We start from the raw sequence: 121,896 nt of genomic DNA, 5'->3' as shown, positions 1-121,896 counted from the left end.
TTTTTTTTATTGACTATTTGAGGATGAACCATACTATTTTATTAATTTTATATAGCATAAAATCAACTTTTATTTTATTAAAAGCAGAAAAGCAGTTCATGAAAAAACTAATTATTATTTTATTTTTGATTTATTTTGGTTGGAAATGAAAAACCACAGTATGGGTAAATTAAAAGCCATGACATATTCACTGCTTTCATTAAATATTTGGGTGAACTATAGATTTCACTGTGGATGTCTTTAGACAAATACAATAAAATAATCATACAATATTAAATTCTAAGCTTTATATATATATATATATATATATATATATATATATATAATCACACATTAAAAGTCGAACTTAAAAGTTTTTCTTCAACCTGCTTAAGTACATCTTTATATGCAATTACATCTGCTGTCTTTGAAATGTGCTGTATGATACTTTTATGCCATTTTTATTGAAACAGGTATTTAAATATATTTGTATCATTTGCATTGATGAAGTCTCATTTTAGTACAGTTAAAATATATGAACTTTAAGTGTAACATCTTTACATATGCTTTAGTTTGTTAGTCAACACATTAAAATGAGTGGACTTCTTTAATGCATGACAAGATCATTGAAACAATCATTTAAAATGTACTTTAAAGTAAAACCTTTCATTTGACATTATGAAAAGGTACACTTTTTAAGAGTGTATTAAAAACTGTAGTCATGAAAGTGTACACTCTTAAAAGCTTTTATTTCATTAATTAAATTATATATTTATATATATATATATATATATATATATATATATATATATATATATATATATATATATATATATATAATCACACATGACCAAATCAACCTGACTACGTTAGGTTGCACCAGTTCATTTAAGGGTTAAAGGAGGCAGACATTGCTCCATGTTATCACTTTTTACATAAGTACGTATTGTTCCATTGTTAGAAATGTTTCAATGTCATAATTGAATTTTTAATGGCTCTAAGATAAAGTCCAGAAAGCATGAGGAAAGTGTGTGGGTAGGTAGGTTAGCCTGAGCCCTAAGGTAACAGCAACGACCAGCTATTTCATCCGTCAGGCCGTCATTGCAGTGGCTCTGTTCAGCACTGATAAGACTTTTGGGTGGACCTAGCAGAGCTGTGCACATGCATTACACACTCCTTCTTATTAATCTTCAGAAACAGATAACATGACGTCCGTAAGATGATCCTGATCATGTCCTCTGTGAACTGGTTTATGCACCATATGTTTTTTCCCCTGTGGTTTCGAAGCCACTAACGCGTCTTTGAGTGTGAAATTACGTACAGGAAGGGATGAGCTCGGTTTTTTTACATTCACATTTAGAGGAAACATTTGTTCTCTCGGAGTTGCTGTTCCCCTCTCTCATCATAAGCGCAGGCTTTGCTCGAGCACACAATGAGAATGAGAAGCGATTGTTTTAACCTCTATCTCATGGCCTTTGAAGATGTGATTCGCTTCCTCACCTGAAGGAAGTTTCAGAACTCTGCACAGTTAGAAAGCGAGAGCAACCCAGTCTCGCTCCGCTTTGTTATCATCGCAGTCATCTCTAACAATGAAAAACACTGTCTGCTGTGTGCACATGTGAACATTTCAATGGAGGGGGGATGGGCCAGGTCATTAGAGAGCAGGGATAAAGGGAGGGCAGTAGGCACAGGAAACAGAGAAACATGTTGACAGAGTGCAAGAGGAAACGTTGAGAGATATGACGAGACAACAGAGTTATATATATATATATATATACCCTGTGGTCTTAACGGCTTGCCCACCGAAACCTACTGGACATTCGGTGATAGCAATCTATTGACCAGACCTTTTTCGGTTGGACATTATCACATTTCCTTCAGAAGTCACCCCTGATATGCTTGACCATGCTGCGCTGGTGATAACTTGATTGGCAATCATCACTCAGTGAACTTTTAGGTACCAGCAACCTTGTAAAAAATATTACGTAATTCTTCAAAATGTGCTTCATGTGGTAATTTCTAAATTAAATGATTTTGTTCAAGTAAAAAAAAAAAAAAAAAAAAAACTTTAACATGAAAAATAATGACTGGTTTCCAACTGGTTTCTCAAAGACTCTGTCAGTGGTTGGTCAGAAACAAAGCCACGCCCCTAAATTAACACTATTTGTTGAACCAGTGTTGCTGTTGCTGGGCAGGTTAGGTTCTCAAACAAACAAGAGAAATGTTTTGATACAGCAACAGGACAGCAGTTTTATATATATATATATATATATATATATATATATATATATATATATATATATATATATATATATTTAAGGTAAATATATCCAGAAAGGGTTTACTTTTAGCTCTTTTTATGAATTTAGATAAAAGGAGAAAGTACCTTAACGTTAAAAAACCACATACTTCTATACATAACAATACATGTACGGACAAATAAACATAAAAACACGCACATTTTTCAAACTCTACTGGTCATTCAATGCTAGTGATCTATTGACTAGACCCTTTACAGCTGGACATGATCATATTTCCTGCAGAAGTCACTCCTGATGTCCTTGACCATGTTGCATCAGTGATAACTTGATTGACCATTATCACTCAGTGAACTTATAGGTACCAGGTACATCACTTTACTGTGTTTTGATACTCACAATAGTGTAAGTGTCAGATTTACATGTTTTATATTGATACAATGGTGATACTACATGTGCATATCCACTCAAATTAATCACTACATGCCAGGGCCATTTTTAGCCATGTGGAGTGCGTGTGTGAATTCCCGTGGAGGGGGCTGGAGTGGAGCAACCATGTTGCACACACATGTTGCTTTTAATGATGGGTTTTGATAAAAGAGCTTTGGATTAGGCACAAACTTTTTTTCATTTATGGTATATCACTTTATCATCATTCAATAACAGTTGAGCTACATTGGCGGAAATGTGCTTCCCTTAGTTGTGATGTCAGAGAATTTCTTCAGAAAATAGAGATGTATGAGGAAGATTAACCAGAATTATTCATACCCTTGTGAAAAACAAGTACATTATTATATTTTTTAAAAAAGGAAGTAATATCATTTTTAAAGAATATACTTAAATGCAATGCTTTCAAACACTTAATAGCATCATATATTGATATATTTACAATAAATGAAAATGTGTTTTAGTTTAAATTTATATTGGATATATTTGGTCGAACTTAAAAGTTTTTTTTCGACCTGCTTAAGTACATCTTTATATGTAATTACATCTGCTGTCTTTGAAATGTGTGCATGATACTTTAATGCCATTTTTATTGAAACAGGTATTTAAATATGTTTGTATCATTTGCAATGATGAAGTCGCATTTTTGTACAGTTAAAATATATGAACTTTAAGTGTAACATCTTTACATATGCTTTAGTTTGTTAGTCAACACATTAAAATGAGTGGACTTCTTTAATGCATGACAAGATCATTGAAACAATCATTTAAAATGTACTTTAAAGTAAAACCTTTCATTTGACATTATGAAAAGGTACACTTTTTAAGAGTGTATTAAAAACTGTAGTCATGAAAGTGTACACTCTTAAAAGCTTTTATTTCATTAATTATATCATCTGCAGTTATACTTATAATGATGGAAAATACACATCAATTGCACATTTAATACAATTAAGCACTCTTCTTTTCCCCAGATATGTCCAGGTCCATAAACATAAAACCTCTCTAATGTATAAATTATGAACGTACACTTTAAACACATGGTTCTAACTCTAGATGAGGAAACGAACTAAGATACCAACGTTTTTTGACATTGTTTGTACTGCATGTGAAATTGTCCATGGGGTAGAAGTGTATGTTTATTGTTTTGTATTTGTACGTTTATTCTCTTTAAATTAATATGTATTGAGATGCATAGCAGCAGTGAAGGCTTCATGTTCTAGTTCAGGCTGCAACATTCAACATGTGACATTCATTCAGTGCAATCAATGGCTCACACATGAGTCACTCTTGAGTAAATAACAAATTCTTCTGACAGAAATTAATCAGTTTCTTCTGCAAAGTTATTAAAAGAGTTCAAAGAGTTCCTCAGATGAGCAGCTCGACACAGTCTGAGTTCATTTTAGAGTTGAACAAAAGAACGGACAATACATATCAAACATAGCAAAAGAAAAGGGCTTTTCACTGTAGGTTATAATCAAGAGGACGTGCAATTAAGAAAATGCACACTATTCAACAAAATGTAAGGTTATTTGAAATGCCATTTGCACCATTTAATGCTGAAACAAAGCTGGTCGAATCAAGTCAGGTCATGCAAAGCATATGTGACCCTGGACCACAAAAACAGTCATAAGTAACACAGATATACTTGTAGCAGTAACACAATACATTATATGGGTGAATTTTTTTTTTCTTTTATTCCAAAAATCATTAGGATATTAAGTGAAGATCATGTTACATGAAGATATTTTATACATTTCCTACCATAAATATATCAAAAGTTAATTTTTGGTTAGTACTATGCATTGCTAAGTACTTAATTTGGACAACTCTAAAGGCAATTTTCACAGTATTTAGATGTTTTTGCACCCTCAGATTCTAGATTTTCAAATAGTTGTATCTCGGCCAAATATTATCCTATCCTTAAAAAACAGCATCAGTGGAAAGCTTATGTATTATTAGAAAATTGACCTGGAAAATTGTGTGGTCCAGGGTCACAAATGTGTTACTGAAACACAGACCCTTGAATAGAAAAAAAATAAAAACATTCAAATCGACAGAAAACCTCTGTGAAGAAGTTTTGTACAAACAAAAACATTCAATTTTTTAAATATATTTTATCATTTTAATGTATTCTTGTAAATCTGTAAATAGATGCCATTTAGCCTAAATGTGGGTGATTTAAAGTTCAATACACACACACACACACACACACACACACACACACACACACACACACACACACACACACACACACACACACACACACACACACACACACACGTTAAACTTTTCAAAAATGTAAGTACTGAAACCATTAAATTTGCACATATCAATATATATATATATATATATATATATATATATATATATATATATATATATATATATATATATATATATATATATATATATATATATATATATATATATTTCAAATGCTTTCAAAAGACTCTTATGGCAAAACTCCGCAGGATGTGAAGGGTTAACCTTCCCTTCGCAGTGCATTGTGGGATAGCGAATGATCAGCGATGGCGGCCAGACCAAAGCATCTGAAACTTTTCATTGTAACTTTATTGCATGTAACATTCCTTTCTTTGCACGTATTTATCGACGCCGCAGACGTGACGTGGGATGAAAACGGATACATCCTGTACTGTCCGTGCATGGGTAATGAGAGCAGGACGCTTCTGAGACGTTCACTCATTAGCTCAAAGTCTTCAATGACAGTTAAATGAAGCGTGTAAACCAGAAGCCAGGACTGTACAGTTAAAAAGCGTCTGCATTGTCTGAGTTGTATTGGAATGATAAACACGTCTCTCCTATATGTTCTTCTTCAGGTCGGTTTGGAAACCAAGTGGATCATTTTCTTGGATCATTGGCTTTTGCTAAAATGCTGAACCGAACACTCGCGGTTCCGCCGTGGATTGTTTACCGCCATCACGCGCCACCTTTTACAAATGTAAACACTACACCTGTCACTCGAGCAGGAAATCACACTTAAACTGATAGTGTTTGGAGCACAGTAGCTGCCTGCTTTACAACTGCTCCAAACCAGAGCTATTTTAGTATTATTTATATACACTTAGTCTTTATTAATACTTCGGATTGTTTTATTTATGTTTTGTTTTCATTTGTAGTTTAAAATGTAATATTTTAATATATTTTGATAAATAATATTTCTATTTGGCTTTATTTTTAATTAGCTTATAGTAATTTTACTCATTTTCATTTGATTTACCCAAGTTTTTCCATATGCTAATTCTATTTTTATTTAATTTCAGCTTTATTTCACTTGTCAAAAATGATCTGTAAACAACATTGGGCAACATTTTATATTATTATAGCTTTTATTTAATATTATTAACTTTGTTTTCATTTTAATTTGAGTTTGTTTTAGTCCTTTTGTCATGTGCTTTTGTCACACAAACACACACACACACTTTTGTTTAGCTTCAAAATCATTTTAGATAGTTGCCAAGGCAAGTTGTCTAATTTTCAGTTTTTCCCCCCTTTAATTTGATGTTTCATCTAATATTTATATTTCATCCAGTAACAGTTTTGAATAGTTTTAGTATTTTACACTAGTTTAGTTTAGTTACAATAGCAACATTGGTTCAGACTGATCATTGGTTGGTTCATATTGGTCATTAGATAGTCCAGACTTATCACAAGTTGTTCCAAGCTGGAAAACTATCAGTGACCAGCTAGTTTTGAAACGTAGTGGCTGATCAAACATCTAATGACTAGCTGTTACACTAGTAGATCAATAGGAGAAAGGAGAAATAAATTGATAAGGTACAGTATGCTTCTGTGTTTCTCTGGAACAGGTGCATGTTCCCTACAGTGAGTATTTCCAGTTGGAGCCAGTGAAGCAGTACCACCGTGTGGTGAGTCTAGAGGACTTCATGGAGCACTTGGCTCCTAAGCACTGGCCCCCGGGTCAGAGAGTGGCCTACTGCTTTGAGTCCGCAGCTCACAGGAGCATAGACAAAAAGAGCTGTCCGATGAAGGTAATATGACTGTTCGTTCTTCAAGATGTGCTTCATTTCTGTCTTTTTGGCAGACCTTTGGCAGACATAAAACTTATTTTTTCTGATCTATTATGCCGCATGCTATGGAAACACTGCCATCTATTGGACTTCTAGCAGATCTGAATCTTATTTCTGGAAAGCAGCATGCATTCCTAAATATCCATAACAGTCCACTTGTAATGTAGCCTGTCGATTCTGATGCAGGATGGAAATCCATTCGGTCCATTTTGGGATCATATCGGAGTCAACTTTGATCGCTCTGTTCTTTTCGGAGGACTGTCATTCAGTTCCTACTACCAGCCGCACTGGATAAAAAGGTACATTTGAGCTGAAACACTCGCATAAACTATAGCACTTAGACTCTCTCTCCCCTACTTTTCTCACTCTCAATCTCTGTGTTTCTCTATTTCTTCAGGTTTCCCCCAAAAGAGCATCCAGTTCTCGCTCTTCCAGGAGCCCCAGCGCAGTTCCCCATTCTAGAGGAGCACATTGGACTGCAGGAGTATGTGGTGTGGTCTGAAAAAATGGTGCAGGAAGGAGAAAGTCACATCAGAAGCCTGCTAAACCGACCCTACGTAGGAATTCATCTGAGGATTGGCTCAGATTGGGTGAGCTTTGTGTGTCCTGATGTGAATTTCCCATAATTAAAATTCAAATGGCAAATTTTATTTAATTTTTTATTATCAGAAGTGCACTTACAAAATATTATAATGCCTTTCAATATTATTTTTGAGTGAAAATAATACTTGGCAGCAGACACTTTTATACAAATCGACTTACGAAAGAGGAACTAACTGTTAAATCAATTTATTAACAGTGTGTTAAATTAATGACTTTTATAATGTTACAAAATATTTATTTTCAAATAAATTCTGCTGTTTTGAATTTTGAAAGCTGACAATTACATAATACATGATACATAAATTACATTTTAGTAATATCAAAGCAGAAATGTTTAATGTTAAAATATTTCACAATGTCTGTACTATAATTGAAAATATTTTATCAATTTTAAAAATCTAAATATATATATATATATATATATATATATGTATATATTTAATAAATTAATAAAATAGTCTTAGACATGGTATAACAAACAAAGATTTAAATAAATAGATCCTACTGGATATGATATAGAAATTCCAGTAAATTATATGATCTCATCATAACATTTGTGCTCCAAAGTTATAACTGATTTATTTTTGATGGTTTTATTTCTGAAGTACCAATACAAAAAGCAGAATTTTAGGCCTGAACTGGATCATACACATCATCCTTCTAACTATTTTTTTTTTTTTACCATTCCAGCAAAATGCCTGCAAGCTTCTGAAGTCAGGTGATACCGGTCCTCACTTCATGGCATCTCCACAGTGTGTGGGATACGACCGGCAGACTGCCCTGCCGCTGACCATGACCATGTGCTTACCGGATCTGTCTGAGATCCGCCGTGCGGTGAAGCTCTGGGTGAAGAAGACCAACGCTCAGTCAGTTTACATAGCCACCGACTCTGAATCACACACCGCAGAGATTCAGAAACTCTTCAAGGGCAAGGTGAGGATTAACCGTTTAACATTACAGATGTTACAGAAAATAAAGCTGATGACAGATTTTGTGCAGGTGAAGGTCGTGAGCTTGCAGCCGGACACTGCTCAGATTGACCTGTATGTCCTCGGTCAGGCCGATCACTTCATCGGCAACTGTGTTTCGTCCTTCTCAGCCTTTGTTAAAAGGGAGAGAGATGTTCACGGGAGACCCTCGTCATTCTTTGGAATGGACTACCTAGGAAAAAGGAAAGGAAAAGAGGAACTCTAATAAAATGACGGAGTTACGTTTTTTTGTAACTGGTAAGCTGGTTGACGTTTTGCATGTTTCAGGTGTTTGGTGATATTTTCAACAAGAACATTTGGTTATAGGGTTCATGTAATTAAATGAAGGGAGAACAAGAGTTAGTTCCTTAATAATTTCTCTGGATGCTGCATTTCTCCCATGTTGCACTACTACATTTACTGTGATCAACCATGATATCATTGAGATTTTTCTACTGGCTCATTTGCATTTTTTGAGGATGTAAAACCTGCCCCCTGTGAGGGTTGAGAAATTCTGCTAGAGAGACAAGTCAAGGGTTAGTAGTTGGAAATTGCACTTTTTATAGTTGAAGGCCATTTAAGACCTCCAGAGGCATCCAGATGTGCAGTGCTCTAGTGATTGCTGAAAATGAACATATGTGTCACTGTATGAAAAGAATGTCTGCATCAAATCAAATTGCAGAAATGTTTTATAAATGTTTTAAGATGTACGTATTAGTAATTTTGTACAACTTTAAAAGACATTCCTCAAGTTAGTTTACAATTAAAAATATTGCAAGCAGTATTTTGTGTGAATGTTTTATGTTTGTTCTTCGGTTTTATGATCTGTTTAAAAAGGCTTTCTTTTGAAATTTAAACCAAATGAGTATATATGCATTTAAAAAAAGTTATGAATAAATAAATAAATAACAAACATTTAAATGCAATGGTTAATGCCCTACAGTTCAATTTCAAATTTTCACATTTCAAATTTTTTTTTATATATTTGAAAGAAGTCTCTTCATAGCTCATCCAGGCTATTTATTTGATAAAACTACAGTAAAACTACAGTTTAAAATAAGTGATTTCTATGTTAATGTATTTTAAAATGTAATCTATTCATGTGATGCAAAGCTGAATTTTCAGCATCATTCCTCAAGTCTTCAGTGTCACATGATCCTTCAGAAATCATTCTAATATGATGATTTTCTGCTCAAAAAATATTTCTCATTATCAGTGTTGAAACCGTTCCGCTGCTTACGATTTCTTGTGGAAACAAAAAAAAAATCAAATTTAGATGTATCTAAAGTTATATATATATATATATATATATATATATATATATATATATATATATATATATATATATTTTTTTTTATAGAAATGTTTTGTAGCAAAATAAATGACTTTGCTATTAATAAATGACTTTACTATTAACTTCAGTAAATTTGAAGCATCACTGCTAAGTAAAAGTATTAATTTCTTCAAAAAAATAAATTAATATAAATAATGAATAAAATACAATATTTATTATTTTTTTGTATGGAAAACAACTGAGTTTTAAATATCTATTTGTCATTTTGAAAATGTTTTTTTGTTGTTGTTGTTGCTTATTTAAACCCTAAGTCATTACATAATTTTATTAGTGGTACTTTGTTGTTATTCCATCGCTTTAAAAACAAAACATACAAACTACATACAAATCTATAGGGTCCATTTGAAATGGCTTGGGAATGTGCACCTCGAGTCTGGCTCGATCCAGCCCCAGGAGCAGATCCATCCCGGCCTGCAGGGGGATCACAGCACAGCTCGCCTCTCTCTCCTCTCTCTCCTCTCTGGGACAATCATGGCTGACGGAGCTCGTGACGAGAGACACGGTGATTTCATATACTTCAGCGCTTAGAGATTTGAGAGCTATGTGCCTCTGACTGATATGAAGGCGACGGTGATCTTCGGCGTAATTTACAGGTTCAGTTGTTCGTGAGGGGAGAGGTGAGTTACATTATGTGTGTATTTCTACAGTGTGTGCTCTATCTATGACACGGTTTGTTTGCCGTTGCCAGGCCGCTTGTTTGAGTCTCTGAGGAGCTCCATCCTCATAGATACCTTTATATGTCTTGACAAGCTAAAATGAGCAATATTATAGTATCAAACTATAAAATACCATAATTTCCGATGAAACAACCACATTAATTTTCAGGAGAACAGACAATTATTGTCTCGCAGTTGAGTCTGTAGTCTGTTTATCGCCGTTATCTCTCGCTATATTATAATAAAACAGCTGAGCCTGAGATTGACTCAATTAAAACAGATATGTTTGAGATTAAATGATTTCGGACGGGCTCGTGTGTATATTAGCTTTGCTGCTAAAGCTAATTTAGTAGTTAGTAGATTATTTCTCTGTGTGTAAATTGTTATGATCAGTATTTTAAAGATGATAAACTGGGAATAAAAGGATACTTTAGGTAAGTAACGTTATGCCTACAAACTTAATATGTAATACTGAGTACAGGTTGGCTCATGAAAATGATTATTTAGGAGTGTCATAAACGACTCTACATGTCTGTACTTGTAAATGTCTCTAGCAAGCAAGCAAATGTTTATTTATATAGCACTCTTCCAAACTAGTTAATGCAGTTCAAAGTGCTTTACAAGCAAAAAGGAATCCAATACAAAAACAGCAGAATACACCAAATACAAAATAGAAGTAAGCACATTAAAATACAAGAGCAAAATGTAATATAAAGGTGAAATATAAAACATGAAGCAAAAAGATTAAAAAGAAGGAACTAAATGTCTGTACCTACTTTGCAACCAATTAAAACACATCACTTTCATTTAGCTCTATACTTGGTTTGAATAGTTGGAAAGTTGGAAAAAAAGTAAAACATATTGCAATATACTGTTCCACCCAACTCGTATAAATAACTACTTGTCAAATTTCCATTAGTTGGTAACTGACATTATTTCTAACCTAAGAAGAAAAGGTTGAACTGTTTTGATATTCCATCAATACATCAATAGTATAATGGTATGAGATAAAGAGACAAAATTATGAGATACTAAATAATAATTATAGCTTAAGTCATGAGAATTATGAGATATAAAAGTGTTTTAAAAATGTAAATCTATTTTTTTGTGTCAATTTCAGCTTTTTATTTCATAATTATTTTTGACAGTATCTCATAATTATGTTTCATTATGAAATAATTAAAAAAAATATAAAATCATTCATAGTATGATGGTGTGAGATAAAGAGACATAATTATTAGATACTAAGTCATACTTATGGTATAGGAGATAGAAAGGTAATTTAAAAGGTGTCTCTAATTTTAACTTTTTGTAAATATAGTTTTCTTTTGGTCAATTTAAACTTTTTATCTATGTGACATAGTATCTCATAATTTTGACTTTGTTTCATAGCTATGAAATAAAAAATAAAAAATAATTCACCAAAATCATCAACAGTATGATGGTATTGGATAAAGAGAGAAAATTATGAGATACTAAGTCATAATTATTTCTTAAATAAAAAAGTATTATAAGATTAAAAGTTTATTTTAAAATTCTCAGTTTAATTTTTGTTTTTGTCAATTTCAACTTTTTATTTCATAATTGTGACATAGTCTCATAATTATGATTTGGTTTAATATTTATGAAATAATTTGTAAAAAAGTTTTATTGTTTTAATAATTTAAATTTTCTCTTTATGATGTACTCATCATGAAAATGGGATTTCGTATATTTATTGTAAGCTAGAAATGTCCTTATTCTGTTTTATTGTTTACCAAATATGTATTTATTCAGTGTTTTAATGAAAAAGGTTACTACAGTTTTGCTTGCCTAGATAAATATGTTCTGTGTTTGTTTGGTATCATCATAACACTGGTTTTTCTCTTGACTTTGACATTTCACTGAGTTGCATCATGTTTTGCAGGCTGTGATGCTGGCAGCACCAACACTGTGAAATAAACTACAATCTTATTAGGAGAAGCCAGCAGAAACGCCAGAGCCATCAAAATGTCTAAAAGCAAAAGCTCTGAATCCGTTAAGGTAGTGGTGCGCTGTCGCCCCATGAATGAGAAAGAGCGAGCCGCCAATTTCGAGAGGGTGGTCTCAGTGGATGTGAAGTTTGGGCAAGTGGCCGTGCGCAACTCTCGAGGTGCGTCCTCCCATGAGCACCCGAAAGTGTTCACCTTCGATTCAGTCTATGACTGGAATTCAAAGCAGATGGAGCTCTACGATGAGACTTTCCGGCCATTGGTGGACTCTGTACTGTTTGGCTTCAATGGGACCATCTTTGCATACGGCCAGACAGGCACCGGAAAAACGTTCACAATGGAAGGGGTACGAAACGACCCCGACAGGAGGGGTGTCATTCCGAACTCCTTCGAACACATTTTCACACACATCTCTCGCTCTCAGAACCAGCAGTACTTGGTCAGGGCTTCATACTTAGAGATTTATCAAGAAGAGATCAAGGACCTTTTATCGAAAGACCAATCGCGCCGTCTGGAGCTCAAAGAGAGGCCGGATACGGGTGTCTACGTTAAAGACCTCTCTTCATTCGTCACTAAAAGTGTTCGTGAGATTGAGCATGTAATGAACGTGGGGAACCAGAACCGCTCGGTTGGCGCGACTAACATGAACGAGCACAGCTCTCGCTCTCACGCGATCTTCGTCATCACCGTTGAGTGCAGTGAGTTGGGTCCTGATGGAGAGAACCACATTCGGGTTGGGAAACTCAACCTTGTTGACCTGGCAGGAAGTGAAAGACAGACCAAAACTGGTGCTCAGGGCGAGCGTTTGAAAGAGGCCACCAAAATCAACCTCTCTTTGTCAGCTTTGGGTAATGTCATCTCCGCGCTGGTGGACGGGAGAAGCACCCACATCCCGTACCGTGACTCTAAACTTACAAGGCTGCTTCAGGATTCCTTGGGCGGAAATGCCCGTACGGTTATGGTGGCCAACATCGGACCTGCTTCCTACAATTTGGAGGAGACGCTGACCACGCTACGCTATGCAAATCGCGCCAAAAACATCAAGAACAAACCCCGTGTCAATGAAGACCCCAAGGATGCACTGCTTCGTGAGTTTCAGGAGGAGATTGCCCGCTTGAAAGAACAGTTGGAGAAAAGGTCTGGCAGGAAGAGGAGAAAGAGGAGGAGAAGGAGGGTTGGAGAAGCTGGAGAGGAGTTAGAAGATGGGGAGGAGGATGATGATGAGGAGGAAGACGACGAAGAGGAAGGAATGGATGCGGATAAGAACGCCACGGATTATTGGCGTGAACAACAAGAGAAGCTGGAGAAGGAGAGGAAGGCCATCATGGAGGACCACAGCCTGGTGGCGGAGGAGAAGCAGCGGCTGCTGAAAGAGAAAGAGAAGAAGATGGACGATCTTCACAAAGAGAAGGAGGCGTCAGAGATGCTGGCGGCCAAAGTTAAGGTTAGAAAGTGCACATCTCAGGTAAAAGTTTGAGATCAAAATAATTTTCATGTTTATGAAAAAAAGTCTCCTTTGCTCAACAAGTCTGTATTTATTAGATATAAAATGCAGTAAAAAAAAGTAATATTGTGAAACATTTAGGGCTGGGAAAATAAATAAATGCATCGCGAATCGAGAAATGATTTTCCGAATGCATTGCGATTCTTTCTTGAATAGATTCTGAGCTTAATTTTTAACGTCAGATGGCACTCCATGCTTTAGAAACAACCGTACTCTGCTTGTTTCCAAATACCTACACACACTTGAACCTAAAATAATAATTCATAAAAATCGAAAAGGTTGAAGCGAATTACAAAGGTGTTCACAGTGGGCTGTCTTTACATTAATGTCGCGCAATAAAGCATCCTAAACTGAGGTGAAATTACATGATATGCCGAATGCATTAGCACTCTTTAGCCCTCTTCTTCATGAGCATTTGAGTGTGCGGATAAAAACTAGATTAGAGCGCCATCTGCTGTTAAAATCTAAGCTCAGAGATGATTCCAGAGGAATCGCGGTGCTTTCTGAAAATCTAAGAACCAATCCACAAATCAATTCTGCATCAATTTATTGTCTCAGCCCTAGAAACATTATTGCAAATTAAAATAACATTTCTATTTTAATATATTATTTAAAAAAGTATTTATTCCTGTGGTGTCAAAGCTGAATTTTCAGCATCATTACTCCAATCTTTAGTGTCGCATGATCCTTCAGAAATCATTCTTATATGTTGATTTGGTGTTAAAGAACATGCTTATTATTACATGCATATATTTGTTTTAAATAGAGTTTTTGTTGTAACATTAAAAATCTTAGTGTCAGTTTTCTAATAAAAGTATCAGTTTGTAAACAGGATTACCTGTTTTAATGGTAGTAAACAACTGGTAAAACAAATATAGTGAAATTGTTGCAAATATACTGTGGAGAAAAAAAAAAGTACTTTTTTTGTTTTGTGTTTAAATAATAATAATTATATATATATATATTTGGACTACACTGATTGCACTGTATGTTGTTTTTGCAGCACAACAGAGAAATCTGTTTTCTCTCCTCATGTTTGATTTACACTGCGAACTCTCAGATTTAATGAAATATATTGAAGATTAGAAATCAGTTTCAGAAACAAATATCCTTAGCAATCCATCCCTTGTGTTTTCAGGATAAATGAATGCATTTGACTTATCTGATAAGCAGTTTTTCACTTTCAGGCCATGGAGAGCAAGCTGCTGGTGGGAGGAAAGAACATTGTGGACCACACCAATGAACAGCAGAGGATTCTGGAGCTGAAGAGACAGGAGATAGCCGAACAGGTACAGTTTCCAATAACACACTGTAGAGAGATTGAGCTGGACTGTGTTTCAGTCCTCAAGGTTGTTTAAAGGAGACGTGTTATTTGAGCCTCCTTTTAGTTTATGTGGATATTTTGGGAATCTGGATTCTAAATGGAGAAAAAAGTGCTGATTAAAGCTTTTTTTATATTTTTATAACTCAGCAGTCCTATCTACAATAAATTCTGATTCATTTTGTGACCTGGCATTGTGTTCAACAGTTCATTTATATCTAGACAGTGATAGGACAGAAATATGTATATCAATTTCTCACTGTTAGGACATTATTAAACATTATATGAGCAGTACCACTTAGGCATCTGAAATGCAGAGATGTTGAAAACATTCATAATGTGTGTGTGTGTGTGTGTGTGTGTGTGTGTGAGCAGAAAAGGCGGGAAAGGGAGATGCAGCAGGAGATGGAGTGTCATGACGAAGAGACATTGGAGCTGAAAGAGACGTACAGCTCCCTGCAGCAAGAAGTTGACATTAAGACCAAGAAATTGAAAAAGGTATCTGTCTGTCTGTCTAGATAGGCTGCTGTAAAAAGGATTTTAGGAAGGCTGTGTGTGCATGTGATCAGATGTATTTTTAGAGTCCAGCTGTATTCGCTGGGGTCATTAGTAGTAGGACAGCTCTCCTGCCAGATCTCCATCCTCCCTGTTGAGAATCATCTGCACATGACTGAATTTGACCTAGTTTTGTTTGAGTTTATAGAGCAAATGCTTTACCTATTCCTGTAAAGAGCCTCATATTTTTTTTAATGAGCTGTCTGTTTCTGTCTCTTCCCTTGCGTAGCTCTTTTCCAAGCTGCAGTCTGTGAAGGCGGAGATTCAGGACGCCCAGGATGAACATGTCAAATACAGGCAGGAGCTGGAGCAGACGCAGAATGAGCTGACCAGAGAACTCAAACTTAAGTATGCCAATCATTCTAACCATAACCAGAAGGGATCAAAACATAATGAACTAAATGATATATTCAATATCAGTGATTAATTCATAAATACAGATGGATCCAATATATCCACTGATAATCCATAGAATCACCAGTATTTCTTGCTACAAATGCATTTTAAAATGTACTGATTCATATTGCTGTTAATTGAATCGAGTCAGGTTGAATCACTCCGAATCGCTTTCGAATCGAAAGAGAATCCAGTGAATCCTGAATCAGTTGTCACTTCATTTGATGCACATACGTGTTCCTCTAGCTATTGGATAGTTCCCATTATTTCTACATTGCCACTATAAAATCAGCATGTTTTGTCATATATGGGTGCAGTGGTCAGTGTTTGGTTTAGTGTGGAGGATGAATTAAAAAAAATTACCACTAAAGGCATTCTGACCTAATTAAGTTGTGTTGGTCTGACTGCTTGGAAATCTAGACACACCACTACTGTATTACGGATGTTAACTGTTTAACACACACACACACACACACACACACACACACACACACACACACACACACACACTAAGACTCTAGTGTACTGAGCAGTGTCCATTAAGGGAAGATTTATCTGACAGGCTGCTTTTGAGTCCAGTAAGCAGAATAGATGTTAATGGCAAATATCTTTCAAGATTCAAGATAAAGAAAAAAGTAAATGGGAAGACATTTGCTAGTTTGCAAGTTTTTAGAAATGTACTTTTTGTATGTTTTGTATGTAATTCTATCTCAAGCAGCGAGTCTGATAGATGTGAATGAGAATGTGACTCTCTCTCTGTGACTTCCTGTAGTCCGCAATCATCTCCTTGGTCTTGCTGATGTTTAGATAGAAATTGCTATCAGCATACCATGCTGTGAGTGCATTAACTTAATCTCTGTAGGATGTCTCATTGCCTTTAGTGATGAGTCCTAGGATAGTAGTATCGTCAGCAAATTTGAGGATGATGTTGTAGCTATGCTTAGAGCAGCCGTAAGTGAACAGGGATTACAAGAGAGGACTGAGTACACATCCCTGTGGGGCACCAGGGCTGAGTGTGAGTGAGGAGGATGTGTGATTGCCATTCCTAACCACCTGGGGTCTGCCGGTCAGGAAGTCCAGGACCCAGGTACATAAGTGACTGTTAAGACCCAGATCTGTCAGTTTGGCTTAAAAGTTGGTAGGGATGATGGTGTTAAATGCAGAGCTGTAATCAACGAACAGCATCTGCACATAGGTGTCTCTTCCCTCCATGTGCTCTAGGGCAGAGTGTATGGCCATTGCAGTGGCATCATCAGTGGATCTGTTTGAGCAGTAAGCAAATTCGAATGGGTCCAGGGTATCCGGTAGAGAGGAGCAGATGTGGGATTTGACTAGATGTTTGATGCCAGTGCTACAGGTTGGTAGTAATTCAGACAGGGAACAGGGATGATGGTGGTTTGCTTGAAGCATGTGGGGATCAACGTTAGTCTCAAAGAGAGGTTGAAGATGTTGGTGAAGACATATGCTAACTGGACAGCGCAGTTGACATGTCGTTTCAAAGCTGTAAGACCTTTGATCATCTTCAGAACACAAATTAAGTTATTTTGGTTTCACTTTATTTTGATGGTCCCTTTGACACATTAGGTTGACTATAAGTAACATTGCACCTGCATATCTATTAACTTAATAGTGTATTAGTAGACTGGTAGGGTTAGGGTTAGAATAAGTTGACATGTACTTGCAGTTATTTATAGTCAATAGAATGTCTGTTGGGACACCATCACAATAAAGAGTTAGCAGATATTAAGCAGACAGTCGATTAATACTCTAATGAGAGTTAGTTGACATGTAGGTGCAAAGTTGCTTACAGTCAACAGAATGCTCAAAAGGGACCATCAAAATAAAGTGTTACTTTTATTTTTGATGAAATCTGAGAGCTTTCTGACCCTGCATAGACAGCAACCCAACTGATATGTTCAAGGCCCAGAAAGGTAGTAAAGACACACTTAAAATAATCCATGTGACATCGTTGCTTTAACTGTAATGTTATGAAGCTTTGAGAATACTTTTTGTGCACGAAGGAAAAAAAATTACTTCATTTAACAATTTATTTTCCTTTGGGACAGTCCTACGATATGTGTTCATGACAATATCATGATGCATGCGTGTGTCTTCCTTTGCTTGTTAACAAGCCATAGCACATCCGTGTTCTACAGTGGTTATTTCACTCACTGAAATGCAAATCAATTTCTAACCTTTACATATTTTTTTTTTTTTCTGGATTTTTTGGTTGGTGTTCTGTCTCTATACGTTAAAATAAACCTACCATAAAAAATGACAGACCCTTAATTTTTTTTGTAAGTGGGCTAATTTACAAAATCAGTAGGGAATCAACTTTTTCCCATTGTACATCAGAACACCATCTTCTGTGTCAGCATGGGTTGTGGTACTCTCCTGAACGTGCGACCAATACTGATAAATTGTTAAATAAAGTCTTTATTGTTGTTTTCTTGTGCAAAACAAAAAGTATTCTTGTAACTTCATAAAACATTTGAATCACTGATGTCACATGGACTACTTTAACAGGGCTTTGAATGTGGTAGTTCTATTGCAGTCTATGGAGGGTCAGAAAGCTCTTGGATTTCATAAAAAAATAAAGACTTTTAATTTTTAGGTGAATTATCCCTTTAGAATAAATCAAAAGAGCCTGACAAATCTTTAAAGTTTACGTCATTGACCCTTTAACATTTGCGTTGTACCCCCCAGACATCTGATCATAGAGAACTTCATCCCAATGGAGGAGAAGAACAAGATTGTGGCAAGAGCTACTTTTGATGAAGAAGATGACCTTTGGAAAATGACCCCCATCACTCGTATTCAAAAGTACAAATTCTTATTATGGAAAATTGAAGCTGGAGTTAAAATCCTTCACTATAATGTTTCTTCTTCCTCTTCCTCTTTTTTTCTTAGTGATCAGCAGATGATGAAAAGGCCTGTTTCTGCAGTGGGCTACAGACGGCCTCTGAGTCAGCACGCCCGTATGGCCATGTTGATGCAGCCTGATGTCAGATACAAGGTATGCTGACAGTGTTCCCATAATCCCCCGCATGGCACCACACAAAGGATTCAGTTACAGCACTCCCTCACTCTTTACAGTGACACATGTGAGCTCAGGAGAATATTTTGCCTTCATCTTTTTATATTCTCCCTGTCCGTCTTCCAGTCTGAGAATATCCTGCTCCTGGAGTTGGACCTACCCACACGGACCACAAAAGACTACGAAGGGCCGATGATCGCGCCTAAAGTGGCTGCGGCTCTGGAGGACGCTCTGAGGGAGGAGGACGAGATCCAGGTGGACGCCTCTGGTCTTCGTGCCAGCCTGGGCTCCAGTCCAGGCCTCAGTGCCTCAGCTGCTGGGTTTTCCAAGAAACCAAAGTCAGGGTGAGAAATCAACCCTTCCCACCTCTTCTCTTTTGTTTAGTTTTCACTTCTTTGTTTATCCTTGCTTAATATACTTTTTCGTTTTTTCAGCCGCCCAAAAACTGGCAAGAAGGTGAGCACTCCAACTTCAGCTCACAGCCCTTTGTCAGGCCCAGGGTCCCCTCTTTACCCACAATCCCGAGGCCTCGTGCCAAAGTGAAAATAGTGAAAAGCTTCACTGCTTCATATAAACTGACCGGCTTTGGCATTCAAGTTGTCAGTTTTAGACAGATTTACGAAGGTGGAACATCTTGGTGTTTTATTTGAATCAGTCCTAATACTATTTTGTTTTCAGATATCGCTTCAACATCTCGTTTATAGCACAAAAAAGTTAGATATGACGATCTTTAAGTCTTAAAGCTCACCCCAAGATAAAGTTCCACAAATTTAGTTTGCACTCAAGCTAAATTTTATGTTTTGTGTGTGCGTGTGAGGTCATTTAGACAGCAGATGGTGTTAGTTACGTAATTTTAGGAATGTTTTTGTCTGTGTCAAGTTGTAGGATTAACAAATTTCTCACATAAAGTAGCTGGAGATTAGATTTATGCTGGTTTGGGCCATAAAAGCACTGTATTGTTGTTTGACGAGAGAGTAAGCACATTACGTCATTGGCCAAGACCCAAAACAACCTCTAAGCCTTTCTCGAAGACTCTCTGAGTCGCTTTGGCTGGGGGAAGGGGCCAGAAACACACACTTGACCGGGTTGTCATTGCACTCAGCACTGTATACATCCAGTAAGGAAAGGAGTTGGGGGTTTAAAGGTCATTACACACTAAAAATATCAGGGTTCCAAGGTGCCTTAGATTCTCTTTACATACAGAAGTTTGGTCTGAGAGTCCCTTGACCTGATAGCTGGACAGTAGAACCTGTAATCTACACCGAAACCCCTGTGGATGGTTCCTGAATGCTTTGAATTACACCAAAAGTCTGTTGTGTTGGGCAGACTTGTTTTTAATGTTCACGGGGATCTGTAAACAATAGTTTGACATGAGTAAGTCTTATTTCTGTTGAACTGTCAAACCTTGAACTAGTGAGGGTAATACCATTGCCTGCTGCTACTGTAGGGTTCTTCTACCCCTTCTGTCATAGCATAGGGTTTATGTATATAGAGACACGTTAGTAAATAAATCTGCATTATTATTGCAGTTGTATTAAAATCCAAAATAATAATTAAAAGGCTAAGTTATTACCGTACTAGTAAGTTTTATATTCACGCAATTGTAGATACTTTTTAACAGTCGTATTTTCTTTGCTTAGATTTATATGGTTTATTTTTGAATATGTGTTATTTAAAGTTGTGTACAAATTTATTTTTGCATATGAGATTTAAGTATCATTTTCACGTGATTCACCGCATTCTTTTGTTTAGAGCGGAATACGTCGTCATTTAGTAATCGTACACCCTTCGGATTGTCAGAAAGTGTACTGCAAATCCTGATGCTGGTCATTGAAATCAGTAAATATGCATTATCTAATCAATATTAATGCTGCCACTCCTGGCTGTATTAATGCATAAGTCATTGGTTGCTGTTACGTTATTTTTGAGGTTATAGCATGACATAAGAACATCTAAAACATTATAGGCAAAATAGAATTGTATGTCTGCAGTCTAATATTCCACTTTCACCTTCTTCCATGTGATGCATGAGTTCAGTGCTAATAACCACGCTGAGAAAATCATTTTAATGTTCACACGGATTCTGTTTTGTACGAAAATGTTTTTGAATTTGTATTTGTTTAGAATGCAAATGTCCTCAATGTGTTAACCATGTTTTAATTAAAGGATTATTATTATTATCTATTTGAATCGAGTAAGAGCTGTTTTTTCACCCATTTATTCTGCTTGGATTTTTATTCCACCCATTTCACAATATGAATGGATATGAATACAAATAACGTGTCACCTGAACCTTGTCCTGTTCCATGTTATGGTAGCATAATGGTCTTGTATTCTGAAGCATTAGCTTCCAATTCTGGTTGCGATAAATCATAGTATTTTTTTGATGAGTGAATATGATGTTCAGGGAGCCTGGAAACCACAGCGGTGCCCCTTAGGTAAACGTCCTGATTCTGGATTCTCAATTTACTGTAAATGCCGGTGTTCAAATGAAGTATTATTTCCACTTGATAAAACACTTAAGTTTTGGAATTTCAGTTACACACTGCAAATTCACAATACACATTGAGTGAACAGAAAAAGAAGTCATGTGCTGTCCAGTGTGCAAACTTAAACTTTATTAAAGATTCTGTCACCTACAAACACACAATCATTTCAAGCAAAACCTGGTAGATATGCATGTACGTCAGATGAGTAAAGAGTTTTTTGTAATAATATCCTGAATTTTATGGGCCTCCGAAGCATTGGTCTCATCAAGGAGAACTAAAGAACAATGCTCCTGAACTGAGGAAATGTAGAAATCGAACCTGGGATCATAGAATTACCAGATCCAACCATTGTATGCTCAGAATAGTTTTCCTGTACAGAGGTCGTTTTACCACCACTGGGATCTAAAAAAAAAACTGATCATTTTCAACATTTTTGGTCAAAAAATAGAACGGTCCTAACACTTTGGTCTTTTTATTCTATGAAGGAGTTAAAAAGTATACGTTTTTCTAAAGTATTCCTGAGCAGGGGCAAAGAATCTGAGCACAACGATTGGAATTCGTAAGAAATACCCAAGTGCTTCATACACCTTGAATTTTTGTGGATTACCAATAAACAGAATTTTACTAAAAATGTTTCTCATTATTTTCTCACAACTTTTACAATATTATTTGTAAAGCTTGCAATATGACACAATGACGGGTGCAAAAACAATTTCTGCCTTCATACGAGCGTGGAATAAAGTTACAATGCTACCAGCAATGGTTATCAAATTTACATGATAATATTGACAATATTATTATCCAATATAGACAAAATGTGGCTGCGCTACGGCAGTACACATGCAGACGTTATTCATTATTTTGGAGGACACAGTAGAGGCAAGGTAAAGAGTTCAACAGTGGAGGGCCAACTTTGGGGTCTTGTGTAAAGGTTACCAATTAGCAAAATTTTGCAAAGACAGTCCATTGTCAGAACAGAAGTCGCTTTCAAACAAAGCATTTTTTTAAGTGAACATGGCAAACTCGCGTAACCAGCTTTGACATGAAATCTGCACGAGAAACTTTTCTCACATGAAGCACCGCTTACAAAGAAGTCACTTCAAACCAAGCAGCTCACTTTTGGTTGTGGGGAATTCGCTTGAGCCAAATCTTCGCGAGGAACTTTTCCATCCTTGCGCGAAACTCCAAGTCGCGCAAAATCCTTTTGAAATGACTGAATTTCACCAAGCTAGGGAAAATGTGACCGCACCTTAAAGCTTTAAAAGAGTCAAACTATGCCACTTCCCAAAGTGATGCTACTCTAAAAGAGCTCACAGCAACAAGAATTTCCCACAGGGACAATGTATCGTATCGTATCGTACACTTTGATCATCTCAATCGAGGGGAAAACTGAATTCAAAAAGAGATGCATGAGCTCAGGCGGCGTTGATTATTCGGGAAATGGGCTCAATCCTTCTGTTCCATCTCGGTACATCCCCAATCAAGGAGCTTTGCTTCTCAAAGGGATATGGATATCATGATGTCATTAACTGAGGACTTAATTGTCATGCCAATCCAGTTGAGAGGAGGAGAAAGAAGAGAAAGGCTTTTCTTCACATGCTACACTGCACGTATTATCCCTCGCCACGTCTCATTTCTCCCTGTAATACAGCAGATACATCTTCAGGGGTTCAGGTAGCGGGAGTCTTAGAATCTTCTCCCTCAGAATATTAACGGGAGGCTCTGTACGAGCGCAGCCGCTTCTGCTTTTCTCCTCTTCGGTGCCACATCCTTCCTCGTCCTCCTCGGGCAGGTCTCCTCCCACTCGGCGACAACCCCTTTCGTCTTCCTCCTCCACTTCCTCGTCTTCCTCTTCCACTCCTCCGGGGTAGTTGCAGTCGTCCATGGCTGTGGGAATCATGGAGTCGTGGAGAACCACGGAGTTGACGCACTGGCGGTAGAAACGGCGGCAGAAGCGGCGGCGTTCGAAGCGGGGCCCGTAGCGGTGCATGGCGCGGGCCCCTGGGAAAGACACCCGTCTCTTTGTGTGTCCTTCCCCCATAGCTATGGGCTGCCGCAGAGTGTGGCGAATAGCAATCCGGCACAGGTCCTGCAATGTCCGTACCTCAAAAATGGCTGCAAAGTAGAAAACGAGGAGGAAAGCAGAGATATTATTTTTGTCAATGCACAGTTTCTTTTTTTTTTTGAAGTTGAATAATGCAGGATTTATAATTGAATATATATATATATATATATATATATATATATATATATATATATATATATATATATATATATATATATATAGAGACACACACACACACACACACACACACACACGTGCTTGTCATATAATTAGAATATCATCAAAAAGTTGATTTCTTTCATTAATTCCATTAAAAAAGTGAAACTTTTATATTATATTCATTCATTACACACATTTCTTTTAATTTTGATGATCATAACTGACAACTAAGGAAAATTCAAAATTCAGTATCTCAGACAATTTGAATATTACTTAAGACCAATACAAGGAAAGGATTTTTAGAAATCTTGTCCAACTAAAAAGTATGAACATGAAAAGTATGAGCATGTACAGCACTCAATACTTAGTTGGGGCTCCTTTTGTAAAAAATTGTAAATAATAATAATATTGTAAATAATAATATATATAGGTAATTTTGTAATGCAATCACTCTGTTTTTCACAAAAGTAATATCCTTTTTTTCCAGAACGGGATAAGCTCTAGTGTAAAAATATAAAAGATTCACAAGGGGAAAAATATTTTGAGAAAAAAAAAGAAAAAAAAATCAGAAATTTTCAAATAGGGCCTGTTTACATCAACGTTAACTATATAGGCGTCCACACCAACAGATAATGACAGTATATTTATTATAAACGTCAACTGTGGTTTTGTTGTCGACTGCTTTAAATGCTGGAACTCTTAAAAGTTGAATTCTGATTGGCTTTCAATGTTTTTTATCATTCATCAGCTGGAGAAAAATTATGAAATTGATTCCAACAATACCGTATCCATGTGCTGTTAATATTACAGTTGTGGTCTGGACTTCACTATTCTCTTAGCATGGTTATTTAAACCCTATTGTTGTAGGTATAGGTGTAAATGACCCTTTACACTGTAGTTATGGGTTGTATTTTGTATGACAGCATGTAAATGATCAGAGATTTGCTTTAATTTGGATATACAAAAACTCGTTGGCCTTGGTGTAAATAGTTTTGGTGTAAAAAATCATTTGCAATTAGTGTCCTTGCTTGTACTGGACTCACGTAGAGGAACACTCCTAGGTCTGCCATTGACATTCTGTTTGGGCTGGACGAGCGGGGCAAAGGTCACAGCGATGATTTTCTTGTTCTCCCAGGAGCTCTGACCTGTGCGGGTGATCTTGGTCAACTGCAAAAGAGTTTCTACTTAATTACACTAATTACACATCATCCCATGTGAATACTAATTACACTTGTGTGTACTGTGAACATTGATTTAGTGTGAGTAAAATAGCAAAGACATTAAAAAAAAAAAAAAAAATTGACTTTAGGACACCACGAAATCAAAGTATTTGTTTTTGCCAAATGCAGTATTCGTCAAAAATATTAAAAGCTCATCTTGCACACATGGTCTTTTCAAATAAAGTGAGCCTAAAGCCATTCTCTGTGTCAGGAAATGTCAACACAAGAAAGACAACTAAATTCATCAAACCACTTTAAAGTCTCTCTTTAAAACCTGCTGTGCAATAAGAGCACATGAACTTGATGAGTAAACATGTACCCACCTTCTCCTCCAGGGGGAGGACTAAGATCCCGCCAACCTTTAGCAGGTTCTTCATGTAGTTCTCGTACTCTTTCTGAACTCCTGCTCCACAGTACACCCTGTCATACTGTCGGCTCTCCGGAGGGATCTCCAGACAGTTCCCCGCCACAAACGTCGGCTCACAGAGCTCAAACCTTCAGCCATTAAACAAAATCAAGTCATTCAAAAAAATTGAAAATTAAAGGCATATGTAAAGCTAGATCACAGGAAATGGCTCACTTGTCAAAGCTGTCGCTGGTTTTGATAAAGTGGTCAAGTCTCTCATATGCATAATCAACCACATCCGCATGCAGTTCCACGCCGTGATTCACACCAAACGGACCTGGAGACAGAATGACAGATATGTATTTTAATATTAAATATGTATTTTTTGGTAAACTATCTGAACTACTTTTAGGTAAAAAACAAACAAACAAACGAAAAAGTAAAACTAAAGTGAGTAAAACTAAAATAAAAGGATAACCAAAGAAAACAAAAAAATCTGAATTTGTTAAGAAATATATAAATTCAAGATCAACTAAAAAATAAAAAAATAAAAATAAGGGTAAGTCAGTTTTTAAAGAAATTATTATTTTCCGGCCACAAGGGCATAGCAAATGTGATAAAAGTGTCAGTGCAGGCATTCACACTTGTAATAGCACTAGAATATCATTGCTCTTTTGTTGATTCTGATTGCTTCCATTGTCCTCATTTGTAAGTTGCTTTGGATAAAAGCATATGCTAAATGAATAAATAAACACACACACAAAAAAACCCTCCAATAATTACTGTTCTTTGGAACATTCTATTAATCAAATAACCCTGAAAAAATGTAGCACATGCTGTTTTAAACAATGATAATAACAATAAATGTTTCTTAAGCATCAAATCAATATATTAGAACAGTTTCTGAAGGACTGTGTGACTCTGAACTCTGATTACATTTAAATAAATTTAAAATTGTAATAACTTTTCTCATTTAACTGTTTTTAATGTATTCCATGATTAATTGTGAGCCTTCATTCAAAACCATTTTTTAAAAATCATACTTTTTTCCCCCAAGTTCTGTTTTTTCTTTTTTAAATTTTTCTGGATTCCATTTTTTTCTGTTTAAATTTTAAGGGGCCCTATGAAATTTTTTATTTTTTCTTTACCATATGTTTTATTGTTACCTAATTCTGTGCTTTAGCATGTGCATAAAAACAACTTAATTTATTCTTTTTTTTTTTTTTAAATAGCCTTATGAAATAATTTTTCCCCTTTTGTGTATTTACATTTTTCTGGTTATCAAATGAAGGCATAAAACATTGATTTAATTTATAGAAAATTAAGCAAACTTAATTTTTAGGGAAACAAAGGGGATTTACTATTAAGAATAAAACATGGAAGGTTTTTTTTTTTTTTTTTTTTTGTAGTAGTAGTTTTAGTAGTACGCTATGTGTATTCTGCTGAGCATTTCTTGCAAATACTTGCTTTAAATTAAACCAGACTTTTATTTTGACGGGTTCCTGTGAATACCTTTACAGTTCTGTGTATGTGACAATCAAATGGTCAAATGCTCATGAAGTGACTCTCCGTGTGTAGTTCAGGAGATGTTGTTCATGTGTTAACGTGCTCAATTAGTAAGACGGCAGACACTGAAACCACCGCGACTGGATTACTTGATTCCGTCCACATTTTCTGCATTGCGGAAATCATAGGGCCCTATAATACACAAATTCGCTTCTCAACTCTATTTATCCTTTTAAAGATTTTTCAATATTTTTACTTAAAAACAAGACAAAAATACCAATTTTTTTTGTTGTAGTGCAAGTAGACTCACCCAGTATAAGGCCCACCATGGTGCTGAGATAACCTGTCCCACTGCCCAGATTGAGAAAGGACAGCCCTGGCTGCAGGTCCAAGGCCTCCATCACCTCCGAGTAGATACACGGAGCAGACAGATGGAGGTTTCCATGCCTCCAGGCCAGGTCTTTATACGCATTGTCACGGTACTCCTCCAGATAATAGTCAGCTCTGTCAATGGCTCTGAAGGCCCTCTCCACCAGATCTGAGCGGATGTAATGGGCCTCCTTCAGGTTGTCGATCAGCTCATCGTTATCCTCACCCGCGCTCACGGCTCCACCCATGATGACAGCAGGAGAGCTTCTAAGGACCGTTCCGAGGTGTGCCTGTCACAGTCTGGAGAGAAGAGCAAAGCATCTCAGATCAAACCCAGAGTAAGCTGACAATAAAATAGTAGAACGTTCTTATTGAGCTTTATATGTATAAACAAACACAGAATCTGACATATTAAATAACAAACATGAACAATTCCTAATTGAACAACACATACATATATATGAAACCATGTTTTATTTATTCGTAAATGAAACCTCAGACAGAAGTTGTCTAGCAGGTGGGAAGAAACAGAGAATGATAATGAAGACAGCTAAATCTTTAATGACTCCCAGCATGTCGGATATCTGATCTGAGCTGAGCTGATATGCTAACATACTTGACAATAAGACTCATCACACTCGGCTTCCACTTCTCTCACACTCTATTTTTAGAGGTCAGACAATGCCAAGTAAAAAGTGGGACACTGTTGTGTCCCAGCTTGAACTCTTGGAAACGTATTTTTTTTTTTAAATATAATTTTTTTGGGGTCATTTTGGCCATGCAGACAAATCACATGGGTAGCCCACACATTACATGTCTATGGACTTAAAAAAAAAAAAAAAATCCAGAATTTAGGCTCAAATTGAAATTAATGCATATGTGAAAGAGTACGTTTTTGGTGCTGTTTTTTACCTTTTCAAACATTTTATTCAATGATTTTTAAATCTTATTCCATGATTATTTGATGAATAGAAAAATAATAATAAAAACATTTATTTGAAATGTCCTTGCTGAATAAAAGTATTGATTTCTTTATTAAAAAACTAAGACTTACCCCATCTTTTGTTGCATTTTCCCTACATTTAATACTGAAGTTACTATTATTAATGTGTTATTCAAAGTATTGTTACAATAAATGAAACAAATCAACAGTAAAAACAAATATGGCTTAGGCTTACCCTTTCCCTACAACTACCTGATGGGAAAAAAAATGACTTTGTTTGCAACTTTTGTGAGCAGTGAGCAACTCAGTAATTATTGACTCTTCCATACAGTTACAATTGTGACCAGAAATATAAATACTTTTTTGTTTGTTTATTTGTTTCAACTGGGGCTATTGAGTAAAATAAATATTTAAATTAAATATGTGCTGGGAAAATATGAGCTTTTAAAAGATACATGCATAACAATTATAAAATGGCATTGTTCAGTATTGTTTGATTTAATATAGATTTTAACAAAACAATAGCAGGACATGTTAACAATCTACAAATAGGTTGAATTTGACTTCTAGGACAATTTAGGTAAAAACAAAAGCACCACAGACTAAACTATCAGGAATGCAAAATGGTGGTCTGGTCGCTGCTTTTACTTGCCTGATAAGTTTCAATGAGACTTTAAAATCGAACTCGTTATAAAATGTACATCATATCACAAAGTCTATCTTTTTGTCATGTAATCTTACAATGAAATATTGAGGTCGTGATGGCATCCGTTATCCATTTATAACAAACAACCGTGTAACATGTGACACCACAGCACTGTTTGGAACCGATCATCACATTCAGCAAAACAGTAGCAAAGCAATCGCGTATTGTGTTGTAACCAAGTAACCATCATATGTAGGTCACGTATTATGCATGTACTAGTTAACTGCAGTCTGTCTATGCACGAGAACAAGCTTTAACAACCACCGACAGATATAAACAAAAGAGTCTCCGCCACACTGACACTCATTGCCGCGGTGCAATCTAAATCTTACCCTGTGATCTCGGACCTCAGCGGTTGTCTCATGCAAACCAGCAATGTCCATCGATTACATTAACGCGTTTGTCGTGTATTTGGATCCGGGCACAATAAGGTCTAACTTGACTGCGAAAAAAATGATGCGATGTAAACATAAACCAGCTGACGCACTGACGTCACACGCACGAAGACGACAAATGCCTTGTCGCCGCATTTCGTGGAGAGTCGATTTATCTTGGTGAATCGATTTTTTTTTACATTTTCACCAAAATTATTTGTTTAAATTGATATTCGAGCGTTGGCGTGTTTTAAAAAAAAATCGATTTAAAATTAAAGACTCAGACAGACATACATACACATACCACATACACATAAACAAATATTTGCACATACCAGACATACACATTACATTTCCAAATACAAGAAAAAAGGAGAAACAATATTAGTGGTTGAGTAACGTTAGTCGTTCAGTGTTTCGCTTGAGGCAATCAGAGAGTTTTGACTCTGTGTTGTGAGTCAATGAATCATTAATTCAATCGATTCGTTAAAAGATTCATTCAATTCTGTCATTCGTTCCAAGAGTCTTTATTAAAACTTAGGAAAAGTATTTTACGCGTTTTTTGATAGTAGAATATATACTGTACAATTTATTTCTCCATTTTATCCAACAAGACAACAAAGACTCGTTCAGTCGGTCAACAGATCCAAAGATGACTCGTTCAGTGCCGCTCCGAATCTTGTTCAGAGTCAGACTCCAGACCAAACACAGACTCGTCGACCTGACTACTGCTTCTCATATGTCGCTCTCTGTCGAAGGTAGGACACAACAGCGAATAAAATGCGACCACTGCACGAAACAGTAACGTTTCGTTTACTAAAAAGTCTTATTCAACTACATCCACGAACGAAACACCAGCTAACGTTACGTGATTAACTCACATGGCTACAAGATTAAAATCCCTCACACACATTCATGTCTGTGCACTCAAACGACGGTTATTTTTATATCTTTCTCCTTCTTGTTATGAATAATAATGGTTAAATGAAATCATTTGGCGCAAATAATTGAGGCTTCCAGACTTTTTTATAACCTGTAGATTCAACCTGATTTATCTAAATGCAGTAACCCAAATATATCTGTAAGGTAGGCTAACGTATTATGATTAGCAATGCGGATATCATTTCATCCCACTTCTAAAACAGGTTCGTTATTAGACACCGCTGTAGTTTCATATGCATCTTTCTTATGCTGAGATAGTATTGTTTTGAGTGTGGTAGTGTTTCTTTGTCTCCAGCAGAGGTCAGGATCTTAAAAGCTTAGATTTACAAAAGGTGACTCACTTCCATTTGTTTGTTGTCAGTCCATAAAAAGACTAATTTATAAGCCAAACAGACTGTCCATCATCAACATGATGCTGACAAAGATGAAATATATAAAATACTAGTCAATTGGGATGTACTTATTATTTTCTGAAGTTCATTTATCAAATCATGAACCAAGACGGATGCAGTGACTAAAAATGTGGAACAAAAAAAGTTGCGTTTGTATCTGAACTTCTGACATTAACAAGCAAAAAACAAACACAGCACGCGGATAATGTAGGAAGTGTATACTCAGAAAGATCACATTATTGACTTTTTATTTTATGTTTTCCATATATAACACTGAAATGAGCGATACCTCCACAAAACAGACATTATTGTTCTCTTTTAACACTGATATCAATGAGCACAGGTACAAGGATACACAAACACGGTCACAATCCAAAACCAGCTACACACTTCATTTCCAAAGTTAGCTCGAATCACGCACAGCCATAGCTTGTCCTGCTTTACAGAAACAAAACCTCGGTAAGGAAACTACCACTGCTACAAAAGTGACTAAAACATGTAGTCTATCACTGTGAAAGTGCTTATTATTATTATTAATCTTCTTGGAAGTACCATTTCTTTTTTTTTTTGTCATTTTCTAAAGGAGAATAATTTTGTGGCTACAAAATCACCAGTAAAAATAGCTGATCTCTGTAAAAAGGACACTAGAGGACAAGCCCTGGCCGTGGGTTAAAATACAAGTTTTTTTTTTTGTTTCTCGCATTTACTTGGAAATATTCTTTAATACAACAACACTGTCCTTTATTACAAATGTACAGAATCCCATTGTTGTCAGAATAATGCCCGGTGCATAAATGCTTCAGCTGTGATACGTTCCATGATTATTTCAGACTCGATGAAATGACCCACCACACAATTTCATACCTGAATCAGAATCACAGTTTTGGGAAGAATAGTGTTACGTTTTGTGAAATATTTCATATCGGACAACAAGCTGAATATCGATTTCAATGCGATCCGTTCTTGATGTTCACCACTTTGCTGAATTCCTATTACCTCTCCCCCCTCAAAACAAGGAAGGAAAGAAAAAAAGGAGAAAAAGTTGGCATCCTGAGTGGGATTTGAACCCATCCTTAAATGTAAACACACCCTTTCCTGCAGCGGACAGAAGCGAGAAAAGGCACACATGAGAAAACCACAGAGCTGTACGCTACAGTACCTACAGAATGAGGGCCGTTTTGGTTCTATCAGCTTAATGGGACAAACAGTGCCTTCTGACTTTTTAGCTGTTATCGTTTCTCATGAAATGACAGAGGAACCGTTTTAATTGACCTACAGTTGGCACAAGTCTCCGAAAGGCCAGACTTTCAAGTACAAGGTGCTAAATCGAGCCTTATTTGATTCCATGGGGAGGGGTTTACATATGCCTAAACTTGCATTTGCAGATGCTACACTGCTTCAGAGAACATGCTACATTATTAGACAGATTCAACACACTCGACCTCGCCGCGCAACATTCGTAGCTGCTCATCATCACCGACAGCAGGCGTTTAAGAAGCATGCATCGAGGAAGAATAATTCACACATGCTTTAGGCTATCTCACGTCAGTAGTAATAAGCAGATAGAAATGTTTCTCCCATCGTAATAAGACGATATGACATCTATAGTGAGTTTTCCCTCTACGCAATTTAATAGAAGGAAGAACGCTAATGAAAACTCTGACGTTAGGGGTAGACAACGTCTTCAGATTGCTCTTAAAGAGAAGGAAATGCTGTGGTATTGAAATGCAACGCACACATCTTTCCTGCGGAAAGGTTACACAGAACGAGGCGAATGAGGCCGATCTGACATTCTGTGGAAATGGACAAAGATTTATGCAACTAGCGTCTCCTTCGTTTTCTCCGTGCGCGAGGACACGCCAATGACAATCACAGAACTCAAACCACATCTTTTTCCTTTTCTTTTTTGTTTTAACGAAGGGCTTTTTGCAGAAAGCTTACAGATCTGCTACTGCACATCCGCATTTTGGACTTTTCTGTAGTGGCGACAAGGCAAAAACATGTCGGTCAAAGGGCATTTGACATTTCAGACAGGATACAGGTTCACATTAAACAACACCAAACAAGTCAAAGACATTTGCGATATTCGATCCCAGTCCTGTTGGTGCAATCAACCGTTGTCTGTTAGCCATTTGTACCTTTTTTTCAAATGAAAAATAACCCACTAACATACACCCACACACCCGAGTGCACATAAAGAAAAACCTTTTGGTTGAAAGGTCATTAGTTGGCATTCAAGATTTCTGAAAAGTGCACACATGTTCGGTCCATCACAATATTGCTGCCTTGATAGCAAATGAACAACATGAGCGCTGTGTACTACTTAACAAAACGACCGGCTGAATAGAGGCACAATGTTCATTTCACAACTTGCTATTATGAGTCATACAGATGTCATTGCGATGATTGGCATTTTACACGCGTATCTAAGTGTGGCGTGTCCCACCAGAACTGCACAACACCATACAATATTAAAGACAGATCCACCGAGGAGAACTTTCAGCACAGTACAATGCGTCTAAACGATTATAGCCTAAGACTAATCTGTTAACCACTGTCCCATTAATGCAGCTGACTTACATACAGAGGCCCAGCGAGTTTGGACCAGAAAATAGGAAACTCTACAAACATCCTCGTATTCTTCGCTTTAGAAACGGATGTTTACATATCATAAAACACATCGTATCCTGCAACCACAGTAAACTGGGTCCGTCTTTTTTATATTATTTAGTCTTCTATCAGTAGTAGTACTCACAGCTTTTGGAAAGATATTGTTTTTGTTTAGCTATCATAAGAGAAAAAGAGTTAACAATTACACTGTAAAAATATATGTATGTTTATATACTATATATATAGTTTTTTTGTCGTCTTTTTTTTTCCTTTTAAATACAGAATGAATATATTGTGTAGGTATGGCCATCACGGCAAAGGACTAAAGGCATCTGTAACAATCCCCACTTATGCCACGGTCACATGACCCGAGGGTAGTGTGGTTGCTGAATGGGCGGAGTCGGTAACGAAAGCACAGGTCAGTGGCACTTTGTGCATCGAAGAAATAAAAATCTAGTATAAGGCTACATGGGTATATGTTTGTCTGATACTAGTCGAGTAAGGGCATTGTGGTTCAAGAGTTTCTGTCAGGATGGTTGGTATTCGTCTTCTGTGCTCCGCCGCAAAAATGACCGCCGCTTCCCATGGTCCGACAAAGATAAGTTTAGCAAGAAAGCAAAAATAATCCATTTGCTATTCATTAGGGTTGTTCAGGGGAAACAGTTTTTGGCCACTACTGAGAGCTTGAGGAGGTATAAAGGAAAAAAAGAAAAAACAAACACAAGAGGATCCAGAGGAACGTCTTCCTCCTGTCGAAATGGACAGGGTAAGAGTCAAAGCTGTAGGTTCCACAGTACTGGAATTGCTTTTTTCCCCTCTTTACATTCCTATAGGAAGTAATGCTGGTATAAGGAAAACCTTGATAATCATCATGTTTTATTCTGTAGTCCAAAACATGTTTTTTGTCTTTATTTTATTTTTTTTATATCGCCAAAGTTTCTTCAAGCTACTATGACTTCACAAACACACCGAGACGTTACAAAATAAATATACATTACAACCGTATCACAGTTCATAATTTCATCATAAATATTAAATAAATAATAAATAGAGATGATACTTCTCCTTCAGCTGTGTTGGAAACTCGGGAAAACAAATGCAAATAGAAATAGATATACAGGTAGAGAGAAAGAGAAAGAAAATGTACAAAATTATCAAAACGTTGGTTAAAAATATTTGCACTTAAAAAATGTTTAAAAACTCTACTGTCAAATGAAATGAAGATATAAAAATCAGTTGTACATTTCTTTTTCTCTTTCCAAATATTGATGTGGCAAGTTTCTTGTCACATTTTCATGACCTTTTATAAACAGAAGGGCTGTGGATATTTAAATAGGTGAATTCAAATAAATAATACAGTTAAAATTTAATTATAACAAAATATTAATAAATTACAGCAGTGTCTGGACAAGTTTTGTATAATTTATATAGTTCAGTGACAATCCAACATCTTGTCTGATGTTGAATGGACTGAAATGAAGTGCAACTCATTGTTCATATGTACGAGATTAGACTATGCTGGGTATATATTCCTACAGTGTAAGTACTACAAATAAATGAAAGCAAGCTAATGCTCCTGCCTGTAGCTCTAAAACAAAACAAACCAATAAACAAAAAAAATGGCTGCCAAGATAAAGTAGTGTTTCAACAGGTGAAATTTACAGAGTCAACCGCATGGCACTGATAAGGTTGCACACGCATTTCACTCACTTTGTATGCTAATACACCATTCTCTCATTTCACCACGACCCAAAAACGCTTCGGTTTTCTTCTGGAAAAGAAGGAAAGAGGAGCAAACACTACATATGTCTGTTCTGCTGGGGCTCACGTAGGGATCACTTGTATTTGGAGCGTCACTTTTGTTGTTTTCAGAGGAGCAGCGTCCTCACAAATGAGTAAAAGACTCTCTTTCGCCTAAAGCCAGGGCTGCACATCTTCTGGATGTTCTATTCCCAGCTTCCTCTTCTTCCCAAACTTCCCACTGTTTGAATGTAAAACAACTAAAACTGTAAAGAAAACTATGCTTGTGTCTCTCCTTTCCTCCGTAAATAAAGGATTTGGTTCCGTCTTCGCCTTCCAATCCAGCAGCTTTTGTGGATTTTGGTCCTCACAGTATTATATATTATATACCTCTTTTTGAACTCACAGAATGCTCCCTGGGATGAAGGTTTAGATTGTTGTTCAAAAAACCTGAATGCCCTTTTTGTGTGTCATTTGTATGCTCTTCTCAATGGCTCCACGTTTCTATTTCTATTCCACGCTTCTGCTTCTCATCCTCGTCTTTTGGCTTAGTCAGACCTTAATGCCTTTCACTGCCTTGTTGATGGTCTCCAGAAGGGCCTTGTTCTCTGGGTTTTGGTAGCAGTCCTTATTGGTGTACATGTCGGTCAGGGTGCTCACGTAGCTCTCAAAATTCTGCTCTGTGATTGGCTCCTGCTGCAAAGGTAAACGGAAATGGGAAAGGTGGATTTAAAAAAGGTGTGTCTAATTCATGTAGGAGAGGAAAATTATGGAAGCTGCTGTGTAGGAGTTTGTGTAACTTACCATGTGAGGCAGACGGATGTTGGCCAAACTCCGTATAAGAGCTTGACTGAGTCCAGACAGCTCCATAAACAATGCCTCATTCTGTTCTTCAATCACCTTATTCTCCTGTTCGATGTTTTTCAGGTTCTTTTCCATGGATGTAATCTAAATAAGCAAAGAATTTAATTATTTAAACTTCCTATTCCAAAAAAAACCCCATTGTACTATGATGTTGCTTTTTATGTGGTCTTTTTAGTCTCTCTTCTTTTAGATTGTGTGGATAACCTGTGTTTGAAGGTTGACCATATCTGCCTCCATCTCATTGTTGGATTCATTGAGCTCGCTGATTTCTTTATTGAGTTGCTTGATGTCTTCGTCATTGTCTAACACTGTAAAGAGAAAGAGAAATGTTGTCACATTTAGTGTCTCACAAAATATTACAGAAGTGAGGTTGGATGTAAGATGTAGAATGTCTCACCATCACTGGCTCTGAACTTAGTGCTGAGATACTCTTCTCCAGGGAACTTGGCTTTCTTCTTGTTGAGGGAGGCTCTGGGGCAGCCTGAGAGACTGGGTTCAAACGCAACTGATTAATTATTATACACAAAACATGACAGCACAAGACAGTTTTGAATAAGGTCTTGCTTCTACCTGTATAACCAACCAGCGTTGGTATAACCATCATCTGATGCGCACAAACACAACATATTTTTGTGACATTGCAGCCTGTTTATTATCAAGATAAAATAGTTAAAGTAACTAATAAAAAGTTAATACTTCGTTTTTGAATCTTATGCATTCAGCGAGATGCCTTACTGTACTGATATAGCCGATGTAAAGGATGTTTTTTTTTATTGCTATGCAATATTGTGTTCATATTGTGTATTAATCAAAGGCAATAATGAACGCAATACTAGGTAGCTTGTCAGAGATCTACGGCTCTTATCTATTAAATGCCACTCCATGTTAAAGAGGGTGATGGTGATTTAGCGCTAATCACGGAACCAGATTTACTGACTAGATGCGCATGATCATATTGTTAGATATATCGCCCAGCCCTAAAGACTAGCCTATAATAAATAATATTTCATTATCTAGATCATAGACTGTATATAAAAAAAATGGATGTAGAGTCTGTGATGTCACCCATAGGTATCTGAAGAGCGTTTTGATTGGATTGATTCCCTTTTGCATCCAGCCTCTAGTGGCCAGTTGACGAATTACAGTTTAAGCACTTCCTTGAGCCTACACACTCTCAAATCTTTTTTCACTCTCAAAATGAAATCTTATACAAGCAGCGTTTTTTAGCAATGCAGCAAACATTTTTAAATATTTAAAAAAATACTTTAATGTCTTTAAAGTGTTGATAGATTTTTCTTTCTGCACAAAATCTAGAAAAGATGATGCTGTATTGACTGTGACCTAAGCATGGTGGGTTAAAGGCTAATGATCTCTTCCTGTTTTTTTCTTTTTCTTTTTGAGTAAGGAAAACACTTTCTTCTTCTTCTTCTTCTTCTTATTATTATTAGGCCTATTATAGTCTGGCAATTTTTATAATATATATATATATATATATATATATATATATATATATATATATATATATAAAACATTATTAAGTAGTATTTATTCAACTCATACCAGTTTTAGAACGGTAATAATACAGATGAATGCAGTAACAGATACATTAAAATATTGATTCTCCTCAGAGTAAACACACATTTTTTTTGTGTTTTTTTTTTTTTCAAGCCTCGATCTTGACACTAATATTAAAATTCCCAGTATGAAGTTTCCATGATTTGGCTCCCCATCATTTTATGTTTATTCTTCATATATATATATATATATATATATATATATATATATATATATATATTCTTTTCATGTCTTTCAATATATATATGAAAGACATGAAAAGTACAGATGAGAACAACAATCACAGATACTTTTAGTCAATAGTTTTAGCCAAGCTGTAGTTACCAAAATGTATTTTGGTAGCTATTTTATATGTAGTTTTGAAATTAAAATAATCATTAATTTTTCTCTCTTTAGACCAAATCAATTAAGCTTATGAGAAATTTAAATCAAGGACTGAATTTGGAGAATCTTGAATAAATTATGACAATTGACAATATGACAATGACAAAGTGAAAAAGCAGCAACTTACAAATATATATATAATATACGTTCTGACCCACGTTCATTTTTCACTCACCTGTTCACGTTCACTTAATCCATAACCTACTGTATTTACGTGCGATACTCTACACGATAAACATTTGGACTGTTGTGTGTGTATTTGAGCGCTGAGAACTGATCACGCAGTGTATGTGAGAACTGAGGAAGCAGAGCATGTGTGCGCGAGATAGAGAGCACTTCTATCAGCGTGATTTCGGCCTATCCCTCCTTCACTTACTTTAAGTTAATTGACAACGAATTGTGATTCCCGGGAAAAAAAAGAGACGTCTGGTTACCTTATCCCTACCCCTTCGGGTGCGGAGGCCATTGTTTCAGTTCGCGTTTTATAAGTCTATCCATCCACTGCGGCTGCTATGCTGACTAGATATGCAAACTGCCCTTATCCGATCGCAATCCAATGACAGGGATGGACATTTTGAAAGACAAAAGTCTATAGGAGGCATTTTGAATGTCTGGTAGTCCTCAAATAATATTATAGTCCAGCCTCGTCTAGTTAACAAAAACGCGGCATAATTTCATCATCAGATATTATTTTTAGCTTGTCAACGTTTCGTCTTAGTCAAAGAAAAAATGTTCGTTAACGAATATTTTTCGTTGTCGTCTTCATTAATGAAATTAACACTGATGTTTCCAAACATGTTTTGCACCCAAACTCACTCCACTGGTTGTAAATTTCGAATACATTTGCAAATTCAACATAGCTGTCTAGATTTCAAGTACCTGCGGTGTGTGAGGAAGCTGCCGTTGGCGTGTCCTGATCCGTCACATCCTGGTGTGGGACAGGTTGGGCCTTCTGTCTTAAAGGCCTTCCATGAGAACGGAGACCCATTCAGCAAACCCTCCTTCTGTCGCCTGGCAGCCAATGGGCATCCATACGCACTGCGGTGAGTGGCATACTTCCCACTGATGTGACCTAGGCTGTCACAACCCGGCACTGGGCATCTGTGAGAGAAGGAAAAAGATGAAGATAGAGGGAATAAAACATATGAGTGTGGTTAGAGTTTGTGAGAGCAGAAATATCACCTTGCTACTGACTACAGTCACCATCTGTTTACTCTCTGTTTCACTCGAGTTTATATTCAGTTTTGTTCATATTTAGCTACATACTTTGCCCAACAGTGGCTGTGAATATTACAACATTCAAATAAACTGAAAAAAAAAGACATTTTTACACTTTGGGGTGCTTGAGTGCCGCCATATGCCGGCTGCTCATTGACTGGAGTGGAATCATGTGGATAAAAAGCTTCTACACTTGGCAGTCGCAAAAAAAAAAAACAAGAAGACAAAAACCCACACATTGCACTGCAGATGACTTACTAACAAAAACATGCGCAATATTTCAATACCCCATGAGCCATCTGTGCTGTAATATATTGTTCACAGTTTTTATTTCCCCAGCAGTGTAACTAGGCGTCTTTTGTTTTCTTGCTTTTAGAAGTTGTACAGTGGGATAAAACACACAAGGCCTTTACCCAAAAGAATTTGAACATTACTAGTGCTAGTTGGCCATGCGGGGCTCCATGCACTGACTCATAAGCTCATGTACGAGTGAGTTATTTGGAATGTTGCCAAGCTGATATTTAACAAAGTAGAACGCAAGCAGTATTTTGGGATCACAAGTGGTTCTAGATGGAAATGTTTGATTAAATCACTTCTGTTTGAATAAAGAGAGGTTTTCTAAACTGCTTTACACTGTTGTTAAATGACTGTGTGGTTGGACAAACCTATTATCCAACATTTGATCATTCCATTACAATATCCCGCCTAAATTGTGTCTTTTTTTACCGTACAGTAAGAAAGGGGGAAAAGCCTTGGGCTTTCTATGCAGTACGAACTTTAAGAGCTCGGAGTCCTCCTTGTCGTCCTTGATGGGAGTTGTTTTTATTCCACCTTTCTTGGCCCGTGGACACCCAGACAAACTGAAAATAGAGAGTATGCAGCTCATGATCAGAGGAGCTAGAAACTCAGAACAATAAGGATCCAGCACTACTGACCCAAAGCAATGCAGGAGAAACCAAACTCAAATAGTAATCAAGAAAGATGCAAGCATACACCATATCCCAACCAGGCGAGATGCAACGAGTCTCCAGCAATTCCATGCTGAAAGTGATGATGGAACAAAATCACAGCCAATCAAAACATATTTGATATGTAATATAAGGTAAATTTAGGTAAATTGGGACACTTTTCCTCATTGAGATGGCAAAAAGTGGCCAAATTTCCCTGAATCTCTCAATAGCTATGTGGAGTAGGATAGTTTGAGCCTATGATAATTCAGTGTAGGCAGGGCTACTGAGCACAACATATACAAGACATGAGATTTACCGCTTGATATCGCGTGCCTGGTTAGGAAACAGTGACCTCAGCAAGCTTTTAGAAAAACAGAGACGAAAGAAACTACACAAGATCCGGGCTTTGATTCCTATCTAAAATATTATTCAGTAATGGGGACGAGTAATAAATTAAGTGTGGCATATGCTTGTGTGTCTAACATACAGCTATCACTAAACTTCTCTGTCCTGTTTGTGTATTGGTATGCATGTGGGAGGGATTGTTCAATGGGCCATACCTTCTGTGAGATGCGTAGTTACCAGTGATATGGCCTGAACCATCACATCCTGGAGTTGGACATCTGGGAAAGTGAAGTCAAACGTTAAATGTGTTGGTTTATAATACCTGAAATAAACTTGACCAAGAGCAGGGCCACGGTGGAATTTTAGAATAATGTTAAGTTGAGTCTTAAGTACTGTACTGTTTTCATATCAAGAAAAGAGTTAAAGCAGCATTTAGCAAGAACAAAGGACAAGATCAGAAGTAGAGCAGACATACTTAAGTTCGGCTGAGTGTGCTGCCATGAGGGACCGAAGACTCTTATCAGCGAGAGGACACCCAGACAGGCTAAAAATGTTGAAAAGAAACGAGGGAAAAAGAGAGAAGAAGAAGAAGATAAAGCGAAAGAACCCAGAATGTCCCAAGTCAGTGTAAAAAGCAAAGAGCAGGCGAGAGTTAAGCAAGCGAAAGATAACATGTATGTGATGTCTTGTTTTATTTGATATTTCCCCTTTAAAGGCAAAATAAGCACAGAGCGCTGATCCCCGAACACTGTATACCTGCGATGCGATGCATAGTTTCCGGTGATGTGTCCGCTGCCGTCACAGCCCGGAGTGGGACACCTGCAGGGGACAAACACAAAAGCCTGACTGAGTGAAATGATTCCATTGTGCTGAATATCAATTTGTGCACATAAATGGATGCAAATTAGATGTGACTTACAGCAAGACCTCTTTCTTGTTGTCCTTAGGCTGGAACCTGACCTTAAAGCTGGGGGTTGTGACCTCTCCGGGGTACTTCCTGTCCTCAAGGCTGTCCTGCATCATGTCACAATCCTCAGGGTCAGAAGAGGCGAATGACTGAGTGCTGTGGTCCATCTGTGCGAAGATACAAGAAATATTATGCTGGTTTGTACAACAATAGATAGATCGGGCCTCATTTAAATTAAACAGGAAATGATTGTACCTCTTCTAACTCCTCTTCTCTCTGCCGATTGGGTTTGGTGTAGTCCAGAGGCCCCTCCCACTCTTCTTGTTTGTGGGTGTGTAAAGAGTGGGGTGAGATGCTGCTGTTGCCATGGTGAAAAGATGTGGATGATGATGAAGATGATGAAGACAGATCAGGGGAACGCACTTCAGGGCTGGCACAAGACATGCCCGTTTCTCTCTTTATGGGCTTCTTCATGCTTAAGTCCAAGGTGCCATTCTCATCCACCTCAATTTCCATACTCTACAACAGAAAAAGAAAATAATTTAATTGATAACTGGGTTCGCGATCATGATTTGTAAAGAAAAAGATGAGAACTGATGATTTAAATCTTATTTAACATTTCACAAAATAATCTACAGTACGTAGTACAAAACTCCTTGTCACAATGCTCGGATGTTGTGGGTGGCTGCCAAAGGTGTTGCTCTGCAGCTGCTTAGGGTGTTCGTAAATACAGTGGGTGTTTGTAGGTATTCGTAAATGCATTACTGGTTGTTAGCATGTTGTGGGTAGTTACCTAGGTGTTGCTATGAAGATACTTGGGTGTGTTGTATTTATTTATTTTTTTATCAATTTGCTGTGATTGTTAAGGTGTTGTGGGATTTTCTAGGTTGGTTGTAAACGTGGTGCATGTTTGTAGGTTGTTGTGTGTGTTTGTAAATGAGGTGGGTGTTTGTTGGTGTTTGAAGGGTTTTGTGGGTGTTTGTAAATGCAGTTGATGTTTGTAGGTTGTGGATATTTGTAAATGCAGGGGGTGTTTGTAAATGCGGTGCGTGTTTCTAAGGTGTTGTGAGTGTTTGTTATTGAGGTGAGTTTTTATGGCGGTTTGTAAATGCAGTGTGTGTTTGTAGGGTTTTTGTTGGTGTTTGAAGGGTTTTGTGGGTGTTTGTAAATGCAGTGGATGTTTGTAGGGTTTTTGTCGGTGTTTGAAGGGTTTTGTGGGTGTTTGTAAATGTGGTGGGTGTTTTGTAAATACATTGGGTGCTTGTAGGGTGTTGTGGGTGTTTTTTTTAAATGCAGTGGGTGTTTGTAGGCACTGTAAGGCACTGTAATGCTATTGCTTAGAAATTAAAATTATGAACTTTAAAATAGTACAATTATGAAATCTGATTAAAACAAACAAACAAACACTGAATAAAGCTTAACAACAAAGTACACATTTTGAAGCATTCATTACATACTTTCCTATTGTACGTAGATGGATTATGCATGGATTAGTGCTAAAATAAGCATGTTTACATATTTGTGTGTGAATATGAAGTCGGAGATGTGAACACACAGTAGGCACTGATCCCAGAGCAGTCCCAGTCTGATTAGCGTTGAGACACTAGGTCTTTCTGCCCATTAATCTTCACATTTTATCCCCTTCTGCTAAAAACATGTCAGGAAATCGAAAAAATGATGAAGTAGTCACTCCCTGGGCTGAGGAGAAAGCTTTTTTTTAAAAAATCACAATATCAGGGACAGAGCTTCTCCAATTACAGTATAGATCACAGAGTTCTCAGACGGAAGAGGGGGGTGAGAGGCTGATAAATTGTACTTTTGGGTGTGCAAAGGCACAAGAAAATAAAAGAAAGAAAAAAGGGACAGGAAATTGAGGGAAAGAGAGAGAGATGCCCTCATTTGCATTAACCATGGAATTATTGAATAAAAGAACATGCTGCACCTGGTCCTGCCCTATCTAGGGAGCTCACTATCAACTTAATGCAATAACAACATGAAGAGGAGACAAGGATGAAACGAACGGAGGGACAGATGAAAGGGAGGAGAGATGACGCAATAAGGTCCCAACAGCAGGCAAACGCATTCTCGCTAACGCTACATTCATCTTCTACAAACCCTGCTGAAGATCAATCACACATAGAGATGGACGTTCTTCAGTCGGTGGATGCTAACCATTATAAGCCACGTTTATTAACTATTATACATCTACACGTGGTGTGACGTTGTAGAAGCAATTTTGAAACTGTAGCCTGCTAAGCTACTCATAATTTAAAGTAGATCAGAGTAAATCAGAGCAGCATTCATCTGGCACAATAGAAACAATAAGGATCTTAATTAGAGTGCCAGCATCACACTTGAACAGATACTAAAGTAAATGTAGCTAATAAGACTAGAATTAAGCCTAATTTGAATAAATGAATAAAAAACAGCTACATTAAGCTACATTTTATTTCACTACAAAAGAGATGTAGCATTCTTTACAGAGACTTCTGAGAACACTGTTGATCAAAGACTTAGATCAAAGGATGTTTTTTTTGAGTCAGTTTATTCCAATGAAATGAGAATTAATCCAAATGAACAAAATTGCTCAAATGACTTCCTAATGCTACTTGGGAAAAAAAGTTTCATTATTGCCTTGTGTTTTGTCAAAGCAACCCGATACTTGTATGAAAAATTTGATTGTTAGCTAATACCTGCCACTAAAATTAAAAATTTTCTGTTTAGTTATTAGCATCACTACTTTTTTTTTTTCTTACAACTGCATCGCTTCAGTTCAGAAGGCCTTTATTAACCATGTGGAGCACTTTTTTTTTATGATGGATGGATGCACTTTTTTGGGTTTCAAAATCACGTCCACAGTTAACTGCCATTATAAAGCTTGGAAGACCCAATAAATGTTTTAATATAACTCTGATTGGATTCGTCTGTTTTATGAGATAATGTTCTGTACCTTATCTTGGTGTCTGATGCTGAGGTTCTCTGGTCTCTCCCAGCAGCGTGTGGACAGGTTGAGGATTGCAGTGGCGGCCATGTGAGCAGCTTCGGCATCATGGGAATAATCGTAGCTGCTGGAGGAGCTTTTTCCATAACCACCATGCAAGCTGGGACTTGGGGGGGAGGCCCTGGGGAATGGAGGTTTAGCTATGGGGAAAAGAGAACATTGCTCTAGTTAATAATAATTTTAGTATTATAAATAGTACTTGATCCTTTCATTGAAGTGCACTCTACCAAACTCACTTACTGATAACCTTGATGTACAACAATAAAGAATCTCAAACCTTAGCCGTACTATTCACAAAGCACACCATTTACTTGGATTTCTGCCTGCAAGGAGTGTATTATACATAGCAGTCATACACCATGACTAATCCTGCTCACATTTCAAGGCTTTGGGTGAAGTTTCGCTGGTGTGCATCTTTGGGGCGAGCATGCGCTTGCCGAACACCTGCACGTCGAAGCTTGCATAATCGAAGGACACCTTGGAGTACTTCTCCAGCTCCTTTGCCAGATTAGCGCGCGGTGTGGCGGGTACGAGGCTAGGCCTGTAGCTGCCGTGCGGAGGAATCTCCAACTGCTTCACAAAACACATGGGCCTGCAAAAAATAAGTAGCGCGAGAGAGAGAGAGAGAGAAGGTTCCATCATTTCTTTTCCTCCACAAAAGAATCAATATCCCTGCAGTGAAGAAAAAAGAAGCATAAAAGGATAAGTGTAAGCGAGCATAAAAGATCAAGAGTGAAAGAGTGGGCTGGAATTAGACAGCAGAAGAGAAGTGGAATTGAAATACTGACAATGAGCCAAAGATACAGCGAAAAAGAAAAAGGAAGGAAAAGTCCCACAGATAAATAGCTGGTAAAAGAGTAAATGAGAGAGAGAGAGAGAGTATTTTAAAGCTGGGTGACAGAAGGAGAAGAGGATTAAATAGTGTCTTATCAGCACTGAGCACATTAGAATATCGTATAGCATGGAATTGAAGCCCTAAAACCGACTCCTTTTCCTGAAGAACCATGAGCCCTTGCGGCCCTTTCTCTGTTCTAAAGAAAAACTCTGAAAAGACATTTGCTGTGCTCCAGAAACTAGTGAGCTGCCTACTGAGGCGGCATTTTAATGCATCATAGATGCTCCCGATGTGAACACCGTTTAAAAAATGTAAGCAGCTTCCTAATATGTCACATTTGAACTAAATTCTAAGGCTGCATTGCATGTGTCCTTCACAGAGAAGGCAATCCCAAAAGGAATTGCATTGGTAGATAATGCGAGGAATATTATTCAATGTAATTAAAATGGATTATTTTACTCAATATTTTTATGCTGTGCAGTTCTATGCTTATTAGAATACTGAGCTATTAACTTAGCAACTATATACCAAGACGGTTTACTCATAGTACTATGAATGAGAAAGAGATACGGAGAAATAAGTTCTGCCTTCTAATAAAAGAGCCAATTGCCAATTGATAAAGTAATTGCTTCACTGCCGCTTCGATTAGAAGCTCCAGTTTCCACAAAATCAGACAGTCTCCTGAAACGTACACTTGAGACAGTACATGTGCATTGGCTGGACCATCTTCAAATATGCATTTGACTGAAAAATAATAAGTTTGTGGAATATTTCCTATCAGACTTTGTTGCTAATTCGGAATAAGGTATTTAAAAAATGTTAACTTGGCAAGCAGTTTTTATGATTTTGTAATGTGCCTTATTCAGGTAGGTAGGAACTGGTCTTGCAATCCTGAAATGACCTTCTTTGGTCAAACTCAATTGTGAGTTGGGCTGCAGTGTAGAGAACTGCTCATATAGAACGCTCCAAATGTTGTAGGCGGCTTGCTAGGTTTTGGAAACTAGCTAAAGAATGCTAGCATGTGGGTGTGCGTGTCATTGTGGACTATGACGCTGTGTTCTGTATTTAACATCATTAACGGATTTCAGGCATGAACCAGATGTAGTTCGAAGGAAAACACACACTCACGTTATGATCTGCATGACAATGGCATGTAAAGTATATTACCCTCTGCTTCCTGTCTCTTTATTAGTCAGTGCATCCCATTAGCAGGGGTGGCATGCGGAGCCGTCAAAGGTCTCTCTAGTGACTTCTCATTGTCGACATCTTCCCTTAATGGGCTTTCTCAGTGAACTGACGCTCATTTAAATCAGAATAACACTAATAAGAGAGGACTGCTTATTATTTTCATAATCCGCATTGCTTTGTCTGACCACAGACATGCTTCCTGAAGGAAAGTAATTATTTTTCCAATACTCCATGCCCTGTAAGTCCCATAATTAGCTTATCAGTGGCGTAATTAGACTAGCAGGTTTGAGGCCCGATCCCAGCATGAAATGGCAGGCTGTGCTTTGTTAGAAGGGCAAAGGAAAGGGAGGACCGACATTCCAAAACGCCTGACCAATCGTGCTGCGGTAAGTGAGTTCAGTCCTATGGTGACTGACAGCTGTGCTAACCAACCACAGCAGGTACGTTTGACGGACACATACTGCTGACAAAGAAGCTGAAGGACAGGAGGAGACTGAACAGGGGGTAAGTTTGCTGTTGCTGGGAAAAACAGGAATAAACGCTGATGTTTTCAGTTCCCGGGTTTGTTTTGTTGGGGTTTAGGCCTCACCTGAGAATACGGTCAGAGTTTGGGCTGCCCTTGATGTGCTCGGCCATGGGCTGGGGCAGGTGTTGCTTGTCGTGAGTCTTTGAAAGTTTTTCGGCAGCAGCGATGGGACATCCGGACAAACTGATAGAAGAGGAAACGTGAAAGAATTTGTGAGGAAAATATATGACACTTTTTAAATCAGAGCTTCATTATCGGCATTGATGGTTTCATGAAACATTTCCATTTTTTATAGTAGAAAATGGTTCACCGAAAGGTTCTTTGGGGAATCCAAAAAGGTTCTTCTTTTGCTTCGTTAAAAAAAACACCTTTTGGAACCTTTATATGATTATGTGGACCAAATGTACCAAGAAAGTACATTTAGGGATCTAAGACGTGGTCATCAAAAAAAACATTCTGAAAAAGGAGACGCCGTACCTGCGATGTGTGTTTCGGTTGCTGTTGACATGACCCTGACCAGTGCAGCCTGGTGTTGGGCACTTCAAGACATTCTCGTGCATGGCCAAAACTGAGAACAACCAATCAAAGAACACAAAGGAACATGTCAGCCAATGAATTTACTTCTTGACCCCCAAAAAAACTAATTGTGAACTAAGAGATGAGAGGTTTAGGAAGGGACACAATACTAGATGTTTAAAGTACAGTGTTTTGTCTTTTCAGCTGCAGATTATCACACAATCAAAAGATGTGGCTTTAGTTTGATGTCGACTCACTCTCTGGAGGGATCCGATCTTTGTGTGGGCAGCCTGACAGACTGCGGTGGTGGGGATAGAGTCCTGTCACGTGACCCGTTCCATCACACCCGGGGGTTGGGCATTTGATCTCTCGCTTCTCTGATCTAGAGCTCTCTGTGGGCAGCAAAACACCTGTCAGTCAAATCCTATCTGAAGACATTATCACTTCTGTCAGGACAGAAACGTACAAAAGACGGGCATATTACCACACACATTGTGCACAAACACGCTCTCCGGTTTCATGCACCCTGGAAGTAGTTAAAGTTGCCTCTGGACCCATGAGAAGGCACATTTACGGTGATAATTACAGTCATTATGCGTTTGGGCAGGTGGATGTTTCCATACAGGATTATTATCTTCAGTGAGGGTGCGCTGGGGTTTATTGGACTATTTACTGAAAAATGGAGCTCATTAAACAGATTTTACCATTGGCAAAGCACATCTCCATATTATACAGGAGAAAAGAGTAAATAAGTATGCGGGGTCCGAGGTAAATGAACAAAAGTGCAAGGACAAAGGCAGAAGTGAAAAACAGACGGGAGATAGAAAAAAAAGAAAAAGGAGAGAAAGTGAGAGACATGGAGAGAGAAAGAGCTTGCATGTGCGCTCCAGTGGCTCCTTAATTAAATGTTGAAATGTTAACGAGACATGTACCTCCTAATTAAAACTGGTCGGAGCGTGAGGAGGCCAGTTATAGAGGGGGTGTGGAGCCCTACCGAGCGCTCGGCTGAATCCAGTGCCACACGGACCGGGCACGGTGCCAACCCAAAGCAGAACAACACCACAAACAAAACCAATAAACAAATAAACACGTGCCAAACCAATCTAATTACACACACCCTCTCTCCCCTTCAACTCTCTCACACTCTCTCTCTCTCTCTCTTTCTAAGTGCTTCAGTAATTATAGACTAAGGCTGGAGTTTATCTATGGAAACCAATTCATTTGACCCATTTATACTCTCCAGACTGCTTCCCCCATTATTAATCTTGCAGTTTTTTGCCTGAGCGAGAGCTTGCCATTTTAATCTGCTTTCTGATTAATCATGTGTGGGTGTTTATTTATGGGAATTTGTTGATATTTGAGTACTTGTGTAGGGTGTGTTGAAAAATGCATATGCGCAACGTTTAAAAAGCACTCGGAGTGCATTTATGAAATGGTTTGTGGCATTAGAGTGTGTATACGTTCATTGCTCAGACACAAGCAGGAGGAATTTCTGTACCCAAAATAAGTGTTGTGTACATTTTCACGATGTGATTCTTTAATCAACTGGACTCAACTGAATACAACAATCTAATTCATACACCTCTATTATGCAAATTGTTGCATTAATGCCTTTTTAAAAAAGTCATGAATATACTATGAGAAGTCTATATAGGAACTGTGAAAAATTACAGTTCATACAATTGAAAAAATGACAAATATCTGACCTTTTCCGAAGCAGCTCTTGCGGATATGTTCCATGTGTTTGCCGGAGCGGTCGTCGAGAGGAAAGAAGCGGTGGTGTTCGGGAATGCGGCTGAGCTCACGATGAGCTTTGACCTGTTGGGCTTTCAAAGCAATGGCCTGCTCCAGCAACCCCAAGTTCCCCCGCATGATGTCGAACATCTCAGACTCGTCCGCGACCGTCGACCGTTGAGACAAGCTGTCGTCATCCCCATCGTCATCGTTACCTTCCAAGTCAGCATCCCTCTCTGACTCCTCAGACTGCAGTTCGATGATCACAGGAGATGCTGTGGCAGCTTTACTAAAGCTGTAGCTTTCTGGCAATGTAAGTTTGTGAGAAACATAGTCTTCCCTTACGTGACATCCCTGAGTGGCAGTGACAACCGAAGGGCTGGTTTCTCTCTCCACTTCCTCTTCAGACTTAACTTCCTTGTATGTCCCTTCTCTTTTAATCTCAGATCTCAACACCTCATCATCATCATCATCATCATCATCTTCATCATCGTCATCATCATCTTCTTCTTCTTCGGCGTGTTGTGTCTCCATCTCCTCAGTAAAATACTGATGGTCTGACTCCCTCTGACTCTCAATGTGCATGTCCTCTTCTTCACCTTTCATCACTCCATTCTCTTTAGACATCAGAACTCCTTGGTTCCTTGTTTCCTCTGTTTCATTTCCTTCTTTCTCTTCTTCTTCTGGTTCCCTAAAAGGGCTTTTACCTTGTGTTTCCACTGTGATGGACTGTTGTTGTTGGGGTGACATGGCACCGTGGTTGTTGAGGTGCGTCATTGAGTTGGACACTATGTGCTGATAGTTAGAGAGATCCTCAGAGGATGAGAGCTTGGGCTTCTCTGTGCTGGACGCCTCAATTATGATGCACTCCTCTGTGTGAGAGACACAAATGTTAAAATGTGTCATTGACTAAAGAAATGTTTACATTGTCAGAGGATTGACTCTCAAATTGTACAGTATATATTAGAGCATCAGAAGCAGATTGAATACTGTTTGTACGGACAAGAGTCCAAAGTAAAGCCTAGATATTATAGGTAATGAAAAAATAAAATGTTGTCATTATTTACTCACCCTCATGTCGTCCTAAAACAGTATCTCTTTCTTCTGTGGAACATAAAATAAGTTATTTTGATGTCTAAATGTTTTCTTCCATGTAATAAAAGTGAGTGGGGTCCAATGTTGTATTTCTTTGTATATACAAAAAAATAAATAGACATTTTTCAAAATATCTTCTTTTCTGTTTCACAGAAGAAAGAAGGTATATATTTTCAAGACTTTTTAGATTTTATTCTAAACTGTTTTTGACAACTGCTTTTATACTTTCAGGAAATCTGTAAAAACTCTCAGTTTTTGGTTCTCCACCCCCCCCCCTTTCCTTCAATGTTTAACAGGAATGCACAACAGCTTATTTTCTAACATTTAGTGTCACCTGAGAGAGTTTGGAGCTCCAACATTGACATCAAAGAATAACCCAGATAGGGTGTAATGCTTGTGTGTCAATGTCAATGATGTGACAGTCAACTAGCTGTTCAGTGCAATTCCTCTGAATGAAATTTGCTCTATAAAACAGGTTGTGACTTCTAAAAATGTACAGCAGTCACTTCGGGCACAGAGCGTGTAACAAATCTGTGTATGAATATAACTGCATTTATCACCCAAAACAAGACCGTTAAACATATCCAGATTTGTTTGGCCATTTTTGATCACTCACCTTCATCACCATCCTCCTCCTCTGTATTGGCGGTCACTGTGTTCTGTTTCACTTGCTCCTCTTCAACACGTCCTTGATCACTGGGTTTCTGTTTCACCTGTTCTTCATCCTCCTCCTCTTCTTCCCTCAACTCCGTCTCCTCTCCGCTCCCCTCACTCTCTGCATTGAATCCTTCATCCATCGTCAGCTTTAACGGGTGAGATTTCCTCTTGGAAGCAGTTTGCTCTGACTCTGCTTCCTGTAAGCGCCTCTTTCTGGCCAAAGGGCAACTCAAAGCACTATAAGAGAAGAAGAAAGAGCATTAATTCGAAAATTCGATAAGAAATACAACATTAGCACTACTAGTGTAAAAATAATTAAAACATGCAGATTACACACATGCAAGCCAGGCATGCCATGCTAAACAGTCTATGGAAACTCAGATGTGGAATGGAACAGTGTTGGATATTGACCTGTAGGGGGCAGTGTGCTTGGTAAATTTAGCCTTTATAAATCACAGCCAGTTGACTGGAATACTTAATTATACCACAATAAAATAAGAAACAGAGAGAGAAAGAGATAGAGAGGGAGGGAGGGAGCAAGGGAGGGTGGAATTCAATAAAGCCCTCACCTAGAAAGTCTCGCTATCGGACGGGCAGCGGAGATAGATCTATAAACATGAAGCATCTCAAATGGCTTCCTGAATGTACACACGTGTAAATAAACATAGCTGTAATATCTTTCCAATAATCAATACCCTGCCTAAAGACCTCTATTAGGGAGAGTAATAGAGAGAGATTGTCATTATCGGAGGAAGAGATGAAGACTAAGATGATCTAGTCTACGGGCTAAACAGCGTTTGGGATCAGGAAAGGCTATGTGGCCACAGAGGGAGGTGAATCAGGGGCTACGGAGCACCACACGGGCATGTCATCTGTCGTACCTTCTGTGTCGGGCATATTTGCCACTGATATGGCCTGAGCCATTGCATCCTGGAGTAGGGCAGCTGAACAGATAGAGGGGGTCAAATTAGAGATGCTTTATAGCTTTCGTTATTTCGTGGTGCTTGTGTGCTAAATAGTTCATCAGGAGCCGCATTTCCACAGCCGGGACAAGACAAACAAACATAGATTTTTACATTTAGCAAAACAATTGTTTCATCAATACGATGGAGCTGCGATTGATTTTTGTTTGCTGTGGCGGCTCTTCTTTCGTTTCATGAAATACCTTCCGTCTTTCGCAGAAATCCCTAATATTTTGTACATTTGCTTCATTGGAATTCTCGTTTATTACCAGCAAAGAGGGTTGAGATTTCAACTTGTGTTCACATGCATTTTAATATATGGATAATATAATGTCTAATATTAACTACTAACATAATATCGATCTTGTATGTACTATATAGAAAAACACACAAGATCAATGATAGAATATTATGGCTAACAAATCCAATTATATACATAACATATCACGTCTTGAAGTATTTATTATTCTGTTCTGCTGCAGTATGAATGCATATTTTGAGGTTGTTTTTTTTAAGCTGTTTAAGATCTGTGAGCAGCTTCATTGACCCTGATGGCTAGTGAGTGTTTCGATTCTGTTATAAATTCCACTCTTGTAAACTACATAGCGCACTTGAATGTGAGAAGCTGAGAATATGAGGGTTTAATATCCCTCACGCACAGATTTTGTGTTCTTGGGTCTATTGGAACTAGGAGACACTGGCCATCTGAAATAAATGCTTGATCAGGCAAAGAAAAAGCATGGTCTCCATACATGTAGATTTCTGTTGTTGTCAGTAAATTTGTTGATGATAAGAACTGTTGAAAATGAGTTTGGTTGTTACATTAAAATGGGTTTTGTTTGTAAAGTGGCGTGCATTGCAAACCAAAGCATGATCAAACGTGGATTTGAAAAATAAAGAAAGAATTGCTGCCGAGGAACAAAATGGCATATTTAACTTTACAGAACTAATTTGTCTTACCTCAGCTCCTGTCCCACAATCTCTGAGGGAACTGCAGAGGGAGAGACAATCAAGAACAGAAAATTAAGCAGAAAAATCTAATAATTGCACAGAACCACAATCAAGAAATCACAAATATATACAGAGCCCAGGAGGCCATATGCAGTAAGACTCATGACTGCATTACCAAGAGAAAACACACACACATGCAGTACATATATATACATAGACAGAAACGCCTGAGTCAGCCAAAACATCAAGCTTTGATGATGAAAAAAAGTACAATATGCACAAATCAGCACAAAAATATGATTAATCTTTACAGTTTAGTTTATTGGTGAAATCAGAACATAACTGCAGTTGGTTAAGAAACAGCCTTTCTCTAATCAATTTATTTTAAAACAATAAAAACTGTCAAAGAAAAGTAATGCAAAGAAGAAATAAATGCAATGTAAGTGTCAACATTATAATCATCAGGATACTAGTAATGAATGTTGCATTACTATTTTGTAAAGTACTATAGTATGGAACTCTTGTATTTTGTTTTTGAAACTCCTCCTACTTTACAATAGGTTCTGCTGACTATAATAAAAGCCCCTATGCTGAAAGGATGATTTACAGCTCAAATAACACATTTGTGTATGGCAGAAATAAAGTGCTTTAACCTTCCTGGATGGCTTAACCCATAGGCTTTTTCTTGCATGTGTATTATAAACAACTTCTAACAAGCTGAAGGACGAGTCAGAATTACTGATGATCTGACAGTATGTTGGAGATGCTGTCCATAGAGCTGAACTTTTACTGAACCCAGATCATTCCTCTCATAAACAAACAGTTGGGTAATCTGGTCATGCAAATAAAGTTTCAACATTTCAAAGCATTTCTTTAACTTTCGACTTTGCATTTGGATAAATGCTCTTTTTTTTCTCTCTCACAAAGCTCTATTCAGCTTACTGAATGCTACATAGTGAATAGGATTTTCTTTTAAAAGGACCTCTAGAGACTCCAAGAGCAGGATTATTTGAGAGAAGCTAAAATATTAGATATGCCTAGAGCGAACATATAAGACATGCTCAGCTGACCAGTGAAAGAAATGAGTTTTAGAGGTGAGAGAAAAAGAGAAAGACAGAGCAAGAGAAAGAGAGAGGGTTCACTGACCTTTTCCTGCTTTGGACCGTGAGCGAGTGCGCTTGTCATCAGTATCCAAACTCATCTGTCAGAGAGAAATGGAGAGAGTCAGGACTAGAGCGATATATGGAAGAGAAAGAGAGTAAGACATGCTAACACATGCAAGAATGCGCGTGCGCACACACACACACACAGAGAGTCACACATACACACCATACATTCAGGATAATGAAGTCATGAATAATGTATGAGAAGCACACTTTCATTCTGTAAATACTCACTGAGAACTTTTGCTCTTTTAGATTAACAAAGAGATGGATAGACAGACAGAGAGAATAAAAGAGAAAGAAAAAATGACAGACAAGACACAGATGGATGGATGGATGGAAGGAAGGAAGAAAGGAAGGAAGGATGGATGGATGGAAGGAAGAAAGGAAGGAAGGATGGATGGATAGATACAGCCATAGATAGATAGATAGATAGATGGATGGATGGATCAGCCTTTAAATCTCAGTACATTTTCATTGTTTTCTTCCCCCTAACCCTTCTGTAGCCCTCATCAGTTTATAATTTGGAGGCCCTGAACAATCATTCTGATTGGACGGACACAGCAGAGCATGGCATCTGCCAGAGGAGCCCATTTGCGTTCACGGCCCCATGGCAAGCTCGAGTGGTAATTACAATAGCAATATTAACCGCAGTGACAGAAATAAGACAAACACAGGCACTCCAAATCACTGTAATTCCTCCCGCTCTGTGTCCCCGATCGCTGCACTCGCTGCGCTTTCAGGCACAAAAGGAGCAGGTGTCAATCCTCTCAATCTCGCTCACACACACACACACATACTCGGGGAAGTCTGCTCACTGTAAAGCCATTGGATCTTTTCTGGCTGCACAATGGCGCCATTAGCTTTGATTACTTTACTGAGATTTAAATGGAACGGAATCCTTGAAAATCCACGAAACTCTCTCCTTTTGACCCTCGGCGAGCGCTGCTCACCCTGCTCCCAGCTGCCGCCTTTAATACAGCGCTGGAGCTGGCAAGGGCACACTGCACTTTCACAGAGGAGTTTCTCTTTCACACGCTCCCTTTCTCTTTCTTTTTTATCTCTGCGCACTCTCTCTGGCAGTGCCACTTCCTGTTGATTGCCGACTTTTCAGCACGGGCGGATAATGAGTGTGTTGTGTACGATTTGAGGGAGTTTGCGTTTGGGGCGATGGAAGTTGGCGGTGTGTGTGTGTGTGTATCCGGGCAGACAGGTGCACAGAGAGTCTCTCTTCCTCTCCCAGGGGCGTTTTGATCACAAGCACACGTGCTCACTGGCAACAAGCTGGCTTTATGCGCGCCGATACTCGCTTCTCACACTCTGAGCTCGACTTGCTGGCCTGAGAGGAAAGTTTTCTCACATTGATGATCAAATAGCCCCTGGGAGATGGCGGACGCAAACACTGGGTGTTGTGTTGTGCGCGGTTCACCCATCTGTGAGGCTTCTATGCCCTCTCTGTTTCTCCGAAACAAGCTCTGTGACCGCTCTGACCCCCAGCTCAAAAGCCAGGAGCAGATGCGTGTCGTTTTATTCTTTTCCCACTGTAGCTTCCTCTGGTCTTCCACTGCCGTCTCCTTAGTGTCAACACATGAATCAAACAGGGCCCGTGTGGCTTTCATGTTTGTGTAACCATAGCTACGCATCTCTTTCGAATAGGTGAACGCTTTAGAGTTTGCATTGCTTTTTTATTTCGAATTCCGCCTCATTAAATCTGCATGGAGCGTAGGTGTTTGCGACAAGCAAGACAGTGTCATCTTTCTTTCGTAATGTAACTCAAAGGCCTTTTAATGTTTTCAATCCTGTCCTTTTTAATTACGACCATTGGCGGAGAAATGAGTGAGTGATTTTGAGAACTGGGGACGTCTGGAAAATTGGCAGGAAAATGCAAAGATAAACTCAACTTTTTTCAAGTGAACGTCCGTGCATCCCTTTGGGCCGCGTGTTACATTATTAATTGTGTCCCTCTCTTCTCCATACAAGCGGACGGAGACGCTCTTCTGACAGCTCTATGCAAATTGCTGGCTGGGGGCAATGACTTCACAAAGAAGGTCACCCCTCCTCCTGTGGTGCGCATAAATGAGGCTTTTATTCATTTTCACATTTACAAGAAAAGGACGCAACCGGGCCTGACGTGGCAACTGTCGCTGGAGTGACAAGACCACTGACATCTCCAAAATTACCTGCGGAAAGCATCGGCCAATTAAAGGAGGCCGATACGGTCACCAAGGAGATCTGAGCCATCCATCAGGCAAGCGGAGTTAACGCTCTGACTGACAACTGAGAGAGCTTTATGTTTGTGCGTGTGTATAAACTCGCACTCGCTCGCGTGTTTTCTTTTAAGAGCGTGTGGTAGTATGAGAATAAGCTTGGCTCTGATTCCTCTGCACACAGTTGGATGACGCTGATCAGTCGGAGTTTGGTATTATCTAATTGGATGCTCTTAAAAGAGCTGCCTGCAACTGCAACCCTTTAAACATTTCAAATTAGATCGATAAATCAATCGCTTCAGATGAACTCTTTCCATCAGAGGGAAAAAAATACATTTATGGGCCCACGGGAGAGAGCGAGGACTCTCTCTCTCTATCTCACTTTTACTTTTACTTGTTTTTTCTCTCACCATCCCGGCACAACCCCCAAACCCCCCCCCCCCATCAGAAATCTCTTCCAGTGAATTTCCCAATGCAGAAGTGAAAGGGATAGATGGTCGAAAATATGGACTGTTCCAAATCAAAAGCATGAAGAAGAGCGAGGAAAAGAGGAGGAAAAGGATGCATCCACTTAAAGGCAAAAACACACACCTAAGCATAAAAAGGAAAGGGGGGAGGTGATAGGATGAGAGAGGGAGAGACTTTCTTTTATGTTGATGAAAGATAGCAAACAAAAGCAGCTCAAGGACATCCCTGCTTTCAAACCTCTCCAGTTTTCCTAAATAATGCAAGAAAGCTCTAAAAATGAAATTAGGTTGAGCCGAACAGCCCAATTCTTCATAATTACAGGACGCGGGACACTTTAAAATCTTGGCTTATTCAGAGGGGGGTTAGGTTGCTCTGCCAAAACCCATTCTAGGTCAAGCTGGCATGAACTGCGTACATTGCGGTAATACAACGCTGACTTCCTTTCACAGTGTGCTGATAGACAGAACTGATGAATGTCATAAATGTATAACCCTCTTTCGCCTCTAATTGTGCCAACTTGGCAGGAAGCCCGAGGTTCTGCGTGATGATTGGCCAGGCGGGCCCGGGTCGACTCACTTTGATTGGTCGGCTCTGCAGTCTGAGAGAGGGCCGGCAGCGACTGATCTTGTCTCCTCGCGTCCAGCGCTGGTTCAGGAGTTTCCCCCGGTATTCATTTTCTGTTTGAGAGAAAGAGAAAGCAATAAGTGAAAATGAAAAATGAAAATGAGGGGGAAAGAAAGTCATGTCAGCATCTGCGCAGGCAGTTGGAAGAGTTTTGCGGAGCGAGGGCAAAGTGGCGTGAGGTTTGGATGCTGTAACAGACTGATTCAGCAGTGAAACGGCCAGATCATCTCATCAGCTGTCCACCTGCATCTGAGATCAGCAGCCTCAGCACAGGAAACACAACCTCCTCCATCCTAACAGCAAGACACACACAAGTGCACAATCGCACAAACACACACCTGGGTCAATGATATAGGAGCGTCCATGATAAAGAAAAAATCTCATGTGTCTTAGAAATGTACTGTTTGTACCCATGCTGGTTTCGTGTGGTTTTAAAACAAGTTTTTTTTCATATTACGTAAGACAATGATTTGGCAGACAGAAGTTTTTCAAATATTAATATTTATTTTTACTTATTTATAAATATGTATAGTCATATAGTGATATTATATATATATATATATATATATATATATATATATATATATATATATACACACATTTCTGATATATACTGATTTATTTCGTGTACCACAAAAATTTCTAAAAGTCTTTTAATTTAGAAAATTCAAAGGATGATCAAGCTCATGGATATATTTAAGTCATTGTATGTACAGTATAAATTGATTTTAAACAGAATTTTGTATAAATTATCGATGCATGAATAATGTAAAATAAAATAAAATAAAATAAAATAATAAAATAAAGAGCAGCACCCTGTCAGTAACCCACATAGAGACTGGTAGAAAAAAAGTAATATTTATCATTGGATGTAAATGCATTAACTAATATAATATATTGATAGCACATATTTAGCACATTTATGTGTTGACTGAAAGGTGCATAATGTCAAATGTGTGAAGTGACAGTTTGACAGGTCATGATAGGGGGTTGGGCCTTTTACTCATGTGACCTATGCACTTCTAATTAAAGAGAGGCAAGAACTAAAAAAACTTGCACATAACGCACATGCATATGCATGCTAAAACACCGCAGCTGGAAGCTCTGCCTGCCTGCTATTAGAATCAATCACATTTGTGCATTTTTATTGAGCTTTTAGCAGGCAAGAGTGTAAGAGAGGGGAGGGGTCACGAAGCAGGCCCGTGCTGGGGGAGGGAATTTGGTCAGTAAATAATGAATCAACCATAAATCTGATTTTTTTCCCCCTCCTCCTTTCTTTTTTTTTTCATCAGGGTAATAGTCCATCTTTCCATAAACCCATTCCCCACCCCCTCCAGCACACATATGATAGACATGCATGCTAGAATGATAAAGAGTGTCAATAAAATCTGATGCAAAAATATCCCCTCCGCTCAAGCGCTAACATGCTCGTGCCATCAAACGCTGAATGTATTAAAAGAATCATTACATTCATCAATGAGCACGGATCAGCCAATGCTCGTGAAATCTCACAGCTGAGACTCCGGTTTATAACTCGCTTTTGTTTAGCCGTCAACAACACCACAGGCAACAAACTCTCAAAAGTTGCGTGAGAAATCCTTCTGAGGATTTCAGTGTTCAAAACGCACAAAATCCTACGCCAACCCGTCAAGCTTTGCCTTTAAAATGATCAGAGGACACCAGAGGACTTTGTGTTGAATCGCAAAGATCTCTAATCTCTCTCTCAAGCATAACAGCCCATGTAACATTTTTTGTAGATTTGAGTAAAAATTATTTAAGTGAAATGTTGTTATAAAGTTATGCATAAAGATTAAAATACAAGAAATCTAAGAATATACAGGATATACAGCATACACACACACACACACTTTAAACTCATATCAAAACACTTCCAAAGCTATTGTTCCTCTTCGGGAACTCGAGCTGCGTCGATCGCATTTGGGGAACGCCTTTGGCAAGAACAACTCTGAATATCGTGTGCAATCAGTTCAATGGAAGAGCGTGACGTCACGGACGGGGTGACGTAGCGACCAGGAAGCTATAAAGGCACGTGCCACGCAGCTGGCTTCAGCTTCGCGTCTTTCAGCAAGCGCTCTGTGTGTGCATGTTCATAAGTCTGTCTTGTAAGTCTTATTTACTGTTGTCTGTCCAGTATCATTAGACTACGATGCCTAAGTCTAAAGCTAAGACGAGACATTTGAAGGGCGAAACCAAATCGCGCTATAAACTGTGTGTTCCTCCATGCCAGCGCTACATCACGGCTGGGGACACACATGATTTATGCGTGGTTTGCCTGGGATCGGAGCACGCTGAGTCGGCTCTCGAGGGAGCCGACTGCCCGCATTGTGAACGATTGCCAATGCGGGCGCTTCGATCCCGGAGGGCTCTCTTCGAGGAGGGAGCCTTCGCCAGCGTTCCCCGCGGCTCTGGCCCCGCTTCTGCTGAGGCAGAGCGGCTGCTGCACTCGTGGGGTTCGCAGGTGGATCTGGCAGAGGGAATGGAGACGGGCACGTCCTTATCTCCTTCCTCATCTGCTAGATCTGGCGCCCAAACCCTGGGATCGGAAGCACGCTCGTCGGTTTCTTCCGCCCAGGGCGAGGGGTCGACACTCCACCTCTCTTCGTCTGATGAGGTGGATGTGGAGACAGTTGGCAGGGATTCGCCACCCCTTTCGCCCCAGTATGAGGAGCTGCTGGAGGTGGTAACTCGCGCAGTCGAGAAGTTAAAAATAGACTGGCCCCCACAAAAATCACATGAACCGCAGAGAAGTAAATTAGATGAGCGGTATCTCAGGCCCAGACAACCACCTCCAGCCCGGAGCCTTCCCTTTTTTCCCGACCTCCATGATGAGATAGCGAGGTCGTGGAAACATCCATATTCCACCCGTCTTTTCGGCCCTGATTCGCAGTATTATGGGAATGTGACAGGGCTCGATGAGCGTGGTTACAGAGCGATGCCACGGGTTGAACAGACGCTTGCGGGCTATCTGTCACCCGGTTCGGCGTCGTCTCTGAAGGCTCCGGCCTTGCCTACTAAAGCATTAAGAACGACATCAGGGTTAGTGGGCAAGGGCTATGTGGCAGCAGGTCAGGCAGGGGCGTGCCTTCACACCATGGCCGTCCTTCAAGCATATCAGGCCGACCTGTTGAGAGATGTAGACGAGGGAGAGGGGATCAAGTCCGACGATATTGCAACCATCCTTCCACAACACAGGAAGTTTCTGAGGTTCGCTTTCGGGGGCAAAGCTTATCAATATCGAGTACTTCCATTCGGCCTTGCACTCTCACCCCGCACATTCACGAAGTGTGTAGATGCGGCTCTGGTACCCCTCCGTATGCAGGGCATCCGCATTCTAAATTATATCGACGATTGGTTGATCTTAGCTCAATCAGAGCAGATGGCGGTTCGACATCGAGATGTCGTTCTCGCACACATGGGGGAGCTGGGTTTGAGACTGAATGCCAAGAAGAGTGTACTTTCTCCAGTTCAGAGAACCACCTATCTAGGCGTAGTATGGGATTCGACCACGATGCAGGCACGTATGTCTCCTGCTCGGATCGAGTCGATCCTCACATCAGTCAAGAGAGTCAGAGAAGGCCAGTCACTCACTGTGAAGCAGTTTCAGAGACTGTTAGGGCTCATGGCAGCTGCGTCCAACGTGATACCTTTTGGTCTCCTGCACATGAGGCCCCTTCAGTGGTGGCTCAAGACCAAGGGGTTTTCCCCGAGGGGAAATCCTTTCCGAACTATTCAGGTCACGCGGCGATGCCTTCGTGCCTTAGACATATGGAAGAAACCTTGGTTCTTGAATCAGGGCCCGGTGCTGGGAGCTCTTGGTCGCCGTGTAACGCTAGCGACAGATGCGTCCCTCACCGGTTGGGGTGCGGTCATGAGTGGCCACCCTGCCCGCGGTCTGTGGAGCGGTCGCCATCTGACATGGCACATCAATTGTCTAGAAATGCTAGCAGTGTATCGAGCTTTAAAATATTTCCTCCCAGACCTGAGAGGCTGTCATGTGTTAGTGCGCACCGACAACACAGCGGTAGTCTCTTATATCAATCACCAGGGGGGTCTGCGTTCACGCCCCTTGTACAAGCTGGTGTACCAGATCCTCCTGTGGTCCCAGGGCAAACTCCTCTCGTTAAGAGCAGTGTATATTCCTGGGCGATTGAATGTGGGAGCAGACATGCTGTCGAGACAGGGGCCAAGGCCCGGGGAATGGATGCTTCATCCCGAGGTGGTGAAGCAGATATGGCAGATATTTGGCAAAGCTCAGGTGGACCTCTTCGCGACTCGAGAGACATCGCAATGTCCCCTCTGGTTCTCTCTAGTTCACCCAGCTCCACTGGGACTAGATGCCATGGCACAGACTTGGCCGAGGCTTCGTCTGTATGCCTTTCCCCCCATCGCTCTGCTCCCGGGAGTTCTGGCGAGAGTACGCCGGGACGGGGTCCGTCTGTTGTTAGTAGCCCCGTTCTGGCCGGGCCGAGTATGGTTCGCAGATCTGATTTCTCTCCTCGACGGCTCTCCATGGCAGATTCCGATCAGGACAGATCTACTCTCTCAGGCGCAGGGCAAAATAATTCACCCTCGCCCGGAGTTGTGGAAGCTGTGGGTGTGGCCCCTGAGGGGGCACATCTGTTAGCAGCTGGTCTCTCAACCGAGGTTGTTGAGACCCTACTCCAATCCAGAGCTCCCTCTACGAGGAAACTGTACGCCCTGAAGTGGAAACTCTTCACTTCATGGTGCAGAGATCGCCACCTTGACCCTGTTAACTGCCCAGTTGGTACAGTTCTGGAGTTTTTACAAGCTAGGCTCTCTGCGGGGTTGACCCACTCCACCTTAAAGGTGTACGTGGCGGCCATAGCTGCTTACCACGTCCCTTTCAGTGACCAGTCACTGGGTAGACACCCCCTAGTTACACGTTTCCTCCGAGGTGCACTGAGGCTGAGACCTCCAGTACGGTCCCGTATTCCCCCATGGGATCTGGTTGTGGTGTTAGAGGCTCTCTGCAAAGCTCCATTCGAGCCAATTCAAGAAATATCAGACAGACATCTGACACTTAAGACTGCCCTATTATTGGCTATTACTTCTCTAAAGAGAGTTGGAGATCTCCAGGCCCTCTCGGTGGCCCCTAATTTTCTAGACTTTGCCCCTGGTATGGCCAAAGCATTTCTTTACCCTCGAGCGGGTTATATTCCTAAAGTTCCCTCTGTCACACCACAACCTGTCGTACTGCAGGCCTTCTGTCCTCCTCCCTTTCGGGAGCCAGACCAGGTGAAGCTAAATTGTATGTGTCCAGTGCGAGCACTGGACGCATACGTCCACAGAGCTGCCCTGTGGAGAAAATCCGACCAATTGCTTGTATGCTACGGTCCTACTAACAGGGGTTCTCCTGCCTCTAAGCAGACCCTCAGCCGTTGGATAGTCGAGGCTATCAACGAGTCATATGAGTCCTCTGGTCTTCCCCTTCCTTTGGGAGCCAAGGCTCACTCTACGCGGAGTATGGCTGCCTCTAAGGCCTTCCTGGCAGGTGTGTCCCTCTTGGACATCTGCAACGCTGCGGGGTGGTCCACGCCCTCTACATTTGCCAGATTTTACAATCTCGATATGCGAGCCGCTCCTGGCTCTTCTGTCCTCTCGTCCTAAGCTGTGCTCTACGGATACACACTAGGCAGGGGTTTGGTAGTCTGGCAGCGTTGGCACATCGTTCCCCAAATGCGATCGACGCAGCTCGAGTTCCCGAAGAGGAACGTCCCTAGGTTACGTATGTAACCCTAGTTCCTCGAGGGAACGAGACGCTGCGTCGCCGAGCCATACTCCCGGCACCCCTGCCTGCGCTTGCTTCCCTACTCGAAGCTGAAGCCAGCTGCGTGGCACGTGCCTTTATAGCTTCCTGGTCGCTACGTCACCCCGTCCGTGACGTCACGCTCTTCCATTGAACTGATTGCACACGATATTCAGAGTTGTTCTTGCCAAAGGCGTTCCCCAAATGCGATCGACGCAGCGTCTCGTTCCCTCGAGGAACTAGGGTTACATACGTAACCTAGGGACGTTTTCTTCCACATGCAGTTTGTTTTCAGTAGAATCATCATGTCTATAAGACTTATTGTTTTCAGTTTTGATATGTTGTAGTAAGAGGTACGACACATCTGCCATTCTCCTTTTGCCTCTTCTTCCCTCACTCATGTCCTTTCTTTTCCTTTCATTTCCTCTCCTCGCATTTATCTCAATCTGGTGTTTTCTTCCTTTAAAGCAGGCTTCCATCTGTTTCTTATAGGGCACTAAAACTCACCTCGCACTCTCAGAGAGAGAGAGAGAGAGAGAGCCAAAGAGCAGGAGAGCGAAAGAGAAAGAGTTTGCTGTCAGAAAAAGAGAAGCCTTTAAACATGCCTAGCTTCTGACTCGCTTCCCCCTAACATCTGCCCTTCTCTCTTAGCAAGCACAAAATAAACAAAGCAGGCAGATCTGATTTGCCTCCTAAAACTCTGTGCAGCAGCAATAACCCAGAAAAAGACAGGCAGGATGCCAGTCATCAGAGTTAGAAAGCTGTAGGGCATTGTCAGTAAAAGCATTTGCAATGCCCCTTACACACACACACTCCTACGCCAACACGGAACAAAACGCTTATTTATCAACTTTCAGCCCTCTTCTAAAAAGTGACTACAACAGCACTACTGTGCATCCTTCCCCCAATGCTCGCTCGCTTTTTCTCATTCTATAAATTTCAAGCCAAATAAACAGAACTGCGAGGCGCAAAGGGCTCTTTAAAATCTCACTATAAACCCGTGCTATATAGCCGACTCCACACTTTCCGGGCCCTCAGAAATGGCACGGCCCTCATAATCCACCACCGTGGCTCTCAATAACCTTGATGGCTCAGGTGCCACTTATTCTAAAGCGAAAGAGAACATTAATAAAGCTAAACAGTTCATCATTTAAAGATGGGCCAGAGAGACTATTATGTGATTGGCTTCCGTGGATGTTCACTTTAAAGTATTACACTACAGGAGGAACAAGAGATTAATAAACGATCTGTGATAGATAGTTCTGCTACTGCGAGACAGTCAAAGGAGACAGAGATGAGTGTAAACAAATCAAGAAAATCATGTCGTGCAGCTGAAATCCATCATAGTGATGCAGAGTTGTTTGAGACGGACATAAATCCATAGTTTAGATTAAACAGGGATGGATGCCTTCACAGTAATCCACGGGTAACACATCTGCACTTTCTGCTCCAGTTAAGCAGATTTAACTTCAACTTTGTGATTAAAGAACAAATGTGAACGTATAACATTAGCCTGCGAGACTCAGCCAAATCTGATTATTACAAAAACAACAATACCATCAAAATATATTTAACGTTCACGGTGGATTGTAGCATTCTTTCCAGGAGATAAAAAAATCGACTTGTGCCTGAAAGTCAGCAGCGAGTAATAAAATTAGACTCTCCTTCATGTCAAAACGAGTCAAAGTGCCTTTGAGAGCTACGGGCACTCTTTTTTTTCTTTATGACGCACCACGGAAAACACCATGACAACCACGAGCAGCAGAAAGAGGCCCACTCAGAGAGTGACTCTGCGTTAAAGGAGCAATGACAGAATTTGCCTTTGTCTGGGTTTCTTAAATAGACAGAAATGCCCTTAAGGTTACAGACATGTAAAGAGGTTAACTTTCAATGTACTTTAAAGCTTATGCTCAGGGGTGCTTTCAGTAGTGTCTGGCAATATCTGTTCAAAAGTGCTACTGTGATGCAAAAATAGTTGATTCCTTCTGGGTACTGATTCTAAACTGATTCATTCAGATTTGCCTCTGTTTGTATGTTACACAGATATGCCAGTAGATGGCGGCAAGCTTTTACCATGTCTTTAGTGTTCGGAGAGTGTGTCATTGAATCATTCACTCAACAGATTCTTTTAAAGTCTTGTTCTTAAAATCCATCTTATTTTTAACACCACAAATCATTATCGTTATCATGTTATTTAAATGTATTATTATAATCATAAACACACTGGTTTGTAGAGCAAATGGTTTTACCATGCATTGTTATTCTTTAAGTTACTAAGTGGCTTATAAATCGAAAGTCTCAAACATTCAAAGAGAATAGCTCTACATCCCCGTTGCAAAATAAGATGGTGAGCCAAATTTAGAGGCACATTTTGGTTACAGAACTCAGTTACTCGCATATTGAAAGTTAAGATAACTACATGTAAAGAGCGAACAAGAATGATTATAAAAAGATGACTTCTAAACTCTTAAAAAAAAAAAATCTTAAAATCAGCCAATTATTTTCCTCTCAACACAACATAACTATAAGAGAGTTAAGACAGTTCATGTAGCTATACGTTTTTAAATAAAGAAAAAAGAAAAGAAAAACTTAAGTGATGAAGGGTCTCCACGTGAGTGAACAAGAACCATTATTTTTTGTTCAACACCTGAAAAAGGAGTAAACAAACAATGACGCGCTTGTCGCAGGGCTCAAACAGCATAAACATGCTTTCTAAATTACCGACCAATTCAACTGCACGCAATTCAGTGTTTCAAGGCATAAAGGCTGCTCTAAATGGCACCTTTCTTCACTAATGATAGGGGCAACCCTGACCCTCGGCACTGGTGCCGTGGCTTTCTGCTGTGCTCTGAATGAGAAGAGCGCAATTTGGTCCAGCTGCTCCATTCCACATGTTTATTACTCTCTCCTCTCCGGAAAACCCGCGGCACCTGCTGCAGCGCTACATCTTTATTTTGTTGTTTTTTTCCACTTTTTTTCTGTTGAGTGGACTGAGCAAAAAAAAAAAAAAAAAAAAAAACCTATTTCAATAACATGCGCCTATTTCGATCGTTTAGCGCTTTTGGACAACCAAAATGAGCACTGAGGTTAGAATATTGCACACAGTCCTGCTTGAATATGATAGGAATTAATCCGCAGATAAGATTAAACGGCGATCTTTGAAGACTCAGTTTTTATGATTCGGGTGAAAAGAGCTGCATGCACCAGATGATCCGCTATAGTCTCATTTATTTATAAGACTGAGCACATTGTTCGGTCATATATTAACGTGGCTGACAGAAATAATTGGGAAAACTTGCAAGGATTCCCCCCACCGCACAGATAGCACCATCTCCTTTTATTAAACTCTGGGGGTTCCTGGCGAATGCGCAATTCTGCGCAATTTCCGCAAACAGATAGATAGGATCTTGTGAAAGTTATTACCAAAACCAGTTTCTAGGCGAGCGAGATACAATAAACTACTCCATGAATCAATGTTGCTCTCAGGTGACCTTCATCATATACAGTGCTGAATATCATGACAAGTGAATGTCGCTAAAATGCGGTATAGTCCAAAACAACATTAGCTGCAGTATTAAGGGAGAGACAGGGTTTTCGCTATACATCTCAAACTTCATACTTACTTTGATACAGTTTACAAACTGAAAAATAAATAAAAAAAATAAAAATAAAAAAATAAATAAATAAATGGCAGGTTGTACTTCTAACAGAAAACAAGGGCATTTTAAATACTGTGCATGCATTTATTGTGGTGGTAATCAAATGTACTTGTTAAAGAATCATTATGCATCACACCCCACTCTCATTTCATTATAAACATGTTCATTCACAATGGAAAATGTTTTAATTAAAATCAGCAAATTAAACTGAAAACAAATATAGAAAAATATCAAACTGACAACAGTGTGATAGTCACTCTCAAAACAGAGACTTTTGTAATCTATATGTCTCTTTCAGGTTCAGTATAGAATATGATGAAAAAGTGTTACAAGCCTCCAAGTTTGCTCAGCCGTGTTTTTTTTTCCCATTTAATACATATTAAATTACACAACAGCACCTGGTGATTCATATACCTGAAATCCCTGTCATTAAAAAAAGAAAAGAAAACAACAACAACAAAAAAAGAGACTACAGCTTCTATCATCTATTATGAGGGTTGTGCTCGTGTATGATGGGGATTTCACCCCTGTAGCTCATTTGTAATTGGTTAAACTGATGGTGTTACACCTCATCCTGTGCTACAACACTCTCTGCTCTCCTCTACAGCACCGATCTGATCTGGAAGTGCTGGCTGTCATAGAGCCAAGAAGCCTCAGACCGTGATAAGTTTGACACACACTCAAAGCTCACTAACACTAGTTACTTTGCTCATGCTATGAGGCTTCTGATATTATTTTCTTAAAAATAATAATAAACCGTGTGTGTGTATGTATGTATATATATATATATATATATATATATATATATATATATATATATATATATATATATATATATATATATATATATATATATATTCACACAGTAGAGTATAAATTCACTGTGTGTCACTTTAACTAACTCAGATGAAACACATTCACGTTCACTTCGTCCACCATCTTGGTTGCAGGTGCTTTGATATTATACTTCATACAATAGTGAATGTCTAACACATTAGCCCCGGAATACTGAGCAATAAGAGACACAGACGCACTAATCACTCATTAGAAATGAACAGGGGCGGGGGATGGATGAAGAGGATGGGCGTTATTGCTTCAACTCTCATGACTTTTCTTCTGCGCATCTCACCAGGGGCGGTTGACATTTAAAGAGAGCATCTCTCCACTCTGTTTTCTGCTGCATAAAATCAAATGGCCACCCCTCCTTCTTCTTCTTCCACGCCATTCGTGCACTCGGCCGGGAGTATTGCGCTACGCCCATTGTTCGACCTTAATTACACCGAGCCATATGGAAGCAACTCCGTATGTGTGCCAAACGATGGAGAATATACAACTACATGACAGTGAGCACTAACAGTGCGATCACTCCGAGACCAGGCGAACTGATCAATTAAAAACACGCAAGCACATATACGCTCATAAAGCTCAAAACGCGATGAAGTGGACTGATAAATGAACAGTTTTGACTAATGCACGCCGCGCGCATTTTTCAGCATTTATGCACGAGAATTAAGCAGGATATTGACACGGCATTCCCGATTCATCTCTAGGTTCAAACGCATTTCTGTGGCAAAGTGAGAAAACAAATAGGCATCGTTGCGTTGGTACGAGAGCGCCATATCTGACTGTTTCTCCATCACTTTTTCCATGTCAACTCCACACTCTCTCCGCTGGAGCTTCTTCTAGCAGGGAAGCGTGGACTCACACTCACACTATCCTCACCGAAATAGACCCGCTTGTACGCGCTAATATCTTACTTCAAAGATTATAAAATCAATTATCGATCATACAAGTGCGATAAGGATGAAAAATAAAAAAATAAAGCGACACCCTTCAACGTAAAAGCCATTAACCTTGATCTGTAGGGCATCTCGGAATGGGATGATCTAGATATGTAGTCTACATCCTTGGTTAGCAAATGATATAATAACACAGCATGAAACATTTAGTATATATTCTAACAACTCAACTACATCTCAAAAATCCTCTTGAGAGATGTTCTTGGTGATTAACAAAAAGAACCAAAACTATTTATATTTGATAAATAAAAATCATGATCATGATTACCTGAGAGAAAAACAAAAAATTATAATCCCGAAAGCTTCCCCGCCAGACGCTTCTCACGTCTTCGTCGTGTATTCAGTAAGCTGTGAGACAGTTTGGGGTAAAATATCCCATTTATAGATTTTTCTCAAAGAAAACTAAACTCTACTTCTTCAGTGGTATCCCGAAAGATTCAGTGACAGCTGTGAAGAGGATCGGCGCTTCGCTGGTGCTGCTACGGACGAGCGAGGATCCAGAACGGGGCGGTATGAACGCTACTTGTTTGTAAGCAAAAACATGGCTTCATTTGCCTTTGTCAGCGAGAAAACGTAATATTGACTTACCTTTCCCTCATGAGCCATTGTCCCCCACCTCCTCCCTCCGCCCTTTGCCATGACATCACGAAAGCTGTAGTAAAACCTACAACATCGATGGGCTGGGCTTTGAATATCCCCCCGCAATAACTCAGCGGGCATGTGTACAGCCATGCACACTCTATTTCATACTCTGTCTTTCTCAGGGCACACACACATGATCGCTCCCCTCTCCCTCTCTCTAACACCCACACCCACGCACCTACAAGGGATTTAGCCTATACAAGTGGTCTTTTGTGCTAGAAACAAGATAATCATAAAGGTCCTTCAGTGGTTCAGGAAATATCTATCTTATTATCTAAGACCATGGCTTTTTATGGTTCTTTAGAGATTAAAAGTATTTTGGATATACAATATCGGTTATTCGGATCAGAACACTGGCTTCTAAATCCCTTGAAGCACCAGTAGATGGTTTTCAAAAGAATTAGAGAATGAAAAAGTTCTTAAAACGGTTCTTCTATCGCTTTATTTTTTGAAAGTGACAGAAAGACGCTGGCGGGAAACTAATAGAGCGAATGCGTGTTTCAAAAATGATCTTATAGTTCAGAGTGCGCGTCGGGTCGCTGTTACTTTAAATTCTAATAGCGTAAGCTGCTTATTTTACGCCCAGTGATTAATCTTTAATATTACACAAAAGCATGCATATGTCGCTGGTGTTATATGAACCCTCCCTGCTGACTCTTTCCGAATGGTACTGTCCAGTGATTCAATCACTTGTCACAGGCAATGCTTCACTGCTAAAGTTAGCAAAATATATTATGATCAGATTGCCGGCATTAGGGTGTATGGATTTAGAAATAACAAGATACATGCTAAAAACTACCAGAAGCTACCTTGTTACACTTGCATTGATATGACATACATACATACACACACACACACACACACACACACGTGTGTTTTACAACTGTGTTGCCAAAAGAGTGGAAGGCAACAAATAAAATGATTTCAACACCGGACTGTGTTCTTCACTCAAAACAGACGCATGCAACTTGGAATGACTCCTAAATGTTGCACACACCGCTGTTGTGCTTTGTTGTTTTGTAACCATTAGTGAAAATGACAACCATTCATTACAAGCCATTTGAGAATATTCTCCACAAATGCCACTCTTTATCTGCTGTTTCCATGCTGCACACGGGGGGAATTTTCAAAAAGCCAACCTTCGCCTTTCAGAAATTCTATTAAGTTCTTATCTCTTTGCGGCAGGCTCTTTTTTTGCTGTCCCATTGTTATGCATTGGAGCTGAAATCAATCACGAAGTGTCCACGCTGCATCAATATGATTTGAGTTGCCTCACTAACCGAGACACAATCCAATAAACAAAAGACAGAATAGAAACCATACACACCCAAAAAAATAAGTTGCACTCCTCTGCCACAAGTACTCAAGAATGGGATTCACAGGACCGAGAATGATTGTTTCTTCAGTATCTCATTGAGAACTTTAAGAATAAATGGGAAGAGTAAACAGAGGGAGCACACAGCATTTGCGCTCGGCTGGGCTTCAGGACCCCAGACAGCGCTTTGGCCCAGTACCATGGACAGCGACCCGGAGGAAAATCACAACCGGCTGCCTTCCCCTACGAGACTTCCGTCAGTTGTGATGCGTTTCAATAGAAATCTTGAAAAGTTAAACAATATAGACTAACGTGATCTGAGTTATTTCACGGAACCTTCAACAGGGTCGTTATTTTAAGGGAATTTTGTCAGCAGTTTCGAGCAGGAATATGGCGAGGTTCCTCTCTCGCGCAAACAAAAATCTATAACAAAAAGTAATCAAATAGTTAATTAACCTATCTCAATTTATTTATAAACAAATATTTTTAATATACTAAAATGCAAAATTAAATAATAATAATAATAATAATAATAATAATAATAATAATAATAATAATAACAATAATAGTAATAATAATAGAGATAGGCCCGTTAAAAATAAATACAATTACCACGACAGGCCAACTCAACTTGTTTTCGCGAGGGTATATTTACTCTGACTACCTTATCTCGCAACTTAAATGCTAAAATGATATATCAAAGAGAGAAATATTTTCATCATTATGCCGCATGTTTCTGTGCATTTATTTACCTTGACTCAATCCATTATGTCACTTCATTTTCAGTTTCAAGAGCTAAATTATTTTTCTTTAATAATTCAATTTACAGTGGTGGGAAAAGTTTAATATATCGTTGAAGGCTGTAACGTTGACATCACTTAAGGCAATTAAGCGTAACTTTTTTTTAATAAAGTAAATTTGAATTGTTTACACTAGTGCATCATCAGAGTGTTTATAACAAATTCAGAGATGGAAAAACAGCCTACTTCATGTAGCTGTCAATAGATGTTAGTCAGCTGTGTAATAAGAAAATAAAAAGTTCTAACTAAAATTGTTCAGTGTCATAATCACATTTGTTTTGAAATCCTCAACCGTCAGAACTTGCAACTCCACTTAAAACAATAGGCTACACATTCTTTGCTTCGTCTCTCATGAGCACATGCAGAATATAGTGGCTGTATAAATATTGCATAAGGGAGTCAGCTGAGAGAGCGGGCCGCAGGGGCCCCAAACTCCGCGAATGGCCTTGACAGATGGGACAAGCTGACAGACGACAACAGAAAGAAAGTTTGAATGCGCCTCTGGGCTGGCATTGTGTCCGCCACGGTCCCCCGGGAAACAAACCGCCCTTTGTCTCAACACTTCAACAGCTCTGAAGTTTAGAAAAGGTCTAGACGAGGTTCCCGAAAGTTATTTGTATTGATGTGTATATATAGACCTCAATACGACAATCTGTCAACACCTGCCTACAGCGACAGAAGAGGGCATGCTAAACTATAAAGCCTCATTAAAGCGAGGACAGCTAGTTATGTATCCCGTTAAACAACCATAGTACACTATTACGGTCTCAAGCTTAAAAAAGATGAAAATATAAAAAAATATTATTGAAGGAATATATTTTGTTATCGGTCAATATAAGAATAATACAAATGCTTATACACTAAGTCACATATAGGAGCAGTAACAGAAGGTAAGACAACTTTTTAGACACCTGGTAATTAAACAATGTTCGTCGTGTACATATAAACTCGTCAAATATTAGACAGAGAAGGTGAACTGACCTAAAAAAGTCCCACACAGCTTCATGGCTGCGGCTCCGAGTTTCCCATAAGCGTCTGGCAAGTCCTGAGAAAGTAAACTTCGGTGGAAAAGTTGAGGAGAAAATTACTACAACTTCTCTTTGAAAGGAGCGAAGGAGGGGTGCCGGCTGACGTCACAATCCAGACCAGCCAATCAGAGACCAGCGTGCGTAATGGTATCCTACCGCCTCTAAACTCGCAGCCAATCAAAACAATAGTCTTCAGTTCTCAACAACAAAGCCTGTAGAATGCCAACAGAAGGGACTACCGGCAGCTGTGCGCTTTCAGCTTGTGAAGTTTCCCAACAATGCTGAGGGAGAAAATCTTGCAGACCAATCTACGTATACCAAACTTTAGTATAGTTCTGGTAAATCTGACTAAGAATATTATTTAACCACCTATCTTTATTCTAAGATATATTTTATTTGAATGTTTACGTCTACATTACTTAAAGTGATCACTTATTTAAATATTTAAAACAGTGAAATCAGTTAAGGAAAAAACGTAAAGTATATCCTTATAATTATCTATTTAGGAAAGAATAAATGTGTGCCAAAAACACAAATACACACACGTTAACTTAGCCATCTTTGTTTACTTTATTTTTTATACACGTTTTTTTTTTTTTTTTTTTTTTTTTTTTTTACAAATGAGGACATCCTCAGAGGGAGGTTTTTGGAAATATTGTCTGGTTTAGGGTACAAATTTGTCCACAAAAATTGTTAAGTAGGCACAAACACACACACACACCAAATGTCTCCCTCACAACATGAATAGTTTTTAAGCTTTCCTCCTTCATCCTCAGTAGGTGACATTTAATCTGGCATTTAGCAATAAAAATAATTAACAATTCCTCAAAGACCCCATCTGGTTACGTTCTGTAAAAGAACAGTATTATTCAAGAAATCAACCATGAATTCAGAAATAAATTTGAAACAAGCAGTAAGGCATGTAATAACGAACAAACATTTGGATTTGCCTTCAGGCTTTTATGATTGATTTATTTTAAAACCACCTTTTTTGTTATATCAAAGTCACACACACACACACACACACACACACACACACACACACACACACACACACACACACACACACACACAGAATAAACATAAAATGTTTTATTAGTCTCAAACCAAGACTTTCCAACAATGAAAGTCCATTATAAAACCATGATTAACATTAAAAACTGACTTAGTTGTTGCATTATTTCCATCACAATGAATAATTGTGCTTAATAAAGCTTAAGGAGATGACAGCGTCAGTGCAAAAGCTTGAGATAAAATATGACAATATATATGATACAAATCAATAAATAGTAAATAAGTAAATAATAACAAATAAGATAAACAAAATTGTATATTATTGATCAACAATTTTATTTGTAATATAAAACATTTACATTTTTGTGTATTTAGGATACATACAATACTATAACTTACAATTAGCTTTGTTAAATAAATAAATAAATAAATAAATAAATACATTTTAAAAAAGAAGGTCAGGTAATGTTTCCATCACATAAGGATATTAAACACAATAAAACATTTAACGTGCTGGAAATGACACTGGTGTAAACGGCTGATTTTCAGAAAAACAAAACAAAGACAAATCTGCATGTTAGGACGTTGTTAACAGAAAAATGAAATAAAAAGCGTAATTTAATTTCACAAGACCAAAAGCTCCTGCAGAAACCCCCACATGTACGCAATGTTGGTAAGTGAGACTTTTAGAAAAAGCAGTCTCTGTGTGGCCTTGTTCTCTCTGAATTCCTCTCTGAGACTGAATTTCGTCTTTATGGGGCATTAAGAGCAAGTAAACCTATCTGTCAGTTCAAAGTCATGTTTTAAACTGCAACAAAACTGTGGGAAACAGCAAGCAGCCCAAGAGCGAGGATTATCTGTTTTCCAGTGGAATTATGACTCCTCCTCTGGGGCGAAATGTCTCCCTTCCCAATTCACTCACTTGTTTCTTGCACTCTGTTACATCATTAACGCATACCTCTCCTTCAGCCGCTTTCAAAATGTGAAGCACCCGGCCACCCGCTCACCCAAAACAAATAAAATCCAAGAAATAAAGGTCTGAATTGAGTGAGAGGGAAATGAGCAGCGTAAGCGTAGGGTGTGGAAGTCCCCCAGTGGGTTTGGCAGGGTCTGGGCTCTCCTTTAGCAGATGGCTCCTCTGATAATCGTGTCCTCTCTAGGCCCATCTCCATGCCCCAACTCTGCGTTGCCATGGCGAGGGGGCCGGGAGAGAACATGTAATGCATTTGCTGCTTATTAAATTTGCCTTCTGACAAAGAGAGGCTCTCTCTTAAAAATGAGAGCAGGCCCGAGCAGAGAAGAGGATGCAGGCCCAATTCTCTTTATCACAGACTACCAGACACCCTGCTGTATTCTTCCACTACGGCATACACTCTTTGACCTATTAACTTCACGGCTGCCTCCTCCACCTCGCTTATGAAGGACTACACGACCCCCCCCCCCCCTTCGGTCTTCTGCGCACCCCTTGCCTGTGACCCCCCCGACCTGTCGACATCATTGCTGCGCATGAGAGAGAGCTGGAGAGGCTGCCGCTGAACCGTGATGTGCCCTACAGCTGTCTGTGGCAGCACAAAAAGAAACCAGAAAGGAAAGAAATGAACGTATGGACAAATGGCCTGGAAAGTGCACGAGAATGAGCGAGCGATGGGGAGTGAGATGTGAAAAGTAGGGCTGTACAGATGACTCAGAGTCGCTGAGGCTGAGAAAGGGAAATAATGCTGATTAACTGCAGGCTGAGAAGCGTGACGCTGAACGTGCGGATACACTGAGGGGAAGTGAGTGTATGGATCAATTAAACTACAGTAACATGTCTGCTGCTTAGCACATTTTAAACTAGCCCATATCATTTCACCAAACATTTAAAACAAGCCCATGTAAATGACCATACTGAATTTGATGCTACAACTTTATGTGATTTGGATCATTCAGAGGGAAATTTTTACTTGATTTATGCAAGTAAAATAAATAAATAAACTGAATCCAATAAATAAATTGTAATTAATAATACAAAGCAACAAAACTCACAAAAATATTAAATAATAATAATTAATTTAATTAATTATTGAAAATGTGTGTTATTGTTGTTGCTGACTTTTAATAAAAGCCTGTCAGAGTGATTTTAACTCAGTAAGAGCCTCTTACCCACGGGTAAAATAAGAAGACAGTGTTATTTTATTATCAATGATAATTGATTGGAAAAGTTTTATTTGTTTGGTTTGGTGTTTTTGTCAGTTTTTTTAATTTATTTATTAGATATGCATCTATATAGTTTTAAAAACAAGTTTTAGTTGATTTAGTAGTAATTTTATTACTGCACCTTAAACTACACAAAAATGAGAAATGTTACTTTAGTAACTAGCTCAAATAAAATCAGTTGAACTCTTTTGTTTTTATTTCATGTAATCTAATGTTTGTTTTATTTCAAGTAATGAAAGTGTTCTTTTTATGGTTTTAGTTTTAGTTAACGATAATAACCCTTGGTAACATACAGACACTTGCTTTCATAGAAATCACCATTGTCTTATATACCCACAACATAATTATTGCATTTTTGTTGTTGTTGTTGTTGTTTTTGGTAGCACGTAAGCATATCATTTTTCAGTTCCGTGCTATGTTCTTTATCATTGTCTTTAGTTTTGTTAGTTTGATTTTAGTTATCAGTTCCAAGATTATATTGCTCTTCATTACTTTTTAGCAGCTATTAACACGATTTAGTATCATCATTATTCAATGATTCTTACGGAGCAAAAAAAAAAAAAAAAATCCATTTCAGACTCCTTCCCCCTCCGTATGCAAATCCATGTATTCTCGAAAAACAAGTTTGCTCTTTGTCTAAGTTCCATGTCCATCATTGTCTATTCATGTTCCCCAAAATGCTTACAGAGTAAAAATGACTTTTTTTAGCCCCAAGCTTTGCAGACTCACCCCTCCTTCATACACACATTCATTCCCACTCACAAAAGTCTGGGTGCCAGCCTACATGATCGTCATCCCTGATCTCACAGAAGTGGGTTTGGTACCCCAGCGCCAGTCAGAGAAGGGTCAGAGGTGCCAGAGGGCACAGAGCCACAGTCTGTCTGCCTCCCTCCTCCCTTTCCCCCTCTCTCTCACTCTCTTGCTAGGACATGTCCTGCCCCGCCACCCCTGAAACCACTCTCCCACTCTCCCTCCCTCCCTCGCCCCTCCTTTCCCCCCTGTCCGCAGCACTCTGAATGGCTGGGTGATGAGTAAACACAGACAGAGCTCCGCAAGCACGGCCTGGCTTGCTGCCTCATTACAATCACAAAGAGCTGCCACACTTTTGGGTGGAGCCTGTGGCCGCGGGAGGCTCTGGGGCCTTTAAGTGAGTGGCATACTTAATAGGCTTTGTGTAGGAGAAGAAAAGAGAGTGAAAGGGGAGAGAAAGAGAGCAGGCCCAGCTGTCACGGCACACTAGATATCAGTCTGCCACAGAACCACTCTTCCACTTTTTACCCCTCCTTTTTTTTCTTTTGCTGAGGTAAGGTTTTAGATGCACAGGAAACAGAGCGTCTGAGGCAAAAAAGAAAGGAATTGTTCCCTCTCACACACACACACACACACACACACACACAAGCAAACACACACACGCACACACACACTAAAGAGCTGTGTATGGATAAAATAATATGAACGAATAGTACGTTACACATCAGAGACTGAACTCTCTGGTAGAAAATGCCAAACAAAAAAATCTTCTAGAAGAACAACTTTCTCATTCAGCAACTATAAAAGAGTAAAACAGCTTTTTTTAAGTCATCAAAGTAAATAACTAATAAAGTATGTAATATATATATATATATAGCCAAAAAATAATATTCACTAACACTAACATTGTAACAAGAATGTTACATAATAGTAATTTTTATTATTAAATCCACAGACACTGAGCAAAGCCATATTTAGGTGTACATATGCTGGGACACAATAGTCTGTGCTTGCGAGCTGCTGCACAAAGCAGGTGGTGAAACCCAGAAATGTGTGCTGTTGTTTGTATAATCTGTGTGATTGTGGTGGGCTGCCGCTAAGCCCTGCTAAATCAGCTTAGCACATGTCCTGCCGTGGAGGAGGCTTGTTTTAAAGACCCCCCTCCTGAAGCAGCCGTCCGATAGGAGTGCGAAAGACAAGGCCAGACGCTGAATCAAAGATTATTCTCTGTGGATGACACTCCCCACATCACACAGGACTCCCAGAAGGAACATACGGCCAGACACATAGTCACACACAAATTAGGTGTAAGTGTGTGTGTGTTTGTGTACATACATGTAATTATAAAGAATAAGACGGATAACAATTTAGCCATATATAGACTGATTTTTTGTCATCTTTTCATTTTTATTTACTTTTTACATGAAAATGGTTTATTATTATTATTTTTATTTTTTATTTGTTAAATCCTATTTTACAATAGTAGTTGATCTTTGACATTTAAAAATGCCACTTAAATCATTAAGCTTCAGTCTTGCAATCACCTTATTTTATCTTGATTAAATCTATACAATTGTATATTTTTTTTATCTTGATTAAATTAGTACAATTGTATATTACTTAATGTTGTACAGTATATTTATTACTTATTTAATGGTGTTATTCTTTTCATTATTTGTTTTGTTATTCAACAAATGTGGTCTACTCTAAGTTTTCATTTTCATTTATTTAAAAGTAAATTAAGATAATTGTTTATATTTTTTAATTTAGTTTGACTTAATCTTCTTTGTTGATTATTTAATATTTTAAATTGGATATTCTTTATGATTAATGGAGAGCAAGAATGTCACAAAAGTCATTGAACTTATACCTTAAAATAATTTAACATTAATAAACACTTATTTTTTCTTACAAATAACAATGATATAATATCTCAATAGAACATATGATATATATATATATATATATATATGTGTGTGTGTGTGTGTGTGTGTGTGTGTGTGTGTGTGTGTGTGTGTGCGTGCGTGTGTTTTATTGAAATAAATATTGTTTGTATGTATTTACTTTATTTTATAATTTATATTTTTATTGTATTTTATTTTATAAATTTTACTGTTTTTTTAAATAGTAGAGCAAAAATGTTACTTTATTTATAAAAAAAAGCAATTGAATTGAATTTATTAATAATAATATTTTTTTGTTATTAAATTATAGTTTTCTGTACCATTTTTGTTTTCCTTTAAATATGATTTATTGAATTATATATATATATATATATATATATATATATATATATATATATATATATATATATATATATATATAATTACTACAGTTTCTATTTTTTATTGTATTTTATTTGACGTATTTTACTTTTTTATTTAAAATTTTTATTACAATGTTTTTATTACAACTTTATTACATATTTTACACAATTTCCCCTATGCAGCTAAGCCACAATGGTCATAGAAATATAACATTTTTGTGTCATGCCCATAAATCACAGTAAATGAAGTTGCAAAAACCCTTCTAAAATTCTAAAGTTGTAAATCCCCTTCAACACAACTTACTCACCAGGACCCCTAACCCCCCAGCTCTCTCCACCTCTCCACCGCCTCCTTCCACCGCACTCCACTCAGAGCAGAGGAAGAATTAAGACAAGAGTGAGTGAAAGTGTGAATGAAAGGAGGACACCTGGAGCAGGACCCTGTAGTGCTCTACACTGAGGGGTATTGTAGACTAATAACAGGGCCGCAGTGTGCGTGCGTGAGTGTTTGGTTGCCGTGGTAACAGGACTCAGCTGATTGAGGGTTATGGGGTGCGGAGGGAGCGCTTGTTTGGAAAGCATCTGTATGCAAATGTCATTATGGTATAGAGATGTTTGGAGAGGCCACGGGGAGAGGAAAGAAGGGGGTAGAGAGACGAATGGACAGACGGATGGATGCGTAGTATCTACAGAAACACTCCACCGGCTGACGCTGCTGGTTGCAATCTAAATCCATCAAGAAAATAAGACACTTCACTTAAAAGGCCTCGTACGGCATCAGATTAGCAGACTTCAGAGAAGATTCTGTAACAATATACGATCATAATGAACCTGCATTATAAAACGTCATTTATCTTTCAGACACTGCCTCATAATAAGAGATACTGAAACATTGTTAACTTTATATTAGATTAGGTAAGGCCATAAACTCTTGAAATGAAATATATTTTGCATTTTGTTCTGTGACACATTTACTTGATTTGATTTCCTGTAACTACTAAAACCGAATAGGCCTCATTTATGATTTGGGATGGGTTGGAAACCAAAGAACCAGTTCCATTTTTTTTTTTTTTTACTTGCATGATTTATTCAGTGACAATGCCAACACTGATACTGAATCTACATCACATAATAAAATGTGAATTGAGTATGATACCTGAAAAACTTTTTCTTCAGAAGCATAATAAAGTGTTGTCTGATTTATGAATGACTCTAAGAAATGGGTTCATTTTAGTGAATCAAAAACATAAAGTGTGGCCAGTGTAGTCTGATTTATGAATGAGTCAAAAAAAAAAAAAGGTTAATTTTAGTGAATCAAAAAAATACAGCGTGACCAGTTTAGTTTGATATCTTAACAAGTGACTCTGAGTCAGTTCAAGTGAACCAGTTTAGTCTGATTTCTGAACAACAGACTCAGATGAGTCAGTTGTTTTTAGTGAATCAAAAAATGTGTGACCAGTTTAGTCCAATTCCCAAGCCAATGACACTAATTAACTTTTTAGTGAACCAGAATCTTACAACATGATGTCTGATCTCTGACTTCTAAACTGTCAGACTTATGTCAGTGTACAAAGTATTTGCTGTTGTTCATATGACAACAATATACATTATGGTTTTTGTCAGTAGTATTATATAAATATCAATGAATTTTTTTCTGCAATTATTTTTTTGTTAAGGCCAGTTATGCAGCCTCTAAAAAGTCATCTTGAATTATTTCACTAATTTAGCAACAGAATTACATTTCCTTTTATTCCAAATTCCTTAGAGCTACTAAAAGAGTAACTGATTCCTGAAGGAATCGTTAAATTGAGAACCAGAACCAGAATTGTTAAGATTCTACGATTCCCATCCCTTTATTTGTGAATAGTCTGTCTAAAATGATCATAATAACATTACCTAATCAATGGCTTTTAATTTAATGCAACAAGTAATGCTAGAACAGACTTATGAACGATGCCCACGGAAATTTCATTCAGCTTCTGCTTCATGAATGAGGCCTAATGAGGCCTGTTTCTGTTGCACTGTGTAATTTTGCATGCGTGTGCGTGCATTTTATCCCACCTACAGAAGTAAACTCCGAAATCAAATCAACAGTGTTCCTTTATGACTCCGCTAATCTCTGCCAAAGTAATTTGATTTTCCTACATGCAATAAAAAACCATGTGATGCAACTAATACAGTTCCCACTAATTCAAATATGTTTTTTTCCAGAGCCGCTACAAATGCTAATAACGTGTAGCAGCTTTTAACTCTTCTTTCAAGGAGATTAGTACGGCGTGAGTCATTACCTAACAGCTTTTTTTTTTTTTTTCATCCGTGATAGTTATTTAATGACAGGTAGCCGAAAAAGGCTTTTTCGTTCCTTACAAGGAAAAGAAAGTAGCCGTAAGCGATAAAAGCGCTGATGTAAATAGTTCTACACACACTTCTAATGAAATCCTTTAGTGAGATGTATTTCCAGAGAGCATGCGGGAGAGCGAAATACTTTTTTTTTTATGTGCTGCTCTCACTTAATATACTCAGTAGCAGTGCCTGATGGGTAATTACAATAGTCACAACACAGATGGGGGGCAGTGTCACCGTGGCCTTAAGCACGCTGGCATACACACACACACACACACACACACACACACACACACACACACACGGGCAGATGAATAAGCGCTGACATACTCTTGAATGCCTATTTCCTCTTAACAAACAGCCGACATCATTAAAATCTACACTTGGAAAACACATCTCGTCCTGTTCCTGCCCTCCATTAACATAGTCTGACTCTTTATACTTGTATTTCTCCTCACATTTACCCTTTGTCTGGATCTCGCTCCAAATAACCTCTCGTTTCTTTTGACAAAATCTCTATCGGACACCGGATGCAGACGGATTTGCCCTCTATCTCTTTTTGTAGCCCTCTCTTCAAAGCTTTTGTGCAGGTTAAGGTCTTAAGACAGACGTAAAAAGAGTCAGAAAGAGAGAGAGAGAGAGAGAGAGAGAGAGAGACTTTTGAATAATTCATGGTGGCCTATAATGAAGCGCGGTCCACTCTTTAAAGTGTTTGGTGTGTAATGGAGTTTCAGACACACAGCTATCATTTTCTCTTAATGGCGCTTTCTGGGCTGCTTGCTGTGACCCTCTCTGCACACACACACACACCAGCAAAGGCGATTACCGACAGCTGCTGGAGTTTCGAAGTGGCCAAAGTGGGCAATTTTCTCAATGCCATTTAAACAACAAACACAGCAGCGTGTTTAAAGAGAAGAACCGACGGTGGGGGGGGAGAAACGAGGAGGAGTTTAAGAGAGAGAAGGTGACTCAGGATGTGTGCGTAAAGGTGCACAGCGGGGGGTTCATTAGAACAACTCCAGGTTGAGTGTGTACATGTTCACATCTGGCCTGAAGTTGGCTGCATCCTGTGCACAAGCTGCTCAGAGTTCAGATCTCTGTGATTCATTCTCCACGGATGCATTCGTTCCACATGCAGCGATGATCAGGGAACACGCGAAAGCAACTTGGCAGCATGCTTTTCGAATAATTACACATCCTGCTGCTTTAAAGTCAACATGAAATAGCGTTTGCAACCCATTTTACTTTTGTGATGTGACATTCCTGAATGCAGGGTATTCAAAAATTACCGAAATTTTGAAATACGAAAATTTTGTTTTGGTATCATTAGGGGCATATATTATGAAATTATTTTATGAAAAAAAAAAAAAAGCAGTAATAATTCCTGAAGAAAATTGTTAATATTATTAATCTGAATAAGAAACAAAATGCTTTCTTGCTTAATATTTGAAATTTCATATGGTGCAAAGTCATCGGACCACTGCAGAATCTCATGATTGTGTGTCATGGTAAATCTTTTAATAAATAAATAATAGTAATAACGAATAAAAAAATATATAAAATAAAAATAAATACATAAATAAGGTTAGTTATGGTTGTAAAAAGCTATGTGGTGTTACGCCCCAAATAATATATGTATGTATGTATATATATATATATATATATATATATATATATATATATATATATATATATATATTACAGGTCTAGGGAAAATATGTTATTGCTTTTTATTGCTTTTTTATACTTGATGGTTACACAACATTATATTTTTAGATTTTTATTATATTAAAACTGAAACTGAAAATTTTATTATTATGTTAATGCATCCTTGTTACTGTGTAAAAAGAAAATAATGAGTAAAATTATTTGCCAAAATGTAGTTTTAAAGTAAGGTTACGTTTTTTGTTATATGCTAATGACATATTTTACTGTTCTTACAGCCGTTCTTATGTTCTTATGCATGCAATGTGTAAGAATTACATTTTAGAAACAGATTTCCTAAAAGGAAAATGGGCACTTTTATAGCCAGTTGCAAACCTTTTTTTGGAATAGCATGAGTAATATACAATAAAACCAGGGATGTGCATTAAGAAAGTAAATAAGGTCAAATCTGATCTCGTGTTGACTTGGTATCTAAAAATCAGCATCAGGGAAATGCAGGCTATAAATCCCCCAGCATGACCCTCTCGGTTGAAATAACAGCTTTGTTTGGTCAGTGAAGGGGCAGCAGATTGTGTGGAGACTTCCAAACTAAAACTAATCCCATCCTAGTACACCGAACAGCTGTTCTGGTGCTGTGGTCAACACCAACCCACACACACACAAACACACTTCGCAAGGCTAATATTTGCTCTATTGATGCTGCTGCTGTGGCCAAAGCAAAGCACAAAAACAAAGGATCATTAAAATGCCCCACCGCTCTCATCCCTCTAAAAGGCCAGTTATAAATTTTAAATCAGCAATGAGGGAATTTAGCTGTATTTTTCCATTTCTTTTAGGAATCAGAGGCTTTCATTAGAGTACAGAAGAATGATCAAAGTATCTCCCCCTCATCTCTCTCACTTTTCTCTCTATTTTATTGACAACTCAGGTTGTTTTTCATCTTTTGGTGCCAATTTGTTCCTCCTGTAGTTCCGCGTGACTGCCTCTGATTGAACAGAAACTATCTGTTCTGATGTCAAACCTGTCTATTCACACACACACTTGAAGCTATATTAGTAAAGACAACTCACAGACACAATGGTTTTCACACTTAGATAATAATATTTACAATAATTTGCTATATATTCTTAAAAATACTGGTTTATTATGGTTCCCTGAAGAAACTTTAACATCCATGAAAACTTTCTTTAAAAAATAAACAAACACACACACACACACGCGCGCGCACACACACACACACACAGAGGTTCTATAGCATCACTGCAGAAAAAAACACCTTTATTTTGCACTAAAACCTCAAAGAAATTATATCTATAAGGAAATGTTAAACACAATTTGATTTAAAAGCATTTTTAAATAGTGAGGAACACTTCAAATGTTCTCTCAAGTCAGTTTGAACTTTTTTTTTCAGTTTGCTGTAGATAAGAGTTGATTATGAGAAAGAAACGTGAACTTTACCCCCTGATTCAGTTTGGCAGGTGAGTGTGCAGGGTTTGAGAGCTGTGTGTGTGTAAGTGTGCCGCACCTGTAATTTGAGGCAATAACTTTCTTTTGTGTGCTGGAAAGTTTGTGTTCTCTCTCTGGTCTTTTGTGCTGAATAGTTGAGTGTAAGTAAATAGTGCTCGCGTGGAGGAAACAAAGACTTCAACCTGCACCTGCCACACAGGGTTTACAGAAGAGTACGCAGTCCTCTTTTAAAACCATTAACCCTTGCTCACCTCTTTGTGCCTCTTTTCTATTTTTCACTTTTCACACTCCGCAGGACTCCAAAACGAACAGCAGTACGACTAAATGCGAGCTGGGTTTTTCTTCTTTCCATGAACTCGCTGAGTATTTTCAAAACCAATGTAAAAAAAGACTAAATAATGAAAGTCTCCACTATATTTGAGACTTTCAGTTGCGGAAAAAAATGCTTCAAATTTTTGAAAATAACGAGGCTGCCACTAGGTGTCAGTAAAAAGTGTCGCTCTACTGTGTGTCAGCTGTACTTGCACTTGGTGCAAGAAGAAACCTCATTGGTTCTCGCAAGTCAAGCAAAGCACATTTGACATTTGACAAATTAACATGGATTACTTTCACGGGTCTTTATGATTTTTTTTTTTTTTTTGAAGCTTGAAAGATTTGGATGAATGGATTTTCAGTGGAGGGAATCTCAGAAATCTCAGGTTTTTATAAAAAATACCTTATTTGTGTTTCAAAGATTAACCAAAGTCATTCAAATCTAAAACAACAAGAGGGTGAGTAAATAATGTCAAAAATATATATATTTTGAGGGTGAACTATCCCATTAAGGGTAAATTCTTCCAATTTTAATGATTTTAAGAACATAATGACACCTTTTATGCAAGATAGAAATGCATCTGGAGCCAGACTCAAACCCACATCTCCCACATGAGCGTCACAACTCAATGTGTCAGATCACATGCAACAACCACTACAATACTAATTTACTCCTAACAAAATTCATAGAAACCTCTGTAAAGACAAGATATAAAGGTGTTTTGGACAGCATGGTGCTGCATTGTGACTGAACATTTATATTGTGTATATCTTTAAATAACCCATAACAGTATGGCTCCTTATCGTGTGTGTTTTCAAGAATGAAATTACCAGGGCAAAACAAGCACTGTCAAATCGCTCTGAATATCACTACACTGCAGGCTACTCATATAAATATTATAGGCATAATAACTGTTAGTACGATTCCTCCTATTGCTTTATATGAAAACACATTATTTTGGTTTAGTCATCAGTGTTGTTGGCAGTGTGTGCGCCCAAAGACATTATTATCATATACTACACTACTGTTAAAAAGTTTGGGGTCAGTATTGTTTATTTGTATTGTTTATTTTGAAAGAATTTGATATTTGATATTTGATAAGCAAGGATTAAACCGATGGAAATGAGAGTAAATGTATGTATAATGTACAAAAAAAATATTTTTAATAAATATTAAGCAGCATAACTGTTTTCAACATCGATAATAATAATACATATAATTTTTTTTTTTTTTTTTTTTTTTTGCAGCAAATCAGGACATTAGAATGATTTCTGAAGGATCATGTGACACTGAAAACTGATACTGATCACAGAAATAAATTACATTTTAAAATATATTCACACATAAAACCATTATTTTAAATTGTAATGATATTGCATCACTATATATAATATTATGATCCATTCATTAGAAACCAAAAGACTTAACACTAAAAAACACTAAGCCATTTATTGTCAAAAGGGCGTAACTGCACGTACACCACTTTGGCATTGAGAAATGTACTGAGGGTAAAGCCTGTCGATAGCATATGAGTCAAAATGTCTGATACAACATGTAAGCCTGGTAGGTCAACCATAAGAAGACGGCAGTTTTTAACTACTGAAGATGTATTATGAAGCTTAATTTGTGACAAAGTGCTGGATGATGATGGAGAAAATTAAAATAACCAGCATTCAATGTCAGTGTAGTAGCTAACAAGCAGGTAAACCAATAGCTTACATTCTAATGATATATTATATAGACACTCTGTTACTGCTTTGCCACTGGACAAAGAATGCAGAGAAAAGATTATTATTTTTATTGTAAATAATAATTAGTTATGCAATTCATTACTTCAGAATCATTCAGTTAATGGTATTTGCTATCATATATATATATTACAAACCCTAGTAAAATAGCAATATACTGTAGTGAAAATACAATTATTTCATACTTGTTCAAATCTAATCATTTGCTTTATTTATTTTCTGTTTACTGGCATATACTTATACACATATAGAAATTAAATTCAAACTTTATTTAGAGTACTATTTGTGCACAATGCACATTTATCAATATTAAGCCTACAATGTGTTTTAATGCCACTATTGATGAGGATTGTATGATCTTCGAATAATATTTCAATAAGATATTTAAAGTGAACCTGAAGTATACTTGTAATAGTTCCACTTTTTACATAATCAAATGTAGTTCAGAATATCTTTAGTTGGACTTCAACACTACTTTCTTACAATTTAAGTGCATTAAGTACACAATTAGTTGTCCCAACTTAGCAGTCTAATACCAGCTAAGTATGTAAATAATATATGTAAATGTATTTGTAGTATACTTATTACGAGATAAATGTATAAATAAATAAATAAATAAAACTTTGGTGCCAAAAAGGCGCACTTCTCACTGAGATGTATGAGATCTGTACACTGAAATTCAATGAAGGGACCTCCACTAGTTTCCCCACACTGGTTAGAGAGAGAGAGGGAGTCTGTGCAAGTCCCCATGTCAGGTGTTATTGTGTACCCAGGTGTATTTATGAGTGTCCAATGTGACATGTGTTTTACACACATTACGCTGTAGATAGAAAGAGATGTGGCCATGAATAATGGAGTTTCAATTTAAATTCCTATTTCTAACCTCTGAGACATCTATATAATTCATGAAACAGATACAGGAAGGTATGATTTACATGAATGTGAGTGTGTATGTGTGCCTGGCCTATGTGCGCATGGATTAATCATTCATATGATATTTTTCCCATGGACCTCCTGCAAGCATGCGAGCAGATTTGGAATATGAATCAGATTTTAAATGCTAAATTGTTCTTTATAGCTGTTTATGTATGCTGAGCCGAGGCTTGTGTTTACATGCGTTCATAAATGTTTTTGTATTTGGTGTGATTATGTTCATAAGGACGTTTGAGTGCTGATTTGTTGTTGCTGTGTGTGTTATTATGTATGTGTGCCATTGTGGGTTTGAGGTGATGTATCTATATGAATGCTAATGTAAAACAATGGGAATGCTACAGGGAATGCTGGGATAGGACAGATGATCTGTATCTGCATGTAGGGGTTTTTGTGTGTGCTTGGGCTGGGTTACATTTATAAATGTTTAATATGTAAATTTGTGAGTGCCTTTGTGTGTGTGTAATGTAAACATGCGTGTGTGTGTGTGTGGTCAGTTTGTGTTCTGTGATTGTCAGGTCTGAGGTCAGAACTGAAAAGTGTGGAATGTAAATGCGGAAATTCATTTCATCACTCTTTCTATAACTTTGTCTATTTCACTGTAACATATACACATTTATATGCTCTTGTAATAGTTGTCTACATTGTTCTGTGCCTATTCAAGTGAAGGACATCTGAATAAAAAAGTGGTAAACAGCCAACATTGTTTTCAATATTTTAAAAAAAGTACTAAATATAGAAAGAAAATAACTAAAACCCACAATGACACTGGACAAACAAATCAATACAACAAACAATAAGATACAAATACAAACTATTTCCAAATTTTCCCCACGAAAATAATGTTTAATTATTGACTCTTTTTCCTGCTCTCTCCAATATAAATGCACAAACCCACAATGAAGGCACAGAAACTTGTCATCACTGGTGGTGACATTGCTGTTCTTGAAGCAGTTAAACTTACACTTTCCCTATTAGTAGAAACACCGCTGCCAAACACAGCTAACAGACACACAGACTCATTCACAGACTCATTCAAACATTATTGATCTATCTCTCTGTCTCTCTCTTTCTAATAACTGAAATAGAAAGGGATAGTTAACCCAAAAAAATGAAAATTCTGTCATTAATTACTCACCCTCATGTCGTTCCAAACCCATGAAACCTTTATCTTCACAACATAGATTAGGATTATTTTTAATGAAATCCAAGAGATTTCTCACCCTCCATAGACAACAATGTATCTGAAACGTTCCCTGGCCCAGAAAGATAGTAAAGACATCGATAAAAGATCATGTGACACCAGTAGTTCAACTGTAATGTTTTAAAGCTACAAGAATACTTTTTGTTAGATTGCTGTCGATAGAGGGTCATTAAAATTATTTAAATTTGTGTTCTGTAGAAGGTCTTGCAGATTTGGAATGACATGAGGGTGAGCAATTAATGACGGAACTTTCCTTTTTGGGTGAACTGTCCTTTGAATTGCATTATCAAAGGCTCAAGCCACCGTTATCTAAAATTATGTTTTGGAATTAGCAATGGAGGTTTGAGATGAGATGTATAAGAAATTAGTCGGGACAAAAACCTGACAAACATCTTAAAATACATATGAACAATGTCTTCATGTGTGGTAACCAAAGTATAAGCAGAATACTTGATTCCATTACCACCTCAGGTGTGCATTATTTTTCTAGTAATTCAATGGCCTGTCACACACTATTCAGACTTCATGTTGGAAAAACCTAAAGTGTCTTTAAATGCTTGTTTAGTAGATCTAAGTTTTCTAAAAAAAAAGATTGTGTGTGTGTTTGTCTTTGTGCAACTGTTGATGGAAACCGAAATGAAACTGATAAAAATGGAAAAAGCTGCTAATATGAAAAGCTAAACCACATACGCATTTAGAGTCAAGACAGTCCATTTACATGAGCTCTTTAGACCCCTTTTAAGCTGAAAGGAGATCTCTCATGTTTTTCCCTTTAAAGAAAAACTGTCAGCGGATGTTTAAAGCTAAAAAAAACACACCAACAGAAAGATACAGGAAAACTGTTCAAACAAGCTGAAGCTATCAGCTTTGAACAAGAGAAAGATATTATTGACAAGGCAGCAGAGTGGGCAATATGTAGATGGTGCACCAATGGAAAATCAATGAGTTGTAAATTTGTGTGCAGTTGTGTCAATTTAGCCCAATGAGAATCTTTTATTTAGCCCCACAATCCCTCACAATATCAAAACCACTCAATCAGATGCGCGCACACACACACACGCTAATATGACATCACACCCCTGCTGAGTGTGTAGGGCAAACATGCCCCTCCAGATGGAAAACAGACTCATCCCTGCACAAATGCTGCTCATCAAACACTAGCAAACAAACAAACAATCAGGTGCTTCCAATATCTGTAAAAGAAACAGGAACAGAGAAGAACTCTGCTGGGAATTTAGGGAAAATGTCACTAGCTGTGTGTTCTCATCGACTGCTCTCTTGTTACAGGTCTGCTGAGCAGAGTTACACAGGGGAATGGGTTAAAAGGGAGACATCCTCTGTTCTATCCGTCTGAGGTGGATCCAAGAAGGGAATGCGAGGAGAAATGAAAGGGGGTTCCCTCTATGAGAAGACGACGTGGGGCTTTGAAAGATTTTCCCTCTGGCGTCTCCAGAAGGCATTAAATAAGATAATGCATGCACAAACATGCTCACGCATGCAGCGCAAACAGTTAAGTAGATAGGAGCATGCAGAAAGACGAGTGGCAATCTGACAGATCACATTTTGATGAGTAAAGAGGGGTCAATGCCATCACCCTGACCTCTGACCTCTTAAAGGTCACCAACCGTGACAACTCACCTTTCATTTAACTTAGAATGAAAAAAGAGACGTGACAAGAGTGTACAGAACATAAGGGTTTGCTTTTTCGTTATTGGACATTTTTCTGACTAAAACTACAATGTTTAGACTAGTTGTTTTTGTAGTGAGGTCACATTAAAATCGACTTTTTACTACGGCATCTTCATTATTTATTTACACCGCTTTTGAAATGCCTTTTATGTTTAGATTTCATTGTTTTACCTCTGTCCAAGGCTTTCAGGAATAAACATCAAAACCCATCATAAAAATATGAGATAATACATTTTTAAAACTGCGATGATCCAAGCCAGGGGTTCTCAAATTTTACATGCCATGGACCCTCAAATGTGTTCTTTGTGTAAAGAAGAAGAAAAAAAGGTGAAAGAAAAAGTGAAACAACTCTGAAACAACAAATATTGCTACTTACTATGCAATCATATTATAATTGCTGTTAATAGTGTTCATCATCTGGTTGACTGTCATGTATATATTTTTCTGAAAATTCTTGTCATATGCACATAAACTGATCACCACTTAAAGCTACTACTAAATATTGTAGAAACTACATTTTCTGTAAAGTTGCTTTGCAATGATTTGTATTATAAAATGCGCTATAGAAATAAACTTGAATTGAAGTTAATTGAATAAAAAAAAACATAACTTTGAAAAATCTTCACAGTATAAAATCTTCAATTAACCATATTCATTAATATCTGTCATTTTTAAAATAAGCAATGCAAAAAGTTTATGTATAAAGTATACATAAAATACTAACGAAATTAAGAGACTTTACTTGAAGAGATTTTACTGAAAAAAAGGTTTTAAACATAGTTTTCACTAGAAAATATTATTAAACACAATAAATAATTTGGGATGTGCTGGAAATTAAATATTTGTGGAAGAAATAATAAACAATACACGTGTGAAGAGTATGAAAAGTGTGTTTTAGAAGAGTTTACATTCAGAAAGTTCACAGGGTCAAAAGTGCCCACTAAAGAAAAACCTGTAAATTAAAATAACAACGGAAAGAAAAAGATAATGAAAGCATCAGAATAAAATGAAACCCATCTCCATTGTACAGAGCTCAGCTGGAGCGGATGATTTCATAGCTGTGCTTTTATTATAACCCAAACATAAACCACAGGCACACACTCTTCAGCAAATAAACGTAAGGCATTAAATAACAGCCATCTCGCAGCGAATGGACTGAAAAACATTCAAATTACATGAATATCCCCCACTCAGATAAAAGTATGTATAAATAAAACACACACATACAAATCCCTTTCATGCAATGCAAACATCTGCATACTGAATCGCATGAGTAATACACACTCTCTTTATCTGTGTGTGAGTGGCAGGTTAGAGCTTGCCCAAGTAAAAGTGCAAGCCTTTGAGTGTTATCTTTACCATCTTCCACTACCCCGCGTGTCACCGTGAGGGGAAGAGGCTGTCGCTTGTGTCTGCACTCTATACTTAGTCGTCATGGAGACCACAAACACCCCGCAAAGAAAATTCCACACTGAATAATAACTGGCCAATTGCGTGTGTTTGCTCCCTAACAAACCACAGGATTAGAAGCATTTTCTTGTCAGAAGCATAAACTATTTCTGTGTAAGCGGAGAGAGAGCGAGAGAGAGAGAGAGAGCGCCAGGGGGCAAAGATGAGATCAGAATACTGATGTTCTCTTCTGACAGGTCTCTTAAGGCAAGAACATCATAAAATGTTATATACTGTAAATAAATGTAGAGATAGATTGTTCTATAGGCAAAAAACACATACACACACAAAGATCACTGCTTTAGACTGCCTATACTTGAACACACTTGCATACATATGTTACAGCAAATAGTGATGAAAAAAAAAACACTTCTGCCTCCGAACTTTAAACACATAAGTATGAGCTTTAAAGGTCCTATATTGTCAAAACTGAAATTTCCTGGCTTTTTTCATGATAACTGGGGCCTAAGGGCTATGTAACTATCATAAAAGTTTCTTCAAAACAGTCAATATACAGACAAATGCACACAGCCTGGATAAAGTAGCTGTGCCATTTCACGAGCCATTGTGACTTTTGCAAAATGTTGACATCAGAACTACACTTTCACCGCCTTCAGTCACCACCCGAGCACTGGCCATCGTTCCACCCTCCTTTTGCTAAACCCCCAGACAACATCGCGTCCATGCCATTGCTGAGCAGCAACAACATGGAAACATGTCAAGAAAACACTGTTCAGTCAATGGATATCAGGAAACTACATCATTGCACAGGCTTCTGAACTAGGGTTGGGCCGATAGACGATGCCATCTATTGATAACCCCAGCCTGTAACCCCCCCCCCCCATCTCATGATTTTTTATTATAAATTTTATGTGTAATTTGAATGAAGTTGCTAACTATAGGCGGACGAACAGAGAAAGGGGAATAGCTTAGCAATATGCTAGGCTAGTAGGCCTACTTGTCAAGATATCTTGTTCTATCTTATAAAAAGAGCTTGTGAGCTGTTACAACTATGCTAGGCTACAGGTGAAACTGTTTGCGTGCTAAATGGCTACTAAAAACTGTTTATGTCATGATATCCTGTAGCTAATAAAAAGAGCTTTTTAAGTTAACACTATGGGCGAATTCCAAATGGAAGTGAGCATCCCTATACCCTTTTACCTTCGAAGGGCAGAGCCCTTAAAGTGTGTACTTTGAAGGGTGTAGGGCATTTCTATCTCGTATAAGAACTCCCTTGGAGAAGGGAATGACTGACCAGATGTTACCTTGACAACGTTGCACGTGCCTGCAGCATTCAGCTCTCCATCAGTTGTTGCGAATAAATATTTCTTCTGATTATTATTAGTTGATTAAATATTAATTAGACAAATTGAATTAGCCTATTCTACTTACGTTTGCATTTGAAGTCGAAAATCAACACTAACTTTGCTATAGAATGCATTGCAAGATCTCCACATGATCACAAACGGAAATCAATTTCGTGAAGTGACCATCGCATGTTCCCTTCACTGACGGACTTCTGGAAGGACCCATTCAGGGATTCAGTTGTTTACTTTCGTAATCAAAAGAGATCTTCTTAAACAGTTAACACTATGCTAAGCTAGTAGGCTTAACTAATAGAAGACTTGTGCAAGTGAAATGTGTAATTTGGTGACTTAGCTTTATTAATTGATGTGGTTTAAATGATAGGCTATTGCTTACTGCAGGTGAATGAAACAGAGGTAGAGAACTGTTGAATATGTCTCATTCTAGCTGATCAAATGAGCTGAGCACTAGGCTAATGGATGTTCACCTGCTAATTGCAGGCTAACTGATACACAAAGAAAGGGAAAAGTTTAATTGTTGTGCTATTTTGTTCTAACTGTTTGTTGGTGGACAGTAACAAATTGCATTCATTAAGTACTGTACTAAAGCTTATGACTTTAACTTCACTACATATGAAGGGAGAAATATTGTACTTTTGACTCCACTACATTTCTATCATGGTCCTGGAAGTTCAAAGTTATTACTACTGTATGTCACAGCTTTGAAACTCAATGGGTGACTTTTTTCATACAGTCTGTCAGTAATCTCTGTTATAGGGTTACGTGAAACAATTTCCAAGCATTCTTTTGAACACTGACCAGTGGCAAATGTGATATTTATTTACAACAATTCAACAATAAGAAGTTAATATTGTAGAATATTTTCAACACAACATTGTTTGATTTCGCAAATTTGTGTTAACAGAAATATAAAAAGCCACAGAAGAAATGTCAAGTCAAGTCAACTTAATTTATATAGCGCTTTAAACAAAATACATCGTATCAAAGTCTCTGAGCAACATTAATTAGGAAAACAGTATGTCAATAATGCAAAATGACAGTTAAAGGCAGTTCATCATTGAATTCAGTGATGTCATCTCTGTTCAGTTTAAATAGTGTTTGTGCATTAATCAGTGTTAACACAAACTAGTCAGTGTTTTGTTTAATGTATTGTAAGTTGCTTCGGAGGCATAAGGTTACATACAACAATAATAAAACAGTGCACTGACATAAAAAAGGAAATGTGGTTTTGGTACTTTTAAAAGCAAGTACTTCTGTACTTTTACTCAAGTAATGGAGAGCTTTTCTTAAACAATTATCATTGCTAAGCTTGTGGACTAAGCGGTTTCTTGCTAACGAAACCTCATTGATAGCACAAAGCAAGAGCAATGTTTAATTTGACATTTTTATCTTCAATGATATAATTTGATATGGAATTTAAATGTTCATGATTAACAATAAATACACCATAAAGTGAGAGCCAAAGACCCTAAATTTAGTGGGAGCTGCACACTAGCACACTAAAAGATTCTGTCCACACCCAAGATGCAGACGTCCTTGTTACACTTTCAAAGTGCCTTGACACGTCCCATCATCCTCTTCATAGATTTACAGAGTAAATAAGACTTTAATATGACCGTTCCCTCCCTTCCTTTGTCCTTCCCTCATCCACACGAATTCTCTCTCATTCTCATTTCTCCCGTAACCACCGAATCAATCATTAAGCTGACCGGCCCGCCTGTCAGAGAGGCACGGAACTCTAAACAAGTCTAATACGTGCTGATTGGTGACTTATTTGGATTAGTATGAAAGAGAAGAAAGCGCACAGAGGAAAAGGCTACTAGCTGTCAGCTCACATTAGTGCTGACGTGATTCTCACACAGGCTCTATTCTTCTGTCCCTTCTTCCGTTATCACTTTAGTTTTAAAAATCCATCCACCTCTCCATCAATGAATGACAGCCATGTCTAAAAGCATGTTCATAAAAAAAATAAAAAAAAACTATTAGGCCTACCTCAACTCATTAGTCTTTTCTTGTTGTCAGTTTCGGATGATTTTAGCTCAGAGACTTGTTACTGGCTCTTTAAAAGCATGTTTTATAACATCTAAAATGCACATATAGTATGACATGAAATGTTCACATTTAGATAGCACCTAATGGTGAATTTGCTTTAAACCTTGGATGTCTCCATCCCTGAGCGTGTGTGCAGATGCAAGCGCATTCAATAGCAGTGAGTGGGCAGGTTAGCATGCGCCATATGCATTAGCAGGGCATAGTCAACCTTGCAAATTAATTTGGGGAGGCGTAATAGGAGCCGGTGCAGGGCGCGGGCCTGATTTCACAGAGTTATCATTACATTAACTCAACACTGAGACAATGTTCACTCCCCTCCGGCCCTAATGCAGGGGAGACGGCCCAAGGTCACTCGCTGCACACTCTAATGGGAGATGACAGGTGAAAAGAGCTACAGCGCACCACGCAGATTTAACTTTCATTTGTGTGTTATCGTGTGTGTGTGTGTGTGTGAGGAAGGTACAAAACAATCTTCTGACCTTCACGTTTAAGAGGGAACACTAAAGTGGATAGGTAAAGATATAATTAAAAACTCCCCACTGAAACTTGAACATTGTCATTAACTTGAACTTTTAACAATACCGTTTTTTTTGTGTGTGCTTTACAACAGTTTAACAGAGAGTTCATGAATTATCATAGCATTTATTCAGAAACTGACTATACATGTTTATTCTTAAAAATGGCTGAGAGTATGGAGATGACAAGATTTCTGAACATATCGAAGGGCCTAAAACAAGATATGTGCAACACAAATTATTCAATGGCAGTGAATCAGTGCAATAAATGCAACCATTCATGACACTACAACTATTTAGTAGTAGTAGTTTATGCTCCTAATTTGTTTAATTGAACTGAATAAAAAAAAAAAAAAAAAAGTAAAGACTTATATGTCTAATTACACTCACTTCAGTTTGAGTCAAGTGATGCATATATAATTATGTATTATAATTATATAATAATGATTAATTATAATATTATTATTTTTAATTAATTGTAATTATTATTAAAACAAATAAATAATTATAAAGATATATAATATATACTTAAGTAATTAAGTTTAGTAATTAAGCATTATTATTAAAATAAAAGTTTAGTTTATAAATAATTAATCTAAAGCTAATACAGTAAAAAATCCAATAACAGTCCCCAATATCAGCCTCACTAGATTAACATTGCTTACATTTGACATTCGGAGAAAAATACCCATATATGATGCCCATATGTGACACTCAGAGCTGGGTAGCAAGTAAGTACATGCAATCTGGATTACATAAATTCTTGTAATCAGACTACAGTTACTTTTTATTGATTACATGATTATATATTATTCTTAAAATAACAATGAATAATTCATAATTTATTGATTCTCCCTAATTCCTCTTTTTCTTTTTTTCTCTATTACTTTCTGAAATAGCCTATTATTTATATACATTCAAAAAGTTTTCACTTTTGTGGACATGAAACCAAATTAAATATTTCATATACATGAAATATTCATATATATAAAATATTTTATTTGTTTTCAATAAGTAATGTTTAATGGAATCCATGTTGTTAATTACAATGAACTGAATATATTTTTATATCAGTATAGTTCAAGATTATCCTATTTAAATAAGATATGTGATAAATGAGTTAGGTCAAAAGTAAGAAGTCTGGAAAGGGTTAAAATAAATTCTAAAGCTTTGGGACTCTAGCGAACCACGGTCAGAGCCATTATCCACAAATGAAAAAAAAAAATCTATTTGAAAGAAAACCTTTTCACGGCACTCTATGACTGAGAAAACTTGGAACACAAGGAATGTTTTCGAAATCCAATTTTCAAAATTCAAATAATCTTCAACCCTTGAACTGAGGGTGTTCCATAAGTGATTTTAAAATCCGTCATTGACCCTTGGTCACTAAAATGTTTTGCGGAAATGTAGGGGCAAGCAGCTGTTCAGTAAACACTGCTGTCACGAACTGTAGTGTCCTCTCAGAAGCCATTTATTGGTGAGTACCACACAGCTATGGATTAAAGCATAAGTCTGTGTGACATAAACGATTCCCTGCTGCTCCACACATGTGCATTTTCCTTTCCCCCCTTCCCTTTTTTTCCCCTGGTAGTGACAGTAGAAGCAGTGACATTTTTTGTGACAGACTAGATGCTAAGAGGAGGTGGCAGTGGTCAATAACGCCAACATTGACACCATTAAGATGTTGTTTGGGCTGTTTCCTGTGACATATATCTAGGAGAGCGAGGGTGGAAGAAAAAGAGAGATAAAGGGAGGGATAGAAATGAAGTACAGGCTCATTTTGGCTTGAAATGACATCTCTTTTCATCATTCTTTAAAGCTGTCATTTTAGTTAACTTCTGGATGGGTGACAGAAAGCAACATGCAATCCATCCAACTCCTCCTCCTCCTTCTCCTCGATGGCCATGAATTATTTAAGCACAGATAGATTTAGTGTTTGGCTCCGTTACGTGGTTGTATTGTTCGAATCCAAACACAAAATCATAGGGCCACAAGTTCAGCACAAAAATTGGTTTCACATCAAAACTAACTTTGAAACAAAGCCAGGCACAGATAATATGACTGTCTTTTGAAGAGTAAAACTTTTAAAGATGCACTTCTCCAAATAAAACCGGCTGCTTTTTTATTTATAGAATCCCAAGCAAAACATTACACTGAAAAAAAAAAAAAAAAAATGAAACAAATCTGCATTAATTATCAGAACAACAATGCTAGTCTATGGTTCACAGGAGATGGTATGTCGGCTGATTTATGCTTCCACGTCCCTGAGTTAGTTTATGTTTAGGTGCAGCATCACTGAGCAATTTCACTTTTCAATTATTTGCTTATTTTGTTCATATGAAAAGCTCATGAATTGAATTAAGCAAGTATCCAGATGATAAAAAGCATTCTGCATGGTTGCTCGCCGATCGGCTCTCCTATATTAGTGTTTCTTGTGCTCGGCTTTATGACTTTACTTTCACAGTGTACTACATTAATAACTTATTAAATCATATAATCATGTTATAGCGTGTTATGTGTATTGGTTTGTATATGCTCCTGTCCCTTTTGATGGATTTGCTCTGCAAATCAACTTAATCACGCCATTGGAAAACATAATGAGTGTGGCATGCTTTTCGACAGACTAACAATCTTATTAGGAAGCCAATGTTCTCAAAAACCAAGCCATAAATTCATTAAGTGATAATTCAGAGCATAAAATGAGATTGAAATCCATGATGCAAAACAACCAACTCAGAAAGCAATATGATGACTAAAAAGAGAAGTAGAAAACAGTCTGGCATGTTTCATGTTGGTAATCACTTTGGGAGGTTTTATGCAGCAATATAAAAAATAAAATAAAATAAAAAAAATACTCTGTGTAAAAGCTGTGATTTTATAGACATTTGCTTCCCCACCCCGGAACAATATCCAGCAATAAACATACTGATGTGTCACAAGAATTTCTCATTTTTTTATAATATTCTAGATAGAAATGACATTTTGGAAGAAAATGTTTGAAAGACTCGTTTGTCTTGATAAGACTAATTATCCTAGTATTTTATGCATCCTAGATACACATAAATCATATTTGCACACATTTAGTTTTTTTGTTTTTGTTTAGAATTTGACAAAATGATGACTTAATTGGACACTGTTGTCACCATTTTATTTCTAAATCCTAAAACTTTTTATAATTACATTTGGAAAACAGTTTGTTTATTCTGAGTTCAGTTTTTATTCAGAGTTCTTTTAGTTTTCATATTTTATCAAATGAATTCATTTGTAAAGAAACTAAATTTGACATTTATTAAAATTTTAAAAACTTAAATATATTTTATGATCTATTTTCTTATTTTAAGAATAAAAATGTGTTTGTGGGACAAGGGTAAATTAACAAAAAACTCAAAGTTTTCATTTCATTTTGATTTTCTTTTTTAATTTTAGTTACTAATTTTAGTAATTTAACTGTAGTGCATTTAAGTACTTAGTTATATTAATTAACTACATGTACTTCTATATGGTTAGTGTTAGGATTAGGGTTTGTCTTAGGGTTACTTGCATGCAATTATATATATTAATATTTCTTTTATTTTAAGATTTGTAAATGTTTTTATTTCTATCTATTTATCAATCAATCAATCAATCAATCAATCAATCAATCACTCAATCAATCCAGGATTTTAAATTTGTTGTATAAATATCCATAGATTTATTTGATTTTGCGAGCATACATCTCTGTTCATTTATAAAACTGGACTAGAATGTATGTCTGAGGTCTAGAAAAAACAAAAACAAACCTATACTATCTGTTGCCTATTTATTGCATTCTTTCACATTTTCCCTAGCTTTCATTTAATAAAAGACCATTGCATGATTAGTGTTTGCTGCTCTCATTTCTCTTACTTACTGTGTAAATCTGATCTTGTCTTTGGTGAGTAATTGAGGCTTTGTCGGTCTTAGTCTCCAGTTAACTTAACCCTCTGTTTCCCCAGTAAATCATCCTTCTCCTCTCCTCTGATGGTGCTGCTCGATTTTCACATCCCATCAAGCTATAATGACTTTAATGACACTCCGCTTATGGTAATTTTTTAATTAATCCAAATAAGTGGATGTGACACAGGGCTTAGTTAAGTGCATATACATGACATGGTCCGTCATTAGGCTGTGCTTAACCAAGAATCTGCTACCCGTAGATCATGACCGTGATCACAACCACTTTCATCATCTTGATCAAAGTACCCACAACAAATACACCCACAGCATTATGCTACCTAATAGTGCTGTCGTGAGACCACTATATTTATTACAGCGTAAACATCTATGTCACTGTTGGCTTCTATTAGTACTCTTAAAGAAATAGTTCACCCTAAATTGAAAAACTAATTAATTAATCAATTAAATAATTCATTCATTATTTTCCCACCCTTATAGAAACCCACTCCCACTTAAAATAATTAAAATAAAGGGATTTTCTTATTTTGTAATGTGACTTTGTATCATACTATTGTGGTTTTAGAATGTTGTCTTTATCATTGAAATCTTTGAGGTCAGTGAGATTTAAAGAAATAAATTAATTAATAATTTTATTCAGCAAGGACAATTTAACTTTCCATTCATCAGCAATGTGCAACAAAAGCAGCAGAACCATTTCCAACATTGACAATTATAATAAATGTTTCCTGAGCAGCAAATTAGCATATTGCAATGATTTCTGAAGGATCATGTGACATTTAAGACTGGAAAATGATACTGAAAATGCAGATTTGACTTACAGGAATAAATATTATTTTAAAATATATCAAATTAGAAACCTGTTCTTTTAAATTGTAATAATATTTCAAAATTACAGTTTTTTACTGTTTTTTTTTTTATGTTTTTTTTTATTATTTAAAAAATGCTGCTTTGGTCAGCATTTCTTTAAAAAACATAAAAAAACTAACAAAAAATAAATAACAAATACATCTTACCAACTCTAAACCTTGAACGTCAAGCTATAGCTTACCTTTCATAATACTTATTATTTTAAGCCATTATTCACTGATAATCTTTGTTATTCAAAAATGGCACCAGTTGTCGCTTATCTGTTCTTTTAGAGGTTTGGCAGCATAACAAATGTGGAAAAGAGCTTCTAGGATTTGCCAGAAACAGAAATGTTTAAATTAAACATGGTTTGAACCGCATATAAATGATGATACAATACTGTTTATGTTTTTTTTGGTGGGAACTTTTCCTTCAAGAACAAAGAGAGATGAAAAATAAAGAATACAAAGGGGAAATTCTCTCATTCTCACACTCCGCAGATGTCCATCACTTTTCCGTTCCGCCTGCATATTGACATTCAGGTAGCATAGCAACATGACAACATGCCTACCAGGCTACGGAAAGAGTCTGTTGCCGTTTGAAAAGGTTGACATGATAGGTGCGCGTGTGTGCGCATGGGAGCAGGGCATCAGTGCTTTTCACTCTTTCACTCGCCTTCAGAGTGTCTCATTTCAATTTTAAAAACGTCTTTCCAGGAATCTGAAAATACCTTTACAAGCGCATCATAAATAGAGCACAGATCAGAGGAGCCGAGGAAAGCATATGTATGTGAGCGCCTCATCCCCTTCAGTGATTTAATGAGGATAGCCTGACACCCGCAGATCAATACAGCGCCATTAAATTCAGCAGTGAAATGTAAATGACCTTGTTTAATATTATAACGACGGTTCTGATTGTCAAAGTGGAAGAGAAAGAGAAGAGGAAAATAAAGCCTGGTCTTTTTAAAAATACATGAGCCGGTCAGCGGGGTTATGTAAATTTTGCATTTTCGACCACAGAGCGAAATTCATAATTCATAAAGATTAAAGTTGAATACTATATTAGGCGGCCCACATTAAAAAGCTTGGCCTGGACTTATTATATTTCATCTATGATGAGGACGGAGTTAGATACGTCTTCAACAACTAAATCAATATTAATACACATTCAGCCTTCAGATGGTCTGCTTGCCATTTATCTAGTGGATAAAACACACAAGACCGCAATACTCCACGGTATCAACAGTGCAGAAAAGAGGAGAAAATGAGACGGTTCGGATTATGTGAGGTTATGGAGATGAGAAACAAAGGACAGGATGTGGAGGCAGGTCATAGTTCAGTTGCTGTGGTGACCAGACCTGTATTAAACACACGAGACTGGAGAGGAATATAAATGTGAAGAAATGACTAAATGATATGGAGCTGAAAACCTCTGTGAGACAACGGACTCTACAGATTGAGAATAAGATACAAACTTGTGCTTTTGTCTCTTTTGGAGGAGCGTGGTGTGAAGCTCGAATGCAATTAATGCTGCACTGAAAGGACAATCGTCACTGCCTTTGTCAGAAGAGAGACACAGCTTGGCTTGGAGAAATGTGGCCCCCCGGGTGCAGTGACTTTTGACATGTGTGCTCACATATCTTCCCCCCCGGACTCAGAGTTTAAATTCAGGGGGGACAGGAAAAGGACAGACTGGCAACTCAACAACTGCTGCTTCTCTGTTCTCCTCTTGGGCCAATTCATCTCTTCTCATCTTTTTCACTCAGAATGAAATCTGAAGAGTGGGCCAGTATTATCAAAAATAATAAGAAATGCTTAATCATGTTCTGTACACAAAAGGTTTGCTTATTTACTGAAGTGACAAATGCATTCTACAACCAAATTAAATACCCCCAAACTTTGCCATTAAAAAAAGAAACATTTAGTATTATGAGGGTGCTAACACTTAACACTATTCACTATAAACAAGCTGCTTATTAGAATGCATTTTACTAGTATATTGGCTATTTATTAGTATTTATAAAGCATATATTAATGTATTGTTCTGCATGCCCATATTCTAGATCATTGAACCCTACCCTATACATAAACTTAACTACAACATATGCATTACTTAAACCCTTATTTAATAGTGACTATTTGTTCCCTATTCAGAACTATTCAGAGTTATGTATTTATTTATATTGAAATGGAGGTAGGATTTTAAAATAATTATAAAGCTGTGAATTTAATTGGAAAAAGAGTTTTGAACATTTACAGGCTAGAGCGAATGTCCTATAAGGTTCATAGGACAGAGCCAATGATAGCTGGGAATAGAATAGAATGATGGGAGGATGGGTGGATATGTAGATTTTATTAGATTATATAGATCAGTGGTTCCCAACCCTTTTCCTGGAGGCACCCCGTCACTTGAACGTTTTGCATGTCTCTTTAATCAAACCCACCTGATTCAGATCATCAGCTCATTAGAGTAGAAACTTCATGACCTGAAATTGTTGTTTCAGAGAAAGGAGTGCCTCAAGGATCAGGGTTGGGAACCACTAATATTGAGAAAATCACTTAATTTGCTAGAATGCGACATATGTGTTGAATTTATTTCAGTAAAAATATTGGAATTGAAGTGGATTCCTCTTCCTGTCATTCCAGTTTAACCTCCAACTCATGAATACAAAGGAAGAAAATTCCTCAATTCTGAATCTTGCACCTGTCTGGGTAATATGTCTCTTGTTGCATCCTTTATGTTAGCCATTATATATTTGAAGTCCCAGCTTTATTTGATACACACCAGAACAATAATTTAGAGGATTCATTCATGAATTTAATTGAACGTGTCACTCCTAAAACTACAGACTAAGGATATAGTAGGCCTACTGATTTTTTTTTTCAGGTGATTTAGTCTGAATGGATGTGTGTGTCAATGGATGTGAGTAAGGACTGTCTGAGGTGTAGTTAGGGTTAGTACGGTAGATTTGCTGAATGGAACAGAGAGAGATAGAGGGGTAAACCCCATTAGAAGCAATGAAAGACCTCCTGCTGCAGACAACAGAAGCCACAGTCAGGCCGAACAGCACTGTAAGACTAATACAATACAAGTCACTAATTAGCTCCGCTGTTCCCCTGACATATGCTCCAGAGAGAGAGAGAGAGAGAGAGAGAGAGAGAGAGAGACAGAGAGAGAGAGATAGAGAGTGAGAGACAGACAAACAGAGCGAAAGAGAAAGAGAGGGGAATTGACAAAAGTAAATTGGGATAAATTTTTGTCATTAATCTCATAAATGGTCATCACATTGCATTCATGGGCAGACTTTGCATTATTACATTAGTAAAAAAAAATAGTTGGACCTCTACAAAGTGCAGTCTTCTAATTTTATGTGACCCCCCCCCCCCCCCCCCACACAAACACACACAAAAAAATAGATATAGGTAACTCATTAATACATTTATTCAGAATTAATTTGAGAAACTCATGATTGAACAAGTCGCAGTGAGTTTCACTTATTTACCATTACTTAATGTGTTGGTTATCATGAACTAACAATGAACATCAATTTTTACAGCAATATTAATCTAGGATAATGTTACATTATAAATGTATTAATGTTCATTGTTAATTCATGTTCATCCATAATACATTAAATAATGTTAATTTATACAACTTGAAATGTTAAAAATGTATTAGTATATGTAAAAATTAACATTAACCTAGTTTAATACTGTATATGCTGTTGAATATTGCTCATTATTTCATGTTAGCCTTTGCATTAAGTAATCTTAATAGAACCTTCATGTAAAGTTTTACCAATTTAAATTATTATTATTATTTTGTGTGTGCGTGTGTGTGTGTGTGTGTGTGTGTGTGTGAGTGTAAAATATGTAACATTGCAAGCCAACTTACCAATAGTGTAAGTGCTTTAGCAATTTACTCTGCAGAGATTGAGGCCACTATATAATGCAATTGCCCAAATCATGACCCCTGTCCTCTGCTACCTTTGGTTTGACCAACCAGGGTCAAATTCTAGTCATAGGGAGGTTAACCAGTCAATTAATGCCTGAGACTGCAGACCAGCAGATGTTTTTATGTATGAACAGTACTTGAATTATTTGATCATTTGTTCTTTGAACTTAGAAGAAGTGTTTATTGTTTAGTTAATTAGTCTTATTAGTCAATTTAAATCAAAGGCAAAACCCGCACCCTTCTTCTAATGTGATCTAATTACAGAAGTCACTCTCTTGTCCAATCAGCAGGGAAAGGAAGATTACTTCCTCCAACATATGGTGAGTCAGTGAGTGAGATCATATCCCTTATATATTATATACTGAGAAATGTAATCATGCACAGATTGGGAGTGTGGGAAGTGACCTTATCTACATGAGTCCACATCCTGTTCAGAGATCAAATGAAATTAAACTCTTCTGAGAGTGTCCATTTCTACCCCAGTAAAAAAAAAAAAAAACTGATGGAATTGTGGGTTCCTGAATTTCTCTTGTAAAAGTATGACTTGTGAATTATTAAATAGCTTATTCTGTCCCCTTTTACAACTTTAATACTACAGTTATAAAGTTGAGTAGAAAACAGGTAGAACAAATCAAGAAACAGGACACAAGACCCTCAAACCCCAACTATCTAGAAGGAGTAATAATTACAGAACCTCCGACACTTTGATCTTTTGAGACGACCAATTCACACACAGTGCATTAACATACAGACATCTGTTTCCACATCTCACTGAGAGAAAATGTGGGGAAATGTCTCTCACGTATCCATTGGTTCCTCCTCATCCCCTTCCTTCCCTTTACCCAGCTCACTCAGAATGGTCAGTAGTAGAATATAATGTTCGACATGATTCTACAAGTGATATTTACAACCATGTTTGGTGCCATTTGAATTGTCTCAGGGTGACTGATGGACTCAATTTTACAAGAAGTAGACTAAAAGATAATACAGATCCTTAGGGTTAAGAGGTATTTTGCTCACTATACAGGGTGTGTCATTTCCCATTGTATTTGATGCAAAATTGATTTTGTCTGAAGCAGTGATAACTCTACATGATCAATGCAAATTCCAATTGTTAGTTCCTGTCTCCATCTCGGGGGATGTTTGTCTTGGTCTGAAGTACTTAAGGAAGTGTTGCAAGAGCATCAAGGTGCTTCTGTAGCCAGATGAGCCCATAGTGTGCTGTATGTCTCTGCACTCCATACTATGTTCCTTCCTGAAGTCAGGTATCCACTGATTATTGTTTGAGCTTCATTCAAGTTGTATGTTAACCATTGGGGGCTATATAAAATACGATTGAAATATTAACATATTTTATAGCATAACCGCTGATTGTTGTTTTGGCTTTATTTAATTGTAATTGTAATGTGAGGAATAATAGTAATAATTAGAGACAAACAAACAACCAATTCGCCTTTCAACCTAAATTAGAAGTCATAATAAAAAGAAGTCAGATGACAATTTAACTTAAATTAAATAACTTTGCATGCTTAAAAAAAAAAAAAAAACATGCAAGAAGCCACCACTGTATAACTTCTATGTGCCAAGTTGCTTGGACTTTACAAAGGTCACAACTCATACATACTCATCACATATGCAACCTCCATATTTTCTTCCAGGTTGTGCTCGGAATCTTCAAATATATAAGGTATTTTATCATATCCAGTCCAAGTCCATCACTATTGTAGACTACATGTTGTAGTAACGTCACAAATGACATCCTTTTCAAGATGATATCAGGTATAACACAAGGGTTAGGAGGTTGCTAAGAAGTTTTTTGCTCTTGAGTAAAGTAAACCAGGGTTCGGTAACAGTATATTTGTAAATCTAAGCTTCTGGATCGTTTAGAGGAAGTATTAGTGTCACTAAGACAGAAGGCACATATAGACTTGCACCGCACTCCAGTAAAAAAGAAAAAAAAAAGCAGGAAGCTTGAGAGAAAGAGAATACATTTCCCAGATCAATATTTATGAGGGCCATGAGTAATAGGACTGAAATCAAAGAAAGCAGTCTAAAGAGACACAAAACAATAGTGGCCAGCCATTCTGTGACTTAGAAGATTAAAAGAACGTCTCTCTGACTACCCTGGTCTTCATCATTTTGAGGATCTGTTTATTGATGAGGGTCAGTTGAGTGAAACTGGGAAGAAGATACAGTCAAATCGACCCTGATCAATAAAGAGCAGGTCAGCGACTCAAAGTGACTCTTAGTCATAATGCCGAAAAAGCCACAGAGGAACGGGGGAGGGGTGGAAGAGGAAAAGTGAATGAAACACAACATCAGGGAAAAGAAGGACCACACAGTAGGAGAAGAGAATGGATCACAGAAGAAGTGGCCCTTTTTCAGACGATAAAACAGCTTTTTTTCAATTAACGAAAAAGGATGCAAAGGATCCAAATACACTCAGCTGCCACTACGGGACGAGAGCAGCCCTGTTGATGTTCGGCCTCTGATGCTCGGTGCATTTTGATGTCGAATCTCTTTTGGTTCCACAATAAAGTTCTGCGGCGAAGTGAAATTGCAAGAAAAATGCCCAAACGAAACAAAACGCGACACAAATTGCTCTCTTTGTGCTGCTTTATATAGGTCTGCTTAGCATTCAAGGGCAGGGCTGTTAGTGCACATTGTGTTTGAAGCCCCTCTGCACTCTGGTTTTAGATGCTGTGTGATAATGTAAGCCAATTCCCATTCCACCCTCCCCATCTCAATGCCTTATTGTTCTGCTATCCTCTCCCCCATCATAGAGGCAAAGTGCCTCCCGCTAACACGGAGCTCCGTATTTAAATTACACTAGCAGTTTAAGAGCACACTGGGGAAATCGACAAGAAGCAGAATGAGAGGGTGTACAGATGAGAGAGATACTATATTAAAGCGCGAGAGAGTAAAAAAAAAAATGAAGGCGGGAGAGAGAGATCCATGATAGTTTGACAGTTTTCTTCCCTTCTGTTCAATCAGAGGCAGCGATGTGGAACTGTAGGGGGAACAAACAGCGCCTTACAACAAAGATGAAAAACAACTTGACTCTTCAATGATATTCCATAATTCAGAGCTTGAGGTCGAGCAAACACCATCAAATCATAACCGCGGGCCTGCGCGAGTTAAATAGCTATATAAATATGGCAATGGAGATTAAATAGGAGAATTGGCCATTTTCTCCCCACAATGTGGACAGGAGAGTAAAAACTCTTTGGGTCTTGCTGGGAGGAGAAAGAAACAAGGGCAATTTAATGTGTTTTAATGTGACAAGCACGCACAATAACTTCTGCTTGACCTGAACGGGCCAGAGGAAACTGACAATCCCAGAATGCATTTCTGTGCTGGAAAGTGGATGTGTTTTAATTTGCATGTAAATCGCAGACAAGGGACTTTTTTATTCCAGAGCAGGTGTACTTTCTAACACTTAATGCACTTGTGTGCACAATCGCACGCACATGTGTACATGCACAGAGGCAGTGTGACATGAAAAACGCAGTGAACACAGCTGTTGTAGGCGAAAACCTTTCCTCAAGGAGTCTTGCATGCAGCTATAAAGGGTGCAGATGGGTTTTACGGTCTTTACCAGAATCACATGGAACCTTTGAGTACTAACATCAATTCCAGTGGCTTGATGGGATGAGAATACATTATTTGAATAGTGGGACAATCGAGTCTTTATCAGGTTGTGTCAACATACAATAAAAGGCCAAAAGTATGTGGATACCTGAACACATATTCACTAGATGTTTGAACATGGATGCAATGACTTGCTCTCATTCAGACACAAGAGGGTCAAGAGGTCAGGGTGATGCTAGAATGAATTTTATTTTATTTTATTTTATTTTATTTTATTTTATTTTATTTATTTATTTTATTTTATTTTATTTTATTTTATTTTATTTTATTTTATTTTATTTTATTTTATTTTATTTTATTTTTATTAAATCGCTTTTTCTTAGAAAAAAAAAGAATTAAACTGATTCACTTCTCATATAAGTAAAATTTGTATAAAAAAATAAATAAATATCACAGAGAGGATTCATGTAGTAGACCATCAAGCGGCAAGGTCAACATATTTCTTACAATACCAGGTAATTAAAGATATTCATGACAAGGCAAGGTTTAGGCAGGTTGTACAATGTTGTGCAACTTCCCAGAAAATGTTTGGCATTTAAGAATGAATAATTAATTACATTTTTTTAACAGTATTTTAAGTATATATTTATAATATTATCAAATATTATATATAATATATTCTGGTAACACTTTATATTAAGGTGTCCTTATTACACATCACTTACATATTGACTGTTATAATAGCAATAAATTCTGCATAATTTCATGCAAATAACCCTAAGACAAACCCCAAAATTTTAAGGTGTTCTGTTATAGTGTAGTTGTACATTTAAGTACTGAGTAATTTTAATTAACTACATGTACTTACCATATGGTTAGTGTTAGCATTAGGGTTTGGCATTTAGGGTTAGGATTAAGATTTAGGGTTAGGGTTAGGTTAGTTAGGGTTAGGGTTGAATTCTCCATAATATGTTGTTGTTGTAATAGTACATACATATCATATTTGTATCAAGGATGCCTTAAAAATAAAGTGTTACCCAAAATACTTCATTGCTTGATTGTTTTACAACATGAAAAGTCAATAGAAATTTAAAAACATTTCTTAAAAATGTCATCGATTTTTTAAACAATATGAAACCAACAAGAATACAAAGTGCACATTTACAAAGTTATTTAGCTATTCCTTTAATCATTAACTCTCTTTTGTTCCAAGAACATCATTGAGATCATGCATTGATTTGGATGATTTTGTGTCCATTTCATCCAAAAGGTGTTTAATAAGGTATAGCATATGTCACATGTTTTCAATTATTATTATATTTTTTTTCTTGGCGAAAGAGGACGGAAAAGAACAGATACAGATATGTAAGTGGAGTTTGATTATGTTTACCATACTTAGTAAACCTGCATTTGTTGCGTCTCTTAAAATGTGTACCATGTGAAATGAAGCACTTTGTTTGCTCTCAAGAGCCCATTGGAAGCAACACAGTAGCACAAAACACACAGTGCATCACGGCATACTGTATAACTGCAGTATAACGTAATGGACCATGCTACACATACACAACACGTGGAATAGAAAAGTGAAATACATGTTAAGGGCAAACTGTTGAATGGGTTGTTAGTGTGTTATCATCTAGGAGCTCCAAGGGGCTTTTAGCATAGTGCTTTTAGAAGACTTGGGAGGAGAAAAAGACATACACGTGAGCTACCATTAACACATACATACAAACCCTACTCAAGGTTTGGCAGAACATACGTCAACATATATATCGACAGGCAGGCACAACATTGTGTTCTTTCCTTTCATCTTTGCGAGGTAATTATAGGGAGATAATCTTAGTGCTGGACCCCTTAGTTGGGGCCAATCTGGCCTCTTTCAGGAGCCAGAACTGAAAGGTCAAGAATGAGTTTTCGAAGTAGGTCACTGTGAAAGCAAAAGGCTTTACAATGGGGTTGTTTGATGTGGTCAACTTGACAATTTATTCAATAGTCGTTAATGTTCAGACCACCGCATGGGTACTTACAGAAGACTGGGATTTATTTTTTGCCCTGCAAAGTTGATTAGTATAATTTCTGCTTTCACTGTTGCTGCACTTCAGAGTGTATTTGAATTGCATGTTTTTTTCGCCCACACATCTAGTGTTTCTTTTCAAAAACAGCTGAGGGAAAATGAATGAAATGGAAAAGGAAAGAAACGAGAGTAGATGTTGAGTGGAGTAGGCCGATACATGTAGAACTTCAGCTATTTATTTTTCTCTTCAGCAAATACATATCCATTCTGCTTCACTTTTCAGATTCAGCCTTGCAGTCCATTATCTGTGTCCAAAGATGCAGAAATCGAAAGCTCACAGTTCTTTCACACCTTGTAGCCTTCAATTTATCTTTTTAAACCTTAAACATTCAACCGTCAGTCTTTAGAGCTACAGGACCCTATAATCAGATGATAAGACTGAGACACTTAGACTATAAAGACATGCCATGTCCACATACCAGAATCAGTGCTTAGCCATCAAGCCAAGAATATCCAGGAAATAAAGACGTAAAAATACATGTGTTAGGAGAGATTTATAAAACAGCCAAACTGTCATTAAGAACTTCCTGAAATCATTACAGTAAATGTTTTTTTTAAATATACTGGTGAATTTAAATTTTTAAATTGAGTTCAGATAAATCTTCTAAACTGGCTGAACTGAAGTGGAACTTACAGAACATGGACCATCAGCAGTTTTTATTCATTTCCAGCTTGTCGAAAGCGAGAGGCAAAATGGTTTACAGCCATATCTAGGCTTTGCCAAATTGGTTTTTAATAAAAGTTTTCAAAGCAAGTGAAGCTCTCCAAGTTTGAGAAAGTAGAATAGTGCTCCTCACTTCTATTGTTACAGACTGTGAAAACAAAGTTCACCCATTTGCTTTTTTAATAGAAGTTCTTGTTATAACTGTGAACAACACATTGATGTACATGACAGTGAAAAAAAAAAAGTTTTCACATTCATTAAATCAAAATCAATGTCTGTGTCGCTGACATCATCAATCCATCTTATTTTAACCCTTCCCCTCCAACCAATATTCATCAAATACCATAATGATACATTCGTGTATGCCACGCCCACTATTCCCAGTCCAGTTAAATCCAGATTAATAAAATCAAGTCATGGCCTTCATTTTTTCTTGAATACAATTTTGCTCAGAAATAAGTCACATTATGCAAATAAATGGTTACCTAATCATATTTCATGACTTAAAAACTTCTTAAACTTATGGACGGTTAACTTCGACAATGCACTGGGTTTATTGAATATGGAAGCTTATTTCTGCATTACACTGAAGACAAGGTAAAATTTACTTTTTTCTTTTGAAAGTAAATTTGTCATTACACCATAGACATATAACCATCCTTCAGTGGTAACCTCAAAAGCCTCAACAACAGAATCGCTTCCAAATGTGCAACATAACTAAACAGTAAACATTAACAGGTTTTTGAATTTATTCAAAAATGCATAACATAACACTTAATTTCCACATTTACTCTTCCAATTGAGTCCTTTGCAAAGTATGCTGGGAGCTTAAAGTTCACCCATCTGATTTCAGTTATTGCAAAAAAATCTAATGAAAAATAGCAGACCCAACAGCTTTAAATAGTCTTGAATTTTAGATATTTAAGAGGATTGAAAACAAAGATATTAAGAGGTAATAAAGTGAAGAGTAAACATCTAAATTGTCTAATAAACAATAAATGTCACAGTTATAATACATGTAATTATATTTATTTATAACAATATAATAATTAATTAATTGTGACTTTTTATTTTTATTTAATAATGAATGTTTGTCAGCATGTTTGTAATAGACAACTCATTTGTGTGAAAGGGAGCACAACGCAGATAATGTAAAACATACATATGGACATGTACGTGTGCATGCATACCTGTGCACCCAAGCACACGGATTTCACACAAACATGGTTTTTAATAACGGCCGTCTCATTTGGCACTAAATATTGCATTGGAATCTCACAGATGGAGGTCCCTTTGGAACCGTCATGGAGAGTGCAGAAGTCTGCTTTAGGGCATGATTCTTATTTCACACTGCCAGTGTATGCGTGTGTATATGCATGCTTTCCAGGGCAAGGCCGTGCGACAGTGTGTGAATGATCGGTACATGTGTGTTCATGCACTCGCATATGTCTGTGTTACTGTACGTGTGCGAGAGCGTGTGACTATAACAGATGAATCATGCTTGAGTGGTTAGGTGTATTTATATTTAAGAACTACAGCGGACCATTCAAGCAATGTGAATGTGCATAAAGTATGTGTGTGTGTGTGTGTGTGTGTGTGTGGTGATAATCCCTCTCTGTAATGTCATTCATAGGGTTTGGATGATCAGTTCAGGCACAAGTGGTAATAAAGCCAGTGTGCCGGAAGAATTGTGTCTGTATCGGGAGAGAAGAAGAGGGTTCTGGGAAAATAGAAAGTAGACATTCAAAGAGTCATCAGGGATTATATACTCACACTCATGCTTCTTTTGTTGCTGAGGCTTAAACCAAACTTCACCTTAAACCAAAAGTAAAGCAGCTCGGACTCACTGAATATGAGATATTGTGGCTCAGATTTTGCCTGCCTGTCAATTTTTGACTAGAAATTTTTGTGTTTTGTTTAATGGTTCCACTGGTACAGAGAGACGCAGAGCTTTATAATCCATAATCCATAAACTTTAAAGAGCACAAGCATTTACTGTAAAGTGGCAGACAACATAACATGCTTGAAACAGAACATGAATGCGTGTTGGTGTGGATGGTGTGGATAATAACATAGTTATTATTATAGCAATACTGTTATAGTCTTCATAGTCACAGACTTTAGTTTTAGAAACTACAAAAGTGTGCTATCAAAATGATTGTCTGTCACTCAAAGAAAACTAGAAGACTTTAAGAATAAAAGTGTGTCTCATTAAACAAAAAAAAAAAAAACAGAAAGTTACTATCAGAGCCGGACAGGTGATTAGTGAATGAATAATATCATATAAATATAATGTATATATTATATCACATAAAATAACTGTCGTAAAATCACTTCAAATACAACAGAAAGCATATTATCATTATAAGAGACTGTACATTTCCAACCACATCCTCAGTATATGACTCACTATCGTTTAAGTCAAATGACTTTACTAATTAATCGATAAAGAGAAAGCAGAGGCAGCTGAGTTTACTGTACATGCATCTGATCCGGGTTACACTGAGTGTCAGAACAGGATCAACTTCAAAAGAGCAAAAATTATATTGATAGTTTAGATTTTTTGAACAACAACTGATATTTGTGCTTGCAAAGGTAGGAAAAGCTATTGTCCCGCAGCTTATGCTAACTAAAATAACTTACTAATGCCATCCTAATCAGTAAATTTGAGGAAAGATCACATAAGCACCAATTTTCTTTAGTCTAAGCCTTAAAGTACACTAAACTCCAGCAGGTTTACAGATACAGATAAACTGGTGCTCCCATTAGGGCACACATTACACTTCAATGACAACAATTAACACCAAGAAAACGGCTTCGTGTACAGACGCTTGCATGACAGGCACCCAATGGAAAAAAAAGCCCTCAGCGAAAGATGACATATGGCGAGAGCAATTTCCCTCTCAATTTCAGCTCCAACTCCAACTGATGTTTTCATGTGCCAGAAAATAGCCGTTCCCCCTTTACTCCCCCCTCTGTGAAAGTCATCTGCTCTGTGAGCAGTAAGCACCATCGTGGCTTGTAGACCCAAATGAGAGCATACAAATGATTTGTGGCACCATCGTCCCGCAATGGCACCGGAGAACGGAAGCGGGGAATGAGAGGAGGAGGGGAAAGAGAAGAGAGGGAGGAGACGTGAAGGGGGAGATAATGTCACTTTCACCTTGTATTCCTCCACCAGCCCATAATGCTCATTTTTCCCCATTTTCACAGCAAATTCATTTCAGTAGTGGTGGCCAACCCCCCCTCCAAATGAGAGAGTGAAGGCAAACTAGAGGGAGGGCGAGAGCGAGGGGTGCCGTTGGGGGGTGAGTGGGCCGAATTTGCACAGTGACCTTTTTCTGATCCAATCTCACTGATGAATCCTAATGAAGGATTTAATAAAATCACACTCTACAATCTGTCTCTGCATCAAAGCGTGGAATCACATTCATATCAGACCAACTGCGTACACAAACCCGATGAAATAAATATCAGATCTAAACCTGTGTGTGTGTGTGTGTGTGTCTGTCGGCAGGTGGAGAGGGGGGTTGCGGGTTGGTACGGGCCTCTGAAATTGGCCAGACTGAAAAGGGAACGCCTGGGCCATTTGTTCCAGATGCGGTCTAAAATCACATCTCATCACTTTCATTTAGTCCTTAATGAGTTAGTCATCAACGCAGCACACAGTTCCACACTGACGTACACACAGATAAAGTTTATAGGAAGGTTACTTCAGTAATGGTGGAAAAAGTTTTAGAATAAAATATTTCTCAACTTATAGTAATGAATTGGAATAAATGCCTATTTTGAATGCTATTTGAATATTTGAGCTTGTCCATTATTTGTAGAGACTATGGTACTACAACTTTCCTTGTTGGATGAAAGAACGACATCAAAACATTGAACTTCAGAATCTGTATAGAGACCAAAATCATCTGGTTATTTTTCAGCGACTTTTTTTTTTTTTTTTTTTTTTTCATACATTTTGGGTTTGGTTAAACTTTATTTTAAGATGTCTTTGTTTATGCAATTCTGGCACTTGGTAACATAAATTAACAACATGCACTTACTATAGAGTTAGGATCAGGATTAGGGTTTGGTTTAGGTTTAGTTTCTTATGCAAAATGTATTGGTGTTATATATTACTACGAGTACATGTAACATATGTAATAAGGACGCTGTCAAATGTAGTGCTACTTTAGATTTTTATATAACTTTAATTTCTGTCATAAACTGTGAGAGCAAACCGTACATTAATTATCACTCACCCTCATGTTTTTCTAAACCTCTGACTTTCTTTCTTCTGTGAAACACAAAAGAAGATGCAAAGAACAAACAGTTTTGGTTACCATTGACTTACAAGGGAAAAAAAAAGAAAAAGCCAAACCAAACAAACAAACAAACAAACAAAAAAAAAAACATCTTTTTTTTTTTTCTCAACAAAGAAAGAAAGTAATACAAACTTGGAAAAACATGAGGGTGAGTAAATGATGAAGAATTTATTTATTTTGATTTTTAAATGTATTTTTATTGTTGTATAACCTAGCCTTTTAGCATTGTAGTCTATAAAACTAATTTGTATGTAATGCCTTTATTAGATTGCAATTGAAAGGAAAAAAATAATATTGCAAATTCATTCATTACCATTTAAAACAGACTTGTCTGCTGTCTTGTATCTCGTTTTGTGATTTCTGGAAGAAAGTATGTTTTTCAGGTTTGGAAAGACACAAGGGTAAAATTAGAGTAAATGATTACATAATTCTGGGGGAACTCTTCCTTTAACATTTTAGCATTTGTAATATGATGTTTAAAATGAAACACAATGTTTTCCTGATGACATCCCCACTATATACTGTATGTGTGCCTCTTAGTTTTAAGGCATGTTAATGTTATTTCGTACAAGAAGAAAGGTAGCACTGCTACATAGCATCATAATGTACATTGACCTTTAAACCAACCAACAACAGCACTTAAAAGAGCAGGCAAAATGAGAACAACAGAAAACTACAATTCTCAGATATAGGCCCAAAATTATTGTTCTGTCAAAATTCTGTATGAGGTGCCAATGTAGTCTTTGCAATGCTGACATCTGGTGGCCAAAGAAACTCACGCCTCACATCAGACTGTGAGAACAGTCAATGAGCAGAGAGAGAGCTTTTATATTATTATCTTATTCATATAAAATACAAAAGCATAAAAGCTGTTAAACTGGCAATGTGTTTATACTTCCAAAACAGGTGGTGAGGCCACTGCATAATGTCCCTGAATATGTGTGCAATCTGAAAAGCAATCTGTGTGACCAGTTCAGATCGAAAACCAGGAGTCATTGATTCCATATGAAATATCCAATATGCAATGTCTCACTGATTGCAATCCAAATGAAAATTACTCAGACTCTTAGCAGAGAGACTGACTGAGCAGATAATGTTCTGGCTTTGTAATCTACTTTGTAAATGTGTGCACATGGATGTGAGAGGATAACACACAAATCGTTGTGTAAATATGTTTGTTAATCAGAGAAATGTCTGCACTTTAGCTGAGAGAATGAATGCGTGTGAATTTAACGTCTGACATTTTCACAGTCAGTGAGCATTTAGAAATGTGTGCAAGCATTACAAATCCATCCATCCATCCATCCATCCATCCATCCAACCATCCATCCACATACAATCTATCTATCTATCTATCTATCTATCTATCTATCTATCTATCTATCTATCTATCTATCTATCTGTCTGTCTGTCTGTCTGTCTGTCTGTCTGTCTGTCTGTCTGTCTGTCTGTCTGTCTGTCTGTCTGTCTGTCTGTCTGTCTGTCTATCTATCTATCTATCTATCTATCTATCTATCTATCTACCTACCTACCTACCTACCCACCTACCTGTCTGTCTGTCTGTCTGTCTGTCTCATCCATCCATCCATCCATCCATCCATCCATCCATCCATCCATCCATCCATCCATCCAAACACCTATCTATCTGTCCGTCCGTCCGTCTGTCTGTCACAAGTCTTCAATGATGTACAGAAGAGTATTATGTCCATCATGAAGGTCTGAACTCTTTTGTAAACAGGCAGTGGAAATTGAGTTCTATTCCTCATCTTTATTCTGAAAGCAGAGTAAGTTCTACATGCCTTTGCAAACAGTACCTCAGAAGCCTTATTTTATTATTATTATTTTTTTTTTCTTCATGGCACTGATATGCTCCCATTGAAACAGAGCACTCAGGAGTAGACAACAGTGACTCAACTGAGGTTTTTATCCCTTACATGTTCAATAGGTTCTATCTGCACACTTTTTTTCTTCTCAGCCATAACTGAAATACTTGCTAAAAGCTTCTCTTCCAGTGCTTTTGTCTATCAGTACTATTCCAACCTCAGGCTGCTCCTGTAGTGACCTAAGCATAATTAATTATTCACTTCTCTTCTTTGTAATTAATGGTCTGTGCTTTCAAGTGCAGCTCTAAATAGCTATGTTTTATTGGGTCCTATGAAACTGTTGTGCAAATCAGTCCACCATCTCACTAAAGGCCATACACAGTGGTTTCTTCATGTGGAAAATCTAATTCATGAATGCCAAGTGGGAGCAGTTGCAAGGAAAATGTATTTTCTCATGCAAACATATAGTGTTACAGTGAGGTTTATCATTGTAGAAGAAAGAAACCGCCCTAATACAATTGACCAAATAGTGCGATATATAGCACAATACACTTCTTTGAAAATATCTATAATAGCTGTATTAATTTATAACTAAAATAAATGCATGAATCCCATGGAACCTGTCAAGAAATGTTTGGGTCATATTTTGACCCTCAAAATAACAATATACAATTAACATAAACCTAAGTCTGTATGTAAAACTTCTACTGTAAACTATACTACTGTAAAATATACTGCCATTCAAATGTTTGGGGTTGGTAAGTCTTTATTTGATCAAAAATATAGTAAAAAAAGGGTAATATTTAGAAATATTATTAAGTTAAAAATGTATTAATTCGTTTATTAGTCATTTGTTTACTGTTAGGTCACATGATCCTTTAGAAATGTTGAAAACAGTGGAGCTACTTTATATTTTGTGGAAACCATGGCACCTTTTTTAAGGATTCCTTAGTGAATAGAAAGTTTAAAAATATAGCATTTATTTGAAATATAAATGTTTTTTAACAGTACAAATGTTTTTATTGTCACTTTTGACTTGGTTTTAAAAGTATTATTATTATTATTATTATTTTATTACTGACCCCAAACATTTACATGGTAGTAGTATACAGTTGAGCGCAAAAGTTTACATCCCCCCTTTCAGAATCTGCTAATTATTTTACCAAAATATGAGAGATAATACAAAATGCATGTTAATGTTTATTTATATTGGCCTGAATAAGATATTTAACATAAAATATGTTAACATACAATCCACAAGAGAATAAAATAACTGAATTTATAAAAATCTGTTCAAAAGTTTACACCTCTTTGATTCTTAATACTGTGTTACCTGAATGATGCACAGTTTTTTTTTCTTTTTTCTTTTGTGATATTTGTTCAAGAGTCCAATGTTCATCCTGAACAGTTAAACTGCCTGCTGTTCTTCAGAAATACGCCTCCAGGTCCCATATATCTTTGGTTTACCAGCATTTTTGTGTATTTGAAGCTTTTCCAACAATGACTATGATTTTGAGATCCATCTTGAGGACAACTGAGGGACTCATATGCAACTATTACAAAAGTTTCAAATGCTCACTGATGCTTCAGAAGGGAAAAACATGCATTAAGAGCAGGGGATGAAAACTTTTGAACAGAATGGGGATGAGTGCATTTTTCTTATTTTTCATAAATAATTTTTATTTATTTTATTTTATTTTTCATTTAGCACTGCCCTTCAGAGGCTAAAGAAGATATTTACATGTTTCCCATAAGACAAAATAAGTTAAATTTACCCTGACCTTCAAATGCAAAATGTTTTCACCCCCAGCTCTCAATGCATGTTTTTTTTCCATCAGGAGCATCAGTGAGTGTTTAAACCCACTGTAATAGTTGCACGAGTCCCTCAGTTGTCCCTAGTGTGAAAAAAATGGATCTCAAAATCATACAGATATTGTTGGAAAGGGTTCAAATACACAAAAATGCTGGAAAACCAAAGATATGTGGGACCTGAAGGATTTTTATGAGGAACATCAGGCAGTTTAACTGTTCAGGGTAAACAAGGGACTCATGAACAACTATATAAAAAGTTCCAGCTGTGGATCCTTAAGGTAACAACACTGTATTAAGAACCAAGGGGATGTAAAATTTTGAGCGGGGTTATATTTGTATATGCAAACATCGTTTATGTAATATATCTCATTCAGGTAAGTACTAAATAAACAACAACATGCATTTTGTATGATCCCTCTTTTATTTTGGTAAAATAATTAACATTTTGCAGATTCTGAAAGGGAGATGTAAACTTTTAACTGTATTACTTAAATAGTAAAATTGTAGTTGAATTTAATTAGTATGAAGAAAGAAAGAAAGAAAGAAAGAAAGAAAGAAAGAAAGACTATTCAGCATCCCCCCCCCCCCCTGCATTACGGTAATATGAATATCAATGGGATATGTGTATATCATAAAAATAAAATATATCAATAAATATCTATTTAAATATCTAAATATATATCAATAAAAATGCAAAAAATCTTAAAAGTCCTAAATTAGGTTTATATTTATGCAAAAAGTATGCGCACAAAGCTCATTCTGTACACATATGGGTAATGTATTATTGTTACGTGAGTTTTACCTTTCTCTGATATCTCAGTGTCTTCCATAACAGTGTTCAGCTCTTTGGTATGACCGTCTGCTCTTTGAGTCTGATTGGCCTCTGCATGCATCACTGGTCACTCTGCAGAAAGACAAGAGACATTAGGTCACTCATTTTTTCAAAACAACCTGAAGGGGGAGTGATGTGTGTGTGTGTGTGTGTGTGTGTGTGTGGTGTTTATTAAGGGGTTAAGAGAGAAGTAGGCATCTCAGTGCTATAAAGAAGATTGCTGGATCAAAGCCCACTCAAGGCCTCTCATCTGACCACTGCTGTTGTGCCTTCAAGCAAATAAATCGACCTTTTTGTGCACAGCACTGCAAGCTTCATATAGCTACTCTTTGTCCTTTTCCTCTTCACTTTCACTTCACGTCAAGTTACAGCACACTGTTTTCAACTAATATTTTCTCAGCACTTGCTGTGAATGGCAAAAGTGCACCTGGTACCTATTGTTTGCATTTGCATCTTTCCTCCACAGCATGTATCAGCACACATTCTCTTCCTCTGTTTGTTCTCTTTGTCTCCACCTGGACTATCATGACTCATGCCAAACACATTCTCCCATTCACTTCCCGGGACAGAAAACATTTTCAGAAAATCTCTCCAAGGCACTAATCCTGCTGTTTCTGCCTTCACACCCTGTCGCATCTCACAAACTGGGTAAAACTGGGCAAAACGTTAAGGATAGGCTGTATCAGAAAATGGTAGCGTTGCCTTGCAATCTATTGCATCAATATTTAGTTTTAGCTTCTTTTTTAATAAGTAAAACTATTATATTTTTGTAGTGAAGCATTAAAATACATTGAATATATAACATTAGTACTGTCCATTCAACAAGACTATAGTCGTTTGCTCACTTATCTAAAAGGTTTGTAGAATTTTTCTGGTAAAGTGAACAAACAGATAACATCCAAACCTACCTTGACTGAAAGGTTTACAGCAGCTTTTGCAAATGTACTTCCTTAAGAGATGGTCTAAAAATGACACATTGAGCACAAGATTTACTTTTATCATCAACTCTGACGTGATTCAGACACTCTGAATAGTTTCTGAGGAACTGAGGCACCAAAGCGGCCAGTGACAGCAGAAATAGGAAAAAAGTTCTGCTTTTGAACAAATAATAACGCTGTCTGGGTGGGATTGTTCGAACAGAAGTGTAGAGGAAGAATAGAAAAAAAAAAAATCACAATGCCATCCTTTTAGACAGATTAAGTAGTGTAAAAAAAGAGAAAATATAGCCTGAGGCTCTGAGCGTACTTCCCCTTATAATGTATAGTATCCCAATCCTCAAGCAAGTTCCAAATATCTAAGTTTATTGTGTGTAAACTTTAGTTAACAGCGCACTGTGATGAGTTAAGCGAAGAGGAACCACACATCTCATATCTTACTTCATATTCTAAACTTCTGTAATGGTCTGTTATTGATGTTGTATTAGATCTCAGGGTGTTTAGGGTCTATATTTGTGCTTCAGTTCAGATTAAAGAGACATGGAATTAAACGCTGTTTTATGCAAGAAAAACGTTGAAAATACATGGTTTCATGTTTTTTTTTTTTTTTTTTTAGATCAGTCCCAGGTCAAACCATGTTTGAGTAAATAAACCCTGCCTAACAAGCTCAGCTGCTTTGTCACAGACATAACACTGGAGGATTGTGATGTCTCATTAAGCAGTTGAAAGTGAAAAGTACTGTATGTAACTTCAGAAAGTTCAAAGTGACTTTAGCTGAAGTAGCCCAACGCCTCGGGCAGCACTGACACACAGAGGCTCAGTTCAGCACTGCTGGCCGTTACAGCTGCATGTCTTGTGACTTTCTTTAAACTGCTTCTTTCCTATTATCAAATACTCTGGATTTAACAAGGAAAATCTAACAAGACCCAAACTGCAAAGAGCAGCTACACGTGTGAAAAGCCACAAGGCTAAAGGAAGGTTTACGATCTGTTGGAATATAAATGAACACTACAGACTTTCTGACTCTCTCTTACTTTTGGGTATCCAGCATAAAATTGTTTAACAGCCATTTCTAATCAAAAGTAGCTCAGACAATATAATAAATAAATAAATAAATAAAAAATCTCAAATCACTTTCTCAAAGAATCAAGTAACACTTAACGAATATAAACTCTCACCTTCACTTGTAGCATGCCATCTGTTGTTGTCTGTTAAAAACTGAGGTTCTGGGACAAAGTAAAAGCCTTGCTGTGATTTCCCTATGCAAAGACTGAGGGGAGTTCACCTGAAATTCAAATCAAATACATAAAACAACCAATGTTTATTTATGTGGTGTCCAATCTAATTTGCATATGTTTGCATATTTTTTTGGCACATGCTTCCAGGAAAACTATGCACTCAGCTTAATTTACCTTACTATACTTAAAGGTACTTTGCTCTGTTATAATGCTGAAAAAGACTCAAATTCATTTGAATGGCGTAACAAAAGCATGTTAAAGAGGACTTTGCCACAGAAGAAAAACTATTGTTTAAGTTGCACTAACCGTTATGGGAGTTGTCTTGGACTGACAATTGGTGAATGCAGCAAAAGTTTTCAGTTGATGAACTGTGGAATATCTTGTTTGAGGATTATTAAAATTCAGCTGGCCATTTGAACACGTCCATATAAAATAAAACAGCTTTTATTACTTTAGATTATTGATATGACTTCAGTTTGAGTGTACACAGTTCTAACCTCAAAGGTTTTTTGTGGTATTGAGGGTGGAAGAGACCACTGGTTATTTACTTCCCCACCAACAATTCCTTCTGGACCTGAGACTAGAACCCACAACCTTTTGGTTACAAGTCCGAAACTAAAATAACTAATAAACTAATAATAATGAACTACTAAAAATAACTTGCATTACGCATTACAAAACATTACATTTATGTGGAATTTATGTAGGCTTACTGTCTGCTGGATACGGAACGTAATTTAACATAACAGTGAGCAGTGTTGGGGAAAGTTACTTTTAAAAGTAATGCATT

General features: G+C 37.6%; 4 protein-coding genes across 9 annotated transcripts; 2 read left to right on the top strand and 2 right to left on the bottom strand.

Moving 5' to 3' along the window:
- Positions 1-5,180: 5,180 nt before the first annotated feature.
- Positions 5,181-9,091, top strand: pofut1 (protein O-fucosyltransferase 1). Its single transcript, XM_026199501.1, has 7 exons — positions 5,181-5,354; positions 5,525-5,646; positions 6,515-6,697; positions 6,923-7,035; positions 7,134-7,326; positions 8,030-8,272; positions 8,339-9,091. Exons 1-7 carry the CDS (start codon positions 5,216-5,218, stop codon positions 8,531-8,533), a joined length of 1,188 nt encoding a protein of 395 aa, XP_026055286.1. The 5' UTR covers positions 5,181-5,215; the 3' UTR covers positions 8,534-9,091.
- Positions 9,092-10,070: 979 nt separating this feature from the next.
- LOC113041138 (kinesin-like protein KIF3B) lies at positions 10,071-21,290 on the top strand. 2 transcript variants are annotated; one of them, XM_026199499.1, is made up of 9 exons: positions 10,071-10,278; positions 12,224-13,731; positions 14,979-15,080; positions 15,488-15,610; positions 15,897-16,015; positions 18,770-18,886; positions 18,974-19,079; positions 19,227-19,444; positions 19,535-19,643. In XM_026199499.1, the coding sequence occupies exons 2-9, from the start codon at positions 12,307-12,309 to the stop codon at positions 19,641-19,643; spliced, it is 2,319 nt and encodes a 772-aa protein (XP_026055284.1). In that variant the 5' UTR covers positions 10,071-10,278; positions 12,224-12,306. The 2 variants fall into 2 exon arrangements, with proteins under 2 accessions (XP_026055284.1, XP_026055283.1); XM_026199498.1 differs by lacking the exon at positions 10,071-10,278 and having other exon boundaries at positions 12,307-13,731; positions 19,535-21,290.
- Positions 21,291-21,696: 406 nt separating this feature from the next.
- Positions 21,697-29,413, bottom strand: LOC113041139 (protein-L-isoaspartate O-methyltransferase domain-containing protein 2-like). The gene is made up of 6 exons (XM_026199500.1): positions 29,236-29,413; positions 27,196-27,554; positions 25,614-25,716; positions 25,357-25,528; positions 24,857-24,980; positions 21,697-23,704 (listed from the first exon to the last, which is right to left on the bottom strand). Exons 2-6 carry the CDS (start codon positions 27,500-27,502, stop codon positions 23,220-23,222), a joined length of 1,191 nt encoding a protein of 396 aa, XP_026055285.1. The 5' UTR covers positions 27,503-27,554; positions 29,236-29,413; the 3' UTR covers positions 21,697-23,219.
- Positions 29,414-32,709: 3,296 nt separating this feature from the next.
- Positions 32,710-72,228, bottom strand: myt1b (myelin transcription factor 1b). 5 transcript variants are annotated; one of them, XM_026199493.1, is made up of 24 exons: positions 72,116-72,228; positions 57,084-57,184; positions 53,816-53,870; positions 52,679-52,709; positions 51,638-51,700; positions 50,716-50,993; positions 50,076-50,108; positions 48,977-49,876; positions 47,528-47,662; positions 47,232-47,322; positions 46,818-46,937; positions 44,583-44,797; positions 44,155-44,345; positions 41,460-41,723; positions 41,217-41,371; positions 41,054-41,116; positions 40,773-40,841; positions 40,513-40,575; positions 39,779-39,862; positions 38,664-38,885; positions 36,223-36,314; positions 36,030-36,133; positions 35,766-35,909; positions 35,514-35,657 (listed from the first exon to the last, which is right to left on the bottom strand). In XM_026199493.1, the coding sequence occupies exons 1-24, from the start codon at positions 72,138-72,140 to the stop codon at positions 35,514-35,516; spliced, it is 3,642 nt and encodes a 1,213-aa protein (XP_026055278.1). In that variant the 5' UTR covers positions 72,141-72,228. The 5 variants fall into 5 exon arrangements, with proteins under 5 accessions (XP_026055281.1, XP_026055280.1, XP_026055282.1 ...); XM_026199496.1 differs by lacking the exon at positions 39,779-39,862 and having other exon boundaries at positions 32,710-35,657; XM_026199495.1 differs by lacking the exon at positions 40,773-40,841 and having other exon boundaries at positions 32,710-35,657.
- Between the last annotated feature and the right edge of the window lie 49,668 nt (positions 72,229-121,896).

The sequence above is a fragment of the Carassius auratus genome, chromosome 23, assembly GCF_003368295.1.
Source record: "Carassius auratus strain Wakin chromosome 23, ASM336829v1, whole genome shotgun sequence".
Lineage (NCBI taxonomy): Eukaryota > Metazoa > Chordata > Actinopteri > Cypriniformes > Cyprinidae > Carassius > Carassius auratus.
Note: the sequence above shows the minus strand (reverse complement) of the source record. Positions and strands in the feature narration are given on the sequence as shown.

Bases quoted from the DNA above. Each gene is read 5' to 3' on its own strand.
- pofut1 (XM_026199501.1), top strand. From the start codon at position 5,216: ATGGCGGCCAGACCAAAGCATCTGAAACTTTTCATTGTAACTTTATTG. The intron at 5,647-6,514 runs GTAAACACTACA...TCTCTGGAACAG, and splicing joins ACGCGCCACCTTTTACAAAT to GTGCATGTTCCCTACAGTGA. The intron at 8,273-8,338 runs GTGAGGATTAAC...GATTTTGTGCAG, and splicing joins AGAAACTCTTCAAGGGCAAG to GTGAAGGTCGTGAGCTTGCA.
- LOC113041138 (XM_026199498.1), top strand. From the start codon at position 12,307: ATGTCTAAAAGCAAAAGCTCTGAATCCGTTAAGGTAGTGGTGCGCTGT. The intron at 13,732-14,978 runs GTTAGAAAGTGC...TTTCACTTTCAG, and splicing joins TGCTGGCGGCCAAAGTTAAG to GCCATGGAGAGCAAGCTGCT. The intron at 15,081-15,487 runs GTACAGTTTCCA...GTGTGTGAGCAG, and splicing joins GACAGGAGATAGCCGAACAG to AAAAGGCGGGAAAGGGAGAT.
- LOC113041139 (XM_026199500.1), bottom strand. From the start codon at position 27,502: ATGGGTGGAGCCGTGAGCGCGGGTGAGGATAACGATGAGCTGATCGAC. The intron at 25,529-25,613 runs GTGAGCCATTTC...TAATGGCTGAAG, and splicing joins ACCAGCGACAGCTTTGACAA to GTTTGAGCTCTGTGAGCCGA. The intron at 24,981-25,356 runs GTGGGTACATGT...ACTCTTTTGCAG, and splicing joins TCCTCCCCCTGGAGGAGAAG to TTGACCAAGATCACCCGCAC.
- myt1b (XM_026199493.1), bottom strand. From the start codon at position 72,140: ATGAAGCTGTGTGGGACTTTTTTAG. The intron at 50,994-51,637 runs GTACGACAGATG...CTTCTCTTATAG, and splicing joins AAATATGCCCGACACAGAAG to TGCTTTGAGTTGCCCTTTGG. The intron at 47,663-48,976 runs GTCAGATATTTG...TGCTGCCCACAG, and splicing joins CAAGAGCTGCTTCGGAAAAG to AGAGCTCTAGATCAGAGAAG.